Source organism: Taudactylus pleione, unplaced genomic scaffold (genome assembly GCF_031769625.1).
Source record: "Taudactylus pleione unplaced genomic scaffold, aTauple2 ptg000018l, whole genome shotgun sequence".
NCBI classification, from domain to species: domain Eukaryota; kingdom Metazoa; phylum Chordata; class Amphibia; order Anura; family Myobatrachidae; genus Taudactylus; species Taudactylus pleione.
In genome coordinates this window covers 4,108,738-4,216,665 of record NW_028284420.1, presented here as the reverse complement: position 1 = coordinate 4,216,665, position 107,928 = coordinate 4,108,738, and the positions used below count along the sequence as shown (strand labels likewise).

The 107,928-nt window shown below is 44.5% G+C and overlaps 3 protein-coding genes and 1 non-coding gene across 5 annotated transcripts; 3 read left to right on the top strand and 1 right to left on the bottom strand.

The window, feature by feature from the left end:
* The first annotated feature begins 3,896 nt into the window (after positions 1-3,896).
* LOC148540616 (ADP-ribosylation factor 1-like) lies at positions 3,897-42,509 on the top strand. Its single transcript, XM_088442431.1, has 5 exons — positions 3,897-4,024; positions 26,120-26,284; positions 26,373-26,483; positions 28,311-28,435; positions 39,988-42,509. Exons 2-5 carry the CDS (start codon positions 26,137-26,139, stop codon positions 40,147-40,149), a joined length of 546 nt encoding a protein of 181 aa, XP_088298557.1. The 5' UTR covers positions 3,897-4,024; positions 26,120-26,136; the 3' UTR covers positions 40,150-42,509.
* On the top strand, positions 13,671-13,799 carry LOC148540617 (U8 small nucleolar RNA). Its single transcript, XR_015869418.1, has one exon. It is a non-coding gene; the product is annotated as a U8 small nucleolar RNA (small nucleolar RNA).
* Positions 42,510-62,040: 19,531 nt separating the features above from the next.
* On the top strand, positions 62,041-102,488 carry RDM1 (RAD52 motif containing 1). The gene is made up of 7 exons (XM_088442428.1): positions 62,041-62,282; positions 69,325-69,504; positions 69,788-69,910; positions 86,520-86,682; positions 89,137-89,235; positions 100,778-100,866; positions 101,957-102,488. The coding sequence occupies exons 1-7, from the start codon at positions 62,184-62,186 to the stop codon at positions 102,059-102,061; spliced, it is 858 nt and encodes a 285-aa protein (XP_088298554.1). The 5' UTR covers positions 62,041-62,183; the 3' UTR covers positions 102,062-102,488.
* A 524-nt stretch (positions 102,489-103,012) lies between these two features.
* Positions 103,013-107,478, bottom strand: LOC148540614 (somatotropin-like). Of its 2 annotated transcripts, none has more exons than XM_088442430.1 (5): positions 107,422-107,478; positions 105,624-105,781; positions 104,836-104,958; positions 103,610-103,759; positions 103,013-103,416 (listed from the first exon to the last, which is right to left on the bottom strand). In XM_088442430.1, the coding sequence occupies exons 1-5, from the start codon at positions 107,429-107,431 to the stop codon at positions 103,219-103,221; spliced, it is 639 nt and encodes a 212-aa protein (XP_088298556.1). In that variant the 5' UTR covers positions 107,432-107,478; the 3' UTR covers positions 103,013-103,218. The 2 variants fall into 2 exon arrangements, with proteins under 2 accessions (XP_088298556.1, XP_088298555.1); XM_088442429.1 differs by having other exon boundaries at positions 107,398-107,470.
* Positions 107,479-107,928: the final 450 nt, after the last annotated feature.

The window sequence follows — 107,928 nt, the reverse complement described above, 5'->3', positions numbered from 1 at the left end:
CGGCGATGTGTGCTAGTTTAAAGAAACAAACTCGCTACTTGCAATTCGCACCTAATTGGATTGAGCCCTTAGTCTGCAGTGTGTACTCCCTCACCTGATCAGTGTGTGTGTTTATTGACATAAGTCTGTGATCCCAAATGTCTCAACTTCTAAAAGAGCTGAAGATATTATTAAAAGAACCCCTACTCACTTGACTGAGAAACCCTATAGCTTCAGCCAGCTGGACAATACACTCTGAGCTGACAAGGGTTAAAAATCACCCCATGGAGGGGGGTGAGGGGAGGTGCCTGGAGAAGCATGCATAAAAATGTGACACACTGGTAGTTCAGTGTTCATTCTGCGTGGGGCTATCGAAAGGTACAGATGATCCAGAATTCTCCATTGGGATGGTCCCATCCCAGAACCGACATGGTCCGAGTGGTTTGTTTCTTCCCTTTTATTTTATTTCTGAACGTGTAATTGTGTGATCCTTTTTAACATTAATATCCTTGAAACTTTTGTAACTAAGCTTTGAAGATATTCTTGAATTAAAACATTAATTCTAGTTCCGGACCTGTGTTTTTATGACCCAAGGCCTTCTATGGCTCATGTTACCTATTTTTTAAGTATTGATAATTGTATGTGCAGGTGGGAGCAGAAGCCCAGCTTATGCTTTAGCATTACAGTTTTCTTCTGCTGGTGGCAGTTACCCAGTTTATTTAACCACACGTGCTGAGATAACCTGTAAAAGTCACGGGCTGCTATTCTCAGATTGGCGTATCTAGAGGATCGGTTCCGCAGGACCGTGACAATCAGTAAACAAAGAACAATGCCACTAAGAAGAGGATCATACAGTTCATATGGACAAAGACCCTCAAATGGACTAATGGCTTGCAAAAACAGGCCCACTGATGTTTTCAATTACAATCCACTTGTTATTGTATAATGTGAAGCGTTTTGGTCTCTCTGTTTCAATAAATAAAGCGTTTTGGTCTCTCAGTGTCAATAAAAAATTCAGGTAATGTTGCAAACTTCAGCATTCCCATTACAACTTATAAGGAAGGATACAAGTAATAATACAACCTATACATATAGGGTCTGATTCACTGCGGATCACTATTGCGATCGCAGCTGCGATTACACATGCAGACCCAATGCGAAAATATGCTAATGTCTGCAACAACGAGTAACATCGGCCTCTCATGCACAATTACAGCAGGTCTGACCTTACTCAGAAATTGGTAACCACATTGCACGCAGTGAGTACTCAAGCAGCGTATGCCGTTGCAGTGGCTAATTTATGCACGCCCATGCAAAGGCGTTCAAATGGACAGGCACGCCTGCATTTCTCCTACCACTCCCCCGTCATCATCCCCAAACGCTGACGCCACGTCCCTCGATCTGCAATGGCTTTGTATCTGCGTAGGTGATCGCAGTGCTAACTCACGCACTCTCAATGTGGTGCATATGCATGCGCACTTCAGTGCATATGCATGCGCGGTATACACCATCGGTCGATCAGTAATGAATCAAGCCCATTGTGTCAAGAAAACAGTAGACAACCCCCCTGTATATTGAACCGGTAATGGCATTTTGCAGATATATAAAGTGGTAAGGGGAGACATGGATTATAATTAAATTCATTGAAGGGTTGTAATTTGTATTTTGCAGTTGTTGCTCAGTAAGATGTACTTGCTGATGAAGACACGCTGATACTTTTCAGGGGTTGGTTGTTTGTGTTCTACTCACGTGTGATGCCATAAAAGTGGCCACAAGGACCCTTATTGGAAAATGCATTTAGCCATAGATATCATTGTGCCTTATAACCAAATGCAGGGAAGTAGTACTGATGATTCCAGTGTTCACTCTAGGTCCGGCAGCAGGCAAGGCGCCGGGCTTGGAGTTAGGGCCCTTCAGCGCGCAGCCGAAAAAGTGAGCATGGCCAAAGAAAAGGGGCCTGTCTTTAGGACGCGTCCCCTTTTCGTTACTCCTGGGGGCGTGCCCGGCACTTACAGACATGCCGGGCAGCCCCCAAGCACTGTGGTCACTGTGAATGGATGCCGGGCGCATGCACCCGGCATCCATTAACCGGCGGTGACCACTGCTCCGCCGTTTTGACCACCCACGGGACACTGCGACCCACGGGTGGAGACAGAACCTGCAACTGTCTCAGAAATAGGGCAGGGCGCGGCGCCCCGCTGAAACAGCCTAGCAGGAATGCTAGATCCTATTTCAATGTATATATCTCTGATTTAATTTCCCCCCCCCCCCCTCCCCCAAGTACATAACAGATACATAATGGGGGTAAGTTGCAATCAGGGAGATTAGTAGACTCTTCAGTGAGTCAGGTAGATTCTATTTCATGGCATCTACATGACAATCAGGGAGAGTTAGCAATTATGCCCTGAAGTTTGGTTGTATCTTTTGGTTATAGTTATCTTATGCATCAGCCAAAGTTGTTTATCCCCGCCCAAAACTCCAGACATTCCCTAAGGCTGTTTTGGACACCTTAAAAGTTCGGGATATTAAGCTTCAAACTAATTTTGATTTTATCCTTCCTACCAGGACTGTATCCCTTCAGGCTTTAGATAGAGCGTTACCCCATCTCCATATTTCCTATTGATGCATCTGGGTGTGGAACCTCTAGCTGATTTCTTTTCCATTCTCTTCTTTTGCGGACCTTTGTGCCAAATTAAGTTTAGGTCTCCAAGCCTGGTTCTATTACCTTCAACTTAAACAATGGGTTGACCCGAATGAATATTAGCCCCACTACTGTTCGGATACCCCCAAATCGAGTTTTGGATAGACCGTCTCAAACTTCCTCCCGTTGTGCCATATCCTACTGGTACTGCTTACGCCGCCCCCCTTGCTAAAGTTGTCTCCAAAACTCAATTTCATTTTTACATGGAAACTAAAGAGGTTCCATATTCTACAGTCCCCTCTTCCCCTATTAGGAAGTGTTTTTCATGGCACATATATATAACAGAGGGTTAAGGTCCCCCAACTGCAATCCCTACTTAGCAGAGCCCCTCTCTTCCTATCAATCTAAATGAGTCTCCAGTGATGGTCTCAGATGGCTATTTTTGTTTTATTTATGTCTGATCATGTCTGTACATGACCTAAACCCCCCTACTTCCCTTCTAGATATTTGTCATCCCCCTTTGTTGTCACTCTTTTTTTCTGTATCCCCATAATTTTTGCATATATTCAATAAAAATGTATTGTTGCAAAAAAAATAAGCTGTTTGCCCTGCAAGCCAAAGCTATTTGAACTACAAATCCCAAAATTCCCTGTGCGTGTGCCACAACAGCTGACAGTCTGAAAACTCCTGTCTCAGCTTTACCTAACCGCAGTCTTCTCACTCAGGTTAAATATAGTAAGCGGCCAGTTCCCAGTTTATATACTCTGGGCATTAAGCTCCGCCCAGAACGTCTATTAAACGAATCTCAAATCCATTGGTCGCCAGATCGGGCGGCCTCAGCTACCTTAGTGACGATTTTCGCTATGATTGGTCTAAACGTTCAGACCAGTGACGATATAGGGCGGCCATCTTACCACACCTACCTCTATAAAGAAAAAGTCTGTAACCATGGAGATGCTGTAGTAGCTTACGATGAATACATAACCTGACACTAACACTACTGTATTTCATGAAACACACCGAAGACATACATCTAAAGAGGCACATCACTGCCTTCTGTACTACAGTAACAGCGATGGACGAAACACATTGCCGCGGTAATTTCCTGGTTGGTCATAAACAACCTTTAGAGAGTCGCAACATGGCCGCACTCTCGCTTCCGCGGCTGGACGTGTATGACACATCCCTCCCTGATTGGATACCGCACTCCCACGTGATTAGCTTACGCCTAACTGTGTGGGAATAAGGTCCTGTGATTGGCTGGCGCAGAAGTTTGCGCACGCAGCTGTACCCCCCGGCTTTCTCAACTCGGTGACGTGAGCAACCGCCGCCATTTCGTGTGACCGAGCAGCAGCAGCGAGACATAGGCGGAGGGAGGAGGAAGACGGAGCAGGAAAGACGGTGGTGAGAGCGGTTCTTATAGTCTGTGCATTGTGTGATTTGCCCGCTGTAGGGTGCAACGGCGCTGCCTCAGACTCTGTCCTCTTGTCACACACACCGGGTGCTGTCACCACTCCTCTGAGTGTAGCCGTGGGCATGCTTATCTCCAACTCAGTGTAATGTACTCTGCTCTCCGTAATCGTAGTGAATGATTCTGTTCCTCGTCTCGGCAGTTAATTGATTTATTAAGGGCCTTGCATAGCTGTCAGCATTGGCCATCCCCCACACCCTACGAGGAAGTCTCAGCACTAACTCCAGTGAGCTGAGTCAATTAAGTATTTAAACACCTCTGTTTTCATGTTCTAATACATTATTATATCAAATCTTAAGTGGTGACAGGTTCTCCTGATATTCATGGCATTCCAGAGCCAGACAGACCACGAGTCGGGAAACCCTGGTGTACGCCCACCTTGTCCACGTAGTATGTGGTGGCTGTGTGCAATTATATTCTAATATGAATGTATTAAGTTATTTAGTAGCAAGGTACTTCTAGAAAGCAGTTTGATGTGGTAGATTTTCTGCAAGTTAAATTGCAAAAGCAAATATCTGGTATAAGTTATTTACTGCACATTTACACTTTTAATCGTGAATAACCCCATTACACTGGCTTGTTTTTACTTCTGTATTTAATTAGGATATGTTTTATCTATTTTCTGTTATTCTCCAATGTCTGGGAGCTACCGTGATGGCACAAATTCTAAATATCTAGCTTAATGTATATAAAATGGGATAAATAATCTAATTCCACTTTATCTCTCTCCAAGGCTTAGTACATAGACCCCATGGTCTGAATGTTGACTGTCAACATTACGACTATACCATAAAATAATGTAATTGCATAAGGTGGCTACACACTGGGTTGACCTGCCGACCTATCTTGACAATTGGGAAGTACATACACACTTACCAATTGTCTCCCCAATGTGCAGGGCTTGATGTTACAACTGGGCGGGCATTTAAATGTGTCCACCAAGTTGAGCTGTAACTCTTTGGTGGACCACTGCTGCATGTGTACGGGTGATCAGCGGGTTGCCCATACACACCAGCAGATGACGATATATCTTTCAGGTATAACGGCCATCTGTTGTGCTGCAGGGGCTGATCCAGTATGTCTTTGAACAACGTCGTCGTGCCCAGATGACCTCACTTGCCGCTTGATCCCCACTGGAACTTGGGGTATCAGGGATTTCCGCTTGCTGTCAATATCCACCTGTTACTGACTCTGCCCGCTGTGCAGTGGGCGTGTAACGTTGCTACCACCATTAAACTCTTACAATCGGCGTTTGGAACCGCTTACTGCTGTGTATGCGTCGACTAGCTGCGGCCACACCTTCTGATTGGTGTCTGCTGATTCCCCCCGATCTCTCACAATGGACCAGGCTCTGCACGGTAGCTGGCTGAGGGCTTGAGCTTGGAGACTCTTGGACTCCATCCAGAGCAGCCGGAGAAAGGAATAGCGTTTGACGCAATTCTGTAATCGCAGAATTCAGATGCAGTCGCTGTAAAGGCAAAGATGTTAATTGCTCAATATTCTTAAAGACTCTTCCCCCCTCAGCTTAAAGGTGGGGGATCAGCATACAGATGTCAAACAGCAGTACAATCCTTGCTGTTCAAGAAGATATAAATCAAACCAGGCTCACAGGCCTTCTTTTGTCACTCCAATATACATTCCCACAGGGGGTAAGCCCGCCCTGTGATTTTTAACCAATCAAGTTAAGTGCATGTGCCTTGCAGGCCCAAGGCATGCTTACCTTTAACACTGTCCCCTATGGACCGTGAGGAGTGGTCACTCCTCTATGCCAGAGTCCACCTCGTCAAGGGTTGGGGTTTCCCTCCAAAAAGTACTTCCAGGAATCTGCTAAGGGACCAAGCCTGAATCTGAGCTCCAGGGGCGGGCAACCAAGATCACCTGGCAGGGTTTCCTGGCCACGGAGGGGAAGCTCTTTGGAGCTCCCTGAAAATAATTAGCTGGCTGCCTTAGCCAGCTCCTCATGCACCTCCTCATACCACTTTCAAGCATGAGGCTGCATAGGAGGGCAGCCTGTTTCCCTGGAAGGGGGCTGGGGGATCCAGCAGCCCACACGGAGCCCTGGATCCCCAGGGACTTCCAGGGAATCCAAGGTAAGTGCACTTTCACTTATAAATACCTTTCTCCTTCATCCACTAATGGATACTGGAGGCTTCAAGACAGTGGGCTATTGACGTGTGCTAAGTGGGAGCTGGCACTTGAAATTTTTGAAGTGTGACTAGCTTTTACCCCTCTACAAGCCCAGTCTACAGTTGCCTTCACACTTAGCGATCTTTTACACGATTTGCCCGATTCCGACGCATTGTCTAAATGTGTCCAATCACGATGCCGATGCGCGTCCCTGCAGGTCATACATCGCATCTTCAGATCTGCCATGCTGTAGGGCAGATCTGACTATCTCAGTCATGATGCACTGGAATAGGTAGGAGGCACAATAGATCGTTTGTCACATTGGAGAGTTTTTAACACCAAATCGTGCCCACGACTGCCAGGGAGCTGCTAGGGAGAGTTCAATGGGAAATCGGACACAATGTCCGATCGTGAGCACATCGCCAAGTGTGTAGGCACCATTAGTTTGTTCCCAAGGGGAGCTGGTTGTGTTTTCACATTCTCCTCAGGGTATTTAAATAGTAAGAGTGCTGCTTGGCTGAAACAAAGAATATCTATCTGAGAACAGATAGGCAGCAGCTACACTGCCTGTCTGCATCGATGGAGCTGCCGGGGAGACCCGCTTGCAACTGCACACAGTTCGCCTGAGGGACCCGACTAGAGAGACCACTGTCTCCATATAGAAAGTTATGCATGCCACTGCTTACAGTACGTATAGTGGTCCTGCATTAGTCATACCGCTACCGGCGGCGGAGCATCGGCACGAGTATTCCCTGGCTCCCCGACTAGCGGGGTAGCTAGGTTAACACTAAAAAGGCAGTATATATTCAACAGCAGGCTGCTCCAATTAGTGGGGCAGCACTTAGCGCGCTTGTAGTCCAAATTGAGCACCATGGGGTGCATAAGGCAAGATGCTGTTGCATGAAACGGTTAGCCTAACCTAGACTGTAAGTAAACAGTGGGGTTTAGGCTGGTCAGGAGAGCATTTAGGACAGATAATTACTACTTTATTACAGTGGTTACTTCCCTCTATGCCTAGCGTTTTCAGGCACTGCTAGGAGTGCTTTTAAGGCAAGTGTGGTTCTCTCCTTCCTCTCTGTAACTCAGTTTCTACCCCCTGACCTTTTTCACTACACATTACTATTGTTTATGTGGGGTATGTATTTATCATGGCTGGAAGGGGCTCTAAGGCATCTCAAAAACCATTTACCTGCACAAAGTGTGCTGAAAAGTTTACACGGACAGTCATCTAACTCCCTATTGTGTGACAATTGTGATCCTGAACAACAAGCTTCAGGGATGTCTGAACCGCTGTCTTGGCTTCGCAGTTGGCATCTGTTAAGTGACATCTCTGCTGAGCTGGAGGCTTCTCTGAAAGAGGGAGGCTTCCAGGTCAGCTGCTCTAGAAGCACCAGCATGGGTGCGGTCTTTGGCTATATGGATGGATGGGATCACAAAGGCCATGGCTCCTTCCCGTGCCACGACAACGCCACAGGTCTCAAAAAAGAGACTGTTACCCTCAGTCCTCCAGTTGGAGGAGAAGGATATGCCAGTTTTAGAAGAGGGCGAATATGCTCCAGATTCGCCTGAAGAGCTCCAGGAAGAGCCTGAGCCAGTGTCCGAAGGGATAGAGGCGTTATTTACTGCAATCCGCCAGGTATTGAAGATAAAGGAAGAGGACAAGGGTCCTGCACGGCAGTCTTTAATTTTTAAAGAAATAGACAGGCAGCTACATTTCCAATTTCAGAAGAACTGGATTCTCTTCTGATTTCAGCTTGGGAACATCTGGATAAAAAATTTCAGATGTCCCAGCGCTTATTATCCTTTTCTTGCAGATAACAGCAAATCTTGTGAGACTCCTCCTACAGTAGATCTGTTGGTGTCGCATCTAAGAAGACTATGCTACTGGTTCCTGGGGCCACGTCTTTTAAGGAGACATCAGACAGGAGATTGGAGAATACTCTGAAATCCATTTATACAGCGGCAGTTGTGACTGTGCGTCCTGCTATTGTAAGCTGCTGGACTAACAAAACTATTGAGCTTTGGGTGGAGCTTATTCCTTAGCAGACCATATAGGTGAAGCTGCGGCTTACCTTGGAGAGGTTTCCAAAGACGTTTGCAATATCGCCTCCAGGACTTCAGCTCTGGCGATTTCTGCGCAGGGCGCTATGGCTTAAACAATGGCAGGCGGATGCAGAATCAAAGAAAGCTGTGGAAGCACTTCCATTCACAGGAAGTGTGTTATATGGAGTGGAACTAGATAAATTTATTTCTCAGGCTACTGGGGGTAAATCCACTTATCTTCCATCTGCTCCACCCACTTAAAGATCTTACTCTGGACCCTCGTTTTGGTTCTTTTGTGCTTTGGGAAGTTCCCGTGGTCACTTCAGAGGAGGACCATCAACTTCCCGTGGTTCCAGAGGACGTGGCAGAGCCGCAACATCTACTCAACAGGAGCTTAAGTGCTCTACCAAGCCTAGTGCATGACGGGCTTCCCTCTCACCTGGGGGACCCCAGAGTGGGAGCATGTCTTCGGGACTTCAGAGAAGTATGGACGGAATCCTGTACGGACGCTTGGGTCCGGGATCTCATCACTCTAGGATACAAGCTCGATTTTCAGTTTCAACCTCCACCTCGGTTTTTTGTCAAAGGTTTAGCAGTTTCCAACAACAGGAGTGTTATATAACAAGAAGCAATAGACAAGCTACTATCCGCGAGAGTGGTGGTCCACGTTCCCAGGAATCAGACCGGAAAGGGTTTCTACTCGTGCTTCCGAAGCCGGACGGCTCGGTCGGACATATTCTGAACTGGATCTTAATCCCTACCTGAGGATTTTCAAGTTCAAGATGGAGTCCCTTGAGTCGGTGATTGCGAGCCTGGAGGATAGCGAATTCATGGTACTGTATCTCTAGATATCAAGGACACCTACCTTAACATACCTATCTGGCCTCGTTTCTGAGATTCGCACTCACATTTCCAGTTTAAGGCCTTACCTTTCGGTTTATCCTTAACCCCCCAGGGTATTCACGAAGGTCATGGCTGTGATGATGAGTCTCCTTCGGAAGCAAGGGATCACAATTATCCCTTATCTGGACGATCATCTGCTGAAGGCTTATTCCAGGGACAACTACTGCAGAACATCGCAGTGACTCAGTCTGCTCATCCGTCACGGGTGGATCCTGAATTTTCCCATGTTTCATCTGCAACCGACGCTACAGTTTCTGGGAATGATCATGGGCACATTATGTCAGCTGCTGTTCCTCCCTCAGAAAAAGGCAACATCCATTCAGGAGATGGTGAGAGCGGTCCTTTGACATCATCAGGTATCGGTGCATGCCTGAATTCGTCTTCTGGGGAAGATGGTTGCGGCATTCGAGGCCATTCCTTACGGACGTTTTCACTCCAGGACATTTTCAGATTCTCACAATGGACAGGATCCCATCTTTTCCTTCACCAACGTGTAAGGTTAAGTCCCAGAAATCTGATATCCCTTCTCTGGTGGTTGAACTAGACACACCTAATGGAGGGAAAGCGATTCGGAGTGTGGGATTGCACTTTACTCACCACAGACACAAATCTGAAAGGTTGGGGGGGCAGTGATTCGGGAACACCACTTCCAAGGCCACTGGATATTGCAGGAAGCGAGTCTGCAGATAAACATATTGGAATTAAGGGCAGTGTTCTACGCTCTGACAGATCACCTGTTGTGGGGCCGATCAGTCGGACAACGCCACGACACTGGCATACATAAACGGACAAGGCGGCACCAGAAGCCCGGCGACTATGAAAGAAGTAAGCTGAATTCTAATCTGGGCGGAAAAGTTTGCAGTGGCAATTTCAGCAGTCTTCATTCCGGGCGTCAAAAATTGGGAGGCAGACTACCTCAGCCGGCAGGACGTGCATCCAGAGGTATGGTTGCTACAGCCTCAAGTTTTTCAACAGCTTGTCCAACGGCGGGGTCTTTCGCAGGTCGACCTCATGGCGTCCAGACAAAATCAACTGCCTCTACTGCGCTCGGATGAGAGACACGGAGGCAGTGGCAGTAGAGACGCACTGTCAATGCCATGGTCGTTTTAATTTGTCTATCTGTTCCCACCGTTTCCTCTACTCCCTCGGATTCTACAACGCATCAAAAGGGAGAGGGCCAAGGTTCTATTAGTGGCTCCGGATTGGTCTCACAGAGCTTGGTTTTCCGACCTTCCAACTTTTGCTGATCGGCGATCCGTGGCTGTTTTACTATGAGAACACCAACTATTTTGTACTGCTCAGTGTAGTACACTTATGAAAACAAAATATAATCCTCCATAAAACACTACCAGGCATTGTGACTGTTTTAGTGTAAGTCATGCTTGCCTACGTCTGCCTTTATTCTTGGCAGTTTTCAATACAGTGGACTCCCCCCGCACGCACTTGCACAATACAATGGTTAATGCATCGCGCAACAGGAGGCACAACCATGAGAATGAGATTTTGTGTAATCACACCCCCAACCACCCGATTCACTCTAGAAGTGGGATGCCATCCAGAAGGATGGTGTATTCTCTGGGAGGTCCCAACAATCCTGTTGTGTATGTAATTGGTGTGCCAAGATTATTGGCAGTGCCCCATAATTAGTAAAAACTATGATAAATTTGCTCCATGTGTGTTTCCAGTAGGATTGGGATAACATTTTTTTTTTATCAGGGTATAGTTGATCACTTTTGATATACTCTCAAACTAGCTGCACACATGAAATATTTTACTTATAATACATGATTTTCTGCGCTTCGAAAGGAACTTGATAACATCAGATTTCCATGGACACACTACTGAATTATCTGTTACTGTCTAATGAATTTATGTCCTAAAGATCAAAGGTGATGGTTTTTAAATGAACGGTCAGAAAGCTTATGCATGTGCTACAAAATGTGCACGATAATTTGTCATCTAGGCCGACAAATGTTGCACAGCAGGCCAGATCAGATGAGCAGATCCTACAGGCTTTTAAATTATGCAGGAAAACGAAAATACAGATGCACTCTCTAAGCACTAAGGGGGCAATTAAATTCAGCATGAGGGAGCCCCCCCGAAGCTAGTCAATTGACTGCGCTGTTTAGTCCGACTAAAGTGCTTACCACGAGGCCGTTTGCCGGCTCTTTAGTTGGAGAATACTGGTTCTCGTGACTAAACACCCAGCTTAAGTCGTAAGAACAGGTATTCTCCGACTTTAGTGCTTCTAGTCGGACTTAACATCACTGTGAATTTAATAGCTCCGGGACCAACATCCAGGCACTATTCACATTGTGATGAATTGAATCGCCCACTTAGAATAATGATAGTCAAAATACTTTTGATATACTCCATGTTAATTGTAAAGTGTTTGAGGTTCTTAGTACATGTTTGGCCAAAAATGCTTGCCCATCCATCACGTCAAGGTGAACCCCATCAGATGGGTCCCTAACACTAACACAGGTTTTTAAACCACAACTGGCCCTGGGTGCTGTGTACATATTGTGCAGTAATCGGACCGAGCATCCATAGGTCAGCTAGGATTCCAGCTACTGAAATTACTACAAGGGTAATGCGACCCATACATCAACAATCTGCCCAATTCTGCATTTTTCCAACATGTTGCAAATCCTAATTAGCTGATTTTCCACAATCATTTATTGTTGGTCAGAATCGGCGATCGGTGAACCCCATACATTGTCACATTTTTTTATTTATTTTTTTAAATTTCTTTGCAAAATCATCGGCAAAACACATAGGAGGGAATTCAATTGTTTTCTGCGCCTATAAGTAATGGGTAGCTGATTGAGTAGTTCAGTTGTTGCTCCAATTACTTATCGCACTTGTTGCTCCTAAATGTACCAGGCTAAGCTGCCTAAATTGGCTAAAATCTGTCAAGTTCTGGTTAGAGCACCCGAACAGCTGTTTTTGCCCCCTAAAAGCCAAACTTTTCTGCTCACCATCTCAGGAGGGTGCAAACAGAAATCTGAATTGCTCCTTCGGAAGCCCATTACCAATGGGTGTCTAAAAACAATTGAAATCCCCCATAATTGGACTGATTTTTTATTATTATTTTTTGATCGATGGGCCCCTTAAGTTTTATAGGATTTGAGAAATAGCCTGATCTTTTAAGTACTTTGGTGCATCCATCTAAGGGGATGATTCAATTTAGCAGGAGTTGAATAGTGCTGGGAAGTTGGTACTGGAGCTATTCAATTCAGCGTGCTGTTTAGTCCGACTGCTGCCAGTTAAGTCGAGAATGCCGGTTCTTGCGACTAAAGCAAGGTTTAGTCGCGAGAACTGCCACTCTAAGACTAAAGTGCCGGCCGCGAGGCTGTTAGCCTCGCGCTAAGCCGGAAAACAGCCCTGATTTCTCCTCTCACCCTCCAGAGGGTGTGAGAAGAAATCATTTAGTTGCCCTAACAGCGAGCTGAATTGAATAGCTCCGGAAATGCCTTCCCAGCGCAATCAACAGTGCACAGAATTGAATCGGCCCCAAAATCTACAAAAATACCCCAAATAGTGTAGGTGCCATTAGTATTACTGAAACCCTGCTACCTTTTTTTTTTTTTTTTTTTACTCTTAATTTGTAGTTGGCTGTTCTTGTGCATACGTTGAATTTAACAGAATTGCTGTCAACATTCTTACAAAACAACCACCATTATTAAATGCAAGTTAAACTTGAGGCAAAATAGTTTTGGGCAGGGTGTGTAAATCTCATAACTTGAATAATATCTAAAAATTCACTTTTTTGATATTGATAAATTGTATCTCGCCTTTCATATTTGAAATGATCAAAATAACTCTATTGTTAGTCATTTCTGGATTTCTTTCCTACTCCTGGTAGTAAAATTATTATTTCTCAGTTGTGCTGCTGAATGTCCTTTTGTCACAGTCATGTGCTGTAAGTAACAGATGCTGGTCTTTGCAGTTCACACCAGGAAATGCTTTTCAGGAAGTGCTGCTTTTAAAGGAGGGCTCGGCAGCATATCTAACTATAGTATTACAGAACAATTTATGCTTTTGAGTCTTATGGAGCTCAATTAGAAATGTTAAGATAAAGGCAGTTGTTTCCATCTTTTGTTTCTCTTTCATCCACTAGGGGACACTGGAGGTTTCTTACGCTGGGGTATAGAGGCGTGGATAGCTGGAGCTGACACTTGAAATAATTTATAAGTGTGAAGCTCCTCCCCCTCTATGCCCCACCAGCCCTCAGTTTAGAAAATGTGCCCTTTGGAGCTGGTCACAATCTGCTGTGTTCCAGCAATACACTTATTTTTTATTTAGATTTATCTTTTTCTTTACATCTTTTACACTTGATGGGTACCCTTCGCCGCCTCTCTAAAGGTGGGGTCCAGGTACCCGGCACCCTGACTTGTTAGAAGCAGGAAGGAGTGCACAGTGCTTATACTAAAAGCACTGACGGCTCCTTATCGCCACAGCACAACTCTAACAAGAAGAAGAGTGTGCTGCAGCTGTGAGAGATCATCAGTGAGGGTGTTCCTTACCTGTCCTCCTTATGGAGAAACAGACATGATGAATGGATCTGAGTATATGAGTACCCTGATCCCCAGCACCGCTCTGACCAACAACCAGGGTGTGTGTCAACCCGACTACTGCGCTGATGATCCTACCTCCAGGGAACGCAGTGAGTATGGCTGCGCATTCCCCGCTACGACTCCCGCCCGCTGCCTGACCGCCCGCCCGCTGCCCAGTGACATAACGCTGCTTCAGGCGGGGGCAGACAAAAGGGAAACAGCCGGAGAAGCTGTCCTCAGTCCCTGCTCGCCGCTAAGAGCTGCAGAGGGACGGCGGGGGCGCATACCGGGACTGACAGTGAAGGAGCTCCTCCGTTAGACGGGGGCAGCCATTATGGATAATTGATAAGGACGGGGGGCGGAGCCTACACAGCGCGGAAAGCTCAGGCACAGAGCTATTACAAACAGCACTGCCATATTTTGCTCTTAATGCCTGCATTCTCTCCCTCCTGAAGGCAGAGTGCAGCTGTAAGGCTACAGAAGGCTGGACTCCTACACATCTGTAATCCTACTACATCCCTGGTACAGACTGGGACTGGGGTGTAAGTGCAGGGAGTCTAATCTGTGGGAAGGTAGTGGGGTGTATCTCTTCCTCTGTGTCCCAGACCAGCCTTCTGTCTCAGATCTGTTCAGTTCTGATTAATGTGTGTCATGTGGCTTAGTGGGTTAGACGCTGATCTCACTACTGGCATTGATGGCGGAATCCCTGGTTCAAATCTCCTGAAGGCCTTCCCTTTAACGGTACTCCTCAGGAGTTAGAGTCCGCCTCTCCCGGGGTGGAATCTCTAATTTTGGCAGTCAGAAATATTCTCAATTTAACTGAGGATATAATTCCTGCGTCCCAGGAGTGTGAATTATTTTATGAACACTGCTGATTTTCCGTTTATCACAGCAGCTTTCAGTGGCCGGGAAACAGCCGGATAAGCGGTTCAAAATTCCACGTCAGTTTCCATCTAGCTATCCTTTTCCATCATCCACGCTGGAAAAGTGGGAAACTCCTCCTCCTGTAGATGCGTCTACCTCCCGTCTCTAAGAAAACAGCACTTCTAGTACCGGGAGCTACTGTACTAAAAGACACTTTGGATCGTAAGTGGAAGATGACTCTAACAGCTATCTATACTGCAGTGGGAGCCTCAACTTAGACCTACCCTTGTTACCGCCTGGGTTAACAAGGCTGTGGTTTGCTGAGCTGACCAGTGGATCACAGGATTGGACTCTGGTCCAATCCTGTGGACCAGAGCAGAATTACGCCTACTAGCAGAACACAGTTGTGAGTCTGCAGTTTACCTGGGAGAAGCGTCTAACAATCGCTTATCTGCGTTTGCTATTTCAGGTCTGATTGCGCGCTTGGCAAGCGGACGCAGTATCCAAGCGCGCGGTTCTCAATTCATTGGTGACTTGCTTTTTAACCTGAAATTGGACGAATGGATATCTCAGGCCACGGGGGTAAGTCTTCTTTCCTCCCGTCTACTGCTCAGGCTCCCAGAAGCTCTTACACTGAACCTTTGTTTCTTTTCTTTCGCGCACCACATTCCTTTTGTGGTAGAGCCAGAGGTGATCCCACGCTAGCAAAAAGCGGCAGAGGTAGAGGTCGACCACACACTGTTGTACCTTGACAGCTGTAAAACAGGTGGCATGACTGTCTTCCGTCCCACCTGGGGTTCCTTGCGGTGGGAGCCTGCTTGCAGAAATTTAAAATCTCTTCAGAACCGTGGAGACTAATTTCCCTGGGGTACCGAATAGACTTCGAAGTCTCCCCTCCACCTCGGTCCTTTACTACAAGTCTGCCTATACCTGCCGACAAGGCCAGGGTTCTACAGGAGGTTATCCAGTCTCTAATAGTATCATCGGTGCTAGGTCCGGAGTGTCAACGAGGTATGGGGTTTTACTCAAACCTGTTTGTAGTGCCCAGACTGGATGGTTCGGTCAGGCACATCTTAAACCTCAAGTCCTTAAACCTATATCTGAAGATGTATAGTTTCAAAAGGGATCTCTGCAGTCTGTCATTGCGAGCTTGGAACCAGGGGAGTTCCTATTATCCCTGGATATCAAGGATGCCTATCTCCAGTTTCCAATTAGAAAACCGCATCAAGCCTTCCTGCGGTTTACTATACTGTAGTACCACTACCAATTTTGAGCGTTGCCGTTCGGGTTATCCTCTGCTCACTGCATATTCACATGTCAGTCATGATTGCTCATTGGGAGTGAACATAATCCCGTATTTGAACAACCTATTACTCAAGGCTCCATCGGTAACCTTCTCTCAGACCAGGCCTTACTGACATATCACACTCTAATCCAACACTGTTGGATAATCAACTTCAAGAAATCAAATCTCATTCTGTCCCAGAAACTCCTATTTCTGGGCATGATCCTGGATACAGCATCACAAGACTAAGCCCAGGATATCAGTTTGTTAGTTCAGCGGGTCCTCAAAAAAAGCAGTGTCCCTACTTCTTTGTCTGCGTCTCTTGGGGAAGATGCTAGCTGCTTTTGAGGCGCTACAGTTCGGACGGTTCCACTCAACAGTGTTTCAGCTGGACCTGCTGTCACTGTGGGTCAGGGTCTCATCTGCTTCTACATAGACAGATCCGTCTGAACCCGGTTACCAGAGTGGCTATCCCCTGGTGGACACAATCCAGATATGCTAAGAGTGGGACTGCATCATTGTAACAACAGATGTCAGCCTTTGAGGATGGGGAGCAGTAGTCCTCGATCATCACTTTGAGGGTCGATGGTCCCCTCTGGAACAGAAGTGCCCCATAAATGTGTTGGAACTCAGAGCGATTTACAATGCTCCGATAGACGCGACAGAGTTTCTAAGGTCTTGTCAGGTAAGAGTGCAACAGATAACGCGACGGCCGTCGCTTACATCAACCGACAGGGCGGGACTCTAAGTCGCATTGCCATGCGAGAAGTGACTCAGATTCTCCGGTGGGCCGAAAATCAGCAGATTACTTAAGTTGCTAAAACATCCATCCCGGGGAATGGAAGCTTCAGCCATACGTGTTCAGCGCACTGATTTATCGATGTGGGTGTCCTCAGGTGGACCTCATGGCGTCACGATTGAATCGTCAGCTCCCAATATACGTGACAAGAACTCGGGATCCGCAAGCACAGGCAGTCGACGCTCTGACAGTTCCTTGGATCTACAACTTCGTTTACCTTCTCAGAAGAATCAAACAGGAGTTGGCCTCTGTCATTCTCGTGGTTCCAAACTGGCCTCGGAGAGGTTGGTTCTTGGACCTTCGGTCCCTAAAGTACCCGTCTTGGAAGACTGTCATCCTTCTGGCTCTAGCTTCGGCTCGTAGAGTCTCGAAATTGGGTGCTCTATCCTATAAGCCACCTTACCTTGTGTTTCATGCTGATAGGGCGGAACTCCAGACGGTATCCGTTTTCCTTCCCAAGGTTGTGTAGTCTTTCCATATCAACCAGCCTATTGTGGTTCCGTCATTGGTGGCGGACTCGGGTGATTCTTCTACTGTGGCTGTGGTTAGAGCTCTCCGCATCTATGTTGCCAGGACAGCGTCCATCCGTAAGTCTGAGTCGTTTTTTGGCCTCTATGATGCTATTTGGAGGGGTTGGCCAGTATCTAGGCAGATGCTGGCATATTGGATTAGGCTGACTATTCATCAGGCTTATGTTAGTGCTGCCGTCGGCCTCCTTCATCCATTTCGGCTCATTCCACATGTTCTGTGGGTGCGTCATTGGCGGTTGGTAGGGGTGCCTCCTCGTCACAATTGTGCCTGGCGGCCAATTGGTCTTCTGTTCACACGTTTGTAAAATTTTACAGATTTGACATGTTTGCTGCTTCAGCATCATGTTTCGTCCGCCTCGTTCTGCAGGTGCCGCCGATCGCTCCCGCCCGTGGGGAAAACTTTGGGACGTCCCCAGCGTAAGCAACCTCCAGTGTCCCCTAGTGGATGAAAGAGAAAATGGGATTTTGGTACTTACCGGTAAATCCTTTTCTCTGATTCCACAGGGGACACTGGACGCCCACCTCAGCGCTCTTAGCCTGCCTGTTATGTTTGTTCCGTATGTTGTATGTTTTGATTTATTGTGGTTTTTTTTTCTCTCCCTTTTACTCTTTGTTCTCCATCTCCTCTCGGTCTTCATTTTCTAAACTGAGGGCTGATGGGGCATAGAGGGGGAGGAGCTTCACACTTCTGAATTATTTAAAGTGCCGGCTCCAGTTATCCACGCCTCTATACCCCAGCGTAAGCAACCTCCAGTGTCCCCTGTGGAATCAGAGAAAAGGATTTACCGGTAAGTACCAAAATCCCATTTTTACTCACTCCACTTTGAGATTACTTCAATTTACACTGGGTTTCTTGTCAGTTTTCAAATTATAAAATCATTTTATTGAGTAAGAACACCGCACAGACTCTACTCGATAACCACCTTGAAAATACAAAATGGATGGATAATCTATCTCAAAAAAATTAATGTGCCAAGGAGGTGTGCTACCTACTACCGTTGATTATAAATGCAAAGCAATGGAAAAAGAGGGTAGTGTCCGTGTGCACCAGTTGAGTAATGTTGTGAATTACTAAAAATTAACTTTTATTGATTAAATTAAAATAGTTATATGGTCCTATATAACTATTTTAATTTAATCAATAAAAGTAAATTTTTAGTAATTCACAACATATTACTCGACTGCTGCACACGGACACTACCCTCTTTTTCCATTCCTTTGCCTGTAAAATAATTTTGATGTGAGAGATTTCAAGAGGTCATAATTAAAACCAATCATTTGGGGGAACTTAATTGTATTCAATGTTTTAATTCCAGAATGGGACATCGTGCCAGCTGGTATTGTAAATTTTCCCTCTGTCTGTAGACTTAAAAGGGAAAACTTGCAATGTCGGCACTACCAAATAGTCCTGCGTGTATGCAGCTGGGCATCGCAGTGATGCCCGGTGGCACATTGCGTTGGATTGAATTTGTCCAATTTATTTTACACATTATTATTATTTTTCCATTTGTATTGCGCTGTTTAAATATAGTAAACTACTTTTTTTTTATTTTTTTTTTATTGTAAGTCTAGTCTGTCAAAAATTGCTGTATCCTTCTGCCTATTATAGACTGTCCCACTGCTAGTGTGGTTGTGAGACCAGCAGTTAAGTTTTCTAGATTAGAAATGCATAAAATGTCGTCTGTAATTGGTAGTAGACACAATGGGGGCGATTCAATTCAGCACAAATTTAATAACGCCGGGCGGGAACTCCCAGAGCTATTCAATTCAGTGCGCTGTTTAGTCCGACTAATGATTTTCTTCTCCTGAGGGTGCGAGGAGAAATCAGACTAAAGTGCCGGCCGCGAGGCTGTTTTCCGGCTTAGCGAGGCGGTAACAGCCTCACGGTCGGCACTTTAGTCGAAGAATGCCAGTTCTCGCAGCTAAACACCCAGGGTAAGTCGCAAGAGCCGGCATTCTCCGACTTAACTACTTCCTGTAGTAAACATTGCGGTAAATTGAATAGCTCCGGGAGCTCTCTCCCGGTGCTATTCAACTCCCATTGAAATGAATCACCCCCAATATTTTCTGTTCTAGTCACCTTTTTCCATGACTATATGAAACACCAGTATTCTTCTCCTAGCCAGAGTCCCCTTTAGGAGTGAGTTATTTTCTGGCTGTGGTATTAGCAATATTTATTTATTACCAGTTATTTATATAGCACATACATATTCCCCAGCGCTTTACAGAGCATTTTTGGCCATTCACATCAGTCCCTGCCCCAGTGGAGCTTACAATCTATAGTCCCTTCCACATGCTCACACAAATACTATGGTTAATTTTTTTGGGCACCAATTAGCCTACCAGTGTATATATCATTTTTTTTATTTTTTTATTTTTTTTGGAGTGTGGAAGGAAACCGGAGTACCCGGTGGAAACCTACGCAGACACGGGGAGAATATACAAACTCCACACAGTTAGGGCCATGGTGGGAATCGAACCCACGACCTCAGTGTTGTGAGACAGTAATGCTAACCATTACACCATCTGTGCTGCCCAATAGCAATATTCCTTTCTGAAAGTAGCATGAGCACATCCTAATGATTCTCAGCGGATGAGAAAGTATTCCGTGCATTTGTGATGGGGTTTTTTTTGTGGGGTGCACTGGCTATCATGTAATTTTTAGGAGCCTATATTTGGATAGTGGGTTAAACATATTTCTAATAGTTATTATAAAACCTGAAGCTGTTATTTGCCATGATACAGAACTCCACATTTAATCCATATCGTTGTGGTGTTCTAAAAGGGATGCGGTCAGAATGCAGACTGCTGGGATTCTGGCGGTTAGAATGCAGACTCCGGAATCCCGTCACTTGTCAGAATACCCGCGTCAGCATTCCGACCACCGGAATCCCTAAGGTAAGTAGGTTAGGGTAAGGGGTCAGGCACTAGGGGGAGGGTTCGTTTTAGACTGCAGGGAAGGAGGGTTAGATTTAGGCACCAGGGAGTGTTAGGAGTTAGGCTTACTTGCCTAAAGGCGTTAGAATGTCAACGTTATCAGGCTGCCGACATCGGGATTCTGACCGCCAGCATCCCGTACTCAACCTGTTCTAAAATGCTGGCTCTCAGCCTGGATGAATTTGTTCAGGCTTATTTAAAACGACCATTGTTCACAAGTATGTATATGCCAGGATCTCAGAAGCCCTATTATAAGTAAGCCTGTGGGCAGCATTGTGTATGTGCTAGCCTTGCCTACTTGCCAGAACTATAGCTGTATATACTGTACAGTAAATGATAAATATATAATGCAAAATCTATTGGTAGGATACATATGTTACTAGGTAGTTTCTCTCCTCTTATATGTGTTTGGTGCTAACATATCTTTAGTTCTGTAAAAATCTATTCCTTTTCTTGTCACTCAAAATATGACTAATAAATGCTGCATTTCTTTTCTCTATCTTGTGGGCTTCAAGGCTCCATTTGCTGAGCACACAGATTTCTCTGGTGTAGAAATCCTCCTACACAAATCATACACTTTGCATCTTCCTCACATTGCTAGCCCCCATGTGTGAATCATCAATAATTAGTAAAACACTTTATAGGCAGCATTTCATGTATATTTTGTCATGCCTATGTGACTAAAATAGTGACTGTGCATGTGAGAATATAGCAGAATTTGTGCAGACAGAACATTTAGGGCTCGATTCAATTGCCCGCAATATAAATAGCGCCGGGAGATAGCTCCTGGAGCTATTCAATTCTGAGCGGTGTTTAGTCGGAGAATTCCCGTTTTCGCGACTAAACACCCTGTTTAAGGCGCGAGAACGGCCATTCCCTGACCTAACTTCCTGGCGCGATGCTGTTTTCCAGGCGCAAAGGGCAGAAAACAGCATCGCGCCTGGACTTGTTTTGGATTTCTGCTCGCATCACAGGAGGGGTGCGAGAAGAAATCCTTAGTCGGGCTTAGCAGCGCGCTGAATTGAATAGCTCCGGGAGCAGATTCCCGGCGCTACTCACTTTGCGCAGAATAGAATCGAGCCCTTAGACTTGTAGAGGATGGAGATGATATTCCCCATTCTTTTTGGTAGATTTAATTTAGTTGGTTTCCCAGAGTTGGGTGCTTTCAAATAGCTATACATGATGTAACGGGATGTAGTCAGGATGCCGGTGGTCGAAATGCCGACCACCAGAATCCCGCCACTGAAAGCTCGGCATGGGACTAAAGATAGGCGTCTAAATACCGACGCCTATCATTAACCCCACACTGAAATCCTGAAGCCCTGGAATACTGAACGTAGGTAAGGCAGGGGGAGGGTTAGGTTTAGGCACCCCTGGGGGGACTTATGTTCACACACAAATTGACACCCCCCCCCCCCCTTCCTGCCGAGGGAGGTTTCGGGAAGGGGGGGTTTAGGATTAGGCACCATCGGGGGTAGGTTGGAGTTAGGAACCCCCCTGGGAGGGCTAGGTTTATGGTGGGGGGACTTAGGGTAAGGCACCACCTCCTGAGTCTTAGGGTTAGTCACCCCCAAAGGAGGTTTAGACACCCCCTGCATGAAAATGTGGGGAGACCATCCTGGACCCCCCAAGATGGATAATTTCGTTAGCAGGACCGTATAGAAGGCTGGCTGTGGGCGTTAGGAAGGTACTGTAGGTTTTGAAATGGTGTCAAATGGCTGACGTGCTTTATTGTATAATTTTCTTGCATTAAAAAAAAAACGAAAGAATTAAATGAAAAATGCAAAAAAAACCTAGGAAAAAGGGTGATTTTGGGGTACTTTGAGGACACCTTGACAAATGGGAAAAAAAAATCATAAAAACTATTATTTTTCAACTAAAAAATTATTTTAATTAAATTTGGGGTGCCTAAACTAATGAATAAGTTGATTTTGTGGTATTTGAGGACATTTTTTTTTTATTTTTTTTACCCCCAAAAATGACATGTAACTATTGGACTAAATAAGCTAATTAGGAACTTCCAATTGCCCAATTGGTCATTAGGAAGGGGGGGGTGTCCAATGGGTTCAGCACAGTGGGCCTGATTCCGACCCGGTCGCAAGCGCTGGGCGCTCGCAACTGGGTCTGTTTGCCCACTGGGCATGCGCACGACGGAGCTGGCTCCGTCGCACCAAAGGGTGGCGAGCTGTCGATGCTGATTGACAGCTCGTCCCGATTGGTAGGCGTGGCCGGGGGGTAGCTTCACAAACTGAGGCGTTCCCAAGCGAATGCCTACCGTTAGTGGACTGTTTTGATCTACAGATAAGCACTTATGTACATATTCAATATTTTCCCAGCTTTCCTCCAATATTACTGAGAATTCCTGAGAAACCATAAAATATACAATATAATGCTTATATTAGAAAAACCATGTAGCTTACAACCAGAAGTAATTTGCCTTATAATTGTTCAATTAAATTACTGTATATTAAATCACTCTTTTGCCATTGGTAGGTAAATCAGACTTTTAAAACACATCTCTTGGTAGGCAAAATGCATCACCTATCGATATACGTACATTTCAATACTTTAGAAGCTCAGCCAAAAAACATTGCCGAGTCTTTGCAGGGTACACTGCACCAGTGCAAGTAAACAGTCTGTGACATGATATTTCCCAGACTACATCATACTAGCTGATACAGAGAATTCTACCGATGCACAGTAGATATTAATATTCAAAATCCAGCAGGAGACACACATTGGGCTCGATTCACTTCAACGCAATTTGAATCGCGCCAAGAAGCGGCTCCCGGATCTACTCAATTCTGCGCGCTGTTAGGTCAGGGAATACCTGTTCTCGAGTCTTAAACAGGGTGTTTAGTTGCGAGAACGGGCATTCTCAGACTAAACTTCCCGGCGTAATGCTGTTTCCGCGGCACTAAGGGCAGAAAACAAAATTGTGCCTGTACCTTTGTCGGATTTCTGCTCGCACCCCCCTCCAGGGGGTGCGAGCTGAAATGGGTTAATAGTGACCCGTTTGGTTGCCCAAATGGCACTTTTAGCGAACGTGCCCAGCACTTTGGTCGGAGGTAGCTATTTTACGCGGCTATACCCGACCTCTAATGGTGCAATAATCTGCATCAATTGAATAACGCTATGCGATCTCCCGTCACTTTAGACTGGAGTTTGGACGTTTTAAACAGTTGAATACCTCCTCTAGTTGCATCACCATTGAGTGCCATCACGACGTTCAGAAGGCACTCCACGGCATATCTTTGAGAACTGAATTGCCCCCTAAAACCGCATTGTCTAGTCAGCTCCATTTTAATTTTTTTGGGTTAGATGAAAAGAATATTCCATGGTTACCATAATTTCCTTTTAGCTGTTTTTAGCATTTTAGCCAACTGTTCAAAGCATTAACAAAAACTGTCTCCAATTGATAACATTAGGGGCGATTCAATTCAGCGCGATGTGAATAGCGCCGGTAAGGAGTTCTCGTAATTATTTAATTGATCGTGCTGTTAAGTCCGACTAGTGTTTCTGCCCGGATCCTACTGAGGTGCAAGCAGAAATCTGACTTGAGTGCCTTCTGCGATGCTGTTTTCCTGTTTCGCATGGCGCTAACTGCATTGTGGCCAGCACTTAAGCTGGGTGTTAAGTCACGGCAACCAGCATTCTCCAACTTAAGGTGCAGCAATCTGCATTCTCCAATAGGGACAATTTAATACCACTGGTAACTCCTTCACAATGCACTGGATTGAATTGCCCCACTTGATATCTGAGCAGGCTGTCAATGCTTTAAGGGGGCGATTCAATTGTTATCCCCCGCGGCTGCATGTGCTGGGCCCCCGGGGCTGCGAGCTGAAATGTGCGATAAGTAGGCACGTTGGGCGCCCAAACCAGGACTTTAGACGGGTTTAGGTGCTTTACACGGCTAAACCCTGTCTGTTTGGGCACAATATGCATGGCTGTCCAAACACACTTGAATATCGCACCCTGATCTTCCGCCACTTTAGACGGGAGATAGGGGGTGATAAAACGATTGAATTGCCCATTAAGTGAAAAAAATATGCACTTTTCCCAGCTGCGTAAGAAGCTAACGAAATTAGAAATGATCACATCTGAAGCTGCACCACTGATGAGCCACGAACAGTGCTAGGGTGGGGATATAAGGCGGTCTTCCGGTCCTGTCCCTGACTATGGGCACGATTCTATTCTATGCGATATGAATAGCGCCGGGAGATAGCTCCCAGAGCTATTCAATTGTGCGCGGTGTTTAGTCGGAGAATGCCCGTTCTCGTGACTAAACACCATGTTTAAGGCGCAATAAAGGGCATTCCCCGACCTAGCTTCCCGGCGCGATGCTGTTTTCCCGGCACTAAGGGCAGAAAACAGCCTCGTGCCGAGACTTTTGTCGGATTTCTGCTCTCATCCCCGGGAGGATGCGAGAAGAAATCCTAGTCGGACTTGACAGCGCAGTGTATTGAATAGCTTCGGGAGCTCACTCCCGGCACTATTCACATCGCATAGAATAGAATCGTGCCCTATTTGTGCTAATGTGAAATTAGGCTGTAATATGCTAGCATTGTTACACCTAGCACTTTGTTCCTGTTATCACAGTACACTATCTGCTGTCTAAAGTTGCCTTGGCAACTGTTCCTTTCTCCTACTAAATCTTCAGTTATATTGATGGTAAAGGACACATGCACTTGTTAGTTGACCAAATACTGTATCCCTTGCAAGCAAGAAGTGAAGAAAGGACTCCCATCTAGCTTTCTTGAGATTATAAAAGTGGTCTTAATATTTTGCAGACTGTATATTGAGAACTTAATTTTAGGCAAAATAATACCTAACTGAATTTCATGTAGTTGAGTATAATTTATTCCCTGATATCCACACTGAAATACTGCTGGCTATATTGGCAAATTAGGCCAATAGTGGTGTTCCTCAAATGAGCAGGATCTTTAGGAATGGTCATAAATTCAGACATCAACGTCCTATGCTAATAACACCAACAGACCCCAATGTGATCCACCACTACATTCTTACTAGTTGGAACAAGATAATCCTGTATGTTCCCAGCTTTACTGTTTTCTGCTTGAGTGTCTATTGATGTGTAAAATGCCATGCTTTGCTACTGAGATCATAGAGGACGATTCAATTATTTCTCGGAAATTTAGGCCCAGGAGCTATTCAGTTCCTTCTTGTAAGCGAGCAGAATTCCGCATTAAGTAGAGCTTCAAGCTTGTCGCACTGACAACTGCATCGCACCTGGGAGCTGCAGCTTCTTCAACTGTTTCTGTCGCGTCCTGCACTTAAGTCGGGAGATTCAGATTACAGTGCCCTATGCCAGGTGATTAGTGTCGTGGTAACCTGCATTGTCCGATTAAGTGCCGGCCATGATGCTTTTAGCGCCCACATTAAGCCTGAAAATAGCATCGCTGCACTAGTTTAGTTGGCTTTCTGCTCGCACCTCAGGAGGGTGTGAGCAGGAATCCTCCAGTCTGGGTTAACAGTGTGGTCAATTGAATAGCTCTGGGAACTCATTCCAGGTGCTATTCAACATCAGACTGAATTGAATTGCCCCCAATGTGAACTTTTTTTTTAATATATTTTAAAGATGATGGCATTTGTATATCCACAAGCCAGGGGGAAGGTAATATCAATAATTGTCAGGGACTATATAGGACATTGAGTTATGGTTCTGTGCACATATTCCCTGTCGTTGTGGTTTGGGCTTGAATGAGCCCTTCGTGCCTGACCATGCCACTTCTTTTGGGTTGGGAATATTTTTTGACCTTGTGTGTTTGCTCTAATATGTTGTCTGTATTGTGACTGTTTTTGTATATCCTGATTTAAAGTTTTTTGGTTTTAGGTTTGTTTCTAAAAATCAATAAAATTACTCGATTTAAAAGAAAAGAAAAAAAATGTAGTCCTTGAAGGGTTTTATTTTTGCACTTCAGTCTATCAATTCTCTGACCTTACGGTTTTGTTTTTACTAGGTAAAACAAACACTACAATGGGAAACATCTTTGCCAACCTGTTTAAAGGTCTCTTTGGAAAAAAAGAGATGAGAATTCTCATGGTGGGCTTGGATGCTGCTGGAAAGACCACAATCCTGTATAAATTGAAATTGGGCGAGATTGTGACCACCATCCCCACAATAGGTACCTAGTTTATTTCTCTACTCCACTCGTTTAAGGGTAGTATCAGCACAACCTTTCTAAAGCAATGAATCTGTTTTTTTTTTCTCAGGTTTTAATGTTGAGACTGTAGAATATAAGAATATCAGTTTTACAGTCTGGGATGTTGGTGGTCAGGACAAAATCAGACCACTGTGGCGTCATTATTTCCAGAACACTCAGGGTATGTATGTTTACTGGTTGTCATATTAAAAATCTATTTCCACGAAATGTTAAGTAAACTAACTTTTTTTTTCTTAAAGTAAGAGGATTATAATTTTTCTTTCTTACATTTCAGGTTTTTCTGAAAACTTAAGACCCCCATACATCTGCGGCGGATAGCCGTCCCATTCTGCTGACGCCTGGGCTGGGGATCAAAAATATTCAACATGTTAAAATCTTGATTCCCCGATCCCAAACTCAGAATCGGCAAGTTGGGGATTTTTAAAATGTTGAATTTCCTTGATCCGCCGGCGGGCCGTCTATTTTGGTCTCTGGTCTGTTCATCGGCATAATTGCGTCTCAAGTGTATGGGGCCCTTTAGACTTTTAGTTAATCAGGGCAAGGTCATCTTAACCTTCTGTTTCATGTCATTGCTTGTAATTTTGTTTGTATTATTTTCCATCAAATGTCTGCTATTAAAATAAACAAAGATGTTAATAATAAAGATGTTTTGCAGTCTCAACATGCTCATCTATTGAAATCCTAGATCTCATTATACCCCTGTTACTATTGTCCATGTTTTAGCAACTGCATATCCAACACTGCTTTTATGTTTCAGTAACTAAGAAATATTCACTAAAAAAAAAAAAAAATACACCCTCTCAATTTTTTTTCTTTGGGAGCTATTCATTTGACCGCGCTGTTAAGTCCGACTAGAACCACTTAAGTCGGAGAATGCCTGTTAACGCGCCTTAAGCTGGGTGTTTAGTAGCAGTAACTAGCATCCTCAGACTAACGTGCCGGCCACGAGGCTGTTATCGTCGTGCTAAGCCGGAAAACAACGTCACAGCCAGCATTTAAGTCGGATTTCTGCTCGCACCTTAAGGAGAGTTCGATACAGAAATCCTGTAGTTGGACTTAACAGCGCAGTCAATTGAGTAGTTATGGGAGCTCCTTCCCAGGGCTATTCAGCATCGTACTGAATTGAATCTTCCCCTTTGTGTCCGCAGCAATGTTTACACATCTCAATGCAGGCAAACAACTCCCTGAAACTTTAGCAGTTGTTTTTCACTGGATTTTATTTCATGGCATACAGCTCACATCAGTTTAATTTTAATTTTTAGTGCCTTAATATAATCGCTATACATACATGTCAAGCCACTAGTAATTGAACAGTCACTGAATATAAAATGATTTCTGAACTACACTTTTTTTTTTTTTTAGTGTGTTGTAAAGGGATCTGCTAGAGGTTGAAAAGTTGATATTTCTAATTGGGCTGCTGTGACATCCATGGCCTTGGTCCCATGCATTCATCTACCAATCCGCGGAATGCTTTATTGCTAACCATTTTCTAACTTTAAATCTTGTAGAGAAGCACCCGTTTCCTACCTTGTCCTTCTGCTACACCGTGCAAAGAAGAGCATGATTTATGGAATTACTTTAGCTTAAACAGTCCGTTTGTTATACAGCTCAGTAATGCATAGGCTCTTATATATCATAGTGATAAATCGACTGCATCTGCTGTTGATGTATCATGACTACCTGCTATGCTGCTAGAGATTGTGGAACCATCTGATCACTAGATGTCACAGCAGTGCACCTAAGATTTTCACACAGTGTCAGTGAACACTGCTTAATGTGGGCAAGCTATGGCTGGGACTTGAAGTTACACAAAAGCTAGTAAATGTTGAAAGTACAGGGTACTTGTAATGCCATTTACTAATGGAAATGCACTACATTTGATTGCAAGGTCCAGGTTGACATACATATACTGCTATAATTTGCCATGAAGTGAGTTGTAGTCTTGTACAGTGAAATCTGTAGTAATATTAATCTCCTCTCCACACAGGTCTCATTTTTGTGGTGGACAGCAATGACAGAGAGAGAACTAATGAAGCTAGAGAGGAGTTAGCAAGGATGTTGGCAGAAGACGAATTGCGGGATGCTGTACTACTAGTATTTGCAAACAAGCAGGTAATTGTTTGCATAACATGTTTGACTTACAAGTGACAAAACGCTAATTCTTGTAGAAAAACTGTTGTTGCTATAGAGGTAATTTCCTGAAATTGGTCTGGATAATGCAATGGACTGGAGAAATGCAACCTTTACCTGGTATAACTCCCTTATCTCATAATGTAGTGTTAATTTTCAATTCTGAAGGATAGCAATTACAATAGTCTCTCAGGTCAGATTCCCCCAGACCAAATATAATTCAGGTTCTCTTTTTTTTTTTTTTCCCCCCTGTTTGGTTTCATGTCTCTGTCTCTAGATAGGTCAGGTGTTTTTTTTGTTTGTTTGTTTGTTTTTTTTCCTAGTCCTATCATACAGTACTGCGAGTTGGATCAGTATCTGCATAAAGATAGGAGCCTGAGTCCAACCCTAAAAAGCCAAAAAACCACCCGCGTGAAGTGAGAGGAAACAGTCGGGAAGCTGATGGACGTAATGCCGACCGCTGGCTTCCCGACTGTACAATCCCGGCAAGGGTTAAATGACAGGCGTCTAAATCCCGACACCTGTCATTTTCCCTACGCCGGGAGCCAGACACCCAGCTTACCGATCGAAGGTAAGACGAGCCCAGACAGCTGCGGAGGGGGGGGACTTAGGGTTAGGCACCCCTCGGGGAGGTTAGGTTTAGGCTATGGAAAGGGGGGGGGGGGTTAGGCACCCCTGGGGGGAAGTTAGGGTTAGGCACCCCTAAAGTAGGGTTAGGGGGGGAATTAGGTTAGTGAATACTTACCTTGGGACGATCGGGATTTTCATCCTTGTCGGGCTGCCAATGTCGGGATTTAAACCATGTGGCCGGCGGTAAATCATACCGAATCCGAAGTAAGCTCCCAAATGAATGTTCTTTTTTCAAGTACAGTAGTACAAGAGGGGATGTTGTAGGGGTTGCATTTGTGCAGTTTGTGATAAACCCTTTATTATAGAGGAAAAGAGTACTTTGCTGACAATGGCACTCTCAGTGCAGCCTGCGTGTAATGGGTTGCAACTGCTAATAAAGTGTGTGCAAGTTCTTCAACAATAGAAAAGAGAGAAATTGCACACTGGTCGCTTCCGACATCTATCATCACCTGTACATGTTGGTCAACCTGACGATCCCGCCAGGTTCAGCATGTGCGGGAATGATGGATGTGCCTGGACTGAACGAGTGAACGTTCAGTCTAGGCACATCACTAGATATATAAACGAGAGCACGATTGCAATGTCGTAATCGTGCTCTAGTTTGTATATCTAGTAGTGGATACCAGCCTTAACTAATCGGGCCATTAAAGCCAAACCTAGAATGTTTAATCTGGATCGTGTAGAAATCTTGCTCAAGCACATACAAGCCAATTGGGATGAAAGAGGCAACAATATCCATGATGGTGCCGAAATCTTTCTTTGAGGAACGCAGTCATAAAAACATATATCTGTATATCTGGTGGTAAAATATTTAATTCATAAGAAATGGGCATAGGTGGAAAAGTCAGTAATTCGAAAAGACTAGAATGCATGTATCCATGTAATGATACATAATACAGAAAGTTTGGTCCATATAGTTGATGGAAACATAACTATTTTGTCAGAACTACAATTTCTCTTGAAATTGGGGGGCCTCTTAGAGTATGGTATGGTTGGAAAGATGGTTACTTCATAAAGTTTAAGATTTCATCTGTCAGTACATTTATTTAAAGTGTTGCCATTGATGAGTACCCATAACCTTAAGATTAGGAGTATACACTCTCCTGGACATCTGTATGGTGTTTCTAAACAGGCTTTTGGAAACCATTGCTTTACCAGCAAGGTCTGTGGCATAATCACAGTGGCTAAGAGCCCTTGGCAGCACACGCAGTCAAAGAAGAGTGAGGCTGATCTCCCATTTTAATGGTTTCTTCATTTGGAGACACATTAGACTCCCATTTATTTAATTTATTTATTTATGTAAATCAAACAGTGTGGCACAGGAGTGAAGATTCCTTTAATTTCATCCTCTTCCATCATGTCACCAATTTTAGAGACAAGAAGCTATAGGCCAGGAAGGATAATACAACAGGCAGAAATATTCCTCCTACCTATGGAAAGCCTTTTCGAGCTTTCAAGATTAGACAAAAGGCAAAACCTGTGATGACCCACAATGATGGTTAACAGAATTAGTCTGCCCTAACACAGTTTGGGTACAGAATTCCACAAATTCTAGCAAAGATCTATGGGCTTTAAATATTGTAAGAAATGGATGCAGGATGGCTTTCCATCAGTATCCAAATGGAATAGACTCCAGGGTGCTGTGCGTGGACTGTCAGATGGGGCCCAGTTGTGTGCAGGCGTCAGGTGGGGCCACATCTGCCTTGGACGAACCTGCGTGTGCTCATATGGGCCGGTCGCTCTGACTTGGTGAAGCTCATGGTTCGTCAGAGGTAAGAACAGGCTCAGGCTACCACGCCGATCCATATTATGCAGGCGCCACCCGCAGCTGAGTTGGTCACCCACTCAGGGCCTGGCCCACCTTGGCTTCGTACCGTGGAGCGCACAGCGGCGGAAAGTTTCCTCTTATATGGAACGGTTCTTTTGAGGACCCTAAACTCCGCACTGCGCGTCTTCCTTCGTCCAGGTTTTTCCCGAAGAGGAGGGTCCAGAGCCCCCTTTTGGGTCAAGGGCTGGAGGACCTCATTACGGCGGTGAGACTGTCTCTGGACTAGCTGGACCTGGATACCCAAGCAGCAGCGGTGGGACCGTTTAGGCGTAAGATGATCGTTTGTTTCCCAGCTTCCTCGGATCTCAACGAGGAAGCGTGGAAGACGCCGGATAAGAAGTTCTCTGTCCCTCGTACGGTTGTAGCCCTTTATCCACTTCCGCCGGACCAGGTGGGAACAGCCTCCCAAGGTTGATGCGGCTGTTGCACATTTGGCCAAACACACTGCGCTTCCAGTTCAGGGTTCAGCATCCTTCAAGGATCCGCTGTATAAAAAATTGGAAGGCTGCCTTCGGTCCATTTTCATTAGCTATGGGGTCGTTGTTCGCCCATTGCTGGCCTCCGCATGGTTCATTAGGGCCATGGAGACTTGGGCCGACAGATTTAGTCACTGGACTTCAGAGTGACTTCTCCAGAGACGCGTTACTGGATTTGGCGGAGCAGCTTCGTGGGGCAGCGGAATGTGTGTGTGAGGCCGTCCAGGACGGTGCTCAGGTGTCCTCCATGGTTTTGGCTACAGCCATCCTCCAGGGTTTTGGCTACAGCCGTCTCTGCTCGCAGACAACTCTTGCACCGCGCTTGGGAGGCTGATGCAGGATCCAAGCGTTCTTTAGAATCTGCCTTTTTGCGGGGGGGATCCTGTTTGGCTCTGAATTGGATACCATCATTGCCCAAGCAACTGGAGGGAAAAGCACCTTCTTCCCCGTAGTGACCCAAAATTCAAAGGGGCCCACGGTTCCGTGATTTTCACTCTTCCTTTCGAAGGAGAGCATTGATTAGAGGTCAGGCTGCCCGTGGACTGTTCTTCTCCAGCAGGGGTTCGGGTCCACGGGGCAGGTTTTCCGGTGCTTTCTGAGATGCTCGGGAGCAAAGGCTCCTGAGAAACCTAGCGCCTGACTGGGTCTCTGCCTATCCAGTCCCGTCGGGGGCCGCCTCCTCCGCTTCAGGGACCGGTGGGTTGCGTTGACGACTGATGCCTGGGTGAGGGGCATTGTGTCAATCAGGGGTCCGTCGCCGCCGCAAACGTTTTTTCACGACGGCCCTTCCCAGAGACACGGAGAAAAGAATGGCCTTGGACCAGGCCATCAGTTCTCTACTTTCAGAAGTAGTTGTTATTCTGGTTCCGGTGTCACAACGGAAACGGGGATTTTTCTCCAACCTCTGCTTGGTTCGAAAGCCCGATGGCACCTATCGCCAGATTTTGAATCTTAAGGGCTTTGAACACCAGACTGTGGGTGGACCGGTTCCGCATGGAATCTCTCCGATCAGTGTTCCAGGGAGTGTCTGCAAACTAATTTTTGGCCGCGCTCGACATCAGAAATGCGTACCTCCACGTGCCTATTTGGCCAGGGCACCACTCTTTCCTCAGGTGCACAGTCGGACAGGCACACTGCTAGATCCAGGCCCTGCCATTTGGCTTGGCAACGGCTCCACGCGTCTTCACGAAGAACATTGCGGCTATAGCGAGCCTGCTGCACGCGGACGGGATAACGGTCATTCCTATTTGGACGATCTGCTGGTGAAAGCAGATCCGGCTTCCCAATTGCAGGTCCATCTGGACCACACAGTGCAGGTGCTTCAGTATCATGGCTGGAACCTGAACTTCGAGAAGTCTCACCTCACGCCTTGCCAGCGCCTGATGTTTCTGGAAGTGATCTTCGATACGTCTCTCCAAAGAGTCTTCCTGCCCGAGCCAAAGCCCAGGACCTCCAGGTTCTGGTCACAAAGGTACTGTCTGTACCTCGCCTCTCTATCTGGCTGTGCATGTACTGGGTACGATGGTCTCAACCTTCGAGACCATCCAGTACGCCCGCTTCCACTCGCAAAACTTCCAGTGGGAGATTCTCCGAAATTTGACTGGTTGCACGGAGGATCTCTCCTCTCAGCTTCTGGTTCTGTCGGTCATTAGTCGTCAATCTCTTTGTTGGTGGCTGGTTTCCGATCACCTGCTCCAAGGTCGCTCCTTGGTCACTCTCAGCTGTGTCATTGTGACTACAGACGCAAGTCTTAGCGGTTGGGGAGCGGTGACGTCAAACCTTTGTCTTCAGGGTCTCTGGTCGACATCGGAGACTGTTCTACCAATCAGTGTACTGGAGCTTCGGGCCATCTATCTGGCTCTGTTGGGAGCCCAGTCCTGCCTGGCTGGCCGTCCAGTGAGGTTTCAGTCAAATAACGCCACGGCGGTGGCGTATGTAAACCATCAGGGCGGCACCAAGAGCGCTGGCAGAAGCAAGTCGCATTCTAACTTGGGCAGACATTTTTGTTACTGCACTCTCGGCAGTGTTCATTCTGGACATGGAAAATTGCGAGGCAGACTTCCTTAGCAGGACCACCTTCCTGTCGGTGGAGTGGGCTCCCACCCGGAGGTCTTCCAGCAGTTGGTCCGGAAGTGGACCTGATGGCGTCTCTGCACAGTTGCAAGGTTTCCTGATTTTGTGCGAGATCCCGGGACCCAATGGCCTTCTCAACGGATGCCGTGACCGTTCCCTGGAACTTCCATCTGGCCTACATTTTTATTTATTTTTCCTCAGATTCCCATGTTACCTCGTCTACTCCGACGGGCCAGGGAGCAACAGGTTCCGATGATCCTCGTGGCTCCGATCTGGCCGCACAGATTGTGCTTCGCCACAGTCCTCAGGCTGGCCGTAGGGCCCGGTTGGCGTCTTGCGCAGGGACCAGAAATACTCCTGCAGGGTCCATTCCGGCACCAGGACCTTCCTTGGTTGGCTTTAACGGCCTGGTTTTTGAGACCGAACTCTTTAAAGCTGTGGGGTTTTCCTTTCCGTGGTCTGTACCATGTTGCGGGCTTGGAAACCGGTTTCGGCGTGCAACTACCACAGGGTCTGGAAGACCTACATCTTGTGGTGTCATACATCGCAGTTCCGTCTTCCGAGGCTGTTGGCTTTCCTTCAGGGAGGTTTGGAAGCGGATTTGCGGCTTCAATCACAAGTACAGATTTCGGCTGTGTCAAACTATTTTCAGAGGCATCTGGCCCTCCTGCCAGAGGTACTGACTTTTTTTGTAGGGAGTGTTGCAGGTTCAACCTACGTTTCAGCCGCCAGTGGCTCCATGAGATTCGACCTTGGTACTACATGCTCTCAAGCAGGCTCCCTATGATCCTTGTGGCTTCTGTGGACCTTTGATTTGTCACGTGGAAATTGGTTTTCCTCATGGCCGTTGCCTCTGCTCGGCTCTGAGTTGGGGGCTTTGTCTTGCAAACCACCGTTCCTTATCTTCCATGACTATCGGGCTGTTCCCCGAACAGTTTCTTCGTTTCAACCGAAGGTTGTTTCGGCTTTCCACCTAAACCAGTAAATTGTTTTTCCTGTATTTTCCCCATCGGAACCTTCCCGGGATGATCTGTCACTGTTGGACGTCGTCCGGGCCCTGCGGATCTACTTGGACAGAACTTTAGAACCTACATCGTACGGACTCCCTTCTGGTCCTCTACGACGCCCACAAATGGGGCTGGCTGGCCACGAAGCAGACCATTGCGAGATGGCTCCGCTCTGTCATCTCTCGGGCTTATACCGATGCGGGGCGACCGGCACCGGCCAAGGTGTTGGCTCATTCTACTCTGGCTGTGGCAACAACCTGGGCGGCGCGCCACGGGGCCTCGGTTGAACAAGGTTGTTGCGCAGCTACCTTGTCCTATGTCCACACGTTTGCCCGTTTTTTTTTACAGGTTTCATGTTTTTGCCTCCGGCGATGCCCACTTTGGGCGTACAGTTTTCCTGTCAGGCAACCTGAGCGTTCCCTCCCCTGGAGGCAGCTTTTGAACGTCCCATGGTCCAGTGTTCCCCAGCCTTGAAAAGGGGATTTTTGGTTGCTTGCCGTTGAATCCTTTTCTCTGAATCAGGCTGGGGGACACTGCGTTCCCTCCCTCACGCTCAGTCATGTTGCGTAGTATTTTTTTACAACATTGGTCCCTACGGTACTGTTAATTTGGTTAGAGGTATGATCTTGTCACTGAGTTGCTGCTTCTCTTTACCAGGCACTTTTGAGGTTGTATGCAGTCATGGGGTTGCGGAGGGGAGGAGCTTGGGTCAAAGTTAGAGTAGTTTAAGTGCCAGCTCCTTCCTTGCATTCCTATCTACAACCCCATGGACCAGTGTCCCCCAGCCTGTTTCAGAGAAAAGGATTCAACAGTAAGTAACCAAAAATCCCTTTATTAGTGCATAAAATTAGCTGCTAGTTCCTATGAGGAACAGTGATGATTCCACAAAAAGTGACAACAAAAAGAGAAAAACCTTACACACATCCGTAATCATTAGTAAAACTGCAAAACCATTGGTAACATCGAGTACCATCACAGCCTCACGCACACTTGCACAAGCTCTGACCTTCCTCATCGCACGCAATGAGCTTTCAGGCTGCCTAAGGGATCGCAGTGGATAATTTATGCATGCCCATGCAACAGTGTTCGAAAGCACTGGCACGTTTGTGCTTCGCCGACCACCCCCATTGCCGTCACCTCCTCCAAACGGCACTTCCTGTCAATCACTCTGCGATGGGTCTGCATAGGCACAGTGATCGCAGTGGCCGACACGCGCACTGTGGCGCTTATGGATGCGCAGTCCGCAACAATTGGCCGATTGCGTGCGTAAACGCATTTGCAATCAGTAGTGAATCAGGCCCATAGTCTTAATGCTGAAGAAAATCGCTTGTGGAAGAAGTCAACAAAACGGTGGTTTTGATAAATTACCAGGAAGGTACTAGAAACAAAACTGTTATGTGGGGCTGTACGTGTATGGCCCGATTCCCCGTTTTACCAATCCGACCCGATCAGCAGCATCAAATATCGGTGATCTGTCAGCGGTTTAGGGAAACTCAATATGTTCAAAATCCCTGACTTGCTGATTTCAGCCATTTTCGGATCAGGGAATCGAATGTTGAATATACCTGATGCATCGGCAGAATGGAGAATTGCGGCAACCAGTCGCAGATGTATGGGCCCCTTTTAGGCTGAAAGAAACCTAAAGTTACTTTCAGTGTTCCATTCAACAGGTAATAAGCATGACGTGGCAGATTTTTCTTTTAAGTTGAAGGCAAGCTTTTCTAGGCCAACCTGTGGCTGTCAAGCTTTTGAAACTAAAAATCCCAGCATGCTTTACTAGGGAGGGTATGATGGAACTTGTAGGGAGGGTATGCTGGGACTTGTAGTTTCACAAAAACTGGAGAGCCATAGTATGGCCAGATCTGTTCTAGGTGCTGGCCTTTTACGTCAGGAAGCCTTTCAACTATGATAAAATTATTCAGTATTTTTCAAGCGGGCATTATGGCAACAAACCAGAATGCCACAATTTGACTTTGATCTTTTGTGGCCTGCAAGGGATGTGGCAAGAGAAGAATAAAGAGGAGAAAGTAGCGTTGATGGCAATGCTTCTTTATTTTTATTGCCATGTCATCTAATTCATGATGGCTTAGAGGTGCTTCTGGCAGAACTGTGGCTTCTACATTTTTGTTCTGATTTATTGAACTAGGGTCCAGTCTTTCACCGAAATATAGAAATACATTTATTGGAATGGGAATTACTCAGTTAAAGGAGAGAATCCGGATTGTTCAACATACAAGCAATGAAAGAGTTCTTTACTACTATATTACAGAGTTTGGAAGACATTCTTTTTATATGGTGTGAGTCTAAAGCAAATCCAACCATTCCACACATACTTTAATATAGACTCTGTAAATGTCTTGCCTTACGGTTATCAGCATTGACTCTTTCTGAAGACCATATTGGTAAATAATGATTATTTGCTTCCTCCAAGTGTTGAAGAGGATTCAACCTTTTTTTCTGACTCCATGGGACCTCAATCTATTGTTTCATTCTGACTATCCCTTTTCAGCAAATACAGGATATCTCTGAGATGGACACCAAAGGTAATGTTCCTGGTGACCGTTACTTCTGCCAGTGGGATTGGAGGGTTACCTGCATATGCTACAAGGAACTCTTTTGAAATATCTACGAGGATAAAGTAGTTCTGACCCAAATGTACCTTTCCAGCTAAATGTTGTATCTACATTTCTCATCAACCCAGCAGGTTGTATTATCATGAATTTACCCACAACTTGTAGATAAAAAAAAAAAAAGAGAGGACACTGGGCCTTAGAAAAACAAAACTTTTATTTGTAGTTCCAACAGGACCCTCGAAAGGTTATGTCCATTTCAAGCAAGTCATTTCCAGATGGATCAATGAAGTAATTAAACAGGCATACAATTAATCTGTGAAAGGTGGCAGAGATAAGAGCCCACTTAACTCAAGCAGTGGCAGCATTGTGGCCAAAAAGGCCTCTGGCATCAGTGACTGGGTTTTGCCATGCAGCAGACTGGGACATCTGTCTATCCATACCTTTTTCTAGTCATGATCGTGGATATATTCTCCACTTCGGACTCTTAAGCTGGGTACACCCTATACGATATATCGTCTGCATTGATTGGAATGACCATCGTATAGTGTGCACCCTGAAGACCACCCAATTTATTGTGCTATGCGTTGGGTATTTGCATCTTTACATTGGATGTGCGGCACATTAGATGGGACGATGCCAAGGATGACACGGAAGCATGCATCAATGAATTGCATTGTTCTATGGTGATGTGCTCTATTGTTACATCGCATCATTGGGTCACCTGGTTGTCCAGGTGTGTTTTCAGCTTTAGATTAGGAGACATCCTAAATACAGCCACTTAAATAACTTACTTATGCAGCATATATGGATTAGGTTTTTTTTTTTGTTTTTTTTTTAAAGTCCTATCTATATTGCTTGGATGCATTCCAATGTTATGGCTTCCATGGAGGGTTGGACAGGAATTCAGCACATTATATTAATTCCTTTTGTTTGAAATGTCATGGCTGTCCACATTTCCCATGTTCAGAGATATATTTTTCAGACAACCTAAGAATTTACTGGGACACTTGGGAAGAGGTGGACTTGCATTATATATCCTCTGTGGGAATTTTTATCTAGCCAATTTCTACCTAACCAAATCAGTTTTAATGGTTGCTATGAAGTATTGTCAAGAAAAAGGAATGATTAAATATAATAATATATATACAGGTTGAGTCTCCCATATCCAAAATGCTTGGGACCAGGGGTATTTTGGATATCGGAATATTCCGTATTTGGAAAATTGCATATTATAATGAAATGTCTTGGAAATGGGACCCAAATATACACACAGAATGCATTTGTGTTATATACACCTTATACACACAGCCTGCAGGTCATTTTAGACAATATTTTTTATAATTTTGTGCATCAAAAAAAGTTTGTGTACATACATGAAATTCATTTATGTTTCATATACACCTTATACACACAGCCTGAAGGTTATTTTATACAATCTTTTTAATAATTTGTGCCTCAGACAAAGTTTATGTACATTAAACCATCAAAAATCAAAGGTTTCATTATCTCAGTCATGCTGAAAATATTCTGTATTTCGGAATATTCCGTATTTCGGAATATTTGGATATGGGAGACTCAACCTGTATATATAAATTTCTATAGCGCATGACTGGCTAAGATAAGCAATTAGTAAAAAGTTAAAGATGTGTATATATTAGAAAAATAAAAAGGTTAATTCAGTGTGTTTGATAACCCACATCTTTAGGTGTAAAATCCAAGACCAATATAGTAGTAGTAATCACTTACCTGTTTATAAGGACTGCTTCTAACGTTCTCAATGGAAACGGAGGCTTTTTAGATGGGTAAGATATGATATTCAGTAATATACCAGCTTTTATATTTTGATAAACTCTTTAGCTGGGTACACACTTGCTAATGCGTGTACCCAGCGATGCGACACCCGACCACACGATATATCGGGCAGTCAGTACACACCATTATGTTGGGCACCAGTTCATCCACTATGCTGTCGGCATCTAGGTCGTTCCATCGGCCCTACATGCAGGCCAATGGAATGACTTTGATGGATGACGAGTGAGCATGGTCGCGCATAGTGGGTACACACTGGCTGATGTGGACGATATGTTGGCCTGACCGGTAACTAGTGCGTGCCCAGCTTTACTTTCAAGCATGGAGGTTTTAAATTTGGAAGTTCTTAATCACTGCAACACTCACTGTCCCATATTTCAATAACAGAGAAGTGAATGAACATGTGGCCAGATTATGTTTAATTTTCCTCATTAATCCATTCATATCATAAGGGCAGGATCTGTATTTTTCTGTTTGTAGTAAAGACCATCAGAATGTCTGATGAGGATCCGCCAGTTAACATTCTAATCACCTGAAGTGTTTAATCCAATAAATGTAATTTCATCATAGGCATCTATGGACCAAACATTCTTCACACTTTCTCAGTTGACCTTTCTATGTAGTGTTACTATATAGATAAATAGTAATAATGAAATTTCATGCCAAGGGTCAATAAAATTCTGATGGCTCCTAACTATATTGTAGTAATTCCTCCCACTCCTGCCTCCCAAGATTTTGCCTTTGCTGCTCCCTATCCCTGGAACTCTCTCCCTCTTCCCATCAGACTCCTACAAATCTTCAAACGGGCTCTCAAGACCCACTACTTCATCAAAGCCGCCTAGCTCTCATCCTAACCTGCTGCTACATGCTCCTTCCTCCCTATCCACCCCACCAGTGTCACTCCTGTTTGCCTGCCCCTCCCCATTAGAATGTAAGCTCTCACGAGCAGGGCCCTCTACCTTCTTGTGCTTCTTTTTACTTCTACTTTCATCTACTCCTTACTCCCCACTAGGGCACCTAACACTTGGTTGCATACGCCTTGTTGCTTATTTGAGTGTTATGATCGCTAATGCAGATATAGATCTATATCTGTATTATAATTAATTTTTCTCAAATCTTTGATTTATTGTTTCCCTAGGACCTTCCCAATGCAATGAATGCGGCAGAAATCACAGACAAATTGGGTCTGCATTCCCTACGTCAGAGAAACTGGTACATCCAGGCAACCTGTGCAACCAGCGGGGACGGTCTATATGAGGGCTTAGACTGGCTGTCCAATCAGCTGAAAAATCAAAAGTGATCCTTCCCTGAGTGAATACCATCCTCCCTCTGCCCCACTTCCACCCAACTCCCATCTCGTTCAGCTTCTTGGCATCAGAGCTGGTCAGCGCGTCTGCAGCCTCCCAGGCGGGAATGTCATTTCCACACACATTAGTGTTGTGTGTGTATGTATGTGTGTGTCTGCACGCCTGTTCGAGTGGGAGCAGTGATCTCACACTGTGCCTTATACATGCTTAGCAGTATTAATACCCTCTGAACAAAACACTACCACAAATTAAACAGTCTGTGCACAGCTTTACCCCTCTTTCCACCCTCTGGCTAATCTGACATTTGTGTCAGAGAAAATACTGTGTACTAGTATGCAGCAGTGTAGGCTCTTTCTTCTACATCAAAATTATAAAGGAAGTTGGTAATGCGTTAATTTGCTAGACAAACTTTTCCCATAATGGGGAATTACTGCTAGTATATAAGGTTTCTTAATGTGACTTAAAATTAAATAGAATCTTTTTCTACTTGTATCACAGTGCACAATTCCCCACTACTCCCACCTGCTTGGGGGAGAGAAAATGAAATGTCTGAGTGTAGGAAACAGGGGATTTTGTGCTGTGTGCACTGTGTATTCTTGCCTAATCTCCCAAATAACTGGTCCAGTTTAACAACATGTTTCTTCCTGGGAAAAGCTTTTCATAAAGTACAGCAGTTACAATTAGAGGTTATTATATGAAAACAAATGGAGCTAGATTTCTTATGGCTATGAAACCATGGTAGTTATCACAATAAGATGCCAGCATGTTAATACAATAGGAAATTTTAACGTAAAATTTTTGTATTCGAATTGTTAGTTAACAGGGGCCTTTGTGTTTTGTTCCTCTTGAACTATAGGGGATTTCATAGCATGTATTGACCTAGTGCTGTGGTGTGACTCTGCTATATCTTACCAGCTATACAAACGTTGTTCCCTCAATTGTTTATGCACACTGGGCTAATTTCTAGATAATGATAGGTGTTATCACAAGGTACATCTGTAAAAGGGGCATGAAGGGTTATTATAGGGCAGAGGAGAATGCATGTTCCACAAAACTATTCCAGGTACCTTTTATAAAAGAGTGAATTTTGAAATTGCATACACTGCGTAATTTCATTAATTTTTATTTTTCTTTCTAAATACCTCACACTGTTCCCAGACTGCATACACACACCAAGCAGGCATTACATGTACCCTTTTCTGTCGATTGACAATTTCTAATTTGGAACTTGTTCACTTCATACTGACGTGCACATAACATCGTCCACCTGGCTCATAGAGGCTCCTGAGATGTCTGCTCCCACTCCTTGCTGGTTTTTTTTTATTTTTTGGGGGTAAGGGGTATCTGAAATATGGTATTCCTTACTTCGAAGGAAGTTTGTACAGTAGTATTGTTCTAATTTATGCATTTCAAACTTATGCTCACCCAATCATTATAGCCCTGTTTGTCTTAATTATTTGAAAGACCAATGTTTGGTTATACAAGAAAGAAGGAGCAGAGGGAGGCAACGGGTAGACAGATGGAAGGGAAGTAAGCTATCTGGTTTGAAGACCTTAAAAATGAATAGGTTAAAACTGGTAAAAGACACTTGTACTAGGCAAGTCCACCTACTGGAGTTGTGGACACTGGCGCAGCTGTACAAAATACCCAGGTTGCAAGGACATTGTATATTGCATCAGCTGGATGTATTACGAATGTAGGTGGATTCCTTAAATATATAATTTTACAAATCTATGGCAGTACACTTTAGTATTGAAATATCAATGGTTTAGTTAAAATAAAAATCTGTCAAATATATTTGATCAGGGAAAAATTATTTCAATAATAAAATCTTATTCCTCCAGATTCTTGAGGGTTCGTATACTATCTTTATGCATTTCTTTCTACCCTTGGAGTAGGGTTAATCACCAGCATTTTGACTCTTAACCCAGTTCTCTCAAATTATAATCATGTCTCCTAAAAACCCACCTTTTTGTTGATTTTGCTGGGAGTCAGTTAACTGTATTGCGCGTGTGGCTTTATGGGCTTTACAACACACTGTTTAAAATAGGAATTTTTATTTAAGCTGCATCTAAAATCTTTAGACCTGTTTATTTTGTGGGGACTGGGATGTAGCTCTTGCTGATTTTAAATAACTATATATACTTCAGTCTGTAAATGAGACAGATTACATATCCTCATGCATAAAGAACATTGGAGCTTTAAAAGTTAAAACTTTTTTTTTTTTTTCTTGTAAAAAATAAAAAAAAATGAAGAAAAACAAGTGTGAAATATGTGATGTACAATTGGACCGAAATTTAGTTTCTTTTAGTTTTGTTTGTTTTCTAACCATGTTGTAATTTGTTTGAAATACTCTATTAAAAATTCTGTATTGAAATAATTGGTATCTGCTTTGTTTTTATCTTGGTTTAACCTCTCTTCCTTTTAAACGTTCAATAAGTGTCCTTGCATTAAAAAGTTAACTGCACCATTTCTTATACAAGTTAAGTGGAGCAAACTTGCATAATCTATTAAAAAAATGGGTTGGGGATGGGAGCCCGGCTGTCAAAAAACTGACAGCTGCATCCCGATGCTGAGAATCCCGACTGAACATGCAAGTACCATAAACCTCCCTCCTTCGCACCCTAACCCTCCTATTCTGCACCCTAACACCCCCTACCCCGCACCCTAACCCTCCCCCCTTAGTGCCTAACACCCCCTGTCAGTAGCCTAACCTCTCCCCTCCTCCCGCAGCCTAAAGCTACCCCCCCCCACCCCCGTGGTACCTACCCCCCCCCCCGTCTAACAGCTAGGGCGCTGTACTTTCCATCGGTATGCTGGCTGTCGGGATCCCAGCATCGGCAGCTCACCTCATGACGGAATTCCGGAGCTGGGATTTCGGCAGCTGGCATACCGATGGCAATTTAACTACATCCTAAAAAATACTTGACTGGCATGTTTGCATACTTAAAACACTGCGAAGGACAAGTGGGGTGTGTCCTCATGCTATCTCCTGCTAGCTCACCGGCTGCAATGTTTCAAAATAAAACTGAGGAGAGAAGTCACTATATCTCACAAAACATAATATATAGATGGAAGTACCCTTGTTTGAAAGAGAGGAGTCCCCTCTTTCAAATGGTTTACCTACATATAGGCTAAAATCTGGTTACCACACTGATCACCAGATGTTAACACCCCCCCCCCCCCCCCCCCCGCGCTACAGAAATATAATGTTCAGAAATGGGGAAAGATCTCTCCCAACCTGGCTACAACTAACCTCTTTTCCACTGGCTTAAAAATCCTGTGTTATTGCACATAAACGTGTAATAACCTGGGATTTTTGTCCATGGAAACTGCTCCACCTGGGTCCAGTCAACCAGGAATTCTTTCTGGGTACCTAGCAGGGTTTTACACGGGAAGGACCCTGGTGAGCTGCAGTGGAAACGTAACCCGGGTCGTCCAACCTAGGTTCTGTTTACAGCACAGGCAAAAGATATGGCGCTAGGAGAGCTCATCTCCATGTTCCAGCACTGCACCCGTGTGCAATGTAAATGGCGCTGATTCGGTGATAAAGGGGTCTGACCCGTTTGGAACAGTATTGCAAATCCCGTGTCAGACACAGGACTTCGGTGGTATAAGGGGCACCCATTATAGAAAGAGGATTATCCCCTCTTTCAATTGTTAGGGGCCCCTTATTACTTACTGTCTGGTAATCACTTATGATCACAGGGAAGGTTACCCCACACTGTGGAAAACGTACGTTATCCATATATAGATCACCCCCATAGTGACAGCTGCAACTGAGAGCACCCATATTTGAAAGCAGTGAGTCCCAACATTCAAAATGTGGCTCACTAATATATATTGTGTAGTGATCTCTAGTACCTGTAAATGTGTGGTTGCCCATATATGAAAAAGGGGAATCCCCTCTTTAAAATTATGTGGCCCTCTTAGCAACTATTGTCTGGTGATCATCAGGCAGTGGGGTCTATTAACTAAGCCGTGGATGGAGAGAAAGTACCAGCCAATCAGCTCCCAACTGCCATGTCACAGGCTGTGTTTGAAAAATGTCAGGAGTTGATTGGCTGGTATTTTATCTTTGTCCACTTTATCTCCATCCAAGGCTTCGTAATTTGCTCCCAATATCACCCAGCACTGCAGGGAAAAAAAAATGGTTTTCCATAGATGGTGGAAGGGCCCAATTTCTCCCAAACTGGCCCACACACGTGGGGGCACTCTGGGCCTGATTCAGACCTGGTCGCAAGCGCTGAGCGCTCGCAACCGGGTCGATGTTGGCCCACAGAGCATGCGCACAATGGAGCCGGCTCCGTCGTACGCATGTACGAGACCCGTCTAGCAACGGGCAATCAGTCACTCCAGGTCTCGCACCAAAGGGGGTGAGCTGTCGATGTTGAGTGGCAGCTTGCCCCCTTTGGTGGGCAAGCCGTTGGAGTGGCTGCCCAAACGGAGGTGTACCCATGAGAACACCTGCCGTTTGGGGGCGGCCACACTGACATCACGAGTGATGTCAGTGGAGAGATTCTGGCTCTGTTAGAGCCGAAATCTCTCTGGGGCTTGCGGCCACGAAACCCTACCACAAGGGTCTCGTCGTAAACCCGATAGTCGCGTTGGTCTTGACCATCATCATGGCCGCTTGCAATAGCTGCGGTGGTTACCCACAGCTATGCCAAAAAAATAAAAAAAGCCCGGCCCTGATTCAGAGCGGGCGCTCTGTCAGAGCGTCCGGCTCTGAATCAGGCCCTCTGTCTTGAAAAAGGGTAATTTCATCTTTCAAACTTTGTTCCCCCTGGTTTTAGTTATTGCCCAGTGATCACCAGGCAATAACTGAAGCCGTATACAAAAAAAACAAGTTTTTCCACAGATGGATCTAAAGCCCAGATCTTGTGTCAGATTAAAAAAAAAAAAAAAAAAAAGTGGTCCATTATTTAATTTGGTATAGTTGTCTAGTTTATAAAATGGTAGATCTTGTTTGAGCTACATTTTTGTTTCTACTCTACCCATAAAAAAACGAGAGGTTTGGATTCCACACAGGACTATTAATGACTAGAACGGGTTCTCAATCATCTTCTTTTTTTTTTTTTTTTTTTTTTGAGAGTACCAAATAACTGATTAGTTCAAGTACCACTTTGCAGAAGGTATCCATGTACAAGCTAATATCTTTGGATTCAATTAGCCGCGAAAAGTGCAGTTTGGAGAAAGTTTTCAGCGATTTGCGTTTTTCGCCTGTTTTCTACTTTTCTCCGTATACAATTCAGGGTCATTAAGCGAAAACTTTACATGGAAAAATAGGCAAGAGTTTCTCCACAAATAAGCAGGTGTATTGGAAGTGCAAAATTGCTATTTTGGGTTGAAAAACTGGGGACTTGATCCAGAACCCTTTGGGCACCCCCCCCCCCCCCCCCTAATGACTATAATCAGTAAACAAAACTGTAAAAAAAACCTTTTTTTTTTTTTTTTTCTTTTTTTTTTTTTTTTGAAGTACCCTAAAAATGACATGTCAATTTTGGGGCGAAAATATAAAAAGTGTTGGAAAATGGGTAGAAAGTGGGGGGCCTGGTATTTTGGGGTGCTATATGGAAGAGACAGGTGTTTTTGAGATTGCAGGAGGCTGCAGCAGGTGTATTTTTACGTTTTTAAATCTTCATTTTAGAGACATCAAAATATCCTAGTACCCACTTTCATGTACCCCAAATTTAACTATGGTACTGTTTTTTTTTTCTAAAAAAACATTGCTTTCTATAATTTTTCCACATATGCATATAACAGCCCAGCAAAATTGTTCACTAAATACTTTTTATTAGGGCTACTACTACTATTCTATATTGATTCCCAGGGTCACTGAAGCTTTTTATGGGGTACAGACTGATTCCCTAAAAAAATGTCCTTTTCGCTAATTTCGCTTTGTAAAACATTCACCTATCTGCGTTTTCGCCTGTTTTACAATTGAGTAGAGCGAAAAGCGGGGACATGCATGTAGAAAACATCGCGGAAAACAGGCGAATAAGGCAAATTCATTCCGTTTTTCGCGGCTAATTGAATTCGGCCCTGTATGTGAATGTTTGGCCTGAAGACTTAAACCAGAGTTTGTAGGTCAGGTTCAATTGTATTACATTTCAGTTGAAGTACCGACTCCCGTCTAATTTTGTTTGGAATTTGTTTTTGATTGACAACATAGCAGAGAAGACAGTTTCACATAGGTAAAGGTGCCCATCCACTAGCAGACATGAAAACGACTGCGACATTGTAATCGTGCTGTCGTTTGTCAGTCTGTGATGAGCCTGCACTGAACGAGCAGTCGTTCAGTGCAGGCTCATCAATCATCTGCAAACATGCTCAACCTGACTTTATCGTCAGGTTGACCAGCATGTTTACACGATTATAGATTTCTAAACGACCAGCGGGCATGCGCATCGCTGGTCGTTTTAGACAATTTTGCAAACTATTGTTCAATCGCTAAACTTAATCGTCTAGTGGATGGGCACCTTTAATTATTGTAAATTGCATTAAAAACCTTTTGTGGAGGTGTATTCAGTGTTTTTCCTCAGTTCACACAATCTAACTTTTTACAATTTTATTTGTAGACTTCCATCACAGGAAAGTTCAATTAATGCATCATCATTCTTTTGAAGTGAGAGACTCCCGGGAAGTGATTCTGAAAGAGGGTCTCTTATCCATAACTAATGTATATTGATTACTGCGCCAGGTTTTGAGAAATATATAATATGACCACAATATGTTTTAATATAGATCAATAGGTCTGCTCTCTAATAGGAACACATGAGGCTTGTTTAATAAATCACTAGTTTATTGCAATAACAAAGGTTTATCCATAACTGTGCAGAATAATCTTCATTTAAATATTTTTGAAAGCTTTCAACAAGCATTGTTGGCATTTTATAGCATCGAGAAGTTGAAGGTGAATTTCAAATTACATTTTCAACAACAATGCATTCCACATTTGAGAGACTAAAATATATATATTTATATAATTTTTTCAAATTGTGCTTTTCATTGTCACCTTCATTTTGTCATTTACAGCAAATGCTGTGTTCGTTAGTCCTTGCAAACTGAAATTTAAGACATTTAGATGATTGAATATATCAGCTAAATAAGCTAATTATGCAAAACCAAAGCTTATTGTAAAATAAATTCTGAAGTTCAAAGTCAGTTTCCATGAGAGAGATTTGAACTTCTGGAGCTCAACAAGCAGATTCAATATTTTACCTTTGGACAACCATCTTACCTTGGTATACATAAGTCCTTTGATGATGTCACTGCCCATTTCAGAACTTACAGCACAGACGGTGTAATGGTTAGCGTTACTGCCTCACAGCACTGAGGTCATGGGTTCAATTCCCACCATGGCCCTACCTGTGCGGAGTTTGTATATTCTCCCTGTGCTTGCATGGATTTCCTCCGGGTACTCCGGTTTCCTCCCACACTCCAAAAATATACTGGTAGGTTAATTGGCTCGCAACACAAATTAACCCTATTGTGTATGTGTGTGCACATGTGATAGGGAATATAGATTGTAAGCTCCACTGGGGCAGGGATTGATGTGAATGGTCAAATATTCTATGTAAAGCGCTGCGGAATATGTGTGCGCTATATAAATAACTGGTAATAAATAAATAAGAGCCCAAAGTTCAGAGCTCTTGACTTAATAAAATTGACCACTATGATTGCTTCATTAAGTACTATGTTAAGTACATCTGGCATCCACTTGTTCGTCTAACATACAATTCACCATATCTTTTGCAGCTAGTAAGACTAAAGGCGCATATCTACTACACGATATGCTCCCTGTACAATAATGTTAAACGATTTTCCCTTGACATTTCCATATACATATTATTGTACAGCCTGTACGATCGTCGATTTGTAAGCGATATTTTATCATGCAAATTCTGTGACAGATGTTTCTTGAGGGGTGTATACTGGGCTGATGTTTATTGATGGGTGGGCGGGGCTTTCATGAGGGAATAAATAGGTGGCGGCCATTTTATTCTTTGCATTTATGCTCTATGGCTAGTTTGGTTAGGTTTATACCTACTGAACGCTGTTGCATTGCTAATTTGCTGTGGTTTGTTTTTGGCTTGTCTTTAAACAAACTGTTTATTTTTGCTTATCATGGATTCTTTTTGCTATTGTGTGCTGGAGTCGTGCTGTTGGCTGATAGGGAGAAGTGCGAGAAGAGGAAAAGAGTTCACTCGTGCTGAACCAAGGAGTGGCTGCTGCAGAGGGCACATGCCACTTCTTGCCGAAATCAGAGAGAACAACCCGGATGACTTTCGCAATTTTCTACATATGGATGATGTCACCTTTTGGGTGTTGCTGAGTCTGGTGACTCCCTACATCCAGAGGCAGGATACTAAGTTGCGGAGGGCAATAACTGCTGAGGAGAGGCTCATCGCAACCCTGAGGTACCTTGCAACTGGCAGATCCCTAGCTGTCCTGAAGTTTGGCAGCCTCATTTCCGCTCAAACTTTGAGACGCATCATTCCAGAGACATGTTGAGTCATATTTACTGTCCTGAAGCCTCAGTATTTTAAGGTAATTGACAGTGTCTGCAAAATTTGTAATTATATACGCTACTGCACCCCACTGTACGCCCCTTAAGTGTTATATGCTAATTGTCCTCATGATAGACGCTGCTGCACTCCACTGTATGCCCCTTAAACACATTTTGCTTGCTCTCCTTATGATAGATGCTACTGCACCTCACTGTACACCTCTTAAGTGTTATATGCTAACTGTACACCCCTTAAGTATATTTTGTTAGCAGTCCTTATGTTATACGCTGCAGTACCCCACTGTACGCTCCTTAAGTATATTTTGCTAGCTGTCCTTGTGATAGACGCTGCTGCACCCCACTGTACGCCCCTTAAGTTCATTTTCTGTGCTGTCCTTATGTTATACGCTGCAGTACCCCACTATACGCCCCTTAAGTATATTTTGCTTGCTGTCCTTATGATAGACACTGCTGCACCCCACTGTACGCCTCTTAAGTACATTTTCCTTGCTGTACTTATGATATCTGATGTTTGGCCCCAATGTAAACCGCATAAGAAATATAAAATTATTATAAATATTAATGTTTTCAAATAGTATATGCCCAATAAATGTATATTTGTTGATGCTGATAGGCATTTTTGTTGTTGATAATATACCATATCTTGTGTATTATTTTATTTTTTTTATAGTTTCCATCTTCCATTGAAGAATGGCAAACTGTTGCTGAAGAATTCAAGGCAAAATGGAATTTCCCGAATTGTGGAGGGGCAGTCGACGTGAAACATGTTCGCATTATACCACCACCCCACAGTGGTTCCTTATATTTTAACTACAAGGGCTATTTTTAGTATAGTCATGATGGCCATAGTAAATGCGAACTATGAGTTTCTATATTTAGATGTGGGCAAAAATGGACGGGCCTCTGACGGTGGATCTTTCATGAACATTGTGTTTTTTGAAAGATTGATATCCGGAAACCTGCACTTACCACCGGCCACCAGGGCAAACACAATCTGAATCTTGTATTTTTTGCGGATGAGGCATTTGCTTCACACGAACATGTGATGAAGCCCTTTCCACAAAGGGGTTTAACTAATTTTTCAATTATTGACTGTCCAAGGCTAGACGTACAGTGGAAAACGCCTTTGGAATAATGAGTAGTAGATTCCGGATTTTCTATACTCTGATCCAATTTAAGGGTGGATAAAATTGACTGGATAGTGATGGCCTGCTATGCTCTTCATAGCATGCTTCGCAGGAAATCTACACAGCAAAGGACTCTAGCTTCATCCCATGACCACATAGAGGACAGTCAAATGTGGAGATCTGTCTACACCTTTTCCCAGTGTACTCAGGACGGGCAGAGGAAGTAAGGAATGAGTACATGTCCTTTTTCAGAGGCGTCAATGCAGTTCCTTGGCAAGGAAATTGCATTTAAAAATATTTTACACATTACTTTGTAACCTGAATAAATATTATTGCATTGATCTTGAAAAAAAAGTTTTTTTAAAAAAATGTTATGTTATTAGTTAACACTATAAAAATTTACTGACACTAGCCATAATATACGCCACTTGCCGGCCGCAACAACACCTTTGTAAACTCCACATGATGGGTACTTACTGTTTAGGATTCTTAACACACAAAATGAACCTCAGGAGTTATGATTATAAGAGTCTACTATTTATACCAGAATTTATTACATTTGTAATATTTAAAAATAACCATCTAAAACCATCTAGATCTATGATCACGTAAAACACTAGCACAACCCCCTTTCCCCTTATACGACTTTAAAACAGTACCATTTATAAATATAATAAATAATGTCAATAACAACACAACACAAGATTTTTAAAACATAAAAAAATAATTATAGTATAAATGAGACTTTCCTGGACAGGATTCATTGATTTTTTACCAGACGAATGAGTGCCGCATAATTAGTAAGGACTACCCAAATACAAAGAATCATGCACTGAAATAAATTGTAATATACAGTCGAGACCATTTACAGTGATGCTAACATAACCAAGGTAAAGGCAAAGAAATCGAAGTTTGAAACAGTATTCATGTTAAGAGCACAAGAAGTATACATAAGTCACAACGTTCAGTAAACAAGTGCAAATGAAGTCCATTTGCCATAGTCATAGCACTATGGACCTGATTCAGACTCGTTCGCTAGATACGGGCGCTCGCTCCCAATGTATGCAAATTCAGCTAAGTGACGTCAAGGCAGGAGATCGCATGGCAAGGCATAAACACGCCCACTATGCCTTGGCGAGCGATCACTTTGTGTTTATAGACACCCACCAGCCTGTCTTTAGCTGCCCGCTAGCGCATGTCATCTCCAGGAAGTATATACAACCATCGGTACATTGGGATCCATCGGACCGCAGCGCTTGCGGTTGCCTTTGCCCTACCGCAAGCACTGCGAGCATTTCAGTGGAAAAACCAGCCAGGTGATACTATGACGCTGCCTGTTAATTATGCACGCCTCTGAAACGGCGTTGAAACACTCAGGCACGCCTGCGTACACAACTCCACTCCCCCATTACTACTGCCCTGCCCCTGTTACCCACAAACGGCCTTTCCTGTCACTCATTCCACTGGGCTGTCTTTGCTGGGCGAGCGAGGGCTTCCCGATCGCTCAAACTAGTTTGCGCACGCGCACTGCGATGCATGCGCAAATGCATAACATCGGCCCCGTACCAGCGAGCGGCCGCTTGCGAGAGGGTCTGAATCAGGTCCTATGTACATACTCAAAGTCAATCTTGAGAAAAAAAACAAAAAGGAGTGACAAATTCATAAAACACTGAAAAACCGATAAATAAAAGTTCACAAATTATAAAATTAACCTGCTGAGTGCACACCACTCCTGGATGTGCTGGTAAAGGGAGATGGTGTTTGGTGAGGGGATGTGACGGAGGAGGAATTGGCATAGGGGGATGCGCCGGTCAATGAGGTGGCATGGGGAGATTACCAGAGGATAATGGGGTGGGTTGCACAATATTACATGATTTTACATTACTATACATTACTATGCTCATGCAAATTTCCTTGATGAGCAAGTATTACATACTAAGTGTTTGAAATGAAGCTGGACCCATGCTGTCCATTTTGTGGCCCTCATGCATGCCAAAAACCTGGTTTGCACTCTGGGCTTCTGTAAAACCACCTCCACGTGTTTCAAAAATTTGTCACTCCTTTATGGTCCAGAGGCTGGTGTTTTGGAAACCGCCCTCCGCTTCTTGACGGGTGCTTGCGCAGACAGCCTCTCAATTTCAGACTCCAAGACCTCTGTAGGCTTTGATGATCAGGATCCACGTCCAAAACTTCGACCTTGGAAAGATGTAAAAAACAAATGTAAAACATTTATTTCAATAAAAAAAATGTATACTTACCATACAGTGGCTTAGAAGACAATAAAAAACTGAAAACTGTCAAAAGTGGGACACAGAGTCAGTAGTAACATTTTTAAAGTAAAACAACTCCAACGAAACTAATATGAAATGTTTAGAATTGTTTAATTGCTTACCTGATCCTGACTCTCCAAATCCTCTCCGAGGTCCTCTACCACCTCTGGCTCCAGCGAGCACAGCGACCATCTTTTTGGTTCTTTCTCAAGAACAAAGGTGAGCAGGTCATAGTACCACAACTTGGGCTTCTGGACTGCACCTGCTCAGATACTTCTTATGCTCCTTCAAGAACACTGTAATCAAATTCTGTATCTTCGCCTTCACCCAGTCAACCTCACTCTTTCAGTATCGACTGTATAATACAAGTTTATTCAGTGCCTGATTCTTTAATTCACTGTTTGAGTATTCCTTACTCGTCACCATCCAGAGACACTCATTGGCCTAGTACAAATCGATGAATCCTGTCCAAAATTCTCTGTTTTGAGTAGCAGCCATGTCTGCAAAAAAAACCAAGACATTTATTTAAAACAAACATAACAAAAATACCAGCAGTACTGCCCCCAGTTGTGCCTCTTATGCAGTGCCATCAGGAGTGCCACTTATGCAGTGCCAGCAGTTGTGCCCCTTATGCAGTGCCCCAGGAGTGCTTCTTATGCAGTGCCAGCAGTTGTGCCCCTTATGCAGTGGCCCCAGGAGTGCCCCTTATGCAGTGCCAGCAGTTGTGCCCCTTATTCAGTGTCCCCAGGTGTGCCTCTTATGCAGTGCCAGCAGTTGTGCCCCTTATGCAGTGCCCCCAGGAGTGCCTCTTATACAGTGCCAGGTGTGCCTCTTATGCAGTGCCAGCAGGTGTGCCCCTTATGCAGTGCCTCTTATACAGTGCCAGCAGTTTTGCCCCTTATGCAGTGCCCCTAAAGTGCCCCCAGTATTATCCCATTAGTAGGACATACTAATAGTAATAACATTGGTGGTCCGTGGTTTTGTACTTACCTTTTTGAAAAGTGTAGATCCGCATGGTCCCCGACACTTGCAGCGTCCAGCTCCAGCAGGGATAATTACAATATGGAGGTTTGGGAGTGTCAGGGGAGTGGTTTATCGATGGTCGTTGATCGATCAACGCATATCCACTGTACAGTATACCTACGATCTTGTGCGAAATGACCAGCATGTAGGGACGACAAAAGATACCTTCAAACAACCAGCGGGAGCACGCACCGCTGGTTGTTGCCGGCAAATCCACTGCACGATTAATGAACGATAACGATGTTGTAATCATTCAATCGTCCATTTATATCAGCAAGTGGATACGCGCCTTTACTCTTCACCAAAAAAGATACCTCAATTGCTTTTGTTGTAGTTCCAGTAAATATGCTATTGCCTTTTTACTTTCTTTAATCTCTGACATTTTTCTAACTAAGAATTCTGGTGACGTGTTCTCTAAAGCCGGGAGCTTCGTACTGAGAAGGTGTCTTAATGCGGCTTTCCTGCATTGGTTTGACAAAACCTCAAAGCAAATAATGCACTGAGATTGTGTGCCACTCCCTTCTTCTATCACACTGAACCCAAATGTTATATATTATTTGTCATATTTTCTGACAACTTTTATGTTTTTTAGAACCAACAGCTTTAAAGCTGGGCATCCACTATACAATTTTCTGTCAGATATCTGTCCAATCTGTCTGGTTGGAATAAAAAAACCTGGTAATATATGGGAGTAAATGACAGTCGATCATATGGTTTTAAACACTGAAAAAAGGAAAAAAAAATTGTTCAAATTGGTTACATTTGTGTGTTTTAACCAATTTGTCTGAACAACAATTTTTTGCTATTTTCCAGTGTTTGTGAGCAAATGGACATTTGTCATTTGCTCCCATACACTACCAGGTTTTCATTCCAACCAGCCAGATTGGACAGATATCTGACAGAAAATTATATAGTGGATGCCCAGCTTTCTTGCATAGGTTTTTTATATCCTGTGAAGTAGTAGATTAATGGTGCGTACACACTGGGCGATTAAAGTGGACGACTGAATGATAACGATATCGTTATCGTTCAGTCGTCCACTTTATCGTCCATTTTTAACACAAAAAAGATGAACGATGACGACGACGCGCGTTCCCGCGGGCTGACATGCAGGCCAACCTGACGACCTCGTCAGGTTGCTGCATGTCAGGGAATGGGTGAGAGAGCCCGGCGCTGAACGATATCGCTAATGATATCGTTCAGCGGCTGTGCTCAATGTCATGAACGACATTGAGCACAGCCTGCCGGGGACACACTAGACGATATCGCTCAGGGAGCATATCGTCTAGTGTGTACGTACCTTAAGGTTATCTCCTCAATCTCCATAGAATTAGTAGACTGATCATTTTACAGCTTTTATGATCTATCTTTAACACAACTGTGCAATTCGCATGCAGTATCAAGGTTATCGACTGTTAAATGGAAAAACAGTTCTGGTTTACAAAACAAGTTCCACCTATAGCACTTTAACAAATTTTACATTGTAGAATAGTTGTCAAAGCTTGTGACATATAGGGTCTTACTGTATGTAGTGTTTAGTGCTAAATTTCTGAGTCATTTGTATTGTATTTAATTTGTTATATTCTCCTCTCCCTCATCTGTATGAGCTGAGTGCTCTCCACCTCTCACTCATCTGTATACACAGAGTGCTGTCTTCCCCTCCCTTATCTGTATGTGCCGAGTGCTCTCCTCCCTCATCTGTATGTGTTGTGTCCTCCCTCCCTCATCTGTGTGTGATGACTCCTCCCTCCCACATCTGTATGTGCTGACTCCTCCCTCCCTCATCTGTATGTGCTGAGTCCTCCCACCCTCATCTGTATGTGCCGAGTGCTCTCCTCCCTCATCTGTATATGCTGAGTCCTCACTCCCTCATCTGTATGTGCCGAGTGCTCTCCTCCCTCATCTGTATGTGCTGAGTCCTCCCACCCTCATCTGTATGTGCCGAGTCCTCCCTCCCTCATCTGTATGTGCTAACTCCTCCCTCCCTCATCTGTATGTGCCGAGTGCTCTCCTCCCTCATCTGAATATGCTGAGTCCTCCCTCCCTCATCTGTATGTGCCGAGTTCTCTCGCTCCCTCATCTGTATGTGTTGAGTCCTCCCTCCCTCATCTGTGTGTGCCGAGTGCTCTCCTCCCTCATCTGTATGTGCTGACTCCTCCCTCCCTCATCTGTGTGTGCTGACTCCTCCCTCCCTCATCTGTATGTGCCGAGTGCTCTCCTCCCTCATCTGTGTGTGCTGAGTCCTCCCTCCCTCATCTGTATGTGCTGACTCCTCCCTCCCTCATCTGTATGTGCCGAGTGCTCTCCTCCCTCATCTGTATGTGCTGAGTCCTCCCACCCTCATCTGTATGTGCCGAGTGCTCTCCTCCCTCATTTGTATGTGCCGAGTTCTCTCGCTCCCTCATATGTATGTGTTAAGTTGTTAACACCCTCATTTGTATGTGCTAAGTCATAGGTTCTCAAACTCAATCCTCAGGACCCCAAACAGTGCATGTTTTTTAGGTTTCCTCACAGAATCACAAGTGCATTAATTAGCCCCACCTGTGGATCTTTTAAAATGTTAGTGAGTAGTGAATACACCTGTAAACCTTCTGGATGACCTGGAAAACGTGAACTGTGTGGGGTCATGAGGACCGAGTTTAAGAACCACTGTGCTAAGTGGTTTCCCCTTACCCCCCTCATTTGTATGTGCTTAGTGGTCTCTTTATGCCCATTCATTGTTCAGTCCTCCACCACCCCCCTCATCAGTATGTGCTGAATGCTCTCCAGCCCGCCTTCATTTGTATGTGCTGAATGCATCCTATATGCCCATTCGTTTGTTCAGCCCTCCAACCCAGTAGTAAACTTACTATTTTTGTGTGTTCCCGTCTCCATGTCTGTGGTACACTTGGCAGCTTGGCTCTTCTATGTCAGACCACAGCAGCACCAGCTTATCACCAGGTGTCGCACCCACAGCAGCAATAATGCCATGTTGCATGCCGCGGGGACTGGTCTGGGGTCATAAGCGGTTGAAAGGCTGCATAGGTGGTACTCGAGCCCAAATACCATCGATTGAAAACCCCTGGTCTAGAATAATTCTGTTTGTATAATAATTAAGTATCGTTCCCTATTCAAATTGTAAATGAAATGTCAATTTATGTAAGTAGGTGCTTCTAAGAATAGTTTTAACTATTCCACACAAAGGGGTCTATGTATCAAGCTGTTGTTTTTTTTTTTTCGCATAAAATTAAGTAGAAACTGCAGTTTCTGCATAAATGTATGTATTGTAACTATGTACTAATAGCAAAATGCAGGAGATTTCACAGACACCTCTGGGAGACTGCTAATAAGCATTATCAATTGGGACTACGATCTGACCCCTATGTACCAAACTCCAAAAAGCAAAGCTTTTCGGAGTTTGGCACCAGTAGTTTACACCATCTGCTGTATGCCAATGGTGGTTTTCTGGTGCAGGAGACGGATCTTTCAATCTCTCTCTCGCAGCCTATGGTCGGCTCCGGAAGCTGATACTGTGCGCACGTACAGTGTCAGCTTCCACAGCAGAAGTCTTTCACAAAAGTTAAAGACTTCTACATTATGCCAGGGATATAACTCGCAGGGACAGCGGTTCCCCTTTCTACATAGCAGGGATATTTTAATTAAAAATGAAAATTTCCGATGCGATATGAATATATAATAATTGTGGTTGTTCCGGGTTATTAGTACATAGACCCCAATGTTTAAAGAAAGACATCCCAGTATTCTACAGGGGCACATAGTTCAAAATAAAATCAAATAAAATATAACTTTTATTAGTATGTTATTTAAAAGTGTGAATTATAAAACCCTCATCTATGAATAAAGAAGTGAAAGACCATACTCACATGTTAAAAGATTTGTTGTCTGCATATAATCATCGGTTCTCATACAATAATTCTGTAATGTTAATTTGTCCTTGGCATCGATTTCAGTTGTGCTCTGAGAGCTTCAATAACACTACTGTATTTGTAATATTGTTGTTCTTAATCCCCTGTACTCTATTCAGATAAAGAGGTCTATGTATTAACAATCGCGGAACTGCAGCAATTATTAACGGTACAACTTGCGGGGATATTTTCATTTTTAATAAAAATATCCCGTCTATGTACTATCGGGAACTTTCAGGAGTAGCGGTTGCGGTAACCGCTGTCCCTGCGAGTTACTGTATATCCCCGGCATTTAGGAGAAGTCTTTCACAGAAGTGAAAGACTTCCCCGGGGGAAGCTGACACTGCGCATGCGCATAGCGCCAGCTTCATGGGGCTGCTGGGGAGAGAACGAAAGATCTCTCTCTCCTTACCTTGGAGACTCCATAGACAAATAGTAGTTTACTTTACACCATCTGAAGAACTCTTTGGAGTTTAGTACATAGGGGTCAGATTGTAGTTCCCATTGATAATAATGGGGACTGCGATCTGCAGTGCTACTTAGCACTTTGCCTGAGATTTCTGTGAAATCTCCTGCATTGTGCTATTAGTACATAGGATCAATACATAAATTATGCAGCAACTGCAGCTTGATACATATGCCCCATAAAGTAGCCTTTCACAAAAAAAGCCTTACAATTCCACCATATTGCTTAGGGCAGGATATGTTGTGCAGTTAGCATACACAGACATTTCCTTTGGACATTTTAAGATAGATGGAGACTACTAAGTGGAGACAAATTGCTGATCAGTCTGCAATATATAAAACAAATACACAGTGGCGTAACTTCATCCCAGGTGCCCGGAGGCAAGATAAATGTTGGTGCCCCCCCAAATTAAAATGTACCACCCCCCCCAGCACCTATGCCAGCCCCAGCTGCCGCCCCCCTATGCAGTTCCCCCAGTAGTGGTCCCCCTGTGCAGTGCCCTCTGTAGAGGTCCCCCTATGCAGTGCCACCTATGTAGTGCCCCCCAGTAATGGTCCCCCTATGCAGTACCTCCAGTAGTGGTCCCCCTTTGCAGTGCCCCAGTAGTAAGGGCCCCTGTAGTAAGCCCCCAGTAGTAAACTCCCTGTAGTGCCCCCAGTAATGCCCCCTGTAGAAAGCCCCCAGTAGTAAGCCCCCTGTAATGCCCTCTGTAGTGAGCCCCCCAGTAATGCCCCCTATAGTGAGCCGCCAATAATGCCCCCTGTAGTGAGCCCCCCCCACGAGCGTACACACATACAAAAAAAACCCCAAAACAATACTTACCTGAAATGACGTCACTCCCATAGTGCATTGCGGGACCCGGAAGCGGAGCTCAGGAGTGAGCTCCGTTCCTCCGGCTACCGGCGGGGGGAAAGACGGAGCCGGGTGCCCGCTGGTAACACAATCAGCGGGCACCCGGCAAATAGGGGATGCGACCGCACCCCCCGTATTAACACCGTTGGAGGTGGAGCGCCGATCAGCGGCGCTCCATCTCCATAGCAGTGCCTGGAACGGCCCGGGGGACAATGGAGCCAGGTGCCCCCTTAAGGGCTGGAGCCCGGCGGCAAATTACTCCATTGTCTCCGGGAGTTCCACCACTGCAAATACAGTATATCATAAATAATTCTATTATAATTCTCTTGTGTTTGAAATAGTATTGCAAGATTTAACTATCATTCACCATTGGACTGACATAACAATGAGAGCTACAATTAGTGTTAATTATCATTAATAAAGAAAGGAGATAATGGCCCTCATTCAGAGCCACTCGCTAGCGGCAGTACGCTCGTTACGAGCGATGTTCGCACATCTGCGCATGCGTACGGTTTTTAGTACGCATGCGCGAACCAGTCAGTGTGGCTGAAAATCGTTTGTACGCAATATAGCGAGTGCCTGCTATTTTGAGTGACAGAATGAGGCGTATGTGGGTGGTAACAGGGGAAGGTGCTTGAAAACGGGGAGTGGAGATCAGAACGCAGGCGTGCTTAAAGGTCAAAACGGGCGTTTTATGGGTGTGCATAATTAATATAGCAGCGTCATTGACCACGTCAGTTGGTTTTTTTTAACTCAGAACTGCTCGCAAAATAGCGGTTGAAAAAACCAACCACAAGAATAGCGAGCAGTTCATATCCTGTTCGATGGACTCGATTAATCTAATAAATAGCGGACATGACGTATGGTGCGAGCGGCCAGGGGGCGTTTTTAACAAATAAACGAGCGTATGCTTTGCTCGCTCGTTCAGACTTAGAGGTGTGAACAGACTGCAATGTGCGAACGGATCATTTGAATAGCCACCCCTTGTTTTTGAACGAACGAACGCAAATAGCGAACGGCTCTGAATGAGGGCCATTATACGGTATTTCCCTCATTAACACAGGTTCTATGTATCCTGTTCTTACGGGCATATGTATCAAGCTGGTTTTTACATATAATTATGCATAAACTGCTGTTTCTGCATAATTGTATACATTGTTGCTATGTACTAATAGCACAATGCAGGAGATTTCACATAAATCTCCGGCAAAGTGCTAATTAGCACTTCAGATTGCAGTCCCCATTAATATCCATGGGGACTGCAATCTGACCCCTATGTACTAAACTCCAAAAAAGCTAAGCTTTTTGGAATTTAGCACCGGTAGTTTACACCATCCTCAGATGGTGTAAACTACTGTTTGTCTATGGAGGCTCCAGGGGCAGGAGAGATATTTCGAACTCTCCCCCGCAGCTGGCTCTGTGCGCATGCGCAGTGTCAGCTTCTCAAAAATCCCGGCGATATAACTTGTGGGTTCAGTGGTTACCGCAACCCCTGTCCCTTCAAGTTCCCCGTAGTACATAGCCAGGATATTTTTATTAAAAATGAAAATATCCCCGGCGAGTTAGGTACATAATAATCGCAACAGTACCGTGATTATTAGTACATAGACCCCTTATGCCGCATATCCACTGAGCGATATCGTGCCGATTTGTGCCCCCTGTAGTTTTGCCCCATATGCAGTGCCTCTTAAGCAGTACCCCCAGCCCAGTACTTAACTGGCCGCTCTGACTCCCGCTGTCTCTGACTGGACCTAACTAGATCCAGCAGGCGTTCAGGGCAGGCTCCTCACATGACGTCACCTGAGCACTGCATCACTGGGATCTGAAGCAATCAGAGACTTCTATAGCCTCTGACTGCTTCAGAGGCAAGCATTCACAGTTACAGTGGGGGGAGCCGCAACACAAAATCTAAAGAGCCTCATGCGGGGCTCACCCACCGCTGGTCTAGAACTTCTGCAAGGGATGACTTAATGCAGAAGCTTCAACATGACCCCTTCCACCAGGTACAAAATACTTTGTTCCTGGGCTTCCTACCTCATTTATGCTTGCAACCACCAGTGTTAAGAACCCCGTACATGGTGCGATATAGCAGCTGATCCGACGGATTGGAACGATATCGCTGCTGTTTGTGGCTATGATATCGGCCAGAGCACGCTCCCGTGGGTGCGTACATCGCTCCTCCTTAATTTACATGCTGCACAAGAGATCTGGTGATGCAGTGTACGAACCCATGCAGGGGGGGGGGGGTGCCGGCATATCGGGCAGTGGATCGCTCCGTGTGTGGGGGCCGCCAGATATGTCGGCCGTCGTGTCGCAAGGTGCATATCGCACCGTGTATGGGGCCCTTTAAACTAGTTAATTGATGAGAAGAGTGTTTCAACACAGGTGGCGGTAATCATAAATTATGTGCTAGAAGAGCATTTTGTACCTAGTGGAAAGGGTCATGTTGGAGGGTCTGCTTAATGTAATATCATGAAAAATTAATCATGTAATATACAGTTTATTAATGTAATCATGCCTATAATAATCAGGCTGGTAATATAAACTAAACACTTATTAATATTTATAAATGGGTATGTTCTAAGGGCATATAGTAGTAAGTAATGTATGTCGGCTAAGGGGCTGAAAAATAAAAGTGTAATGCCAAAATAGTTGAAAAAGGGAATGCACACATAAGGTGCATACACACTAGACGATATGCTCCCTGAGCGATATCGTCTAGTGTGTCCCCGGCAGGCTGTGCTCAATGTCGTTCATGACATTGAGCACAGCCGCTGAACGATATCATTAGCGATATCGTTCAGCGCCGGGCTCTCTCACCCATTCCCTGACATGCAGCAACCTGACGAGGTCGTCAGGTTGGCCTGCATGTCAGCCCGATGAACGAGGATGACGAACGACCCGCGGGAATGCGCGTCGTCGTCATCGTTCATCTTTTTTGTGTTAAACATGGACGATAAAGTGGACGACTGAACGATAACGATATCGTTATCGTTCAGTCGTCCACTTTAATCGCCCAGTGTGTACGCACCATTACACGGTTTTTCTTCCCTTGCTGATAGGTATCATATCATATATGACTGTTTATTAGCTGTACTTGCCCTCCCATGTAATTGGCTGTTAAGGCCCCCACACTATAACGGCTGATTGTAACTATATCGCAGCTATATAGTTCCGTGTGTGGCCATGAAATCATCCACTGCGCGCTCCCGTGGGGTCGTCTGCCACTCCTCCAAATCTTTCTGCATGCACAAGAGATCTGGAGAAGCGATGTATGATCCCATGCTGGTCTATGCGGAGTATGGGGGGTGCGGCGGCGTATCTGGCGGTTGCTCCATGTGTGGGGACTGCACAATATGTCAGCCGTCGGATCACATTGCTGGGTACGCATCGTACCGTTATGTACCCAGCTTTAGATCAGTTTACTCTACATAATCATGTGTGCAGATAATGTAATTTAAAGCTGGTTAACGAGGGCTGGGGTTGCTATGTGCTTGGTCTAAATTTCTATGAATTAGCCTGGAACAAACTGTTTTGCATGTTTGTTTTTAAATTATAAATAATATGGAAGGTGTAATACAGCGTCTTGCTACTATCCTTCTATGCCCAAAATAAAGATGGCTACCGCAGGTTTCCTAAACGTCACTGCCCTTATAGCGTGTGCTCGTGACCCATGAGAAGCACGCGCCGCCCGGGGATTGGCTGGGTGATAAAATAGGCAGGGTACTGTGTATGGCGGTTAAGTACGAGCGAGATGAGTGTAAAGTTCTGGCTCGGGACTTCCTCAATCCGCAGCAGCAGCTGCTGCTACTACAGTAACTACTACTAATAGTGTCTCACATCAGCGGGAGATGGAGCCAGAGGTTGTGACTTTCACTATCCCCATAGAATGCAATAAAATTGTCTTCGTGTGGAACATAAAGTCGCAGCTGCCAGAGGGAGACATTTATGTGAGTGATGTGACGGTGTAGGTGTACCGGTTTCTCTGCACGGCTATAGCATGCTGTCTGTGTGCTGCTGAGATGTACAGTATAGTGCATTGCGTTGCTTATAAAGCTGCCTCTTCTGGCTTTTGTTAGACATATAGTTTTCTTTTTTTTTTCTCTACTGCATTATGTACTAGTTGTGTTGTGTGCAGTGTGACTTGAGTAAAGTGTGCTCCAGAGGGTTATAATCACAATGCATGGTTATTGATTTAATATAAAGTCCAAATGAAAACAGACATACACATCGGCAAGTACAGGGCTCTCACCTGGGTTTTTTCAAAATGGGTGTAACCCAGGTCTCAGTTCTAAGGGAGGAATTCAATTCAGTGCGATGTTTAAGAGCTCCCGCAGCTACTCAATTCAACATGCTGTTTGGGTAGGCTAAAGATTTCTTCTCGCACCTCCTTGGGGATGCGAGGAGAAATCCAACCAAAGTGCTGGGAGTACAGCTGTTTTTTTGCTTAGCGTGGCGCTAACAGCCACGCGCCTGGCACTTTGGTCAGAGAATGCCGGTTACCGCGCCTTAACACCCTTGTTAAGGCGCTATAACTGGCATTCTCCGATCACACAGTGCACTGAATTGAATAGCTCCGGGAGTTCGCTCCCGGCGCTATTCAATACGTGTTGAATTGAATTCCCCCCCTAAGAATCCCTCTCGCATTACACTGCTAAGCCGTGTATTTGCCGGGTTGACCCCTTTCACACGTAAGCCGTGTCTGCCCTGGCATTCTGCAAGCCAGGCTGCTCTCATGTCACACTCCTACAAATGCATAGCGCTCAGTGCTCATACACACCTATAGCAATCACGCACCCTTCTCAAGCCATAAGACCTGTGGTGCTGATTCAGACCCGCTTGCAAGCGAGTCGATGTTTTCTCCCCCTATGCATGCGCCGCCTCCGGCTAGCAACGGGCGCTCCGTCGCTACGGGTCTCGCATGAAAACGGGGCGGCTGTCGATTGTGACTGACAACTCGCCCCGTTTTGGAGGCGGGCGGGGGGGGTGGCTACACAAACTGAGGCATTCCCGAAAATCAAATCTACGCGCTGTTAGGTTAGGGAATGCCTGTTCTCGAGTCTTAAACAGGGTGTTTAGTTGTGAGAACGGGCATTCCCCGACTAAACTTCCCGGCGTGATGCTGTTTCCGCGGCGCTAAGGGCAGAAAACAAAATTGTGCCTGTACTTTTGTCGGATTTCTGCTCACACCCCTGGAGGGTTGCGAGAAGAAATCCTTAGCGCACTGAGGGCCTGATTCAGACCCGCTCGCAAGCTGTTCGATGATCCCCCACTGCGCCCGCCGGAGCCCCGGTCAGCGACGGGCACTCTGTCACTACAGGTCTTGCACCAAAACAGGGCAGCTATCAATTATGATTGACAGCTCGCCCCGTTTTGGAGGCTGGCAGGGGGGGTGGCTACACAAACGGAGGCGTTCCTGAAGGAACGCCTGCCGTTTGTGGGAGGCACCACTGATATCACCAGTAAATAGAGCCGGCTCTATTGGGGCTTGCGGGAACGAGACCCTACCACACGGGTCTCGTCGCAAGCCCTGATGGTCGCGACCTTCACCTGGCCGTTCGCAAAAGCTGTGGGCGGCCAGGAGGCCGAAACAAACAAAAAAACCACCCTGATTCAAAGCGAGCGCTCTGAAAGAGCCTCAGTATACAGCTTAGTACCCAATGTGAGTGGTGCTGGGGAGGCGAGGAGCAGCGCCGTATCTCGACGGCAGTGTGCTCTGTGCAGCACTGCCGCCCCTCTCACTCCCCCCAGCCCCCTTCCTCCCTCTGAGTGCTTACCTTTCCATCCAGGGGGTGGAGGGAGGGTGGGATCCTCCGCCGACGTTCTCGGTTCGCCGCGCACCACAGCCGGATGTCTCTTCCTGCAGAGCTCCGGAGCTGGGAAGTGTGTGGCTACCTACGGCCCAGGTGAGGTGGAGAGCAGACGGAGACGCTGGGTGAACAGTGCTTCTGGTATAGAGTCAGTCAGTCAGTCAGTCTCTCCCTCTCTCTCCATCTCCCCTGATTGGCTGAGACTCTGACAGTTATTGTAGGGAGGATACCCCACACCTGCCAGGCAGCCCCGGACAGCCAATCTACCCGGGTCCACCTTTCAGACATAAGCCGGGATACTGACTAGGGTTGCAAGTCCCGGGAATAACCCTGGTTGATTGAAGGGGCACAGACCCGTTAGTGTCAACCCGGGCTGGACCCGGATGGTTTTGCCATGCCCCGGCATATTCCCAGGTTTTTGCTTATGTTTGATAGGGTATTAATGATGTATTTTTTTGTTTTCTACTAAACTATGCTAACCTAATACACATGGGTGTTTTTTAAATTCAGTAACATGACTGTTGTGATTGTAACTAAATACACAGTTTTAAGATATTAACATTCACCTGGGAGTAATGGTTACTTAATATACAGTACATCAATCATTTGTTTTGCTGTGTATCCACAAAAATCATTGTTAAGGTGGTATTCAATTGTTTTAGCGTGTCCGATCTCACATCTAAAGTGACGAGAGATCATGGGGGTGCGAGCTGGTGCACCGGTAGCTGATCGCACCCGTCAGAAGCAACAATTGAATAGCTCCGGGCGCTGGAAACAATTGAATTCCGCCCAGGTGATACACTGTCAGATCTTGGCAGACATAAGCCCTCATTCAGAGCCGTACGCTCTGAGCAGAGCGCACGCTCTGAATGAGGGCCGCCCTCCATAAAAATGGAGCGTCCTCCTGGACGCTCGTATAGCTGTGGATCACCACCCACAGCCTATACGAGCGTGCATTTTGATGGCCGCGATGGTCGTGACCATCGCGACCATCGAAACTGCAAGCCGGAGCCTGCAGTTGAGGTTTTCAACCGCAAGCTCCGGAGTGATTTTGGCTCTATCAGAGCCAAAATCACTCCCACTGACATCACTAGTGATGTCAGTGGGCCGGCTTCTGACGGGAGGCGTTCCCGTGGGAACGCCCCCGTCAGGGAGGCACGCCCACCAAAGGGGGCGTGCTGTCAATCAACATCGACAGCACGCCCCCTTTGATCAAACACAACGAGCAAAGGACTTTCCTTCGCTCGTCGCGTCTGGCGCATGCGCACGTCGGAGCTCCCTCCGTCGTGCGCATGCTCAGTGCATAACATCGACCCACTTGCGAGCGGACAGCCGCTCGCGAGTGGGTCTGAATCAGGCCCATAGTCTGGAGTCCAGACCCAGTGAGAAATTCAGTTTGACGCAAAGTTCTTCCTAAACAGTGGGTGAAGTCACTCCGTGATCAGTGTCCTCTCATTTTTTTTTCACACACCTCACAGAGGTATGTGGAAAAATTTGAGAGAATAGTCCACCATATTGTGTGCAGTTGGACATTGAAAAGCGGTTCTACTAATGGAGTACACTGTTCCTGTCCTTGAGCTACTTTCTGGACAACTGAACTAATCACCTGAACAGTTTTGTTACCCTTGCATTTAACAACGCTTACCACCTAAGAGCTATCTGTTAGAGAGGAGCGTTCTGTGCTGCCTGTGTTTCCTACCGCCAGACGCAAGGACCTGGAGCAGAAGCCGGAGGCGTGAACTGTGCATGTGTGGCTACACTACACATCTTCCCTTCTTCTACATTCTCCATAATGGAGGTGCCCCTGAGTATCTCCCAATATCCCCCGTGCCACCACCGCAGTATATATCATACAAATCCCGCAGCCACCACTGCATCAATGCCACATACAGTGTGAGTGCACCTGATGCACTACAATGCCCAGCAACCCTAAAGCTGGCTGCAACTGGCTAATCCTGATATCCTGTGCTTACTTTTAACCCTGTGTTGACCTGTTCTTGTTTCTACATGGTGAATAAACCACCCTCTGCTGCTGTATGAACTAACCTCTATTGCACACTGCTGCCACCTAGTCTCGTAGTATCTGCCAATAGGCTATACACCTAGGCTGCTAGTGTTCCCAGACACCAGCATGTAAAGATTAACGACGCCAAGAAATGTCTGCATCAACACAGAATAAGAGCATCTGAGTGAGAACTGAAAAAAATTTATTCATATGGGTGAAAATGTACAGTGCAGGGGCTAGTATGAGCTTTGCCAAGTTAACAGGCTCAATAAACCATGTCAAACTGAAGTTTACCATGGAAATACATTTAAAGCTAGAAAAGCTGTGGAAGGCTACTAGTGATCTGAGTGATGATCCTAATTTGGATGATGTAGATAAAGCCATGGGAACAATAGGTTTAGCTGTGGAACAGCATGTATAGTCCATGTATTTACCTCAAAAGAAACAGCATACAGCACCAACTAACAATTGCCTGAACAGAATGGTGTGGGCAAACGAGTACATAGAACAATTGTTGAAAGAGCATGGACTATGATAAGAGATTCTGGGCAGCAGCAGTCCAAACTGCAATCTATCTCAAGAATCGAGCACCTACAGTGGTAGTCAAAGAAAAGAGACCATTGGAGGCGTGGTCTGGGAAAGGTCACGTATCAGTCATTTATGCATCTTTGGGTGTAAAGCATACGCCCATATCCCGAAAGAAAGGAGGTTCAAACTGGATCCCAAATCCATCTCATATATCATGCTGGGATACTGTCAACAAAGCAAAGGATACAGCGTGTGGGACAATAACTACAGAAAGCTTCAAAAGTTGAGAAACTTGTGATGCCTGCAGCTGGAATAGCTACCATAAGGCAGTCAAGCAGCGACTAATAAGAGTGGAAATCAGCCATACATTCAAAAGATAGTATCTGAGGGCCTGCAAGCGATGCTCAACAAGTTTGGACTGACAAATGCTAAAGCAGTCAGCACACTAATCGACAAAAGCATGAGAATCTAAAAAGATCCAACAGATGCAGAAATTAAGGAAATTAGAAGAATTCCTTACCAAAGTGGCATTGGAACTTTAATGTATGCAAACATTGGCACACATGCTATTAGCTGTATGAGTCAAACAATCCCAGAAGAGAACACTGAACAGCCGTCCAATGCCTCTTCAGATACCTGAAAAGGAATAAGCTCCTTAAAGCTAAAGATCATGAAAACAGAAACTTTAGAGCTACAAGCATTCTGTGATGCAGATGAAGACAGGCAATCCTACACTGGACACCTAATTGGAGGGACATATTAAAGGAAGAGGGTGTCTATGCGCAGTTTCCTTGCAGGCCGCCTCCTCTCTAGCTGGTGGTGCAGATCAGTAGTCTCTGGCACTGCTTATGCTCAAATCGCTGGGAAAATGGCTGCTACAACCATTTTGCCAGTGATTTCTGGTGTGTGGTGTGGGCCCCCTTGACCCAGGGTTCTGTGTGCACTGCACTCATTATAGATACGCGACTGTCTATTTGCTATTGCTGGTGCAGCTGTCAGCTGGGCAAGTAGAAATCAGCTAACCTTTGCCAGATACACTACCGAGGTGGAGTGTATGGCGCTCTCAGCCATAATGCTTCCTTGGTGGTTTCTGTAAGCGACTGTATGAGCTAGGTATTCTTGGTTTAGATGAGACCATCAACATTGCATGTGACTACAGAGGTGCAAATAGACTTTATCTTCCAGTATTAAGCATCATTGTTGATCTTAAAACATTGCCATAAGACGCCATTTCATTAGACAGCTGGTAGATAATACCTCAGAGTGTCATGTGAGCAGATAAAAAAAATAAAATGTTGCTGACATGTTAACAAAAGTTATGATGTCACATGTACTGAATGTCTTCTTACTGAAATGCAGACTAGGATACATTTCAAATGTTGATGTGTTTTGTTGTCATATCACTCATTATGGTTTTTGGTTGCATGTGAGATGTCCTAATGTGAAATGCTCATATTATTTATGTAACCAGAGACAGCCTTAAGCGATGGCAGGTCGGTATTAGATAGGAGCGCTTTTCACTGCCTCTGTTTCCTGCCACGGGGCTCTAGGACCCAGAGCAGCAGCCGGAGGCATGTCTTGCGCATATGCGGCTACACCACGCGTCTTCTGTTCTCCTCCGTAACGGACATGCCTTTGAGTATCTCCCAGTGTGGGAGCCCTAATAAGACCCCAATATTCACTGTGCCACCATGGTATATATCAACCAAATCTTGCTGCCACCACTATATCTAAGCCACATACAGTGTGTGCACCTGGCGCACCACAACCCTAACGCTCCTGGCTGCAACTGGCTTATCCTGATATCCCGTACCTGCTGTTAATCCTGTGTTGACCTATTCCTGTTTCTATCTGGTGAATAAGCCATTCTCTGGTTAAGTTGATCTGACGTGTGTAGTAACTTGCATTGCACACCATTCTATATGAGAATATAGAAGACTGGCAGGAATATTTTTAACCCAATGTTTATATTTTACACTACATTTTCTGCACAATATTTTATCATCATTTTAGAGAAACGTCATGCAGCAGGTCATATCGAAGCATCCAGTCCAACTGGTTTTGGAACGATTATTGGGCACTGTGTGCACACTGTGAGATTAGTGGACCAGAATCTGCTGTTCAGTCTGATTTTTACATGGTGCATAACTATCTTAAGCCTTGGCATGCAGAATGAAGTTAGTGATGGCTGCACATTAGTTCAGGTTTATATAATCTTATTCTCATAGATATAACACATCTAAAAATTGTGATAATAGCTCAATAGCACTGTGGAAAATTATCACATCAAAGACAGGGTAATTTGAAGGGGTCAGGTATCTGGGGTCGACTGTGACTGTTGATCCTGGAATGCGGGCGCTAGCATGTTGACAAGGTTAACATGCTACTTAGCGCATGTTAACTGGATCAGCATTACAATGTATGTAGCATGTTAACATTCCCAACATGCCGGAGCAAGCATTCCGGGATCGACATTCACTGTTGATCCCTTAACTACCTCCCATTTGGGGATCTATCGGACTACCATCTCTGTACAGTTACTGGACTCGCCTCCTGAAAAGTGAATGTGGTACAGGCCTGGTGCTATGGATTATAGTGTGGTTTTTTTTCTTTCTTTCTTTCTTTTATATTGGTGTTTGTTATCTCTAGTGTGCCATGCTAAAGGTGTTTGCTGAGTTTGGACCTCTGTACTCGCTGAAACTTTTCCCGAACGCTGGTGTTGCAGAGTCTGGTTACTACGCAGTCATTAAATACTACTCCTCTCAGAGTGCCAGAAGAGCCCATGCAGCATGTGACAAGAAGGCTCTCTTCCAGGATACTCCTCTGAAGGTAAGTACCTTGGGCTGTAGGTTTTTAGACAGGTCACAGATATCTGGGTTGGATTCTAATATTCACAATTAGTTGCAGTACAGCTGCATTATTTCTTTGATTCACAAGTTTTGCTAATTTACACTGAAGTGAGGATCTCAGAATGAGCTGTAAAGCTGACAACATTACTTGTTGCATACATGCACATTTCGTTTTGTATTATGCCTATGTAAAATGTCTAATAACTTTGTGACCTTATAGCGTTTACTGTCACTTTGGTACTTTCCTTTATTCTGTCCCCCAGGTGCAAGTCTGCAACAAGCAGAGGGGATTTCAGTACAAATCTCTGGAGCTGTATGGCCACAAATGCCAGGAGCTGGCTAACTATTACCTGGGGTTTAATGGCTGGTCCAAAAGAATAATCGCAGTGAGTTATTGATTTCTTTTACACACAGCAGCCATATAGTCATCATTATGAAATCATCCTTGGTAGAGGCTCCATGCTCCACACTGTGCTTACACATTTATAGGGCCAAATGTAGTAGGGTGACAGTTTAGCAGGGAATTGGTATTTAATGCCGGTGGCTGAATAGCCACCAGATCAAATGCCAACAGCGGAGCCCCGAAGTAACCTAACCCTCCCTCAGTGGTGCTTAACCCTAACCCTCCTGGGGGGATGCCTAACCCCACCTAGTGGTGTCTAACCCCCCCCCCCCCCCCCTTCCCCTACCCTAACCCTCCTAGGGGGGGTGCCTAAATCTAACCCCTCCCCTCCGCCATCACGCGGCTAGACGCTAAGGCACCCGGCTTACCTTCTTTCGGTATGCCGGGTGTCAGTATTTTGTAGTGGGGCTAATGATAGGCGTTGGGATTTCAACGCCCATCTTTAGTCCCATGTCGGGCTGTAAGTGTCGGGATATCGGAGGGCGGGATAGCGCCTGCTGGTATCCTGACTGCATCCCGTTTAGCAGTAAACTCTCTGGGAACATGCAAATTCTCATGTTTTTAGACTCAAAAAACTCACTCATCCAGATGTTTTCCCATTTTGAAGATACAACTTGACCAATGTGAGAGTTTAGCAGTAAACTCACATTTTCTAAACTCTCACCCTATTACATTTGGCTCATAGTGTGAAATTTATCTTGCAATTGCACCTGCTTTTACAGCTTTCATTCATTTGCACAATGGGATGGCTGTGTTTGCAGTGTGCAAATGTTACACCATATAATGGAGGGGGTGGTTGGATCTGGCTCATGCCTTGCTAAGTGTGGATTAGGTGCTTTTGTGCAGCCAGTTTTAAACTGAAGTGAAAAAAGCGAGATTTAATTTTGTGAGATTGTATTATACAAATAAATAATTTATAGAGTAACATTTATGGTGAAGTTCCCCATTTTCTGCAAATTGTTTGGTTGGTCCAAGGTCCCAGAAAATGATTCTCTCCCCCATACATTGAATAGGTTGCATTGTGCATCTAACTGAACTTTTATGGTAAATCCTATTTATGGGTGCCCATCAACCTGTACTACTCATATGAGGTGTGGCTGTTATATAATGAGACTATCTATAATTTGTTAATTATATTGAGTACATTTTCCCCTCCACACACAACTGCATTTTTATTTTCTATTGGTCAAAGACGTTCTGTAGCTCATTAGCTGTCAGTTGTCTCAACCGCTCCATTGTTTTCTTTTTGACCTCAGTAAATTATGCAAAAAAGGTTCCCTTGAGTACAGATTTGACTTTACAGAAAAAAAAAAGTGGTCACACGGTGCTAGGGCTGGTGAGTATGGAGGGTGTTCCAGCGCTGCAATCTGTTTCCCATTCAAAAACTGCTTCAAGGTCATTCCACATCAGTTCAACCAGGTGTGTCCACTACCCATCTTAGATTTTTCCAAAAGTTTTTATAGTTAAGAGAGGATGTAAAAAAAAGAGTTTCTGCCAAATATCTCGACTGTCTGACCGTTAGTTGTAGAAATATTGATTTTTAAATGTATTAAACTATTTACTAGTTTATTGAAGTATCACGGGTGTTTATTAAGGAATCGCCATGAAATTTGGACCACTAGGGTAACTTTTCCTCCCAAATCCAAAAATCCACACCAAATGACTTTATCTGCCTTGCGGTTCGAGTTACAGCAAAAATGCAAGATTTTGGAACAGAATTAAAAATGCAAGGTTAAATCAACTTTAGATATCCCAATTTTTTGAGGTGCTTAACAAAGGTATACATTACTACCACAAAAATCAGCATGGTACTCTTTCACTTAGAGACAAAAATTAATGTTGACGTTCGATTACTGTTATATCGCATACAAAATTTACACAAGAAACCATGAAATTTAAAAACTTAAACATAACTGAGTCAACAATCTCACATTACTTTCCCCTTATTTGGAACCTGTTGTAACGGTATGTAATTTTCCTTAAAGTCTTAGCAGACCGTGTATACTGCCTTCCAGTACTTTCTTGGATAGTAGGCACTTCCATTACACAGAGGACGTGATTACAAGGGACAAAACACTTTATCTCTTGAAGGCCTGAATAACACATTTGTTTGGCTTTGTGCTAGAGTTAATACTTTTATTACGTCTTGTTGGGGCACCTCTTCACAGGATCGGTATGAAAGACTGCCGGACCTATGTCGGATGGTTGGAATCCTGACAGCGGAAAACCAGCAGCCCCGACAATCCCGAAGGTAAGTACTTTAACTATTGCTAACCTTCTCCCCCCCCCCCCCTTCGCTCCCTTAACCCTAAGCCTTCTTTAGGGGTGCCCAACCCTAACCCCCCCAGTGCCTAACCCTAATCCCCCATGTAAATGCCTAAACCGAACCCCTCCCTTCCCTGCACCCTTAACCCAAGACTCTTGGGGGGGTACCTAACCATAACTTCCCTCCCAGAGGTGCCTAATGATAACCCCCCTACCCTAACCCTCCAGGGGGGGGGGGCTAACCCTAAGACTCCCCCGGGAGCCCTGAAACCTAACCTTCCCCCCAGCGGCTGTCCGCGTCTGGCTCCCGGCTTACCTTCGTTTGGTATGCCGAGCTCCCGACGTAAGTCTAATGACAGGCGTTGGGATTTCAATGCCTGTCATTAGTACCCTGCCGGGATTTGACAGTCGGGAAACCGGCGGTCGCCATTTCGACCGTCGGCATCCCGACTGCATACCCATATATCAGACTGTAAATCATCATAACCTGAACATTTGCTTACTTTCTGGGATGATTCTAGTGATTCGCTAGGAAGAGACAGTATTTGAGTAAGCTTCTCTTGAATGGCTTTACTTGCCTGCTCTTTCTTTCTTTTAGCGTATGCATCCTGGTGTCTTCTCTTTACCCCATGCAATTTCACTGGTGTACAACCAAGCTTTGTAATTCAGCTTATCTGTTTCTGCAGGTTCAGTTAAACTCTTCACCAGGGATTCAATTTCTTCTGTTACCATATCTGTCTATTCTTTACAGTGTGACAGTTGAATTCTGCTTTTTGGGCAAAGTTTCTGTCCTGGTTTAATAACCGCATAAGGTTGACATATTAACTCTTATCTTATCATATCAAATATTAACTCTGGCACCAAACCAATCAATAAATGTTTTAGCCATGGCCTTCAAGAGATGTGTTTTGTTCCTTGTAATCACGTCCTCTATGTAACGGAAGTACTGGAAGGCAATATACACTGTCTGCTGTCATTTTAAGGAAACTATCTGGTATCTTGTGTAAATTATGTATGCGGTGCAACAGTAATCGAACAAATAAAGTAGATAACAGCACTTTACAATAATTGGGGTATCCCATTCGGGTGCATTTGCATCCTGAGATACCACTGGACTACATCCTTGTGTGAGGACACTATTGCGAGGACATCTTGCTAACAAACCAGGATTGGTAACGTCTCCTTTATTAGTATTGCTGGACATTATACCAGGACAGATCCACCCTATCATAAATGCACTGGAATGGGATACCCAAATTATTGACTGCCAATACCAGTAGCTGGATTATTATGATATTTTATGTTTTTTCTACTTCAGGGTCCATAGGGTATCCACAGGATACCTTGGGGTATAGGTGTGACGTCAGTCGCAGGGCACCAAAGAGTTAAGCTTTCAGCCTCCCAGGATGCACTAGGTCCCCCTCCTATACCCCGCCCCCGGGCCAAGGCACCTCAGTTTAGTTTGGTGCCCGGCCGGAGTCGGGTGCACCTGTTGGAGTGGGGGCTAGAAGAGCCCCTGAAGCTTTTTCTTCATGCAGCTGTGGCTGCACATCTGGATGAACAGCATGGACAGTCAGTCCTGACGTCCATGCTGTCTTCCCTACACCCCGCCGGTACCAGAACGCCGGTACTGATCCGGGGATGCTGGTGGGCGTCTGGGGTCACAGCTAGCGGTGACCCCAGATGCTCCGGACCATGGCCGGATTCAAGGGGGACAGAGGTAAGCAGCGGGGTCCCGCGGTGGGTCCCCGCTGATCACATGGTCCTAAGTCCCCAGGCAGGGGGCTCCCTGGGGACTGGCTGCAGCGTGGAGCCAGGCGACCAACCTGCGCTTCCACTACCCCCTGGGACAGCGGACCGCAGCAGAGCGGTAGCGCTGCGGCGTCCCAGGGGTTAAATGCATGCCAGGGGAGCGCGCCTTCCCTGTCTCACAGCCGGCGCCTCCCCCGCTGCACACAGCCCTCTCTGCACTGTGCTGACTGGTCCTGTGTCAGCGCTCCTCCCCCAGGCCAGCTTCTCTCTGCTCCTCGGCGGCCATCTTCTCTGCAACGCATGGTGAACGCTGCTGGAAGTCTGGAAGGAAGCATCGTGGTCTGGGTCCCCCCGCATACCTCTCCTCCGCTGTGGCTCAGGTCTGTGTATGCAGCGCTGTGTCCTACCAGGCCCTGTGTCTGTGTAGTTGAGTGATCAGCGCTGTTAGTGCAGGAATTGTTATTTCTCTGCATTGTATGTGACTGTGCTAGCGCTGCCTGTAACTTTTCTTCTCTAAACTGTCAGCTTTATACTGTCCCTGTTCTTTCTGCTAAAGCCCTTGCGGTGCGGTGCTGCAGGGTGGTCTCTCGCCTATTTAATACTTAATTGGTGAGAGAGGTCACATACGTGGTGCCATCATGTCTGAAAGTGATTTTCCCCTCCGGCTACAGTGTACCACGTGCAAAGTACCGTTAGCGGAGGGGGAGGGTAGCGCGGAGGGCCTTTGCCGGCAGTGTTTGTCCATGGCGCGGCCTATTACGGTTACAGCACCGGTACAGGAGCCGCCCTGGGCTTGTTTCGCTCAGGCGTTAACAGCTTTAGTGGGCCAGTTAGCTCCGCAGCCCGCGTTTACTCCGATGGGTTTGTCCCAGCAGTCTGTGGTGTCGTCACCCATGCAGGGGTTCCCACGACAATTGGTGGTACCCCACAGTCTCCCTATTTCCCCGCTCCCGGGTTCTCAGGAGCCAGCGTGGGTTAACTCCCTGACGAGTTCTGTACAGCACTTGTCGGATGTGTTGCAAGGGGAGTCTGTGATGCGGCCTCATAAAAGGCCGGTGGCGTCTCTGTCCGCTCCTTATGAGGATGACGAAGGGACGTCTGATGATGGGGAGATTCTGGATCCTTACGATCAGGAACCTTTCCATACTAAGGACGCTGATGCTAAGTCCAAAGTATATATTCCTGGACTTATTCGGGCGGTCCGCACAGCCTTGGTGATTGAGGACGAAGTTCCCCCAGCGGCTAAATCTAAGTATGCCTTTTTCAAAGATGTGAAGGGCGATGCCACAGTCTTTCCTCTTTCGGGTCAGTTGGTGGACCATTTAGAGGAGGCGTGGAAACAACCTGGCAAAAGATACCAGCCGCAGAGACGCCTGGCGGTGGCTTATCCGTTCGCGGATAATTATTTTGCTAAGTGTGAATCCCCTCCACAGGTGGATTCTCACGTGACCCGTCTTGTCCGTAGTGCCACATTGCCGATGCCATCCATGTCCTCCCTTAAGGATGCTACGGACCGCAAGGTAGAAATCTGCTTGAAGTCCGCTTATTCCCTTGCAGGGGGGGCAGCACGGCCGGCTATGGCCATTTGCTGGGTTGCCAGAGCGATGGAGCGCTGGGCGGATTCATTAGAGGCTTCTTTTGAATCCGACTGTCCGGCCGAACAGGCGGAGTTGATTGGCAATCTCCGTGATTCGGCCACCTACATCAACGAGGCGGCTCTAGACATTAGTACTCTGGTGTCTAGAATTTCTTCAGCAGCGGTAGCTGCTCGTCGCACCTTGTGGCTGCGATCCTGGAAGACGGACGCAGATCCAAGAAAGGTCTGGAAGCGTTGCCGTTTACCGGAGAAGTTCTCTTCGGTCCGGATCTGGATAAGATTGTGGCCACGCTGGCGGCAGCCAAATCTGCTTGTCTCCCGTCGGCCGCTGCTCCTTCTGGTTCTGGACCATCGTCCTTTCGGTCATCTAGGGCCCAGGGCAGGCCCAAACCACAGTCGTTTCCTCGACAGGCTGGCCCTAAGAAATCGGTCAAGCCCCGGAAACAGGCATGGAGTACCAGACGTCCGGCCCCCAAGCCAGATGACAAGCCTGCGGCCTGACGGTCCGGGTCTCCCCTTGGAGGATCCCAGGGTGGGAGGCCGCCTGCTGCAGTTCTCCCGGTGTTGGTCGTTCACTACGACAGACACTTGGGTTCTGGAGGTGGTCTCTCACGGGTACGCCCTCTCCTTCCGGCACAGACCCCCGGCTCGATTCTTCACACGGGTCTACCATCAGACCGGAACAAGGCTACGGAGCTGCGGAAGGTATTGCACACTATGCTCCAGGCTGGAGTTATAGTGCCTGTTCCATTCTCCCAGAGGGGCCAGGGTTTCTATTCAAATCTATTTTTGGTACAGAAACCCAATGGGTCATATCGTCCGATTCTCAACCTCAAAGCACTCAACAAGTCTTTGCGGGTCCCGAAGTTTCGGATGGAGACCCTACGGTCCATCATTCTGGCGCTGGAACCTGGGGACTACATGGTGTCATTGGACATACAGGACGCTATGGCGGTCATGGCGGCTTCTCTGCGGCTGCAAGGAGTCCGCATGTTGCCGTACTTGGACGACCTGTTATTGGTGGCAGGATCTCCAGAGCTCCTGTTACACCACTTGGACCTGACCATTGCACTGCTGCAACGGCACGGCTGGCTAATCAACTGGCAGAAGTCCACTCTAATCCCGTCTCGGAGGATTCTGCATCTTGGAGCCTTATTGGACTCGGGACAGCAAAGGATCTTCGTGACGGAGGACAAGATCTCTGCTTTACAGTCAAGGGTGCGCAGTTGTCTGCACAGCCGCCGGGTGTCCTTACACTCGGCGATGAGGTTACTGGGCTCCATGGTGTCGGTGTTCGACATGGTGGAATACGCCCAGTTTCACTCCAGACCTCTGCAGCACCTGATCCTGTCCAAGTGGAACGGGCTGCCTCAGTCTCTGAAGTTCCAGACGATTGTGCTCACCCCGGAGGTTCGCCTGTCCCTTGCGTGGTGGTTAAAGACGACCCACCTCAACAAGGGACGTCCGTTCTGGGTTCCAAATTGGGTCCTGTTGACAACGGACGCCAGTCTTCGGGGCTGGGGAGCAGTTTCGGGTCCACACTTGTTCCAGGGCAGGTGGACACCGACAGAAGCGGAGCTTCCAATAAATATCTTGGAACTCCGTGCGGTCTTCAATGCTCTCCTGCAGGCACAGCGGTTTCTCCAGGGTCACCCGGTGCAGGTCCAGTCGGACAATGCTACCACCGTGGCCTACATAAACAGGCAAGGAGGAACTCGCAGTCGGGCGGCTCTCGTAGAGGTCTCTCGGATCCTGGTTTGGGCGGAGCGCAATCTTCCGGCCATATCAGCGGTCTTCATCCCGGGAGTGCTAAATTGGGAGGCGGACTTTCTAAGTCGCCAGGACGTTCATCCAGGGGAATGGTCCCTGCACCCGGACGTTTTTCAACTACTGGTGGACAGGTGGGGTCTTCCAGAAATCGACCTCATGGCGTCCCGGCACAACAACAAGTTGCCGGTGTACGGGTCTCGCACAAGAGACAAAGGGGCGTCTCTGGTGGATGCTCTGTCCGTCCGGTGGACGTTCAGGTTCGCATACCTGTTCCCTCCGGTCTCCCTTCTTCCACGGGTAATCCGGAAATTCAAACAGGAAGCAGGGACACTCCTGTTGATAGCTCCCGCGTGGCCCAGACGGCACTGGTTCTCAGACCTTCAGGGTCTGTCCGTGGACAGTCCTCTGCGGTTGCCGCTACGACCGGACCTTCTGTCTCAGGGTCCTTGTCTTCACCCGGACCTGACTCGGCTGTCTTTGGCGGCGTGGCTGTTGAGACGGCCATGCTGAGGTCCTGGGGGTTTTCCAGCTCTGTGGTGCGTACCATGTTACGAGCTCGGAAACCGTCTTCCGCGAGGATATACCATCGCGTGTGGCATACGTTCTTCCAGTGGTGTCGACCGAGAGGTTATGCACCGCGGGAGTTTCGTCTGTCTCGGATTCTCGCCTTCCTGCAAGCGGGACTAGATCATGGGCTTCGCCTTGCTTCTTTGAAGGTACAGGTTTCGGCCCTATCTGTCTGGTTTCACCGTAGGATTGCTACAATCCCGGATGTGCGCACATTTATGCAAGGTGTTCTCCGTATTCAGCCGCCCTTTGTTCCACCTGTGGCGCCTTGGGATTTGGCTGTGGTCCTGAGGGCTCTCCAAGGACCGCCGTTTGAACCACTGGGCTCAGTGGATATTAAATGGCTAACAGCTAAGACTGTTTTCCTTCTGGCCGTTGCTTCAGCCAGACGTGTTTCTGAGTTAGGGGCTCTTTCTTGTAGACCCCCTTTCTTGGTTTTTCATGGGAACAGGGCAGTGCTCCGCACTCGGCCCGAGTTTCTTCCCAAAGTTGTTTCCCAGTTTCATGTTAACGAGGAAATAGTTGTTCCGGCCTTTAACTCACCGGGTCTTTCCGTGGGTGAGGCCTCTTTGGATGTTGTGCGGGCCTTAAGGACTTATGTTGACCGCACTTCTTTGTTCAGGAAGTCGGACGCTTTGTTGTCCTCTATGGCTTCTGTAAAAAGGGTTGGCCTGCTTCAAAGCAAACTTTGGCAGCCTGGATCCGTATGGCTATTTCTGAAGCTTATCTTCATGAAGGCCTACCGGTCCCTCCTTCTCTGAAGGCTCATTCCACTAGGTCTGTGGGTCCTTCGTGGGCAGCTCGACGTGGTGCCTCGGCAGTTCAGATCTGCAAGGCTGCTACGTGGTCTTCTGTCCATACCTTCGTGAGGTATTACAGGTTTGACACCTTCGCCTCTCAGGATGCTTCCTTCGGGCGGCGGATTCTCCTTTCTGCACAGGAGCGTCCCCACCCTTAAAGGATACTGCTTTGGGACATCCCCAAGGTATCCTGTGGATACCCTATGGACCCTGAAGTAGAAAATATGAGATATGGTAAGAACTTACCCTTGTTATCTCTATTTCTACGAAGTCCATAGGGTTCCACAGGACTCCCGCCCTGTCGCACCTGTGCTGCAGATGGGCTTTGCTCTGGTCACCGGTTTTCCGTCTCCCTCTGGTGAGAATGTGATTCTTGTATGTGTCCAGATCTTTGTTCTCTCTCTTCCTTCTCCTCCTCCGGCCTATGGCTTGGTAACTAACTGAGGTGCCTTGGCCCGGGGGCGGGGTATAGGAGGGGGACCTAGTGCATCCTGGGAGGCTGAAAGCTTAACTCTTTGGTGCCCTGCGACTGACGTCACACCTATACCCCAAGGTATCCTGTGGAACCCTATGGACTTCGTAGAAATAGAGATAACAAGGGTAAGTTCTTACCATATCTCATATTTTTATTCATTGATTGTATGATTATGCTACCATTTCCCTAATAGGAGGTGGCGAATTATGATGTGTGTATTAAATATCTTTTAACCAAGCTATATGTATTAACCATTGGTATCTATATACAGTAACAGGTTGTTCTTGAACCTCACATTAGACTCCTATGCCCCACACTAGCGCTATTATCTACTTACTTTATTCTTTACCCCGTTGGGGAGATTAACAAACTCCCCTTAACAGCTGCTGATTGACAAGCGCCACTCCACTTGTTGTTTATTTTGTGGCAACAGTAATCGAACGTCTACTTCATTATTATTTTTTTTTCTCCACTATGAAACCATGAGTACCGTGCTGATTTTTTTATTTGTGGTAGTAAAGTATACCTTTTTGTTAAGCACCTTTAAAAAAAAAGAAAAAATAAAAGAAAATGGGATATCTAATGTTGATTTAACCTTGCGTTTATAATTCTGTTCCAAATTCTTGCATTTTTGCTGTTACTCGCGACATACTGTAAGGCAGATAAAAAATTTAAAAAAAGTTATTTTTGGATTCGGGAGGAAAAGTTACCTTTAGTGGACCAAATTTCATGGGAATTCCTTATTAAACACCCGTGATACTTCCAATAAACTGAATAAATAAGCCACAAATAGTTTAATAAATTGAAAAGGCAATATTTTGGAAACTAAAACTGGGTATACACTATACGATATTTGTACCCAGTGATGCGACTGACGGGCCGACATATCGGGCAGCCGGTACACACTAGACGTTCTGGTGCCCAACTGCCCGATATGTCGGCCCCTGCCTCATCACACTGCATGGAGTCGTCAGTTATACTGTCAGGTTGAGCGGCATGTAGGGACAACCTGATGATGCGGCTGATGTCCCCGCGGGAGTGCGCAACAGCCGACATAGTGGGTACACACTACACAATTTTGACGATATGTCGTTCCGATCCCTCTGAATCGGGCATATCCTCTGCAAAATCGTATAGTGTGTACCAGGCTTAACGGCCATACTAAACAAAAAAAAAAAACAGAAAGGGGGGTGTCCCACAGATGTCCCCCAGTACACTAAATTGTACTTGTAACAATACTTAAAAACTGTAGGGTAATAGAAATTCCATGTATTTGTAAATGCATGCAACAAATATCTCGGAATTTCTATTACCATATAGTTTTCAAGTATTGTTGCAGGTACAATTTGGTATTTTATTTCTGTTTTTTGTTTAGTATGACCCCTCCCTTTCATGCACCTGAAGAGTATTGCCAAATTGATATGAGCAGCTTCCACTTTGTTTTGTTTGTTGTTTTGAGAGGCATAGGGCCGTATTCAATTAGAGGCGAATAGCTTTCGCCACATTCCAAAGTCTCGCCCTTTTCAATTCCAGCACGTTTTCACATGTGTGAAAACTCCATAGGCAGAAATAGGTGAAAACATTTTCTCCACCCAAAGGCAGGAGAAAAGATGTGCAAAATCCCTTTTTTTTTTTGTCTAAAAATGTGGGGACTTGGTTCAGAACCCTTTGGACACCCCCTAATGACTAATTGGGCAAATAATTCACCCTAAAAAAGTAATGTCATTCTTGGGGCGAAAAAGTGTTTGAAAATGGGTATAGAGTTCTGGGTCTGGTATTTTGGGGTGCTGTAACTAATGAGGTTCACATACATTTATGAACATTATTCTTGGTATATGTTCCCTCAGTTAATGTCTGAGAGGTGTTGTATTATTATTGTGCTTTATTAAAAGTGTTTGAAATGTTTACCAAGCCATTTTTTACTTTTTTAATATTTTGTTGATAATTATTGAACACCCACGAGCGCTGTGCTTTATATATATTTATGGTATTTTTAAAACTTTTTACACTGCACTTTATAGATACAAAAATATACTAGTACCCATTTAAATGAACTCCCAATTTAACTACAAAATTATTTTTTACAAAAGAATTTGCTTTTTTATAATTAATCCACAGTTCTGCAAATAACAGCCCCTTTGACTCAATTTAAGAAGCTAAAATACTTTTATCAGGTCTATTTTTAGACATCTATATTTATTTCCAGGGTCACTTAGGCTTTTTGATTTTATTCGCACCTCTGTGTTTTCGCCTGTTTTTGAACTGAATAGGGCAAAAAGCGGGAACGCGCATTGTGAAAGTACGCAGTAACTTTACGTACAAACAGGCGAATGAGGTGAAAAGATTGCAGCGGCGAAAACATTTAGCTGGCCGCAACTTTTTGCCTCTAACTGAATCTGGCCCATAGATGCAAACAGCATTTGGTGACTCCCAGATAAGCTGGCTCTCTATTTGGATGTATTTCTGTATGTGCCTTTACCATGAGTCCTTACCATAGAGACAGTTACGTGGCCCAGAGAGGGTACTGTTATCCTGCAGTATAGGGACCATCCGTATCAGAGAAGCCATAAAGTTGGCCCTGTTGGCTTACCATGTATGTGCAAATACATGCAGCATATAGCTCTGAATTTTTATTACACTATAGTTTGCAAGTATTGTTGCAGGTACAATTTAGTGTGCTGGGGGACGCTCCACTTTCTATTTTTTTTGTTTAGTATGACCCCTCCCTTTCATGTACCTGAAGAGTATTGCCAAATTGATTTGGGAAGCTTCCACTTTGTTTTGTTTGATGTAATAAAGGAAGCCTGTTGCATCACTGTCATGATTTATTTAAGACCTGAATATGTTGTAGAATGGGGAATAAAGGGGAGAGAATACTGCAGCTGAATAGCAACACTATTGTGTTTTTAGTTTGACTGCAAGATTAGTATTCATAAGGGTGGTGTTTAGAAGCAGTGGACGTATAATATGAATCTCGAGTTTGGGTCTCTTTTAGAAATACTACCTCACTTTTTGAGGTCATTAAGAGTATGATACAGACGAGATCGCTTCTTTGGAGAGTTGATCCCTTTAACTTTCAAAGTGGCAATGGATGCAAGCATATTGAAAAGAGGGTAATCATAAGGACTGTCTCTGGCTTGCTCCAAGGGTGAAAAGCTTAGAGGAAAGGTAGATGGGGCAAAATTTTAGTTGGCCCACTAGTTCGCCGGTTTTGTACTTCGACGTGCCCTCAATGGCAGGGTACCACGACCGGTGAATATTAGGGAATTGTGGACCATTATTCAGGAGGCATGATATACACTATCTACGAAGTGCTTCAGAGAAGGTTGCTGCTGCAATCTGATGGAAATGTGGACCTTCGAGGCAGTTCCATTTTAATTTCATTCCAGAGAATTGCATATTGATTTGCTCTCGAAGTTGAACATGTCCCATCTTTGTCTGGTCTAGAAGATTTCTCTCTCCATACAGACTCTGGTTTCTCTATTGTGGTGTTTATATACAACTCATCTCTCCAGGGGGCAACCATTATCAATATGCAGCTGGGTTGTCTTCACAACAGATCCCATTCTCAGAGGCTGGGGGTAGTCATGTTGCAGTCAACGTTTCAAGGACGGTGAACTTGTCAGGACTCGATCATTCCTTTCAATGTCTAAGAACTCCAGTCGATATTTCGAGCCTTGACCACCGCCCATTTTCTCTTACAAGGTCATCCTGGGCTGGTGGAGTCGGACACTGCGGTGGAGTATCTTCATAACCAGAGCTATTCTCAAATCCCTTTGGCAATGAGGGATCATAAAATGGGGAGAGCATGTGCCAGCCATCTCCCCAGTGTTTATTTCGGGCTTGGAAATTTGGGAGTTTTCTGAGCAGAGAAGATATTCACCCAGAGGTGTTGCAGCTGCTGGTGGATCAATGGAGAAATGCCTGACATTGACTTGATAGTGTCTTGACACAACCACGTCTCACTCTTCTGTTACTGCTTCGGCAACTCTTCTCGTTGATGACATGATGGCCAACTGCAATTATTGGCTCATTTACATATTCCCAACTCTAGCAATGTTGTTGCGAGTTCTGAACAGAATATTGCTAGAGAAGGGTAGAGTTATCCTCGTCCTACCAGATTGGTATTTTGATTTTCTAGGAATTCTGTAGGTCCCTTCTCTATGCCCTCCTTTACTTCCCAACCTTCCCTCACTGTTTTTTTTCGGCTACTTGGGTTTTCCTTATCTGGCTTTAACAGGGTGGCAGTTGAGGCTGTCATCCCATTATCCAGACTTTCTTGATGGCGTGGAACAATCAAAGAAATTGGTATTCTTTGGTGTGAACAAACTCTTTTCAAATTATCTTGCCCCCTTCTGTTTTTACAGCAGGGGTTAGACACAGGTTTGCTTCTGAGTTCTTCAAACATCTGCTTTGTTGGTCTTTTTCCAAAGACAAATAGCTTTAATGCCCAACCATTAAAACATTCTACTAGTCTGTTCTTCATGTACATCCTCCCTATGTTCCACCACTGGTCCCCTAGAGCCTTAACTTGGTTCTTTTTGGGGTTTTTTTTCAATTCGATACTCTGATTCCATAGGATCAAAGGGTAACGTAAATAAACAATTTTTCTCCTAGCTTTTGCATCAGAGAGATGGGTTTCTGGGATTTCTCCTGTTCATATCCGTATTTAGGGTGGATTCAAGTGTTTGAGAGAATTGGCTTCCATCTAAACTGGCTTGGAGCTAATTCAACTGTTTTTTGGGCAGCTAGCCGTTCCTGAGGTGCAAGCAGAAAATAAAAGTAAAGTAGGGCCTCTGGGCTGATAGCAAGTGCAGAGCCTGCCTTTTACACGGCTAAACCTGTGCATTAGGGCTCAAGAATGTGGCCGTTGTGTCTAGAGCGGGCCTGGTCGCTCAAGCAATTGAATTACTTCTCGGCCACTTTAGACAGGAGCTAATTCTCTCAAACAATTGAATTGCCCCCCTAGTGTTCCATGAGGATCAGGAAGTATTAAGAGCGACGCCAGATTTTCTACTGAAAGTGCTGTCAAAATGTCATAGTATTCAGCCTTTTGTGGTCCGAATATAAATCTGGATTCTGTGAGCGAGGGAGACAGATCCCACACTTGTTAGATGTAGTCTGGACTGTAAGGATATATATTCCGAGTACCACTAAATGCAGAAGATCATCTTTTTATAGTCTCTGGTTCACAAAAACGAGGGTGACCTGCAACTAGATGGATTAGGTTAGTGATTTGCCAGGCGTACATTGCTTTAGTTAAGTCAGTGGTGCTTGAGTCGCTGTGCATTCCACATGTTCGGTGGGGGCTTCCTGAGCAGCAATGCATGGCACTTCTGCTGATCGACCTGGTCATCCATGCCTATCTTTATATATGCATGTTTTTCAGTTATAATTAGATTCTTTTTTTTTTAAATCAAGTATATAATATCTGTTAAAACCAAAAGCCTAATGCTGGGCATGCACTCTACAATTATCTGTCAGATATCTGTCTAATCTGTCTGTGGGAAGGAAAATCTGGTCCCTTTTCTAGTGTTTGGAAGCAAATTTGTATTGTTATTTGCTCCCATACATTACCAAGTTTTCATTCCAACCAGCAAAATTGGACAGATATCTGACAGATAATTGTAGAGTGTATGCCCAGCATTACCCATGTGTGCATAATGTATCTAGGAAGATAATCAAATGCAGTGACGTATGGCAGCATACTAAACAGGGAAAATATGAGATCTATTCTGGAAAAAGCATTGTGGCCCTTAGTCAATTAAACTTTTTAATTGCAACTTGCAATTTTTTGAAAGTCCATCTCTGCGACCTATTCAATTATTTGCATCTCCAAAACTCGACTCCCTCCCCTCATACCTTTTGCTAAAATGAGACTGGATTGCAACTGGATGCATCATTTCATAGACAGTATTGTAAATGCTAAATATCTCAGGACACAAGGGAAATGTATTGATGTTAATGGCTGGACTGTGCAGCTAATACGGTATGTACCCCAGTTGATTGGAGCATCTAAATTGCTCTGCAAAGCGAACACCGATATTTCATTTCAGTACTTATATAGGTGTAGGCTTCCTCTTTCCCAATTGTGTATGAATCTGTCTTTATTTCTGCTCTACTTTGCAGACCGCAGGTTCACCATATACGTTTTCCTCAAGACATTTGAGCTGACATTTATTTGTAGTTTTCTAGATTACAGGTCAGTTCCCTATATTTAAAAGTATATCACAGGGGTACACTTTTTTTTTTTTCATGATAGTCATTTGTAATTTGAATATATCGAGAGAACCTTTGTACATATATATTTTTTCTCCTCTCTCGCTAATTTTGACTAGTTAATTAGTTTTAGTGATATTTTAGCTGTAACATAATTTGCTTATAGTAACAACAGTAAAATTTGCGTACACTGGAATAGGAACAATTGCTAAATTACTAATATCATAAACTTTTCAAAAGAAATTAAATTACTGGATGTAGGTTTATTTCCAACATATGTGGAAGCTTTTTCAGTGTAGGCCTTTATATTCACCAACATGCAAGTGGCTTTGATCAGTCTAATGCAAAGTAGGGTAATGAAAGCAAGTGTTTGGTTGATGTGGGTTAGTGCAGAGGTTCGCAAACTCTGTCCTCAAGGCACCCTAACAGTCCAGGTTTTAAGGATATCCATGCTTGACCACACTTGACTTAATAAGTACATCAGTCAATTTTACTTATCCATGGTTGAGCACAGGTGGTTATCTCTGAACCCTGAGCTGTTAGGGTGCCTTGAGGACCGAGTTTGGGAACCTCTGGGTTAGTGCATGGCACATGATTGTGACTCTATTAATATAATTTCCCAGAATTGTTTTAATGGGTTATATCCAAACGGCTCTGTAGTTAAGACTGAACCCAAATGAAAAGTAAATCATAGAAATTATCATGTTTAATATTTGTAGCATATAAATGCATGTTTATATTTACTGTAGGGCTGGATATGATGGTAATACTTTGGGTCAGATTAACATTTATTGTGATATTTGAAGCTACAATGCCTGCTTGTATCACTTTAATACAGAGTACAGCTTGAATAGCATTAAGGTATTTGAGTGCAGAGAATCCTACGTCGTCTTTTGTTTATACAATGTGGTCACCCTCTCTTGTGTGCCAGGTTTAAGTTTTTTTTGCATTAATATTTGCAGTAGAGCACAGTAATTTGGATTTCTTTATATCCAAACTACAGCATGCTCTATTTTGTAATGTCTTTCATGCGTTATGCAATTTTGGACCCATATTGTTCAGTAAAATCAGAAATCTTTTCTATATAATTAAGCATTTCCAAATGGAAAAGGTTAGCATATGCACAAGGTTTGTGTTTTCTCCTCAGCTACAGAATATCTCTGGCCTGGATGAGGAGGCAGAGGTGGAAGACTGTCCACAGGAACAGGCAAAGCTGAGATATTTGTGTGTTGTCCAAGTGACCCTTCCCTATCATGGAGTTAGTAGCAGAGGAGTCGGTGTTGTACAGGAGAGTATGGAGAAACAGAATGGTACTTGTTGCGTCATTTTTCAACAAGGGTATTTTTTATTCCTTCTTCAAAATCATCATGCGAACATATTAGTTATCTTGACATTGCCTAATAAATGCTAGTTAGACAATATTTTGAACGATTTCGACTCATCGGAACGACAAATCATGCAGTGTACAATAACGATGCCGATGCGCTTACTCGCTGGTCATCCGTCGTATTTTCAGATCTTGCCTACAGGCAGGAAGATCTGGCAATCTCGTTAACGATTTGCGGCATATCGTTCAGTGTTTAGGCACTAACAACATGTTGTTCCGACCTGAACGATGCCGACGTACGTCACTTGACAGACATTCCCTAATGGTGGACAAAATGAGTAGAGGTCCCCTGTATTTTCCATAACTAGCACCAGACTATTTCTAGTGGGGGTAATGCCACAGCCAGGGGAACCCTTTCACAGGATCCCCCGGCCAAAGCATTACGCCTGACCGCTAGTCAGCCAATAAAGAGTTCCCCCGCTCCAGGCCTGGGCTGATAGCCTGGAGCTATTCCCGGCACCCCTGGGCGGTGGGTGCCGAGTTGATAGTGTAAATGTATGTGTGTAAAAATAAAAGTGATAACATTGTCTTTTGCAGGAGAACTGCAGGTCCCAGCAAGCTTCCCTCGCATGCTGGTACTTGGAGAACCACAAGTACAATCATGCAGATCATTACGGACCGGCTGGTACCTGTAGTTCACCTGCCAAAGAAATGTCAAAATAAAGACCACACACACACACACACACCTTGACCTTATAGTTTTATTAAAACATACATGTACACTCACAATCACACATACTCGCCTAGTATCCCTGTAGCCAATCATGTCCCCTTCTCCATGTAGAAATCCACAGATGCATGTAAAAAAAAAACCAAAAAACATTCTCTCCTATTCCTAGCGTGGATCACGTCCTCTTCATTCCAGGTAGACATCCACAGTCTTAAAATAAATAAATGTCCCGGACCACAAACTTAGTACTGTCCTCTAAGGAGAGTACTACCCGAATGACCGCTCAGCCGTGGTTTTTCTCTATAGAAATCCGGGTGCTGAGCTTCCATTGGCTGAGAGAGGTGAGTCTCAGCCAATGAGCGGTTCCCACCATTGACTTCAATGGTGAGAACCGCTAAGGTTACTAACGGTATCACAGCCAGGACTGTCTGGGGCGGGTGATGCTTTTAGGAGAAGACCCCATGTCGTCTATTTTATTTTATTTTTTGTTGCTCTATACCAGTGGTTCCACAAACTTTTCTGAATCACGTTGCCCTAGAGTGTTAGCATTGTTTACATGGCACCCCTAAGCCGAAAGTTTTGTTATTGAGAAATTCAGAAAAAAATTTAGTTAAGTAAAGTAAATTGTGTTTACCTGTCATCCTTAGGTTTAGTTATGTGGGGGAGGACAGGTTTGAGCTTCTGTTTGTCCACATATTTACATTACATTGACCATAAATCATTTGATGCTGGACCACCAACCTGAGGCACTCCTGCAAGTGTCCCGAGGCACCCCAGGGTGCCACAGCGCACAGTTAAAAATGTTGGGACTAGGTTCAGAACCTTTTCAATCTGCCGTGCGATAGTTGCGTTAATTCCATCCACGCAAATTTTTTTTACCGTGGATGATTTAATATGCCTCTTAATGGGTTATATAACAAAAGCTGTACACCCGTCACGGAATGGGTTTGAAGTCCCGGCGGCTGAATAGTCGGTTTATATCCTGATGCTGGCAGCTTAAAGATCCCGACAGGGCAGATAAATACATTATCCCTACCCCATTCCACCACCTAACCCTAACCCTCCCGTAGTGGGCCTAACCTTTCCCCCCGGGGGTGCCCAACCCTCCCTACCCCCTTACCGCAACCTAAACCTAACCCTCCCAGGAGGGGTGCCTAACCTCCTCCCCCCCCAGGGGTGCCTAACCCTCTCCCCTAGGGGTGCCTAACTTTAACCTCCTCCCCCCCAATAGCTAACCCTAACCCTGCTACGCTCTCTAAAGTTAACCCAACCCCCCCCCCCCCCCCCCCCCGCGGCTGACACTAAGTGTGCCCTGACCTCGCTCGGTCCAGCGTCCTCTGGCTTTACCCCGTCGATATGCCGACGCCTGTCTTAAAGCCCTTGTCGGGATTCGGATGTCTGTATTGAGACCAGCGGCATTGCAGCGGCCGGTCTCATAACTACACCCCCCCCCCCCGTCACCTAGTTTATTCCTACATCTCTTACTGCATTCCAACCTTACACTAGTTGACACAAATTCCCCTACTTACTGTCTTTATACTGGGGCGGTGTTGACTAGGCTGCATTCTCATGATTATAGTTTGAGCATTTAATGTTAATGCTTTGCATATAGGCAAAGTTCCACTTTAGATTAATGCTGTACAGGCTTGTTGACACTTACTAGCATTTTAAAGTATATTCTTCAAAATTAAAAATGTTTTTTTTCAGACCCAATGGAATTTCTCTTAAAGAATGGAAAATTGCAGAAATATGCTGTGCAAAGGGCTCTGTCTAACGCTTTCCAGAAGATCCTGTTGGTAGTTTTCGGTAAGACATATTTAATGCACCCCCATTATAGGATTTGTTGTCCCCTCTCTATTGGTCTTTAACGAAAAATGGTAAGACAGGGTTGGGTATGGGATGCCAGTGGACAGAATACTGGCAGCGGCATCCCGACCCAATTAGGCAACAGTCCTAACCCTTCCTCTAACACACCTTTCCCGCAGCCTAACCCTAACCCTCACTCCCAGCAGCCTAACCCTCCCCCTAGTGCCATACCATAAACCTATCCCTAATACTTACCGTCTGAATTCTGGTGCCAAGATTCCAACTGCTGTCGGGATTCCGGCGCCGGTATTCTGAGCGCCGGCATCCCAACCAGTGGGATGGTAACTACAAGAAGGGGGACAGGGAATTTGATAGGTGCATTTAGGAACTTATATCAAGGGTAATAATATATTAACCCTTTATTGCTGAACAGACTGGTACCATATGAATTAAAATATACAGTATTTGTCAAAAGTCTGAGCACACCAGTATATTTTAAGGAATTTTAAATTTAACTGCACAGTAACTAAATAAAACCTGTTTTTATTGGCTTTGTTTACAAAATAAACAACTGTTTGAACAATAAGGAACCAAAAAAAATAGTACTTGTTTTGACTAGGCAAGTTTATATAGGTAGTCTGCTTTCATTGAAGTGACGACCCTTAGCTTTGATAAGCGCTTTGCATATCCTTGGCATCCTATTTACTCATTTTTCGTGATCCATTCGACTCCAGCAGCTTTGAAGAGCTTCCCAGAGGCCCTCAGTGTTGGTAGGCATCTGTTTTCGGACTTCCCTGTCTAGTTCTTCCCACAAAAGCTCGATGGGTGAAACATCTAGTGATTGAGGTGGCCGTTCCATTTTTGTTACGACTTGAGCGTCTTGTTTCCTTTGCAAATAATTAGTACACAGCTTGGACGTGTTTTGAATCATTATCTTGTTGGAAAACAAAGTTCTGACCCACAAGTCGCCTTCCGGAGGGAATCGCATGACGCACTAATATGTTGTGGTACACCTTTTGATCCATCATTCCGGCGATTCTGACTAAGTCACCAACTTGGTTGCCTGCGAAACATCCCCAAACCATCACATTGCCTCCTCCATGCTTAACTGTTGGCGCTACACAGTCTGGGAGAAAGCGCTCACCTGGACGACGGCGCACAAAAGCCTGGCGATGCGAGCCAAAGTACAAATTACGATTTGTTGGTCCAAAGCACCCTCTTTCACTGTTCCTCAGTCCAATCCTTATGCTTCTTAGCCCATGCGTACCTTTTTGCTACGTTTGTAGCACGTAGAACTGGTTTTCTTACCGCAACCCTACCACTAAGGCCATATTCCTGCAAGCGCCTGGCAATCAGACTGGGAACGACTTTTCTGCAACTCCCTTCCTATTTCCGGAGCGGTCAAACGTTTGTTGCGCTTTCTAGTAGTCACAATGAAGTTGTCCTCACGAACAGTTGTTGTTTTTGGACGACCAGTTCGTTTTCTTGTAACATTTTGAACAGTTTTTGACTTTCATTCAAAAGCCCGGCGCACGGCCCCAATGGATTCCTTCAACCGTTTGTGGATTTGCTGCGAAGAATAACCTTCTTCCCTCAAAACAATAAAATGATGTGAGCACGTGTTTCCACACTTAACTCAGTTCTTTTTGGCCATTTTTGACTGGAGCTTTCAGAAAACTTGTTGACGTAAGAAAGCAGCACAATCACACGTTGCTTCTTTTGGATTTCAGGGGGTGTAGTCAGAATTTTGACAAGTACTGTAACTTATTATTGTCATTAAGAATTGTCTATAATTGACACTGTAGATGATAGTTAGTGACATATAAAATTAAAACAATATAGAGTAAGTGTAATTAAATTTGTGAGTTGTAAAAGGAATGCATTGTCAATTATGATCATACGCCAGTGGTGGAAAAATGGTTGTTATAGGATTAGTGTGTTCTATCAGCCCAAGAAAAAGAGGGCATCAACTTCCTTAATAGCCTTGTTTATAACCATGCCGTAGTCTGGCAGTATTTGTGGGATTGGTTGGGGAACAGTGAAATTTACCCTTGCACTTCTTTGGAATGGACCAGGTCTATTTCCTCCATCTCCATGACCAGGAGAAATTATATAATATACCACAGACTAAACTAGAACATTTGCTTTGGAGCTTTTATTTAATGTAAATAAACTGGCACATTTATCTTCCACAAGGTTGGTCACTTTTTGTAAAACATAAATGTACTCCTCTTCTGTCCTGGCCAAGATTATATCATTTCCTTGAAATATATACAGCTGAATTTGCTACTTATTGCAATCATGTGTAATACATATTTTATTCTACAACACATAAGGTACACCTCCTTATGTTTTTTCCTTTTTTTTTATATAATCAGAGCACTCCTTTCTTTTTATTTTTTATTATATATACACCACACTGTGGTTCAATATTACCCCCTGATATCTGTATACACCTCATGACCTCTTGTACAAGATACACCTCTCCGTAATATTCCACCTTAACGTGTCATTTTAAAACCTCTTACTTTATTGAAAAATGTTTCTATCCATCTATAAAAAATTTTTTTCCCATATTTAATTCCCAATCTCACTTTGTCAATAGTACATGTACACAGTTAAGGGGCCTATCCATTACCCGACTTTGTGAACAATCCGAACAAAACCAGGAGGTTTTGGTCGCATTGTTCACAAAGTCTGGTAATGGGTAGCCGGCAAGGACCAGTGATGCGCGTGCATGCTGTGTCCTTGCTGTCCCCGACTGTCTACTGAACATGCCCGTCAACCTGACAACGCTGGTCAGGTTCGGCATGTTCAGGGATAGGAGGTCTGGCTCCTTCACTGAATGACGTTCAGTGAACGCCATTCAGTGCGGGCACCGCACCTCGGCGACCTGAAGGTCTGAACGCTAGACGTTCAGACTTTCAGGTGACGTAGTGGATACCCCCCCTTTATGCACATATTGTTATGGCTTTTGTAATTGCAGCCACACTCTTTTATACCCCCATCACTTTAAATTGCCTTCATTTTATAATTATTAGTGTACTCAACATGAATACATGGCCATCTTTTTAGATAATAGGATGATCTGATTGGTTATCGCTGCCTAGTACTACATAAATGACAATCACATTTTCATTATTCTGCTTTTCTACTTCAGGGTCCATAGAAGGTCCACAGGAAACCTTGGGGTATAGGTGATGACTAAGACATCAGGGCACCATGCAGTTAAATTTTTTCTCCCAGGATGCAACGGGAGCCTCCCTCTATACCCCGCCCCCGGGCCAGAGGCTCCTCAGTTTCGTTTGGTGCCTGGCCGGAGTCGGGTCACTATATTGCAGTGGGGCTGTTACTAACAGCCCTGAAAATGTAAAGTTTTTTTCTAAGTGCGGTCAGCGTGAACAGTCCAATGGCAGTTCGCACGCCGCATCATCACCCCGCTGGTGCTGAGACGCTGGTACTAATCCATGGCTCTCGGCGGGCCTCAGGGGTCTTGGCTAGCAGGGACCCCGGAGGATTCCTAGAATGCGGCTGGACGCTATGGGATGCAGGTAAGCGACATGTACCGCGGTGGTGCGTGCCGAGACGCAGTCTTTTTTTTCTCCAGAGTTGGGGGACACCGTGGGATGACAGCAAGCACTGAGTCCTGAGTCCACACTAAGCCGCTTGGGACTTGAGTTCTACGGAATACTCCAGCGTCACAGGGGTTAAACGCTGGCTGGGGGAGGAAGCCTTCCCCGTCTAACAGCCGGCTCCTCCCCGCTGCTGAACATGCCTTTCCTCTGTGGTCTGGCTTGATCTGTGACAGCTTCCTATTTCTGTCTCCGCCTCCCCACGAGTTCTTCGGTCATTCTCCTGGCTGTGTCGCTGATCTCCACATGCAGTGCGGAGTACGGGTTCCCCTACATACCTCTCCTCTGGTTGGTGGTCAGTGTATGTCGCACACTTGTCCTACTAGACCAGTGATTCCCAACCTCATTCCTCAAGGCACACTAACAGTCCTGGTTTTAGTGATATCCATGCTAAAGCACAGATGGTTAAATCAAAATAACTGAGGTTCTAAATAAGTCACCTGTGCTCAAGTATGGCTATGCTTAAAGCCTGGACTGTTAGTGTGCCTTGATTACCGTGGTTGGGAAACCCCTGTACTAGACGCTAAGTCTCTGTAGTTGACCTAAGAAAGTGCCATTAAGTGCAGGTATTATTGTTTTTTGAATTTGTGACTGTATGCTAGCACTGTGTGCCTGTTTTTTTGCTAAAAACTATAATTCTTTTGTTGCTATCCCTGTACCTATTCTGGGCCATAAGCACGGGTGTGGTGCGGGTGTGGCACAAGTCGCAGCTGAGACTCAGTCTCTGTTAAGTGATCCTCTTTACTATGTCTGGCAGTGAGAGTTATATGACTAAGTTACCCTGCTCTGTAAAAAAATGTACCACAGCGTTAGGGGCAGGGGACAGAGCTTCCGAGGGAGTTATCTTTTTGGTGTTATACTGCCCCGGGTCCTTCTGAGGCTTCTACTGTTCAGCAGGAGCCACCATGGGAGTGCTTTGCAAAAGCACTAACAACCATTTGAGGGCATTTAGCAGGCCCTCCTATATGTCCACAGTTCAGTTTTCAACAACAGCACCTTTTGCCAGCGCAAAACCTGCTGCAACTTCCTACACCTTCACAGGTGTTGCCCCCTCAGTGGGCTAATACAGTTCCTGCTATATTGCAGGGTGCGACTGAGATACGTCAGCAGGACACACCTATCAGCAGACCAGCTAAAAGGGTATTGCTATTGTCGCAATCTACTGTATGGGATGGGATGATGATGTGTCATCTGATGATGATCTACTTCTGGATGAGTCTGACTCTGAGCTTACCTTCTCTGGAGGCGAGGGTCAAGTCTAATAATATATATATATATATATATATATATATATATATATATATTATTCCAGGGCTAATACAAGCTGTAAAAGCAGCCATGATCATTGAAGATCTAAATCTAGGCATGCATAGTTCATGGAAGAAAAGGTGACTGAGGCTACATTTCCATTATCTGACCAATTGGTGAATCACTTGGAGGTAGCTTGGAAAATGCCTGGAAAGCGGTATCAACTGCAGAGGCGTCTAGTCCAGTGATTCCCAACCTCGGTCCTCAAGGCACACTAACGGTCCTGGTTTTAGTGATATCCTTGTTTGTGCACAGTTGATTAAATCAAAATAACTGAGGTTCTAATTAAGTCACTTGTGCTGAGGTGTGGCTATCCCTAAAACCTGGACTGTTAGTGTGCCTTGAGGACCGTGGTTGGGAACCCCTGGTCTAGTCTCTACTTACCCTTTTGGCGAAAATTATTTTTCCAAATGGGAGACTTCACCGGTGGTGGATTCCCATGTCACTCGCGTGGTAAGAAGCGCAACGCTTCCTATGCTTTCCATGTTGTCCCTGAAGGATGTTACAGATAGATAATGCCTTAAATCTGTTTATTCCCTTTCGGGGGCTGCGTGCAGACCAGCAATGGCCATTTGCTGGGTGGCTCGGGCCATGGAATGTTGGGCTAATAGCCTTGAAACATTCTTAGCCTCTAATGTTACCAGGGAACAGCTGAATCTGGTGAGAAATCTCCGAGATTTGGCTACCTATATAAATGAGGCAGCTTTGGATATTGGCCTACTAAATGCCAGGGTTTCTTCGGCAGCCATTGCAGCTCGCCGCTCTCTGTGGCTGTTTTTGGAGAGCTGATGCGGAATCCAAGAAGGTGTTGGAATGTTTGCCTTATGACGGTAAAGTCTTGTTTGGCCCTGATTTGGACAAGATTGTGAATACCTTAGCAGCAGCTAAGTCTACTTGTCTGCCTTCTGCTCCAGCTTCTTCGGGGGCTCGGACTCCGTCCTCTCAGACCTATCGGGCCCCAGGTAAGGCTAGAACTCAGTCCTTTCCCAGGCCATCCACCACCAAAAAATCTGCCAGGCCTAAGAAGCAGCCCTAGAGTACCAGATGTCCGGCTGCCAAGCCTGATGACAAGCTCTCCGCTTGACGGCATGGGCCTCTTCCTGGGGGACCCCAGGGTGGGAAGCCGACTTCTTTAGTTCACCCAGTACTGGTGTGAAACTACCACGGATTCCTGGGTGAAGGAAGTGGTCTCTCTGGGGTACGCCCTCTCCTTCCGCAGAAGGCCTCCCCATCAATTCCTTTGCACAGGGCTTCCGAAAAACGCGTACAAGGCTTTGGCTATTCAACAGGTGGTACAGTCCATGCTACAGGCAGGATTCATTGTACTGGTCCCGATGTCCCAAAGAGGAACGGTATTATTCCAGCCTTTTTTTAGTCCAGAAGCAAAACTGTTCTTACCGTCCTATTCTCAATCTCATGTCCCTGAACAAATTCCTCAGGGTACCCAGGTTCAGAATGGAGACCCTACGCTCAGTTATACTGGCTATGGAACCTGGGAATTTTATGGTATCCCTGGATATTCAGGATGCATACCTGCATATTCCGATTGTTTCAGCTCACCAATGTTTTCTCAGGTTGGCAGTGTCACAACAACATTTCCAGTTTCAGGCTCTGCCGTTTGGCCTTGCAACTGCGCCTCGGGTGTTTACAAAGATCAGGGGATCCGCCTGTTACAATACCTGGACGACCTCTTGCTACTAGCAGGGTCCTCAGAGGTACTTCACCACCACCTGCAGCTAACGATATTTGTGCTCCAGGTACACGGTTGGTTAATAAATTGGAAAAAGTCCTCAGTGCTTCCATCTCAAAGAATGCTCCATATGGGGAGCCCTGTTGGATTCACAACAGCAAAGGATTTTTCTGACAGCAGAAAAGATCTCCACTTTGCAGACGCCTGTACGCGGATGCCTTCACAATTGCCGAGTGTCAGTCCACTCAGCAATGCAGTTACTGGGAGTATGCTAGTTTCATTCCCGGCCTCTGCAGCTATTGGTCCTCTCCAAGTGGGACGGATTTCCCCATCATATACGGACTCAAATGGTGGTGCTCTCTCTGGAGGTCATCTGTCGCTATCCTGGTGGCTACAGGCGGCTCACCTCAACAAGGGGCGTCCCTTTTGGATCTCGGACTGGGTTCTTCTGACGACGTATGCCAGTCTTCGGGGCTGGGGCGCAGTGACGGGTCCACATCCTTTCAGGGAAGGTGGACCACATGGGAATCTGCACTTCCAATCAATATATTGGAACTGCGGGCAGTCTTCAGGGCACTGCAGCAAGCCAGACTGTTGCTTCACGGAAAACCCGTGCAAGTACAGTCAGACAATGCTACGACAGTGGATTATCTAAATCGTTAAGGAGGAACTCCAAGTCAGGCGGCAATAACAGAGTCACACATTCTGACATGGGCGGAAGGCCATCTACCAGCCATATCGGCGGAGTTCATTCCAGGAGTGCTGAATTGGGAAGCGAACTTCCTCAGCTGTCACGACGTGCATCCAGGGGAATGGTCTCTTCACCACGAAGTGTTTCAACTCCTAGTGGACTGGTGGGGCCTTCCAGACGTGGACCTCATGGCCTCTCGACTAAATCACTTCGGTACGGGTCAAGGACAAGAGACGCCAGTGCTCTATTGGCGGACGCTCTGTCAGTCAAGTGGACTTTCCAGTTTATGTACCTGTTTCCTCCAATCTCCCTTCTTCCTCTAATAATTCGGAAGTTCAAACAAGAGGGAGGCATGGTCCTGCTGGTGCCTCCAACGTAGCCCCGACGTCCATGGTACTCAGATTTTCGGAGTCTTTCCATCGACACTCCGTGGCTGTTGCCTCAACATCCGGACCTGTTGTCTCTGAGTCCTTGCCTCTACCCAGGTCATCTGTCTTTGATGGCGTGGGTCTTGAGACATCCCTCTTAAGGTCCAAGGGTTTTACCGGCTCTGTGGTTAACACCATGCTCAGAGGACGTAAACCTGCTTCTGCTACAATTTACCACAGGGTATGGCATTTCTATTTTAAATGATGTCGTCCAAAAAGTTATGACCCGCAGGTGTTTGGGATACCCAGAGTGTTGGCTTTCCTGTAAGTGGGTTTAGACCTTGGTCTCTACCTTGCTACACTGAAGGTCCATATCTCGGCCCTTTCAGTGTGGTTCCAGCGAAGGATTGCTCCTCCTCCTGACATCCTTCGTATCCAGCCTCCCTTTGTCCCTCCTGTAGCACCTTGGGATTTGGCTGTTGTTCTTAAAGCTCTCCAGAGCCTTCCATTTGAACCACTGGGCTCAGTGGATCTCAAATGGCTTACTGCCAAGACTGTTTTTCTTCTGCCATTGCTTCCGCCAGAAGAGTTTCTGATTAAGGGGCTCTCTTTTGTCATTCCCCATTTCTAGTTTTTCATAGGGACAGGGCAGTGCTTCGAACTCGCCCTGGGTTCCTTCCTAAGCTGGTCTCTAGTTTCCACATTAATGAAGAAATTATTGTATGGGCCTTTAATTCCTCAGACCTCTCGGCAGGGTGGGTCTCATTGCATGTGGTACGTGCCCTCAGGATTTATGTGGATCTTACCAGTTCTTTTCAGAAATCGGACTCCTTGTTTGTTCTTTATTGCTTCCACAAGAGAGGATAGCCAGCTAGTAAACAAACTTTGGCTAGATTGCTTCGAATGACTATTTCTGAGGCTTACATTCATGAGGGCCTTCCAGTCCCACCTTCTGTTACTGCTCATTCTACTCGGTCTGTAGGTCTTTCGTGGGCAGCTAGTCGTGCCTCGGCTGTACACCTTTGTAAGGCGGCCACATGGTCTTCTATCCAGACCTTTTTGAGGTATTATTATGCCTTTGATACCTCTGCCACTCAGGATGCTTCCTTCGGGCGGCGGATTCTCCTTTCTGCACAGGAGCGTCCCCGCCATTGAGGGTACTGCTTTGGGAATCCCCAAGGTTTCCTGTGGACCTTCTATGGACCTTGAAGTAGAAAAGTAGAGAGATTGTAAGAACTTACCCTTGTTCTCTTTTTCTACGAGGTCCACAGGGCGCCCACCCTGACACACCTGTGCTTCACATGGGCTTCGCTCTGGTCACCGGTTTTCCATCTCCTATGTGAGAATGTGATTCTCGTGTGTTCCAGACTTATCTCTTTTATCCTCCTCCGGCCTTTGGCTTGCTACGTAACTGAGGAGCCTCCGGCCCGGGGGCGGGGTATAGAGGGAGGCCCTGTTGCAAATTTAACTGCATGGTCTTCGTCATCACCTATACCCCAAGGTTTTCTATGGACCTCGTAGAAAGGGATAACAAGGGTAAGTTCTTACCATATCTCTACTTTTTATCTGCATACCACAAATCTAACCACTTTTTTTTTTTTAACTGCAATAAGCATTATATATATATATTTTTTTATTGCTGGGGGGGGGGGGGGTGTTATATATAATTCCTTCTTTTTAGTATACTCTCATTAGCCATGTGTTGAATTTTCACCACTGCCCGGGGATTCGATCTCCCAGACTAACATGATATACGCCTACATCTTATTTTACGGTCACTCATTCTGGAGTGCATTCGGGTACTCATTAGTCATTCACTGCCTTTTGCACATGACTGATAGTAGATACTCTAGGCACCCTGTATATGAGCCTTCTGCCACTAAACTTTCACTTTAACTTGAATAAGATGCATTCAGAAATTTAAACCTTAACTTTTGTTTGAGATTTCCTGGATACAATATACTTATTTGCTATCTTTCATCAAGACCTGGGTCGCTTTATATCGCATAACGATCATTTATATCATATACACTACGTAGGCAAAAGTGAATGAACACTGACAGGAAATAGATCAACGAGATTTTATTGACGTCCGTACTTTGTTGGTCCACCACGTGCAGCGATTACTGCAGACACCCTTTTTGGCAAACTGTCCAGTTCCTGGACAACAGCAGGCGGTATGTTTTGAAATTTTGCCTTAAGTGCAGTGACCATCTGTGACACTGAATGGCGAGTCGGCCTAGAACGCACCCGTCGCTCCAATTCGTCTCAGAGATTTTCAAGATCTGGACTCTGAACTGACCAGTCCATCCGGGTTACCGAATTTTCTGTATACCAATCTAGCGTCACCCTGGAAACATGATAGGTGGCATTGTCGTTGTGTTTTAAATATTTGTTGCCGTAGAACGAAGTGTTCTTGTCGAAACCGACGCATTAGTTGCCACTTGGAAGTCGTGTGCAACGGGGGTGTCTAATCTCCCTTTTTTCTACATAGTGTATTTTTCTACTTATTAACACACAGTAGAATCTGGTTGCTTTGGGCAACATCTCCATTTCTAAAAACTCTCACTTTAGTAAATATACCCCTATATATCTGTTCATCTCACATTCTGTGAAGATTGGATGTGCCCTATTGTGATCTATTTGCTAAGGTTTGTGTGCGACTGAATTAGTGACATATAACATGTTGCTTCAACATACATAATCGACATGCAAAGACTGCATGAAATCTAATGGCAACGTGTATGATATATTAACACTGTATATTTTGGTATATAGGCATATCTAAAGATCTATCAATTAAGTTACTCCCTGTGATCTTATTGCTGGTTACACCTACTGCAGCAACCATAATTATCTTCTTCAACACAGTGTGTATTCTGCTGTAATTGCATATTTTGAGTGTTTACACAAGTATATTTTCGTTTTACTTAATTGTGGCAAACAAGGAAAAATGTTTTAAGTTGATAATTATTAAAGTTGTTATAAGATTCTTCTTTTCTTACTAAACCAAGAATGAGACCCTGTACGAAATATTGGTCAAGAGAAGTATTGGCATACTAGTATTTTGGTCCCATCATACGCTGGGCCGATAGTTATTGCGCCCAATAATCGAGGGTTTTTTCCCCCTCCGTCTCATCTGTCCCTATCATCCCTTCTCTTATATATGTGTTGTCGTCGTCCCCCCAACCCTCATTTCTATCCCTTCTCGCCGGCTCTTATCTGTTCCCTGTCTTTAATCACTGTCCCCTTCATCCCACCCACTCCTGTCTGCCTCATCCCCATCTCCTTGTGTCTCATCTTTGTCAACATTTCTCCCCCTCTATCATCTCTGTGCCGAACCCCCAACCCCCCCGGGGCTACAGGGGTCGACACAGAACAGTTGCCTCCTGTCAGCACCTGAATTTTTCTAAATCTTGTAAATTGCAAATATACTGTAAGTGATCAGTGATGCAGGTTTTGGTTTCATCCTCTTTAATTTTCAGATGGGATAAGTCAGACACCAATAAATCCTGGAATTAACAGGATTGTTTCCAGTGCTACCAAACGTAACCATCAATTCAATCAATCCAGAACAGCGGTTCTCAACTTTTCCTAACAGTTCATGTGTTGGGGATATCTGTCTGTGGAAGCAGGTAGTATAATTACCGACTCTGCAAAATAGATTAACTCACCTGTGCATGATTAAAGAAATCCACAAAACATGACATGTTGGTGGTACTTGAGGACTGGAGTTGAGAACGCCTGATCCAGAAGTTTTTATGTAATGAACAATCAACACGGCAAACAGTAGTTAACAGTAATAATGCTACACATGACAATTCTGGAATTGATACCTCTTTATATCCTACAGACAGTGGCAAACTCGCTGTAGAATATGTGCCAGGTAAAGATGATACTGTGGACTGTTTAACAGAAGAGGAACTACAGGGACTCATCCAGGTACACGGCAGAAGTGCAAACAATGTCACAAAATGCTCAATATACCTTTTATTTCAGTGTTATATAGAGATAGCAATGAGCAGTGGGCATAATATGCAAAGTTTACACACTGCAGAATGCCCTGAGGAGACTGTCTGCCAGGAACTGTATAGGGGGAAATGGGTACACTAGGAATTGTGTATAGGGAAAGGGGTGTGTGGGCTTCGGGAAGAATACTATAACATGACGTGTCGGCTTGCCCTGGGGATGAGTTGCCTCCAGGAGTTGGAGTAAAATTAAGGGAGAGGGGAGCATTAGATTAAAGCACAGTTTTTCAAACTCTGTCCTCAGGACCCCAAACAGTACATGTTTTCCAGGTCTCCTCACAATATAACAACTGAAATAATTTGCTTCACCTGTGGATCATTTAAAATGTGTCAGTGAGTAATAAACACACCTGTGCACATGCTGGGTGACCTGGAAAACATGAGCTGTGTGGGGTCCTGAGGACAAGAGTTTGAGAACCACTGGTTTAAAGGTGTGTATAGATTAAATCTTTAGTTTGTACCCAGAAGTTTTAGACGACCAACATAATGAAAAGACCCAGGAGTCGTACAACTTCTCCACATGGCTCCAAGACCTATGGAAAAATACTATGCAAAGTGCAGTGTTCTTTTGTTTTTGTTTTTTTATTCATCCCAATTCCCAGTAAAATAAGAATGTTTGTGCAGCAGTAAAAACAAAAAAAAAATCTGATCTGTAAAAATTGAATCTAGCAATCTCCAGTAAACTGCAAATAGTATGCCAATGGTGTCCGCTTGTAAGATTTACCATTAGAAACCCCATATCTTCCAGTTTGTTTAGAATTTAATTTATGGAATTAATTTTTTAATATACATGCCTGTAATACAATAGTATCAGTGAAAATTCCCTCCAATTATCAGTAAAAAAAAAAAATGCTCAAATATTGACAATTCTGTTGCACTCAGCTGTGCAGCATATAAAATAGCTGTTGATAAAAACATTTTTGCATCATAGGATGCACTATTTTCTGTCTATCCTAGTGCTGAGTTTCTTCTATTGCTGTTATACCAAGTGTGTTGTGCTGCAGGTAAATGACTTTACATGGACACCATTGGATCCAGGAGATGGAGAGGAGCAGGAGAACCTGGCCGAGCTCACATTCGAGGAAGACACTTTGGTAGATGGAGAATAAGAGAACATTTCTGAGAGATGATTTGTATAAAATGTAACTTATTTTATAGATATTGGGGCTTGCCTTCAAAATTATTAATCCAACTTCTCTATCAACATATATAAAGTCACCTGGATTCTTTGATGGCTGCTTACAGAATAGCATTGCTTACATTATCATTTTATCTGTTGTCATGGTATGAAAGCTTGTAGCCTCTTGTTTTCTGGTGAAATGTAACTTCTGTTTTAAACAGACTTAAAACAACAGGTTCTTATCTGATGTTAAAGTATCTTAAGTTACAGTGACCATATTTATTCATCTTGAATGTTTGAATTCTACTTTATGAATCCCCTCAACATGTACTGGTAGAGTTGTCATTTGAAAGAAAGTTACAATGAGCATCCATGTTTTTCCAGTATGAAAAGTAATTAAAAACAAAACAAAAACATTCTTGGTAAAACTTCTGCAAATGATTCTATGGTGGAAGTGTGGTACTGGGGAGTTGGGCTTCTTTTAAAGATATTTCCTGTTATGTAGGAGCGACCACGTTCTATTCCCAGTACTCATTTTTAAAGAACTAATGGGATATAATAATGTGTAAACCCAACTACTTATATACAACAGTAGTGGTAATTTGCAGTAATTAACACCACAAAGGGTATCATTTGGTTTAAGTGAATCATAGCCCTAATTTGTGTAGAACATTAACACCTACAAATTTATATAATACATAGGTACTGCATGTCTTATTTTTAACAATTTATATCATGATTTTCTTTTTATGTCCAAACTAGTATTGTGATCTGTAACAAAAATTTTCATAAGCATTTAGTTTTTTCATTCAAAAGTAATTACCCCCTTCTTCTTTGGACCAGGACCACTTATTCATTATAGCATACGCAGACACATTCATTCATGCTGTTACCATGATTTGATTAGTCACATACTGTTATATACTTTTAACTCCTACAATTGCATCTCTTATACTTTTATTATTGTACAATATATAAAGCCCTTAAGAACACAAAGCATAATACATCAGCAATAAACATACTTTGGTAAGGAAGTGTAATTGTGCCATTACATAAGATTTGATCCCCCCCCCATCAACTGAAGATAAAATGCAGCGTTTGTCTGGAGGACTCTGGGACGGGCATTACTGAATATTCATTTTCTGATTAAAAGGTACAGTTGCTTTCCACAAACCTCCGGCATTTCATCACTTTTAGGTAGGTCTCCACCTTGTGCATGTCTTTCTTGAAACAGGACAGGAGGTTGTAAACTTTTATCCTTGGATCTTCGCTGCGCATGTTATCCAACTTATAAAATGGTAAAGTCAGTAGACCATAGTTGCGGGCATTTCCGTCATCTAGTTCCTGTTAATAAAAACAAGTGATGACTAATTTTAATAACTACTATATACTGCATTTACTGTACACAGCTTGTGCACAGCAGTATTCATATTGTTTCAGTCAGCAAGGAGTTCTCTACAACCCATTTGACATTATCATTTTCTTTTATTTACTTTTTCACATTGTATATTCAGATTGTCCCTGGGGTGATACTTACTCTCATGAGGACATGTAATCCTTCATCAAGGTCCCTCAGCTTTTCAGAGACTCTGTCTGAGTTCCCAAACACCTGGTTGTTAACAAGCACTCCCACTGGTGTCATCCAGGTCTGAATGAGCATGAGTGAGAAACGTAGTAGGTCCATATCCTGTGATATGAGGATGGTAGATGGAAATGTTACTGGACATTGCTTCACAAAAAAGGCCCATGCAGGAAACCATCCAACTATATCCTTTACTGGCCCATAAATTCTAATATTCTGTGGCGTTAAAAAAAAAAAAAAAGAGCTAACTCTTCACACAGATATCCGTAACACCTGGACTGTTAGTGGTGCACAAAGACTTTAGTTGCCCATGACTGCTTCATTTAGAAGTTATGGGAATAATATATCCATTATTGTATAATATAAGAATAGAATAAGCCTCACGTTTTGTGACCATATAAAATATATTCAAGACATTGAACTGAGATGACTTCTACTGTAACTTTTCAGTCGGAGGAAGGTTATTCCTTGTTAAGTACAAGTTTGAAATAAAGCAAGTTGTTTTAAGAAATGTATAGTCTTTTCAGATGTTTTCCCCCTTGACATTATTTAATGGAACACTTTCACAATGGCTCGTGTGATATGTCACTGGTCCCCAAAGACTATATCTTCTAGCTATGATCTCACCTACTTCATTCTTGTTAATCAATTGAAGAAGACAAATTCTCCAACTCACAAATTAGAAAACATATATTTAGTGTAGGACTGTAGAGGAATTTGAAGTTGCTCTAAGAGGCCAATAAAATGATTACTTTCATCTACCCTACACTTCAAAAATTACAGCCACTATCTGGTTGGTTGCCATGGGTAGTTTTGATAAATATTCCCAATTAGTTAATCCATCTACAGTGTGCAAACCTAATTTTGGAAAACCTGGACAAACACTTTTTAAAAAAGGTCAAGGGAAAATGGATTTGTGGATTTGTCTAGCAACAGATCTAGGAAGACAATTTACTTTTTAAGAAATAGAAAATAAGAGCGGGACTGAAGGTTCTACATCTCCCCTGCAAATATGAGTATGAAATGTGAGAACTAGATTTTGAAAGGTGTTAGAACATTTGCACTTGTGATGTTCGCAAGCGTGCAGACATTAGCATGTACAATTAAATATTCTATGTAACACAGTCTGCATGTGGCACTTACTGTAGAATCTTATCTCATGACCATTTTTTATAACTTACTGACTTCTGATGTGTGTTGTCCTTATCTGTTGGGGCCGGGATGGTTTCTGAGTAACAACGCTCTTGAAGGAGTTTGGAGTTTTTATTTGAATATCTCTGATCTTCAGGGATATACGTTCGTTCCTGGAAGTTACAGTTGACTGTTTAGCAATACGCTTTGCTGTGCATGTATAATTTTGTTGACAATAATTCAGTACATTGGCATAAAACCTATAACAAATTAGTATACAAAGCAGCATGACCACACCAGAATAAAATTACATGGTAAGTAACTTCTGTACAAATTGCAACTATTTTCTGGTTTCAGCCAGCAGCACAAAAACTTCTCAAACTTTCTTAACTCTGGCAAAAGCAGACTATTTATTACTTTTTGTTTCTCCAATTATGAATTCTCTAACATACTCATATGGAGAAGGGTGTGTCTACTGTTGCTGCAGTGGGCTTCAGTGTAATCCTGACTTGAGGCTACTTAGGAAAAAAAGTCACTAATCATTCTCCATCCATAGTAAATGCTTATGCTCTGATGGTATCTCACTTACACTATGCGTTTCTACCTGAATGGAGGATTGCATTACAGCAGTATATCCGTTTTTAAAGCTGCATTCAGGCCGATTTTACCTTTTTTTGATTTCTCAAAATAATTCTTGGATATCAATAAACCTGAATATTTGTTTGGTATTTGTATGAACCATGTGTGTTTTTTATTTTTTATGGTGATAGAAGATTGTAGATGCTTGTAAATCTATAAACTATGCAGTATATCTCAGTTAAATTCTTGTGGTACTTACATATTCTCGGTATGTATCTGTAACCATTTGGTGAAGGTAATGTGCCCTGAATGCAGCACTTGTAAAGAGATTAGACAGAGACAGCTGGGGAAAAGCATTAAAACCTGGAGGGCTTTGGAGGCACATTATGACTAGGAGTCCAACAGAGGAGCACAGCCCTGGAAAAAAAAAATTAAACAGGAAATGTTACATTGTACACTTTACTTTTTTTAAGGTTTTTTTTCTACTTTTATTATGATTATTTATCTTTTAAAGGAGATGTTCATTTTTGGCAAGCCCCACTTCCTACCGGCACATATACACACACAATCCCCCTTACCCAGCTTGTAGATAATGGACATTTGGTTTTGATCTCTAGTAGCTTATGTACTCTACTTAATTTTCCCATATGCAATTATTTTTATTTGCCGCATGATTATAATCAATGAGATCTGCGAAAGTGATGTGTTCTTATGCAAGCTATTCTTGTGTAGATCTCCAATTAATTTATAGAAAATACTTATTTATATTGATCAATCTGCCCACGTACTCTGCAATTTTTTTTTCTTTGCATGCTCGGAATCTATATTTATACAGGTTGAGTCTCCCATATCCAAAATGCTTGGGACCAGGGGTATTTTGGATATCTGAATATTCCGTAATTTGGAATATTTGCATACCATAATGAGATATCTTGGGAATGGGACCCAACTGTAAACACAGAATGCATTTATGTTTTATATACACCTTATGCACACAGCTTGCAGGTCATTTTATACAATATTTTCAATAATTTTGTGACTCAATGCATGTGTACATACATGAAATGCATTTACGTTTCATATACACCTTATACACAGCCTGAAGGTAATTTTATAATTTCGTGCCTTAAACAAAGTTTGTGTACATTGAACCATGAAAAAGCAAAGATTTCACTCTCAGTCATGCCGAAAAAAAAAAATCAGTATTTCTGAATATCTGGATATGAGAGACTCGGCCTGTATGTAGATTATTCTAGGCATGTGCAAATCATACTGTGATCTCTAATAAAACTCAGGTATGAGTGTTTGGGCAACTCTGTTTCATGTAGCTCATGGTGTGTGGTCCTTTCGGTGCCCTAGACTTACTTATTAATAGCTATTATAGCTTATGAACCTTTGCTGCACTAGACTTAGATATTGTTCGTTTTTAAAGCTCATTGTATGAGGATATTTTGCTGCACTAGATATAGTTACTGTTAGTTCTTGTAGCTTATGGATTGTGACACTTTTCTTCTTAAGATCTAGTGTGATTTATCAAAGCTTGGAGATAAAGTACCAACCAATCGGCTTCTAACTGTCATTTTATAGGCTGTGTTTGAAATATGACAGTTAAGAGCTGATTACTGATTGGTTTTTTAGCTCTCTCCAAACTTTAATAAATCTCCCCCTTAGTTATTGTTAGTTCTTGTATCTCACAGTATGTGGATCTTTCGTTGCACTAGAGTACCTTTTATTGATCATTCTTGTACCTTTAAGGATTGTGGACCTTTGCTGCACTATACTTAGTTATTGTTCAGTAATGTATTTCATCGCTATACTTTGCTATTATAACTACATATTCTTAAAGTAGAAAACCATTAAAAAATGTCTGGTTGGCTGTTTTTTTTGGTGGTTATCTATCATTATGATCTACCGTATATATTTTCCACTGAATATGCCTTTTATATTTAGGATTGTTCTTAATATAATCCTGAGGTACACATTTTGCATGTATGCTAGGGTCTTTTCATTTTCAGAAATCTAGAAATACATACCTGCAGGAATATGGAAACACATACCTGACGCCATTGCCTGAAGCTTGCGGTGCCGCTGATGTAAGTTGCAGATCTTCTTGAATGTGAGGACAAGGTCCAAGCTGAACCATTTTATATACTCAAAGTAATTAATAAGCATAAGCTTTGTACGCTAGTCACTACTGTGGTCAGGGCACAACTTATACATATATATGAAATGTTTCTCGTGTGACAGTAATTTAATATGGATAAAGCTTTTTGACATTTATCTTGTTTTTAGAACATTGTATACCTATTTCATTCATGCCATGCCGTCTAATGCAGGTGTACAGACTTTGCTCTGATAGGAACGTGATTTGTATTTGCGCACCATACTCTTGACCATTTTGGATCCTTACCTTGCACAGCTTGGTTCATTAAACTTTATATGACAGTCAGAATATTTACACTACCTGCCAAATGCTTTCATAGGCTATGTTTACTTTTTAACAGCTTATGGGAGTAATGTAATAGGTCCTGATTTGGCAAAAGTGCAGATTTTTCTGCAATTTT

Bases quoted from the DNA above. Each gene is read 5' to 3' on its own strand.
- RDM1 (XM_088442428.1), top strand. From the start codon at position 62,184: ATGGAGCCAGAGGTTGTGACTTTCACTATCCCCATAGAATGCAATAAA. The intron at 62,283-69,324 runs GTGAGTGATGTG...TGTTATCTCTAG, and splicing joins TGCCAGAGGGAGACATTTAT to TGTGCCATGCTAAAGGTGTT. The intron at 100,867-101,956 runs GTACACGGCAGA...GTTGTGCTGCAG, and splicing joins AACTACAGGGACTCATCCAG to GTAAATGACTTTACATGGAC.
- LOC148540616 (XM_088442431.1), top strand. From the start codon at position 26,137: ATGGGAAACATCTTTGCCAACCTGTTTAAAGGTCTCTTTGGAAAAAAA. The intron at 26,285-26,372 runs GTACCTAGTTTA...TTTTTTTCTCAG, and splicing joins GACCACCATCCCCACAATAG to GTTTTAATGTTGAGACTGTA. The intron at 28,436-39,987 runs GTAATTGTTTGC...TTGTTTCCCTAG, and splicing joins TAGTATTTGCAAACAAGCAG to GACCTTCCCAATGCAATGAA.
- LOC148540614 (XM_088442429.1), bottom strand. From the start codon at position 107,431: ATGGCGTCAGGTATGTGTTTCCATATTCCTGCAG. The intron at 104,959-105,623 runs GTAAGTACCACA...TGTAACTTCCAG, and splicing joins CAGATACATACCGAGAATAT to GAACGAACGTATATCCCTGA. The intron at 103,417-103,609 runs GTAAGTATCACC...TTTTATTAACAG, and splicing joins GATTACATGTCCTCATGAGA to GAACTAGATGACGGAAATGC.